The sequence below is a fragment of the Leptosomus discolor genome, chromosome 1 (assembly GCF_034619465.1).
Source record: "Leptosomus discolor isolate bLepDis1 chromosome 1, bLepDis1.hap2, whole genome shotgun sequence".
NCBI lineage: Eukaryota > Metazoa > Chordata > Aves > Leptosomiformes > Leptosomidae > Leptosomus > Leptosomus discolor.
The window spans coordinates 99,881,840-99,988,126 of record NC_141391.1 but is presented as its reverse complement, the minus strand read 5'-3'; the positions used below and the strand labels follow the sequence as shown (position 1 = coordinate 99,988,126).

The window sequence follows — 106,287 nt, the reverse complement described above, 5'->3', positions numbered from 1 at the left end:
AGCGCAGCCTCGGCGGCGCCGCTGCCGCCATCGCCGCCGCGCGACCGGCCACGGCACCGCCGCTGACACCTGCGCCGGGCACGCCCGGTGCGGGGGGGGGGGGGAGGGGGGGGGAGAAAGTAGTCCGCGTCCCGGCCGCGCGGGGACCGGCGCGCGGCAAAGGGAGAGGGTGCGCGAGGGGCCGCGGAGAATATGCAGGCAAGGCAGCGGGGCGGGCGGCGGGCGGGGAGGGGAGAAGACGCCCGGTGGGAGAACGAGAGGCCCCGGGCGCGGAAGGATTGCGCGTAGAAGGCGGGTGGTGAAGAGAACTGGTAGGCGGGGCCGCTCCGTGAGGTGTAGGGGGGGGGTGTGGAGTCGTCCCGGGGCGCGCTCGGCGCGGCTGTTCGTTTGCCGTTGAGGGCAGGGAGCGCGCGGGCCCCAGCGGTTGCCGCCGGTCGCCCCGGGGGCCGTCGGCGCGGCCTCCGCCCCGGCCTGGCCCGGGCCTCGGCGCGGCCTTCGGCGCCGTCAGGCTGGGGACCGGCGGGGACAAGCTGGAGCCCGCAGCAAGGCGCCGAGAGCCGGCTGCAGGGCCGGCGGTTCCCCGGGGCGATGCGGGGACGAAGCGGACGGGGTGTGCTGCGGAGCGCAGGCCTTCTTTTTGAAGCGCGTTGCCTCGCAGGTTCCCTGGCGGGCCGCGGGAGTGCTGGGTGCAGCGGTGCTGCTCCCGAGGTGACGGAGCTCGGGAAAGGCTCCGGTGGCAACACAAGCCTGTTCGCAGCCACCGCATCACCAAGGACAGTGGTTTTACGAACGGTCGATTGTCTTTTGGCTCCTGGTTGCCGCTTCAGGCGGATCTCCTAACTCCCCAGACTGCAAAGTCTCCTCCTATGCCACCATAGGATGCTTGGGGGCACCTTGGCTTACCCTAAACCTAAGTTTAGGGAGTGGTACTGGCCCACCCCTCTGGAGGAAGCATCACTTCACTGGCATCACCTTTCCAAAAACAGCAGCTTTGCCCAGTGCCCCACACTGTCACTCTGCAAATGGGTGCCAGTGCCACACCACCCCAGCTTTGGGAGCCTGTTTCATAGAATCACAGAACAGTTTGGGTTGGAAGGGACCTTAAAGATCACCCAGTTCCAATGCCCCTGCCATGGGCAGAGACACCTTCCACCTGACCAGGTTGCTCCAAGCCCCATCCAGCCCGGCCTTGAACACTGCCAGGGAGGGGGCAGCCACAGCTTCTCTGGGCAACCTGTGCCAGTGCCTCACCACCCTCACAGGAAAGAATTTCTTCCTAATATCTAATATAAATCTCCCCTCTTTCAGTCTGAAACTGTTACCCCTCATCCTATCACCACACTCCCTGATCAAGAGTCCCTCCCCACCTTTCCTGCAGGGCCCCCTTTAAGCACTGGAAGGCGGCTATAAGGTCTCCCCAGAGCCTTCTCCAGGCTGAACAACCCCAGCTCTCTCAGCCTGTCCTCACAGGGGAGGTGCTCCAGCCCCCTGGTCATCTTAGTGGCCCTCCTCTGGACCCACTTAAGCATCTCCATGTCTCATGCTGAAGGCCCCAGAGCTGGACACAGCACTGCAGGTGGTGTCTCACCCCTCCCTCAACCTGCTGGCCACGCTTCTTTTGATGCAGCCCAGGATGCAATTGGCTTTCTGGGCTGTGAGTGCACACTGCTGGCTCATATTCAGCTTTTCATCCACCAGCACCCCCAAATCCTTCTGCCCAGGACTGCTCTCAATCCACTCATCCCCCAGCCTGTATGGATACCAGGGGTTGCCCTGACCCTGTGCAGGACCTTGCACTTGGCCTTGTTGAACTTCATGAAGTTTGCACAGGCCAACCTCTCCAGGTCCCTCTGGATGGCCTCCCTTCCCTCCAGCGTGTCGACCACACCACACAGCTTGGTGTTGTTGGCAAACCTGCTGAGGGTGCACTGGATCGCGCTGTCCGCGTTGCTGACAAAATGTCAAACAGCACTGGTCCCAATACCGGACCCTGAGGAACACCACTCGTCACAACTCAGACATCGAGCCACTGACCACAACTCTTTGTGTGCACCCGTCCAGCCAATTCCTTATCCCCCAAGTGGTCCATCCACCAAATCCACGTCTCTCCAGTTTAGAATCAGGGATGCCACGTGGGGCAGTGTCACTCTTCACACAAGTCCAGGTAGATGACCTCATGGGGGATTTTTTTTTTTTTTTTTCCTCCTTACAGTTGTTTCTCAGCTCTGTCCAGCATGGATTCTAACGTAAATGTAGCAACGGCTACGCTCATGCTGCACCTTAAATCTAAGCTGTTCCTTTCTTTTTCTGTTCCCCACCTGTGGTGGCTTGGTATGCATTTTTAGAACATTTGGAGTAAAATATTTTTATGTATCATCGTAGAAATATGTGTGTATTTCATTAATCTCACTGCCTCAGATGTGCTTTCAGCTTCTGACAAAGAGCTTTCATACACCTGAGGCGCAGGCCCAGCAGCAGCAGTTTCCCCAGGCACATCCTGGAAGGCAGAGTTCTGCTTCTGGCTCTTCACCGCCTCCCGCCTGGTTAATGCTCCTGCATCAGTTCAGGTACAAGAAAAAAAAAAAAACCCAGGTAACATGTCCATTAAAAATCTCTTTAAAATAGATCCGAGGGGTTTTCTTCTTCCCATATTGTTGCAAGCTTCAGCCACCCCATTCCTAAAGGCCACCCGCGCTCCTCTGGATTTCACTGCCCAACAAGTCAGCGTTCATTACCCAAGCGTGGACGCGCTTCAGCGTCCCGGCCACGGTCACGTTTGAGAGCTGTGGTCTAGCTGACACGAGAAAATGCATTCCAGAACGGTGCAGCATGACCATGTGTGAAACGGCACTCTCTTAACCAAAACAAGTAGTAGCACCGTACAAACACGATTGAGTAACTTCAAAGAAACATGTTTTGTTCTCTTCATGTTGTACTTGGAAACAGATGGTTCTCTGCAATGTACGGACTCCGTAGCGCTGTACGCAAATCTGCATTAGCTGTCACTCCACTCCTCAGCTGCACAGAGCACATGTACCTGGTATCGTACAGGAGAGAATGCCTTTTCTGAAGCATGCCCATGGAAATTCTTGGCAGACGAATTTAAAGGCCTTCCACCCCAATTCGCCACGGGCAGAACTGACAGCTAGTGCCAAAATACAGAACTCATTTTCCCAGTGGCCGAACTGGTGGGTGTTTTATGGTTACGTGTTGGCATTTTGTGCTACATGGAGGGCAATAGTATCTGTCTACTGCAGAATCAGTCAAAACTCACAAAAACCTCCATATTTCCTAAGTGTATTTATGTAATAAGGAAAGCCTATTTCCTTCTTTACCACATCAAGTGGGCTGTGCTGCTCAAACCAGATCTAGGGTTCCTGTGCTCCTGCTGCAACTGCCTCTGTCCTTTCCTTCCTCCAGCATGAAAATTCCTCTATCTGGAGAGAGAGCAGCTGTCTCTGATTTACCCTTTACCATAATTAAGAAGTAATTCTTTGTCCCCAAGAGTAAGTATTAGGGAGCAGTTACAACAGATTAAACAGTGGTTAATAGATGTTAGAGAGTATGTTGAAAGTCAACAGGATCTCGACATCAGAGACTTGGAACACATGAAAAGTAGGCGTTCAGCAAAAGGAGGCAAGAGGTTATTTCGGGGTATTTACCTGCAAGTTTATTAGTCATTTCACTGGCATTTTTGACCTGCTAAAACCAGAAAGTAAAGAATGCCACGTGGCTATGTTGTGCTACTGCTACATTAAACCAACAAATAAGGTAACTGCAGTGGGGGTAGGCAGCGGGGTGAGAAAAAGTGGCATAAATTTACTTTTGGAATATCCAAGAACTTGAAGCCAAAGGCACTGCCAAAGCCAGGTGGGCTCTGCTAGGAACACAGCTGTGGTGGAAATGGACCAGAAGCATATGGCTGCCCCGTGCTGGAAGACACCCTCTTCATAAGCTAAGGAAAAGTTAAACATCGCTTACACTGAAGAGGGAAAAACAGTAAAATGCTTTCTCAAATGAAAGCATTGTTTGAGAAATTAGAGGTGAAACTAAAGTGTTTTTTTAGAAATAACTGTATGACAATTTGAAAAAGGCACCAAAAACAAACAGGAAGCAGACACTGTGCTTGCAGGTGTTACTCAGGAGCATAAACAAGTCAAGGGGGCGGGGGGAGAAACAAAGAATGAACGTTACTTTTTGATCTTGACTCCTCCAAAGACAAGGTTGACAGCTGTCTGACTGGCATCACACAGACCTGTAAGACAAAACCATGCTACTACCTGCTGCAATTCAGCAAAATACTGTGAAATGGAATAAGAAAAACCCAAGCCAACCCTACACTCTGTGGGAGGACTGAAGTAATGCTGTCCTAGATGTTATTTTTTATTTTAAGGTTAAGTAATACACACTTAATATGCCCCCTTCTGATGAAAGGCTGTTACATCTTCAGCAAGACTGATTTAATTTTCTGAAATACAGCAACAAAGAATCGGGACAGTTTTGTACTACGTGAATTCGCTGTCAGCACAGGTACGCTTGATTTGAAACGATGCTCTGTCAAGCTGCCACCTCACCTAGTGGGTGCTCTTGCTACCAGCACAGCAAGCTCACCCAACAGCTCACCACCAAAAGGGAAGTTTTCTTGTGCTCCCCCTCCCTGCCCCCACCCAGGCTGCTCCACGGCTCATCCTCTACGGGTTCCACTACATAAACTCAGCGACCTGGGGAGGCTCACAGCCTCGGTTCATTTTTCCCCAGGCATCTGAAGCTGGATTGGTTTTAAGGCAGGATTTGGGGGCATTCCAATACGGTTCCAACACAACAGCATGACCCCCCGATCAGTCGCCATTCAGGAGGGCCGCTTTGTGAGTCCTCATCAAGGCAGTTGTTCACACCAGAGTGCACATGCAAACACGTGGGTGCCAAACAGATGAAAACATCTGACACTTACTAATTATTGACTGATTTTTTTTTTTTTTTTAAGGTAATGGAAGCAGCACCAGGCAGGCTCTCAGGTTTCAAACTGGAAGTCCACGTTAGAACTGCAACTACAGTTTTCTACTTGTTACTCACTCCCTGCACTACCACCTGTCTCCTGAAAGGCACATTTTTAACAATATTAAGAACGTGGTTAAGAATCAAACACTACACCACTTCGATTGTGAGCTGTCATAGTCAATGCAGGAGCTACAGAAACAGCCTTTCATAATCAAGATTTATTTGGTTTTTGTTTGGTGATCACAGACACTATGAACAATTTTACAATTGTTTTTATTCACATAGGTTTTTTTAATCTAAAAACTGTAATTCTGTTTTTTTTTTTTTTCCCCTAAGACTATTTTGAATATTTTTCGTTTGATCTTTGTAGACAAGATGTCCTTTAAAACTGGATGCAAAGTTCCAGTATAAGTTATGTCTGCCAAGCAGAAACTTTTACTTCATCAGTATTTAAAGATACAATAAAGTTTCCAATCTTTCACATCACAGCTACAAAGTTGTTGGAAAAAATAAAGCTGCAACTACCAAAAATAACTTTTGTCACAGATATACATCACTCAGCAAGAAATCCAACACTAGGAGGCAGTTTTATTAGATAAGCAATTCTACTGATGGTACAACCATAGATAAAGGTAAGTAACTAAAATGTTAAGACATTCTCAACGTATCATTATGAATTCCGAAGTCTGTCCTGTGTTATGGTTCATTGAATAGAATAGAAAAACTGTCCCTCACAATCTATGGAACGCAAAGCCTAATCAAGGCTTCAAAGCCCTCTCCTTAATGTCATGTGCCATTAATTTCTGGTTTCATAGAAAACAGACAACCAGTACGTGATTTTACCACTTAAAAAAGCATTTACACTTATCTAAATATGTAAAAAAATGGGTTGAGTTGGGATTCTCTCCTTTTTAAAAATGTGTTTTCTAGAACTACTAAAAAACTTGCATTTACAAAATAGTTGATAAAAATATTCCTCTGAATTGTACAAGAAGAAAGGTATAAGGACCACCAGTTAAAGACTCGGTACCGGATGTTACTCAGACTTAGCTTCTTTCTCTACCGCTGCATCAGATGCTGGGGTCTGAAAAGAAGACAAAAAAAAACCAGAACACTTCAATGCAAAAAGTTTCCAGGTGACTCAGCCTCTTAGTTCGCAGTATTTTTAACGCACAACTTGCCTAACGTGATGTGCAGAACAACCATGGCTTGTTTCTACATACCGTGCTTTACCGTCTTAATAAATTGCTGTCACGACCTGCTTATTTCTCTTGGATAATGACCTACTAAAAACAAGCCTTCTTGAAAAGTCTTTAATCTCCTCAGAGGCATCGGCATGAATTTCAGAACGTTGCTATTGTTACTATGCAGTACACGCTGCAAAGGGTTTTTCTTGATACAAAGCCCATTTCAGCAATTACTGCCTTTAGGGCAGGAAAAGGGGGCTTCTGAACCTACTAAGCTAGAATCCCTCCATATCGGGTGTTTAGGAAAGACACTTTCACGCATTTAAATTTCAGGGCAGCGCTGTTAGCATTCTCCAATCTCGCCACGTTTTAAAGCAACTGAAACTTAGAAACCTGGTACTGCATTATCAACATAATTTTGTAAAAATACACTCGGTGGAACTGAACTGGTGCAGCAGAGCTATGCTCTTTTCACGTCCAGTCTCTGTATGCTGTACCTCAACTTCAGAACAAGTTCACACAATTTAATTCATTCAAATTGCAACTCCTTTTAGATCGGAAAATTCGCTGCATTTTCAATGCAGGTTAAAAAAAAAAAAAGGAACGTAACATATGTAGTAACATGCAAATTATACTCAATTATTCAAAGCTTTGCAGCACCACCAGCAGAACAGATGTATTAACCGCAGCAGTACCCAGGCAGGAACCCTAACACCCGTTCAGTCTTTACTGCCACCTGGGGGAAGCTTTTGAAGGACAAAGTACAGAAGCCACGTCCATTCCCAGGCACTGCAAGGGCCACCAGAAGTCGCCACTGGCCTTTCACCAGACCATGGACTAACAACGGCATCGCTGACGCTGTCGTCCGGATTGAAAATGTCCCACAGGACAACACTACACCTCTGCCTCTCCTAGACTCAGGTATTGTATTTAACCTGCAATTTTGGCTGCTGGGACCAACACGAGACCAGGATGAAGACGTGCCCCAGAAGTCATCATCCGTTCCTTGTGAACTTGCACCAACTCTGCACTAGCGTACGAAACAGACCCCAGTTGAGAAATATTGCCAAATTTAATTTGTGCATGTGGTATTTCAGCAATACCAGCGAAAGTTAAAAAACCAAATTACGTGACAGTAATGCAGAGCCACAGCTACACAGAAAGTTAAGCCACCTACAGAATTCCTAGTTATAGCACAACCTTTTCCAGAAAGATCACACTGTACGCTTGCAAATGAAAAACTGTTACACCAAAGTAAGTTGTCTTGTACACTCAATACCATCGTGTACCTTCATCACCCACCAAAACACATTATCTACACGAAAACCAAAGACTCTTTCCCTTTACTTGAAGATCTACCTGCACACTGACAGATCATTTGGATAGAATCCAGATAGACTTTTTTCCCCATCTTAAAAAAATTACTTTTCAAGGCAACAACCAGACAGGAAGCAGGAATCACACATTTAAATTAAAAAAACAACTTACCTGACTGTCTGATCAGCAAACTCCACTGAACTCATTAAAACAGGTGAGGCATTCAATATTGCAGAAAACTGAGACTAATTCTAGGCCTGTTACCACATGAAAACTTGTGTTTCACCCGATTGGTAACACCTGCCCTAGTAAGAGGCACTTGCTGCTCCCTACAGATTTTGTCCTAAATTTAAAACTAAATTATGTCCACATTCCAGAAAAAGAATACAATCTGGAGGATGTTTTAAGTTAGATGATCAGTGACTCCAAAAACTTTAGCAACACGGCTGTTTTAGCACAGTATTACAGCCAAGACTGATTTGCGACATTCATTTCTTCAGCAACAACTATTTAGGAGTGCAGGCACTTTCTCTTCCATCCCTGCACCAACCTGTTCCTCTACCAGCACTGTCTGTTATCTACGACTCCTGTAAACGTTCTCTCAACTTTGGTTAAATCCTTTCTACTTTGGGTTTTCAGTGAAAACTGTTTCCAGTCCCAAGACAATGAATGTTGCATTTGTCAAAAAGAACTTTTGTAGCAAGATGGAACCTCTCTTCCAGTAACAGCAAAGACAGACCAAAACCCAGACCCAACCCTCCAAACACAGACACCCCACCCCCAACACACACAGAGCAGTATCCCCTTCTGTACACCCTGTATGTATTATTTTAACAAGACCTACCCATGGGGAAAACAGCCCCTCTCTGAAGGACATTATCCTGTATCGGAACTTCGATAAAATTCTCACCTTTTTCCTTCATTTTGGGGACTGTTATGCCATAACTGCAAGTCTTTTGGGGGCAATGACAATTTTCCAGGTGTATCTAGTAACGTTTCAACAGCCTAGGTCTTTCTTCTGGCAGAAATAGATTCCATTTTAAGAACTGCATATGTCTCTGACAGACGTTTGGATAAACCAGTACAGTAAGTTTTCCAGCTGCTTTGCACCAAAGAATACACACAACTTTACCTCCTCACTTTTAGCTTCCCCATTTTCTGCAGGCAAGTTGTCCTTTGTCTGTTCTTGGTTTGTCCCTTCTGTCTGTTTTCCTTTAGGCCCCTTTTTCCCCTTTGATTGAGCTTTCTTGTCCTCAGATTTATCCTACAATGAAATAAATTTCCAGTAAGTAAATTCCTATGACCTAGCAGGTAAACTCTGAAAATAGTAAAACCCAGACAAAACCAAGATGGACTTGCTAACCCGCAAGACCTACTACCAACAATCAAGGAGCTAATACACAGTTCAACTGCCAAAAGAGTTTTCCAAACGATATATGGACAAACAACGGCAATTTCAGATAGTCAGTAAAATGAGAGAGTCCAACCGGATTGAGGAGATAACTAGACTCCAGTGGCTAAACAGAGCAACTTGTAATATATGATTTAACCTCATGGTGCAAAAAAAAAAATAGCACTGCAGTCCTTCCACTCTGTAAATACAAAGTGCTTCAAACACTCCTGTCCCCTCTTGTTATCGACAGGCGGCGATTTCGGTAACCTAACCTAAATAAATGCATCACCTGGAAGTATCATTTCCAGCGCCTTTATCTCAGTCACATCCTCTGCACCCACATGATTGCTGCTGAACGGGCAGGGAAGAAGCACTTGTTCAAGAGCTACTTTCATATTTGTATGTAACATCCTCCCAGACATGCCTGACAGCAGCCAACTGCTACAAACCTTGCCTGTCCTCCAGCTGATCCCCTCTACTCACAAAATACTTCTATCAATCAGAATTACATAAACGCATTTTTGCGTTTTTGACACTATCTGTCAAACATTAGTTACGATACTAAAAAAAAATCTTCAATAAATGACAAACTATAACACTTTTTCTGGGCAGGTACAATACAAATGGCAAGAGAACATAATGCCTTTATACCTACCTCTAAGCAGAGAACAACTACACTGATCTACCTTAAAATGTGTGTAATTGCATTCAAAATAGTGTATGCATTTCATAAGTATGTTCTTCAAATTATGTCCTAATGGTTGTCTCTGACCTAAAATTTACTCCAAGAAATAAAGGTCTCATTTTTGCATATTTTAAGTACCGTAGAAACGTGTATCTCAGCTTACTATTAGAAACCATGTGGTCAGAAGTGTTCCATACTATCTTCACTCCAAGGATTCTTCCTTGCAAAAAACATGCAACTTCCTTACTCCACACATGTAACTTTTTAATAGCTTTCTGAATTAACTTCCTATTTTACATGAATGCTCACATAAAATACTATCTTCACAAAAACAGAGTTTTGTCAACCAACTGCAACTATTGAGCAAAAGTTCTAAGTGGACACAAGATGCAGTGAGTTATGTTACATACGCAACAGATGCAAGGTAAAAAAATCAATGCTGAAGCATCTTTTGTCAGGCAACTACATCGCCCATGTCCATAAAAGCTTTAGAAACTCTGTGCTCCTGTTTTCAGAGAAGGTAATTTTTTAAATCCTCAAGAGCACAAAGAAAACAGTTGAAACATGCTAATAGGAAAAGAAGTCCTTTAAAAAAGTTATAAAGGCTAAACTCAGAATTACAAATCCAGGTAATGAACAATTTCACAACACACAGACTTCTGTGTTTTGATTGCCAAAAATTACTTTTCTTCATTAATATTTATTTTAAAAAACCCACCAAGTAACTACATAATGAGAAAACTTTTCCCAACCAAAAAAAACCACTGTCAGTGAAGTTTTAAAAAGTTACAAATGATGCAAAGAAGCATCTTTCAGTGGATCAAATACAGAAAAGAGAAAATAATGAAAAAAAAAATCATTTGACTGGTATATAACAGCAAAATGTTTCTGCAAACCATTTAAAGTCCGCCCAGAGATAGCTAAAATGAGAAAGCACTCAAGTCAGAGAAATAAAACACAATCAGAACAAGAGATTTTTACATGATCGATAAGAAAATTTCCAAATGACACAAGATTTTAGTGACAGCATGAGTTTTAGGACATAGACGGTTGAACGTAAAACAAGTTATACATTTATTTGAATCATCCATGGTAATAGCGATTTTAAAAAAAAAGACTGTTCACGTATTCACGTTACAGCAGCATTCCATGGGGGCCTCATGCAAGGTGTTCTACTTGATATTCTAAGATGACCATTGTTTGTGATGTTCTTGGTTTACATGAACATGTGCCCAGCTATGTACTGTGGAAAAGTTTCTTTCTAGAAGTGAAGTAGTTATAGGCAGCAAGTCAGTATCACGCACGTCAGTCAGCATCAGCTAGCAGCATTAAGAATTAGATGCACCACACAAAGACACCGGAAAAAAAAAAAAAAAGAGAATCAGAACGGAAGTAAAATTGGAAAGCTTCCCTAAATTCTTTAGGCTTACAAATTCGAGAATGGGAACAGGCTGACATTCGAACCATTGGAATGAAGGTGCATTACTGGTAAGTAACTGTTCAGTAGGGTTAACAAAATGAAAACACCAAAAAGTCTGCAAAGCAGATGTTTTGCTATATTGATGTATTTGAAACGTGTTTGATCTACACATTAAAAAGAAAAGTTCACAATCACAAAGGAACACTTAAAAACACATAGACCAACGAGCCAACAGATACACAGCATCTTTTATTTCTCTCAAGAAACAACGAATTTTACACCTCAGTTATTGGCACTGTGAAGGCTACACTGAAAAATCGAAAGATCAGACTAAACCACACTTACTCACACATACGCGCAAAGACCTGAAAGCTGGTCTACATGAATGGAAACTCAAGATCTTTTCCAGTGTCTGCCGAAGTAATTCTTTTTTTTCCTGTCCTAACACACTGCTTTAAACTGTGAGTGTATTTTACCCTCTTTTGTTACAGCGATGAACTACAGTCCTATGTACTGCTGCTTCAACATTCCAACAGCAGCACCAAACACCACCTAACACCCACAAATCAGTGCCCACATTTCTATGCAACACTCTTGCGTGCTTATCAAGGACCTATACCAACAGTGGTGGCAGGTACCCGTACACAGCGGCATCTGGAAACGATACTCTGGCTAAACGAGCATTCCCTCAAGGAACATGCAAAGAAGAGTAAAACCGCTCAGACACCGTGCATCGACGACACGGAACGGGATGCAGCCAGGCCCCTGCACATCGAACCCGACCACCTCCTCTCCCTCCCCTCTTCCCAGCGACTCTCACCTTCGCCGCTAACTTTTTTGGTTTCGGCTCTGCTTTGGCAGGAGCAGGTTTCTGAGAAGAAAGAACAAGTCAGGGAGAGATTATCAGTAATCCCCTTTTCGGTAAAGGGACACACACACACCCCCGCCCCTCGCCCCGGCACTTACAGCGGACAGCCGCGCCGATCGCCTCTTCGGCTACAGCCAGGGTAAAAAGAGAGAGAAACGCCGTGAGCGGGCGGGGAGAACCCGGGAGGCCCCGTCCGCGGGTACCTACCTCCTCCGGGGCCTCCCCGCCGCCCCGGCCCTGGGCACCTACCTCCTCCGGGGCCTCCCCGTCCGCCACCGCCACCTGCCAACACAAACGGCGCGCGTCAGGCGGGGCGGCGGGCGGGCACATGACGCCGCCACCCGCCCTCCCGCCCGCCCTCTTCCCGCCGCCGCTTTCGGATTTCGAGTGGCGGAGAGGCGAGGGGCCCGGCGAGCCCCCGCCGAACCTTCCAGACACCGCCGCTACCGCCGGCTGCCCGCGCCCTGCGCCGCCCCCCCCCCCCCCCCCCGCCCCCAGCAGGGCCCCCGTCAGGGGGTAACGGAGCTGGCTGGCAACGGGAAGGCGCCGGCGCCAGCCAGCGAGCGCTGGGGGCCGCCGCACCAGTGCCCGAGCGGCTGCTTCCCTCCGAGCCCCATCCCCGCGCGGTCAGACCGCCCTCCCCCCAACACCCGCTCGTCCCGGCGGCGCGGGGCCGCCCCGGGCAGCACGGTTCCCCCGGCGGCGGCTCCGCTCCCTCCCTCCCGCTTCACCTTTCTCTTCGGCATGGCGAGGCTGCGAGGCGGCGGCTCCCGGCCGCGACCCCCGGAGCTGCTGCGGCGGCGGCGGTGACTCCCGCCCGGCTGCTGCGTGCGCTGGGTGCCTCACGGCGAGCCGCTGCGCGCCTCACGGCGAGCCGCTGCGCTTGCCTGCGAGCCAGCCTCGCTGCGCAGGGAAACCGCCCCCCCCCCTCCCCATCCCAGCAGCGCCAGCGGCACCGCAACAGGATCCAGCCGGATTGGAGGGGGGGCGAGGGAGGAGGGGAGCGGGCGACGGCGACGGGGGGGGGGACACACACACACACACTCCCCGCGCTCCGGCAGCCGCCGGCCCCGCCCGCCCAAGGGGCGCCTCCGCGGGGCGGGATCTCTCACCTAACACCCGCCCCCACCCTTCCCCTTGCCGGGGGAAGGGAGAGGCGGCCCCTTGATTGGCCAGCCCCCGTCACGTGGCCGCACCTGTCCCCGTTTCCCCTCGCACGGGCACCCGCCCACCGCCCCACGTGCGCGCGGGAGCCGCCGCCCCTCTGCGGTGCCGCCCGCCCGGGAGGCGTGCTTAGGGGCGGGGGGGGGGCGTGGGTGTGGCCGCCGAGGCGCGCGGCATGGCGGAGAGCGGCGCCTGGCTGCTGGTGCTGTGCTCCGTCTTCCTCTGCAACGCTCTCAAGATCCTCCTGCCCTCCTGCTCCTCCATCGTAAGTGACGTCACCGCGCCCGCCCCGCCCCCCCCCCCCCCCCCCCGTGCCGGCCCGGGGAAGGGGGGGCCGGCAGCGGCGACGGGACTTGCTGAATCGGGGCTAAACCCTCTGCGCTGGTAGCGGGGCTGCGGGCAGGCCCTCGCCCTTGCCCGCCCGGGCTCTGCCGCCGTCCGCCGAGACAAAGCGGTGGCGAGGAGTGGGGGAGGCGCCGGGCCCTCGGGTGGCCGCGGCGGGGGTGAGGCCGCGGGGCAGGGCCTCACGGCGGCCCTTGCGCACCGCCCGGTGTTTTGCGGAGGTGGGGTCGCCCCCGCCTGGCCGCTGGGGGGTGAGGTGAAGCGGGAGTGGAAGGGAGCGGTGTCGGTCGGGAGAGCCGCCGGTGCCCGGCCGCTCCCGTAACGCGTCTCGTCCCCAGCTGTGACGGACAGGGCCCGGTCCTGGGCCTCGCTGGAGGGGCTGGCGCTGGGAAGAACTGGAGGTTGTGAGACCCGTGAGCGTGGGCGGCTGCGGCAGCCCCGGTTAAGCGGGTCTTTGAATCAAAGTTGTGGGTAATGAGTTATCAAGTGTCTTCAGCGACGGTCCTGAGGCTCCCGCCCTGGCGACGTTGCAGGGAACATGAAGGAGGGCTTCGCTCAGTCTTCCACGTCCTCACCGGAGTGACACCTCCGTGGTGGGGAGGGAGGACAGCGGACACGGAGACTGAGGAGTTAGGCGTCCTAGGAGGAAGCCTTAAGTCGCAGTCACTAATCAGGGTGCCCCCGCTCTGGTCTTAAGCGTCTCTGTGGAAGTGTGGGTAACGGAACCACGGACCGATAAACCCCGTGGCTGCTAAGGAAACGCTACGTGTGAGCAAGCGTGCTGGAACACCCTTTGTCCTGCTCTTCCGTGTCACTAGCTTCACTGTCACACACATCAGCGCACACTGTTCAATAATGGATAGAAACACAGAATGGTTTGGGTTGGGAGGGACCTTAAAGACCATCTTGTTCCAACCCCCCTGCCATGGGCAGGGACACCTCCCACCAGACCAGGTTGCTCCAAGCCCCATCATGCCTGGCCTTGAACACTGCCGGGGAGGGGGCAGCCACGGCTTCTCTGGGCAACCTGTGCCAGTGTCTCACCACCCTCACAGAACAGAATTTTTTCCCCATATCTAATCCAAATCTCCCCTCTTTCAGTTTGAAATTGTTACCCCTCATCCTATCACCACACTCCCTGACCAAGAGTCCCTCCCCACCTTTCCTGCAGGCCCCCTTTAAGCACTGGAAGGACGCTATAAGGCCTCCCCGGAGCCTCCCCTTCTCCGGGCTGAACAACCCCAACTCTCTCAGCCTGTCCTCACAGGGGAGGTGCTCCAGCCCCCTGGTCATCTTAGCGGCCCTCCTCTGGACCTGCTCGAGCAGGTCCTTGTCTGTCTTGTGCTGAAGGCCCCAGAGCTGGACACAGCACTGCAGGTGGGGTCTCGTCAGAGCAGAGTAGAGGGGGAGAATCCCTTCCCTTGACCTGCTGGCCACCCTTCTTTTGATGCAGCCGAGGATGTGATTGGCTTTGTGGGCTGTATGTGCACGTAAAACATAAATTACTCCTAGCGATTTGGGAAGCTGAACTCAGCATTACTATAGATGACCAATGAAAATTGCTGCTAAACTTTCTCCTGTGGTTCGTGACAGAAAGCGGTGTGATGTTCTCATTGGCTGCAGTGCTGAGAACATCGTTTCTGGGGAAAAAAATTACGTGTGTCGTGAGACAGCTAGAAAGATTTGCTCAGGAACAACGAGAAAAGATTTTATGTTCTTTGTATGTTCATTTCTATGGTAAAAGGAGTTCGTGAACCAACAAGCAGGTGGTGCCTCTTGAAAAGAAAGCAGGAAAGTAAAAGAAGGGGAGAAAGCGTTTGCTAACGCAACGCATGGTTATTACCTTTTCACGTTTTTGTCAGTAGGAAATAATTTTAGCCAAGCGTTGGTGATTAAAATAGTTTACTTGTGGAATATTAGAATTAACTGTGTAATTGCTTAAATTTAGGCTGAATTGAAACTCATTTTATTTTGATGGGCATGTGTTAAGGAAGTTAACTCAGTTGTTTAACTCAAGCTTTACACGGAATGGATCGCATAACCTGCTGAGCTGAGTACCTAGATTTACTGAAGCCTTAGGCCCCACATGGTGAACTTTGCTGAACTTCTACTTAACATGTGAAGGGAGGCCTCAAGGCAGCTACATCCTGGGAAAAATAAGGTAGCCTCCTTCTCAGCAGTAACTGCATCCTGTGGGAAATAAGGTGCCCGTATTCTCAGCAGGAGCTGCATCCTCAAGATAAGGAAAACTGGAGACAGAAAAACCATCCAATGAAGAATGAAAGGACCCCAGACCCAAATGTTGTTATTGGTCTGCACTGTCGTGTGAGGGGAGGGGAACTTAGATTGTAAGAGGCTAAATTGCCCCGGGATTTCTTTGTTCGGAGTCCCAGCTCAAGCTGAAATAAACCACCTCCGTGGCAGAACAGAGGGTCCAAACTCTTCTTTGCAGTTGGGGGCTAAGACTGCATCCAGCCATTCCCCAGACTCACAGAATCACAGAATGGTTTGGGTAGAAAGGGACCTTAAAGATCATCTAGTTCCCACCCCCTCTCTGAGGGGAAGTTTAAAAAGCAAGGGGGTCCAGTCTGAACCTCACGACTTGGCGGAGGGTCTCCCCGGACTCTTCTGTAACACCAAGAAACCAATAACACGTTATAAGAAAACCACGTTTGAACGTGTGGGTGAGACGTAAGAAAAATAACTAATACAGATTTGTGTTTCTGGTTTCGAGGCCGTGGTAGGATCTGCGCCTGAGGGATCACAGCTCTCGGCCAGTATGCCAATTCGTGTTTCTAACGGCCCTGGCTAGGCAAACGTCATCTAGAGGAGTGATTCCCGATGGGTGAGCCGTGCGTTACTGGTGAGGTCTAAAATTGGGCTTCAGTGGATAAAGTTTCCACATTAATTAGTTTAGACCCTTGCTGAGGCTGCTGGAGCTGGAAGTGGGACTGATGAACGAGTGCGGGGCCTTGCTGGAGCAGCTGGGAAGAGCGGTGGTGGACAGGAGCGCTTCCCCGGTCCTCCCTCTGCTGCGTGTACCAGGCGCTTGTCATCCAGGCAGCGCGTGGTGAGAGTTGCGAGGAGGGAGGGCAGCAGTTCTGCTCGGGGTGCAGCGGCAGGCCGGGCAGGGCAGGGCAGGGCCTGGGAGGTTCGAACGGTCTCAGAAGGCAGCAGCGTCGAGAGTGGGGAGATGAGGAGAGGAAGGGAAAGGCAGTTAACTGTAGTGAGGAAAGTTGAAAATCGCCGCCCGGCGGGACGGTAAAACCCTTTTTGGTTTGCTTCGGTCCGAACAATGGGTAGAAATGCTCTGGCCTTTAGAACACGGGGCAGGTGTTAAGCCAAGGTTTTCCAGTGTCTTGATGAAAGGACCTTTTTTATGGGAGGCTTTTGAGTATGTGAGCAGGAGATCATACTTTGTACATACTAAAGCAAATCAGTGGAATTCGGGATAAATAACTGATACTGTTCCTTTACCTCTTAGATATCCAGGTTGCTACAAAAGGATGCAGAGCAGGAATCCCAAATGAGAGCTGAAATTCAGAACATGAAGCAAGAACTCTCAACCATTAGCATGATGGATGAGTTTGCCCGATATGCCCGTCTGGAAAGAAAGATTAACAAAATGACTGACAAGCTTAAAACTCATGGTAGGGTGCAATGTTTACTCCCTTTTCTAGTTTCTGAAAAACCTTTTGTGAAGAGTGTTTTTGATGTTAAGTGTGTTTCTCCTTCAGCTTTTTTCCTACCCCTCTTATCCATTTCCAATGTTCCTGTCTTTTTGTCTGTCTTTTTTCTTTTCCTTTAAACTTTTTGGAGGGCTTGCTTTTGTCTTTCAGTTGTGCATAGTTCTGCACACCCTGATAAGGGACGATGTAGATATAAAATTGTTCTTAGAAGGAATTTCCTGGGCTTTGCTGTGGAGCTATTTACTCTTTCTCGGTGATGCTCATCACTGAATTCATGTTTTTGAGGAAGTCGAGGAAGCCCTCTGCTGCGTACCTGCCCTGCAAAAGAACGCATTGCTCGGCTGGGGCTGTTTGGTCGGTGCCCTACGAAACGCTAGAGAGAAAGCGCTGATCCGTAAGGTGACCCGAGGGGAGCTGCCCTGTCATTTCGCGGTCCCGTTTGATCTTGCCCAGCAGCTTTTGCGGTAAAGCCGTAGTGCTTTGCCTCAGTGAGGGTTTTGTGGTAGCCCGGTCCGTCATCTCGTGGCAGAAGGTACACGTAAAACATTGGCACCGGAGATTTTGCTCTTGTCTTTGCCCAAACTCACTGACTGATCCTAACAGACAGGGGGCTGCTTGCTTCGCCTGCCTCCTCTGTGCAGGACGGATGGATGTTTATAGGCTCCTTGCTTGGAGAAAGGGCAATATTTACAACTGGCAGTTTTGGGTTGCTTTCAGTAGTATGATTCTTAACCCAGTAATTTCAATTCAACTAGATTCGAGTAGTTTACATAGCAACCAACAGCGTTGTTTTAGAAAACGAGGCCACCGTTATGTTTGGCAGTGTGCCGTCTTCACTGGCCTTCTTTATATTGGTCTGAGGCACTGCTGCAGCAGACAAACGGGCACGGGAAGCTTTAATACTGAACCAGACCAAGACTCGTTCAGTGAAGGAATAGTCTGCACTGGGTCCCTGAATGAAGTAAAGCAGAAAACACATCTGCTAAAGGCTTTTAGGAAAGGGAAAAATTTACTTTAGGCTTCATCTAGAGCAGGTTCTTCAATTAGTAACCACAGTGACTGTTCTCATTTGGTTACAGTGTTCTGGGTTAGGTGTGACATTTGTCTGTCTGGGATATCAGTGTTCTGCAACCTTTCATAGTGGCATTAACAAGAAATTACAGTGGGATAGGGACCTAGCACTTTCTTGCAGGAGGGTACTTTCAATATAGCTATGAGTCATTTGGAAAGGGATTTTTAAACAGCGTGATGTCCTCATTTGAAGAGTGAAATATTAATAAATTACTAGTTTTATGTAAGTGTAATTCACTGTTATAAATAATGCAGAATAAATTTTTTTTTCTTTTAACAGTGAAAGCACGAACTGCCCAATTAGCCAAAATAAAGTGGGTTATAAATATTGTATTCTACATCCTACAAGTAAGTATTTGATTTTGAATACGAATTACTAAACCAACTCCTTAGTGGTGTTACAATTCTGTCCTGCATTTATTGGCTGATGATCAGCCACACAGGTGTTTGACATTCCAGTGACACAGTGCATGCCAAACCCAAAGAGTTTCTTGAAACGGAAGGGAGAGATGTTGCTGATAAGGTCTGGCAGTTGTGGATGGAAGGAGTTTCGAGTTTCATTTTAGCTCTGTGTTTCTGGTTTTGAGATGACAAGATAGGAGTTTGTCTTAGCTCTTTAATCACTGGTGTTTTTTCATTTATATATGGCACTGGACCCAGGAAAGTTCCGACGCATGCAAATGTGTTTTACTTACGTTTTTGAAAACAAAATATGCTTTTGCCAAGGGTGCGAATCTCCACTTGCAGCTGCCACACATTTCCCCACAGTGCCTCCTCAGATTGTCTCTGTAGTTCAGACTTGATGCCAAAGAATTGTCTGCTAATTAGGATGAAAGTGGTCAGCCTGACGATGTCCTTAGGGTAATGTTAAAGAGAGTTGGATTCCTAGCAGGCAAGGATTATGGCTAAAAGTTTAACAATTACTGTTACTGTGTTTGTCTATGCTAGGTTGGAACCAGGGTCTCAAAGGAAAGCAGTGTTTTCCAAAGATTCGCTGCTACCTCTTAATACTGTGTATAAACTTCAGGTCATACTGAGTTTGAAAATATTTGAACTTGCTTAAGAACGATGTAAAGTAAGAAAGAAACTATTCCCTTTAATTAGGATCTGTTATATGCTGTTTCAAAATAGCAGTGGAAATGTACTTTGATGTGTATTATTATCCAAGCCAATAAAAATTTCAATTCTAGGCTGCCTTGATGATCTCTCTGATTTGGAAGTACTATTCTGAGCCAGTTACAGTGCTGCCAAGCAAATGGCTTGCTCCGCTGGAGCGCTTGGTAGCCTTTCCTACGGGGGTGGCAGGTAAGGACTGCACGCTGGAAAAAACACGTTTCCCGAGCCCATGCGGATGCTGACAGTGTGGTGACAAAGAGCATACGCAGATTAAAACCACTTTTTCTGTACGTTTCTTCTAACTCCCATAACACAGGGAGGAGTTTCAAACGTTTGATGAGCTGTGTCCTGTGTATTCAATTCTTGTTTATTTAACTGACAATGAAATGGGCTATTTGTCATTTTTATCTCTTCTCAAACAGAGCAGTTTTACCTTTATCTATATGGAATAGACCCTGGAGAAGATTTCAAATCAGAAATATTTTTATATTGAGTCCACTGAAATAATAGAATTGAGTTTAAAAATGGGCAAATACTTCATAGGTCTGTGTTGCTTACATGTGCTTCTTATAAATTGCTGGGGTTTCATAGTCGTGTACCTCCGAGTGATTTAGGTATGCGTTCTCTTGGCGTTTTGTCTTGTCTGTTCCCACCCTTTTTCCTATCACGCTTCTGTTGCATTTTTACCTACTTAAATCCTTTTCTTTCGGTCAGTTTAACAAATTAATGACCAGAACGATATCGTAGGTTGTAGACATCTGTTTCTGAGGGAAAAGTGTACTGACTCTGTGCTTACGGGATAAGCAGACAGACAGAATGACAGGACAGTGTAGTGTGGAAATTCGTGTTCAAGCTAAAATGCTGCTGCTGGAACTTTTATATTAGGCTTGTAAGTCCTAACTGCCTTAGAAGGAATTCCAAAATATGCTGTTGGAACTGTATGTTGTTGTATCTTTAATAGCTGTTTAGGGAATGATTTGTATCCAGCATGCTTACTGGGCAAGAGAAGAGTCTGCTTCAGCACAGGGTAGGGGAATAGTCCTTGGAAGATATTTATTTAAATAGCATTTGAAGGGATTTTAAAAGGTTCACATCCATGTCTGCCTTCAAATCTCCTTTTATGTGTTGGCCGACAATCACAGTAAAGAGATTGCTTTTGAATTCTAGGTGATAAATACAAAAATGTGAAGAAACTACCTTTTTGGTAATTTTTAGACGTGCGTGCTATGAATAGCTATGTATTCCGTGATACTGCGTAGCGTGATTCCATGTAGCCTGCGATACAGATGTGCTGTGTGTTGCAGTCAGGGCACGCCCTCTGTCCCACCATACCAGTACAAATGTCTGTGCTGCTGGTGGGAATGCCAGGACCCTTTAACACAGCAGTGCAAGGCACCTGGGTCGGCAGCGAAGGTCTCTGTAGTGTTTTTCTATGGGGAGCAAGGGGAAAGGAGGCAAGTATGGGTTTAATACTTTTTAAAAGACTGATTTAAATTTCGGAGGAAAATTACTTTTTACCTCTCTCAAATCTTGAATTTGAGTTCTAGCAAAGTATTCTGCTACTTGCCAAGCCTTTAACTTCAGCAGTGTAGACACTTTTTGTTAGGTACATAGCAAACGTTTGTAGCTGTGGCTTGTGCATCCCACACTTTGGCTCATATTCATGATATTTGGTACTGTTTTCCCCAGAAGATCTTCCGGTTTTCTCAGGGCTGACAGGGAGTTAGCTGCCATCCCTTGAAGAGATGCTCTGTTCCTGTTCACCTCATAACTCTTTTAAGTTTCATTTTTTGCACTTCCAAAGTCTTTTTCAGATGCATGTGTGCTTCAGGATTGTTGATGCCGTGACTTAAATCGTGTTTTATATCTCTTTCAGGTGGTGTTGGAATTACATGTTGGCTTGTGGTTTGTAATAAAGTTGTAGCTATCATGCTACACCCATTCAGCTGAAGGAATCCCAGTAATCCATGGTCTCCTCGACTGCATTTTCACTGTCACTGTTTTAAATTAATAAAGCAAAAGAAGGAGCAGTTGTCTTTCGTGAGACTAGGTCTGAGATAATCTTTGTTCCTTTGTTTGGATATCAGTCAGCATTCTTTTTGATTTCTTTTATCTTTCTTCAGTTTGTTTTTCAGTTTGGTGGTCATTTTGTGTCTATTTCGACAAGTATGAACACTGATTCATGGCAGAACTGTCAGACTTTGTTATGGCATATATTAACCAAAATCTAAAAGTGTTGGATTTGTGGTTTTGAGTTGGAGATGCACTGGTACTAGGAGTTAATTTGGGAGCTTTGCTGTTTCTCTGCTGTATACTATGGTAGTTTCACCCAAAGGTGGGATTATATTTGGTGACAAGTGGTACTGCAGGATAGAGGGAGGCGGTTTGGGTAAAACAGGATTAGTTTCCTCCTTGTTATTTTTCACACTAGAATTGGTGTATTCTTGGGCTGAGGAAATGCATCATTGACACATACGCAGAATGAACTTTTTATCCCTTAAGAGACTCACTCAGTTGCCAAATACAGGATGGCTGGATACTTTTTCCTCCCTGACTTCTAAAATTCATTGAACGCTTGAATTTTGTCCTACTTTTATTAATAACTGACCTTTCCTTCTGTGACATTTTTTCTGCTTCCCAAACTGAGGGAGGATCACTGAAACTATTTCCTTCCATGTGTTGGGAGGAAAGGTCTGGCCAGCCTTCTCAAGCTCCATGTTAATAAAAGGAGAGTAGAAGACAGTGCTGTTCCTTCAGGGGACTACGTTTCTAAGGGGTTTAGCAGACATTAATGACAGTCCAGCATCGCCTGAAACAGCTACGTAAACATAAAAAGGCAGATGAGTGATTTAATGTCTAAAGCAGCAACAGAATGGTAGCAAGCAGGAGGAGGGAAAACAATTTTCTGTTTTGGAGTAAATCCTTCTTGCTGTGTCCAGGTACAGGACAGAGCCACAATATTTTGAATTTAAGAGGAGGACAGAATTCTTCCTAGTGCTGTGCCTGTAGAACAGTGACAAAGTTGCGTTACCTTCCACGCTACAGTGATCTGCAACTCTGCTGTTGCTGCCTCGTGAAACAAATGGGTGGGTTTATAGAGGTCTTGCTCCACACCTCCTTTTTTTTCTGACGTGAGCCTGAGCAAAGCTCTAGGGGACACCTTCCCCTCTGCTGCTGGGCTTTGGCAGTTCTGGTTCAGCTTCTGACTCTGTCCAGTGGAATGCATCTGGTATGTTATTTCAGGTCCTTTGCCTTCCTGCAGGAAGGAAGGGCCTAGGGCCCCTCCATAATTAGCACTGCATTTAGAAATCAGTTCAAAAGGTCATGATAAATTGTGTGTATATATGCATGAAATGTTTGTTGGGTTTTTTTAAATGTTAATTTAAAGAAAAAAAATTTGGTTTACATTAGGGATTACATTTAGCCAACATGAAATAGATGCATTAAGTATCCTCAAGAAAAAAATGTGATTGAATGTTACGTATAATTGTGGGTTTTATTAACGAAATAAAGCTTTTCAACCCATCTCAAGTTTTCTAATCAATTCAATGTTACAGTTTTCCTACAAAAAAAACAAACCAAACCAAAAAGCAACAACAAAAAAACCCTAAAACCAAACCCAAACCAACAATACCCTCCTCGTGTTCTTGCATAAGGAGATACTGTTGGAATCAACAGGACTAGTTTTTGTGGGGTTTTTTTTCTTTTAAAATATTCAGGGCAGATTATGTAACTGACAGTGACATATTTCTGAATCTAAAGATGTGGCGAATGATATTTCTACTTGGCTTGTTACGGAGTTTAACACAGTGAGGTCAAGAAAAGCAGCACCACTGAAAATCTTCACAAGGGCATTTGCTGTTTATCCACACTTAGCGTGGGGTCGTCAAAGACGCAGTTTGTCGGCGGCTCTAGTCAAACATCTGGGTGAGCCAGGGCGGGAAGGCTTTTGGTCGCCTGGTCAGTACAAACGGGAGTGCTGGGTTATGTGTGCTTGTTTGCGCTCAGCTTGGGGACAGCAGTAACGGCGCTGTAGAAGTATTAATAGTTCATAGAGGAGAAACACCTACTTTCCTGACTGCGCAAAGTCATGCTTTGAAACCTGGCCACTGTATGGCTTAAGCGCTACTTCGAGGAAAACCTTCACATTTTTGAAAAGAAATGTGCTGCAAGGAGGTTCAGATCTAAATGTCTTAATCATCTTTAAAAGCTTCTGCAGTGTAAGTTTTTGAAGTTTTGGCGTGGTTTGTTTTTTTTTTTTTTTAAGTGTCACCGCCTTTTAAAATTGATAGAATACACATAATTTTCCCTAACTTCATATAATTTTATCAAACGTTTCATGAATTACTATGAGGAACAAAACATAATCCTCCTACCCTTGCTTACATAACCTTAAACACAGGATTTTTAAAGGCTTTTTGAGAACTGGATATGCCTGACTTCTCCAAAACAATGGTTTACTCTTGCACATTCATCTTTGGATGTCAGCTGTGGAAGTTACCAGGCAAACGGCTTTGATAAATTCTAACAGTGGAAAAGAATGAAGCTTTAGAGATTTATAATGCTAGTGAAAACAATGTAATAGCAAATTATTTTTATTATGTGTGAATTCTGGAAGCTGTTTCAGGAGTGAAGAAGATAAAAAATTATTTTCTTTTATCGCATTGTTGGTATTAACCCAGTAATGAACCTTAGGAAAGCAGATTGCTCCCTTCAGCTAGCTCACGAATAATCAGCTTCAAAATTCAAAATGCAGAGAGAATGCAAAACCCCTGGAAATTACAAAACAAGGACTAACTTGGACACCTGATAACAGGTAAAAATGTTGTAATTGTTAAGGCACTCTTAGTAAGATGCACATGCACACACATGCACGCACACGGAACAAGAACAGAAGAATGTCCTTCTGTGACAACTGATTTGACTCGTTTTGGAAAATCATTGAAAGACATTCTCAGCACTTGTAAGATTTAGTATGCATTTAATGAAGGTAAAAACATTAGTTTTTTTAAAACAGTTTTAAATGATTCACACTTCTAGAGTAAAGATAAGTTGATGTACTTAACTAAATGTCGAATAAAAGAATTCGTGTATTCTCATGAGGTTGTTCGTAATGATTTCATTAGTGTTAGATGCCTTACATTATGAACTGGTAGTGGTGGTTTGAAATTTGGCTTGTGTAATCCTGCGTCCTTTCACTTTCTTCATTCCTCTCATGTCAGAACTTGAATGGTTGTCTCTTCAAACACAGCCTGGTCCAAAAGAGTTCTTTCATAAGACTTTTTCCTTTCAGCAAATGTCATATGAGCGCAGCCTTCCGCTTCAGCGGAACTGTCCTTCTGCCTTGTTTTGGTAACTTTACCGAAAGATGGTTCATATCGCCCAAAGGAATTTTGCACTTTTGATTCAGCTGTTCCACTGCAGCCCTGACCTGCATGTCTGTGGTTGCAAAGACTGCCTTTTTTTGATGCTGTGCCTGATGTAAGAAGGCCACGATGCAAATTCTCAGTGGCTTCTGAGAATATGTATTTCTTTTTCAGCCTAATGGATGTTTTGTTTCTTGGACCTGGAGTTACACATTTACTCCCTGCCTTCTCACTGTTATTTAGCTGTTCATCTGGCTTTTTCCCTTCTTCTTTTTCATATTCTTCCACAGCATCTTCCTCTCGATTGTTCTCTTTTACACTGCCACTCAGAGGAGTTTGTTCAGTTTTCATCAGTTTTTTCAGCTTCTGTTTAAGCAAATCTGTCTGGTTTTCTTCTTCCATAGATTCCAAACAAGTATATTCTTCTGTCAGTACTCTGTCCTCCCTTGAATACTCTAAAATGAAATATTGTGGGGTTTAGGAATGTTCTCAAATTGCCTAGGATCATAAAGAGTCATGAAGCATTAATGAGAGCAAGTTTCACTTCCTTATTTCATTGCTTAAGTTGTTTTTATTGATGGTATTTCAGTCTTGAGGGTTACGACAATGCTATTTACTAAGAAATATAACAGGGTAGGGCAAGATTTAAACAAGATCATTGTGCCATTGAATCCAGGTAAATGTTTTTACCTTTTTCATTTAATTTCATTAAATTTCATTTAATTTCATTTAATTTTATTAAATGAATTAGCATGCAAATGTAATCAGTAATGGCTAAATATAGGGCCAGAGAAACCACATGAGATCTGAACTCTAATTGTAATTTTCTTGCTTTTAAATGAAACTTAAATATTTTTATGATTTTTTTTTTCCCTTAATTGACGACACAGTTGCTTGTTGCATGGAGCAGAACATACTGCAACTCTCTAACGTCCAAGTGAGTTGGCTCCACTTGTTAGTAGAAAAAGGTATGTGTATACTGAATGCCTACAAGTAGATACCTTTCTCTGCTGCAGGGGACACATTGTAATAGGTTCTGTGCTTTGGAGAAACTCAAAGAGTACCTTCAAAATGAGATAGAGTCCGAGCTCAAAGGAGAAGTGTGAAGTTGCAATAACTAAAATAGCTAAAGAAGACTTCAATAAGTAAGTCTAATATCTTAGACAGTGGGAGAAAGCTGGAAGAGAGTCTGGCAAACAGTGAGGAGACAGACTCACAGTCAGAAGACCTGTGTTTTGTGTCAATTTTAAAAGGGAATGTCAAAGACAAATGGTGACTTAGGCTATCTGGTGGGGTCTGGAAGGCTGAAAAGGCTGAAAAGGCAGAGCACAAAACAGGGAGTTGATGCATTCCAGGTTACTGCTAGCTCTGTTACTGATCTAGTGAGTGACCTCAACAACCTGTTTCACATCTGTAAATGTGTGACCTTTAGGTCATTTAATGTCTCCTACCATTTGTGAAGTATTTAGCATGATGGCATGCAGATCTTGGTTCTTTCTACAAGCCTTACCGTGATGATAATAACATGAATATTTTTGGAAAGAAAAACTCAGATAAAGGAATAGATGCACTGGCTCCTTCTTTCTTCTGTTCTACAGAATTTCTTAAAAATAAAGGGGCTTGTAGATTAGTCCCTTGCTTGTAACTTTTATATGAGAACACAGCCAGTGGCTAAGATTTACATAAAATCTGTTTACAGTGATCATTGTAATGAGGAGACACTCCCAGCCCTTGAAGAAGTCCTTTTCCTTTCTCAGCAATAGATCCCGAGCCAGAAATACATGTTGACATCAGCCATGATGAAGATTCCCAACCAACAATTTGAGATCAGCATTTGGTTAGTGTGGAATTAACAAACCATTAACTAGAGTATGCTTTTACAGATAAAACACTGACTTTTTACCAACGTGATCAGGAACTGCTTTTAGAAGTACAGCAGTATGAAGATGCCTTACACCGCGGGGCTGCTCTGCTCTCAGTGCGGCACCGCCAGCCACTGGATTTCAGTGATTCTTACTACACTATTTTGTTGAACTAGCTCCTGTCTGTCAGGTGCCAGCAAACGGCTGTCAGACCCATGTACATTACCAATAACACTGGTTCATTCAACTTTTGAAAAGATCAAATGTTAAAATGTTAAAATATACCTCCATGTGCTCTATTAAAATATTCAGGCTTTGGTATTTTCTTGGTTGATGGCTTTTCTGTTCTACATTGGATACCTGTGCATGTTTCATTTGCTTTAGCTTTTGGATTCTTATCTTCTGAAGACTTTTCTTCCTATAATTGGCAATTAAAGGTACAAATAATGAGGGAATACTTGTTCAGTGACTTTTGAAAGTACAGTCAGCGCAATACTTCTAAAAAGATTAGTAATTTCTAGTACTTTAGTAATTTCTATTACTTTTATATTCTTATTTTGTATCACAATGTTTGTCCTATATATTTTCTGTAATATAATTACATTCACACAAAATTCACATCCTAGAAAGTTAAGAGGATTGGTCAGGCTATTTAAGCATATTATTGACACTTACAGAATAACATACAGCTTAGCTGAGAGCTTAAACAGGGGATTGGATCCCGATCTTTCATACCTTTGTTAGCTGAACTGGACTTTTTTCTGTTTCCTGAGTTTGGTACTGTGACAGCAGCCATGATCTAAAACTCTGTTTATCTACTTGTACTGATCTGTTTATACTAAGACCTATTGAAAAAGGACAATTGTTAGTAATACAGTAGTTTCTGGAGTTACACTGTTGGTATAAACAAAAGATATCTTTGATGACTGATAATACTGGTATGTGGCCTAGGATTTAAACATTTTTTTGCTGCATGTCTTAGTGCCCTTTAATAAAGAAATTCTTTGTTCTTCCTGATCTATAAATGCTGAAACTGGAACACAAACATGTCTACCTGGACTTTTGAGCAGTTTCATCCATACATCGTAAATATACTCTAAGTTTTAGGTCTGCAAAGTCCTGTTCAGATAGAATATGCAAAGTCAGACAAATGTGTCTATACCCTAGAGCCCATGTGGGCTTAATTTGTGCAGTAACATTCCAATGTAAATTTAAGAGGTCTGGTATGAGGCCTCAGCGTTCAGGTTCCTAAATTTGGATCTCACAGAGTGTAATAAACATGCTGCTTTTATGCCTCCTGACTTGGTTACTCAACTTTCTCAAAGTTAAGCACTTACGTAAGGCTTTATGGAACCAAACTCTAAGGAGGAAATGCTTAACACTGTTTGAAGTATCTGTGGTCTTCGAAAAGAGATTCCAAGGGAGTGATTGAATGAGACATTTAAATAGCTGGGAGATGAGATGGGGAAGGGGAGTATATTGTTCTTTTATTGTATTTTTAGGATGATTTTGACATGAGTACAGTACCTGAGAAAGTTGCTAACACAGCAGCAAAAATGTGATCTTGCCTACGTCAACTTTCGACCTTATTCCCAGTATTGATCTCTGAAATCAGAGGAGGACTCTCCATAAAAGTGGTGATTTTAAAATGTTTACAGTTCGGTGGTAAAAAGGATGTTGGTAACCAATTTGAGGATTACCATTGAAGGAATGGGTCTGATGATGCGGAGGGAATTATTTTTCCCTTTTGCAAGGCAACCAGCAGCTTTTTCAGCAGGGTTCAGTGAAGTGTTCCCCAGAGTCAGAACTAGGGGGAGCTGTACCTCTAGATGAGCTGGTGTGACCTTCCCACAACAGAGCAAACTTTGCTCTCATGAAGATCTTATGAAATTAATGACTTCATTCAGTAAGTCAATTTTATTTATGTACACAGAGCTTTCTGATAACCTAGGCAAGTCTACCTTCAGCCATTTATCAGGAGTGTTAAAAAATGCAGCCCCACTTTTTTTTTTTTTCTCTTTCCTACTGGGTAAAAATTTTTGCAGGCGCAGAATAGAAAATAACTACTTGAAGAAGCAGCTCTTTCTAAGTCTGCTATGGGAAAATCCAAATCAATAGTGAAAAGGAAAAACAATTGCCAGTAATTCCAGTTCTAGATTTCTAAATTATCTGTTTCCATTAACTGACAGAGAATGAAAACTTTATTGGGCAAAAATACCAAAAATCAGACAACTTTGCTTGGAACCTTTTCATTACAAAGTACCAGGTCTCTCCCCAACTAAGGTCCCTTGTCTTGCTTAAAGAAAAGAACAACTGAAATAGTAAACAGTGGTTTAAGTACTGTAATTTAAATAACAATACTGTGTAAGTGCATATGCAAGTAAAATAAAAAAACCTCAAACAACACAAGTGGTTATGTGACATAACTAAAACTGGAATTCAGAGCTTCACAAAAAAACGTGCCTGACTTGGAATGAGAAGAAGGAATTTGTGTTTTTTAATTTTACAGCTTGAATTACCGACCTTTTCCTATAGTTCACTTGCAGTTAAGGCAGAGTAATGGACTTGCAAAGGCAACAAAGAGGAAAGAAATAAGCAACTGACTCCAGTAAGACTTTGTACTGATACCATAATTTGAACAATTCAGTGGGCATGTGCATTATTTCCAACAGATATGTTTACTACTATGTAAATTTTAAGTGCTTATTTGTACCCATATGAAGAAAGTTCTAATTCTTCCTTCAGTTCAGGAGCAGGAATATCTGACTAGTATTTTAAAGAGGTGCTTAACCCAGAAAAGTCAATTTTCAGATCATTATCCAAAATTAAGAGTGTAAGTTTGTTGTGCAAAAAGCTTTTCTTTAGGGTATTGACAGGACATACATGATCCTGAGTAGGAGGCAAAATACTACATTCAATGTGGGGAAAGTACATGAAATCTGTTTATTAGTTTCTGTATAAAACACATTTATTAGTAAATTCTAGCTACTACATCTAAAGCATATGACAATTAGAAACTTATAAGTGCTTCAGGAAAACTCTCCCCTTCAACATTTTTGTCCCTGATGAACATAGTGAGGACATGAGCAACACAACCGTTCTTAGCTTGTATGATTTGTAATTGTTTTTTAGCTGTTGCTCCCTCAGACCAAGGGGTGGGATCCACTTGTCTGAACACTGGCGCCTCATGCTATTTGAGATGCCCTCGAGTATTCAAGGTATCCACATAAGGCTGGCTGATATTACACAGGACCGGTGGGACACCCGTCTCCTCAAACAACAGCTACAGGGCCAGGCAGAATGTGCTAGGACATCTCCAATGGCACTGGATGCCTATAATTAGGCAGTTGAATCCCACACAAGGTAGCTGCTCTTGGAAAGCTCGCTAGATGAGACTGCATACAACAGATATTTCTCTCCAATACCTGTGTGAGCATCCATGTGAAAGAAACACTCATTAGTAAAGAGCTCTTTCTTCCTTGATAGAATTAACATTCTATTGTTCTTTTGTGTCACTCTACTATATTACTCTAAATAACATCAATTCTGTGGATAGACTTGAGAGAATACACAATAACTGGGTTATTACGATCATTGGTTGCTCATTTAGATTTACTTACACTAAAAACCAAAGGACTACTATGGATAAACATTCTCTTCTCTCAGATAAGCTGACAGTATGATCATCAGACTGGCCTTTAAACTTCCTAAACCTTGTATCTGAAAACTCCTCCTTTCCTTCCATCCCAACAAAATGCAAAGAGCTGCAATGATGGACATTGAAGTATTGCCGCTAATTTTAAGTTACGGGGTCTAAGGATTTTAAAGATGAGAAATCAGCTTTTAAAGACCCAGTTCAATTCATTGGTTTTTGCCCGTATAAAATCACTTTGAAAGTCTGTATTAAAGCTAGAAACTTGCTACAGGAGGGTTGTTTGTGAGGTGCTTTGAGTTGGTGAGCCATGTTGTGGGAATTCTAGGTCTAGGATGGCCACTTCTCCAGGCCAAGTCAAAGAGAACAGCCTGGACAAAAATTACTCTGCAAAAGCTTTGTGGACTGATAGCTTCACCTTGCTGAAAAACAAATAAGCAAGTGGATCTTGAGGCGCATAGACTCTTAAAATAGCAGCACTACTTCAGTGTCACTGTTACTATACTAAAACTATGTATGCTAAACGCTATTCATGATGAAAATTGGGTTAAATATTAAAAATGGGTCATGTACTTGTGTCCATGAAATAAGTGAGCAAAAAACGAAGCACTTCTCTTTAAATTACATGTGACAGAATATTTTTAGCCCATATAAAAGTACTATATTGGCTTTGATTTTAGAATATACATTCCAGTTATAAACCAATGTAAGTTTCACAAACTAAACAGAAAATGAAGATGAATATATACATACTTTTTTCATGAAGTACTGAATCACTTTTGTCTTTTAGGATTTTAGGCATCCGATTTGCATAGATATTTTTTACATAAAGTTGACGATCCTTTTCCTAGGAAGAAATAAACACTATTAAACTCTAATATGCATTAAGAATTACTTTTTACCCACTTAATTTTCCCATGCTGGGAGAAAACTGTCAGTGACTTTGCTTTGTGCCTGGCCATGTGGTGACTTTGTGATTTACATAAATAGGAATCTGTCATTTTCTTTCATGAGCCAAATCAAAATTCTCCCTTTTTAAGGCTAAGAGCACATCTGTACGCCTACGTGATCTTTTTCATAACACAGTGTCTTGATTAAGTCTTCTCTAATGATTTTTTCTCTTGTTGCTCAGAGTAATTTTTTCAGACTAAATAATTTTTGGCTTTACTGTCTTCTTTTAAATTTATTAACTCAGTGCCCTTGGTTGTAATGTGCTCAGTTCTGTTTTACAACCTATTGCTTGGGACATGACATAAACTTCAGAGGCACACTTTTTAAAATTTATTTAGCAAGAGTCCTCTTTCCTTCCTGAAATCTATCTCAAACACAGAAGAGAGATTTCAGTAACACTCTCACCATGTCAGTTTTTAGTGTGAAAAATAAGAGCTGCATTCACTTGGGCTACACAGGTTGTCCTGAAAGCGTGTCTGAATACCTTGAATGGTCTGAATTTGCCAGGTGCCCAAAACTGTGAATGTGTAAGAATAAACTCTGTTCTGGCACAGAAGTAAGGTTAATAAACATGTCTGGTCTTCTTTGCGGTAAAACAGTAGAAGGTTTTGTAAATCTAAATATGACAGTAAAAGAACTGGACGCACATAGAAAACCATGTGGAAACCACATGAAATAGAAATATTTTAGAGAAGTGTTAAGGTGAGAACTGTATTTTAGAATTATTTGCATTTTGGAACAGTTTTACGTTGGTGTTCCTGGGACTATAATGATTCCCGTCTCCCAGATCCGTACAGACAGGAGATCAGACTCTGGCAGGAAAATTGCACTGCAAGCGCCGTCTGGGGGACTTTGATACAGGGCCCACTGAGCGCCCTCTTCTTTTTTCCTTTCCCAGCCGCTCTCTGGGCTTCTGCAGCTGGGCAGCCTGGCTGCTGCCAAGTATCAGAAGGGAGGTTTCTGCACCTGATACATAGGTAAGAGGGACCAACACTGCCACTGTACAGAAACGCAAATCTCCATGAATCCTTGGGAGTTGCCTGTTCTGCCCTTCACAATGTCTGGGAAAACTCCCCATAACAAGACCTTTCACAGACATTTTATTCCATTTAGAAAGAGAAAGCTCCCTAGCAGGGATCAACAGATGGATCAGGTCACTTTACCTAGAAATAGAAAACACAGTTTAAATTGTTAAAAAGCCGTAAGGGTTTTCATGTTTTCTGGAATATGTACTGTGTTTCTTGTTTACAACTCATATGACAGAGCATTTATGGCAGTTTTTTTTTTCTATTTCTATTTAGTGTCACTTTTAGGTTTTCCTATATATTTGGTTTACAAGCATTACAGTAAGTGTTGAACTGGACATATTTTTCCCCAAAATATTTCTCTAAAAACCAAGCTGGAATTTAAACAAACTATTGAAACATCTACGACAGTCTTTTTGTTAAACTCTAGCTTTGCAGATTGTAATATTTGGCTCATTTTGATTTGAAAGTGTTTCTGTAAGGGAGCTCATTTAAAGTTTGTAGATGAATATATTGACCTAGATCTATCAAAGTGTTAACAAGTTGGTGTGGATTATTTGTTCAAATTGTGATGCATCAATCCCTGTTTTGATTAATTATTGAACTACTTTGAATTTTTGACAAATAGATCCTACAATAATTTAATCATTTGATATTTTGACTTCTCTTGGTTGACTATAGACTCAACTAGGAAACAAAAATTCCATTACTAAATAAAATAAAAGAGGCAAAAGGAATAGGTAACATTAAATACTTGAATTTTCTTGTAGGAACAGAAAACCATTTAAAATATTGATTACCTTGATTTTTTGGTGAAGACAGTTAATTTCCATTTGCAAGGTCTTTTTAATTATCCCAGCTTCCACAGCTTTTTTGTTCTCATTTGCCAGCTGGCGACTAAAGGTGCTATTGTTCAACTTCAGCTGCTTTTCTAGGCTCTAAAAAAAATTATTTATTTTACCATATGGATGTACTCAGTATGACTGTTGAAAAATTTCAGTTCTTGACAGATTTAAAAAATAAGCATGCTAATATAATGAAAAGAAAGCTTCTAATGATTATATTCTATTGTAAACAATGCATGAAATTATGATGAAGTATCTGAAAAATTACTTTAAAAATCAGCAATAACTGGTTTAAAACCTAATTTTACTGTTTTAAAAAAAGTATATTTGGCATTCAAACATAAAAAATAAGGCTGTACATTACCTTGCTGATGGATTAATGAATACAATCATCTTTGAGAAATGTTAAGACAACATTTCTGTTCACACTGAGACCTATTAACTGCGGCAGCATAAGGAGGCTTAGCATAAATGAAAACTAGGTAATTTACTGAGCACTTTAATAAGTACTTTATCATCAGAACTCAGTGCCATGCACTGAAATTATAGTTACTAAAGCTGTAAGGTGGACACCCAACCCCGCATGCTTTTTATAGCTTCTCACTAGGACTTCTGTAAATAGAAAGTTTTCAAAAGAGTGTCTGAATTCAGCTGTTTATATTTTCATTTTCTTTCATGTAACAAATGTACTTCAGACCTAGCTGTTCAGGTGATGAAACGCCTCTGTGATTACCTGGCTCTCTATTTAATTGTAGCATAATATACCCCATAGAAAATAGAAATTAATTCCTGGAGGACAATGGAAATTTCAGTCTTCCAGTTGTTTTGTATTAAAAACCATATTCCTGTCTTTTTGTGAAAGGTTCAATAAGAGCGAAGAAGCATGAGATATTAAGAGGAGCTGAATTATCTCCTCTTAAACTCCCAACAGGCTTTTACTAAGTTGCACAATAAACCAACAGCAGAACCAACCCTAAAATCTGGGACACCTGACTACTGCTTAATTCAGCAGCCGCCCTACGGCCAACCACAGTGAGCGGCAGTAATTAGTGAATGGGAGGTGTAGGTATGTCCGTGCTGCCCACCGGCACCACGTAAAAATAACAGTGCTAGTTCCAGATAAGCCAGATTTGGTTGTTCAAGGAAGTAGACCAGCAGGAGCCTGGCGGTCTCCATGTGTGGCTAATCCTGTGCTTTGCCAAGGTAAATTAGGGTCCATGTTACAGTGGCTAGACGGCCCAAGCAAGCCTGGGTACCCTGTGCTGCTGGCAGGGAGCAGAGCAGACACTCTGCTGAAGATGGCTCTCCAGCCATATGCTGCGCTTCTGACCTAACATAAGGGTTAAGGCATACGACTTAATTCCTAAAAGATCTTTATTGCCAAACCTAATCTACTCATACATTTCTGTCAGATTTTAAAATACTGGAAGGGTGTACTACTGCCATATTTAGCACCTTACACTCAGGACAGCACTGGATTAAAAAGAGTGTTCGATGTTACAGGATTGCATCAGAATCATTAATGTGACAAGACACAGATAAAACCTTTCCACTGTTCTTGCACAGAAACCTCTCCTATTACTGTTCCACAAATACAATGATGTGCACACATTACCTGTATTCTCTTATCATTCACTGCCATTTTTTCTGTAAGAGCTGATAATCTGTGATCAAGTTCCTCTTTCTTTGCAAGCGCTTTGTCTTCTGAAAGCATGTGCAAGGTCTGCAAAGCATCTTTAGCTTTTAGTAGCTCTGCTTCAACTTCTCTGAGCTTCCTGGATGTATTTCTCTCATCCTTCTGAGACATCCTCACCAGTTTCCTTAAAGTTCTCACCTCATTACAATGACTTGCTAAAAGATCTGGCAAGTTACGTTTTGGATTTTCATATCTACTTATTGCTTTCGAGTGTTGACACTGAAGCTGTTTCAAAACATGGTTTTCTAAGCTTGCTGCTTCTAATTTCTGCTGTAAATCAAATATTTCATTCTTCAGCTCTTTAATTTTGTGAAGTTTTGCTGATGATATTTGCTGAGCCACTGCATTTTTTTTCTGGGAAATCATACTACTCTGCAGGCTTAAAAATGAAGAATTCTGATGTGGTATCTTCTCATCTGGCAATTTTTTTTCCCCCTGCATTAAGACCAAAGTAAACTGGCATTGATATGTAGCAATTATTTGAGACAGCAAAACCACTGCATGTCTTTACTGCTCATCCAAGCTATTTAACTGTGGTATATTTGACAAAATGCCTAAGATCCATACTAAGCCTCCAATGTTCAGGTATTTCACAGATAAATCCATTAAAGATTTTATATCTCTGTGTGTGCATTTGTGTGGCTGCACTGGGCCACAGCTAATTAGGTCTACAGAAGGTCAAGGTTCCCTCCTTTCTTTCATTCTCTGAAGCCATTTTCAGTCAAAAAACCCATCATGCTCACTTCCCATTAATAAGGGTAACTACACAAGTGGTGTCTTCTGAGGCAAACAGCAATAATACTTTGGGAATAACCTAGTAAAGTATGTTTATGTTAACACATTACTCCAGTATAAATGGAAATAAATTTTCTCTCTGTAAATCCTGCAGTTCACTGATGTAGGTGTGATCTGGGGCCTGATGAATCAAATTCAGCCCATCTAGAAAGATTCTCAAGAGGGAGGACCTACACCTTGAATAGGGGCGTGACAGAAAAAAACCCAACATAGTAATCTACAGGTCTGCAAGAACTCAAAAAACAAGGTGATCACAATACCACATGGCTAAATTTCTCTGCACCTAGGATTTCTAACCAGCTTTCTAGAATTTTCAAGCCAGTTTGAATTGAACTACATTTTTAAACTTTACATGTTTATTAGTACAGAACAGTTACGCAGTTGTGTACAATGTTTCTATACAGCAACTGAAAAAAATTACAGGCTAGCATTCCAAGTGTATCACTGACATCTGCCTTTCTTTACAGCCAGCATTCTGAGTGAATTGCTCTCTTTTTCATTTCCTGAAACGTAATTAGAATTTGAAAACAGTCAAGACTGTAAATCTGAGTTTTTCAGACGTATATTCAATTTCACTGTAGCTCTCAAGACACTTCAGGCAGCATTTTGCTAGACGTTTATTATAATAATTTATAGATCGTATCATATTTTACGGATAAAATAGGCGAGGTCCTAACCTAAAAAACACCAGAGGAAAAGGACAGATCTTTTCAAGCACTTCCGTTCAATCCAATAGGTGTTCCGCACAGAACCTCTTCACAGGACAGGCCCCAACCAGAACAGCCCACTGCAGATGGGAAGCAACATTGAATCAGTGGTAGGAAAAGTGAAGCAGGACACTGCCTAGGGCACCACCACGCCACGGCCTTGCTGCTTCCATGACCTAAGCCAGAGTAGTGAAAAGCTGCATAAAGGGTGCTATCTAGGAAGACAGAGATTCACGGGGCAGTGGCTTTAGCGGGGAAAGGGCTCTTCCCTGCAGCAGCAGCACCTACTGCTTTGTCTCTCCTTCCCTGCCGGCAGCAGCCCCGCCAGCCTTCCTGTTCTCCACAGCTTCAGCCCCGCAGCCGGGCCTGGAGTCGGGCCTGGGCCTGACAGGCACCTGCCTGGAGCGCGAGGCAGCAAGTTAAAGGGGAGTTTGAAGGGGGTCAGTTACACAGCTCTGTCTGTCCTTTGCTCTTATTCCTGAAATACCCGATCCACTCCACTGTTTCAGGACACAAGCCGGGTGGTCTTTGTTCTGATGGCCCTGCTGATAGAGGAGAGAAAGCTGCAGCAAGCTGGTAGGACCTCGCTCACACAGAGCCGCACGGGGAGAACAGGCTATTGAATTCAATGTGACAGCAAAAGGAAAGGAAAGAAAGAATCTGAGATGAGGAATCAAAAGGAGAAGAGACTGTGATTTGGGCAGGGCAGTTATGTTTTAAAATACATTTTAAATGCATTAAGAATGTCTATCATGAAAGTTTAAACAAATTGTAGCAGTCAGTTGAGGTCAGACACATTCAAGACCTTCTACGGTGAGAAAAATTAACAGGTGCTGCAAAAAAACCTCACCGGAGGTAAAAAACAAAGCAAATGGGAGGTACGCAAGCGTCACACGTGCATATTGTCTGTAATTATGATTCCACTGCAGGAAGACTACAGTACGACAAAAGTGTTGTCACACAAATATTTGCAAAATGAGCACAACCATTACATTACTCTTTTATTTTTCCAGAATGGAATTAGAGAACGTAAAAGAAATGGGAAAATACCATCCTGCAACAGCTGACAAAATACTGTAAAATCTATACATGTCTATACAGGGTGAAAATACATTTTATAATTGTGTTCCTGGGAAATTGATCATTTCAAGAAGCCACAAGCAAGTAAAAATAACCACTTCGAATATCCAATACAGCTAGTAGCCAATAATGATTCTTTTGCTAAATAGATTTTTAAAATGCGGTTATTCTTTTGGTCTGCTAGTTTCATGACTTCTTGACAGCAGCGTGTAACATATGATGGAAGAGACAATCAGTGGTTCCTCTCTCTTTTTTTTAGTTGATATGTATCTTGTAGATTTGGAAGATCTAGAAGAAATTTTGAAGCTCAGCAGGAAAAGGGTCATTTGTTTCACAGTCATTTTTTGACATGGCATGGTGAGATTTAAGAAAGTATGGGTCTAGATATGAAAACATGCAGGCATGAAAAGATTCTTCACTGTTAACATGTACATAAAGGGAATATATTTGTGCTGCATGGTCATTCTTGAAGCACAAACAATTTTACATGATACACCGTGACTAAGCTGGCCAAATCATGACTTTTTTTTTTGTCAAAACTGGCACTTTTGTGCAGACATATAATTTTTGAGTAACTTTCCTCAGGAAAGGTTTTTTTCAGAGTCATCATGTGATGCATGGTCAAAACCACAAATTGCAGTTTATGTGGGAGAGCCATTTTCAAGGCCTCAGATTAAAACTGAGGAATAAGGATTGCAGAGGTGCTCCCACATCTCAGGTGATCATCCCGCCTCTTGGATCACTGAGTATTGTGGGATAACACAATAGGGAATCTCTCTCTCTCTTCCCTCCCCTTCCTAGTGTTTGAAATGTGATTTCTTATTTTTCTTTACTGAAAACCTGTTTCCCCTGCCTTTCTAATTATTGAAAAAAATGCCAAAGAAAGGGAACAGCTATATTTCTCAAGAGTCTCATTTTGCTACTACCAGAAAACAAAAGTATCTTTTTTATCATATTGGAGGAAAATAAGCTGTCCTTTTTTCTTTTTTTTCCTTTTCCTGTGTTTTGCTCTTTTCAGTTCCTGATATTTCTAAACATTTACTGCTTCTTGCTGCTTCAGAGCAAGTCACTGACAAAGCCCTCAGAATAGTTCATATGAGAATTTTCACTTCTCTACTCTCTACTGCGTCACCTACAATCATTACCTCTGCTACAGCTGCTGCTTCTGATACTTCTGTGCTTTGGGGATTCTTTAGTATCCCTGCTTTTTGTGCCACATTCTGACTTACTATCTTCTGTCGCTAAATATGGAGGAAACAATCATCTGAGTTCACCACTGTGTTATGGTAGAAGACTTAAAAGTTGACCTCCATAACCTATCAGGATTCAGAATCTTATTGAGTTGTTCACAGTTAACGTAAACAATACTAAGCAGTGCTCAACTATACTAAATGATGCTAAGAAATACTAAGTCACCTTTAAAAAACCCCAGTCATTACTCTCTAACCCATTACAATAATTGCATGCTCTGTAGTGAGTGGGTACGGTAGTTTCCAGAATGAAATATACTAGTTTTTATCTCAGAATTTACTGATACTGGCATGTGTTTTCTAAAGATTTACAAGGTGCTACCATTTAAATGTAAATAAGTACCACCATTTGTTTCCTGTAATGTATGTTTTCTCCATGATTAATGTAATATAAAAGATGTGTGATTGTATTTATACTCAATACCTACAAAGAGGTTTACAGTATTAAAAAAAATAACTGTTCAAGTCTCCAGAAACTAGACATTTCTGTGTTTTCATAGTATTTTTAGCTTTCCATTCATGTCCTAAAAATATCATTTAGTCATATTTTTCAATAATTAGATCACAAAACAGATCACAAAATTAAATTATGCATTAAAATAGAAAAAAAGAAAACCCATAGCTGCCATATTAACATTACAGGTAGAGGACTTAGCAGTGCCTAAATTTGCACAACAGACTATCTGACTTAGAGACTGAAATAAAGTTTTTCTTAAACTTTTGGGATGTAGTTTATTTTATTTCTTTCCAAATCAGAATTGTAAAACCAGAAAAGCTTGCTAAATAAAACCTCACAACGTAATAAAAGTGTCTCTGCACAGGTTCAGAAGAAACAGTAGGACAAATTTCAGTGTTTTTTTAATGAAAACAATTTCTTCACAGCCTAACTGTACTTAACGCATTTGTTTGCTTTTGAAAACGCTGCAAGACACTTATCTCCACGTCTACGCACCTACATAGCTCGGAAAAGATCACCTGTAATGTACTGTTATTGTCAGAGATGTGGTTCTCTGATGAGATTATGATCTCATTTTGTTTGATCAGGTCCTAAATAATATTGCTGCTTCCTCTGGAATTGCGTTTTCTCAATAGTCCAATTTTCAGACAAAACAAACTCTCCTAATTTTTTTGGCTTCTTAAAAGACATTTAGCATAAAATATAGAATGCTGACTAATTTTCTCTGTGAATATCTGTTACACCTCAATTTTTTTTCTCTGCTGAGGCTACTGGAGAGTAGAAGAACAGATTGCTTCATACTCCTGGCAGCATTATTTAAACCCTGGTTCTGGTAAAAAATATTTCTTTGGATATGGTTGAATCCATTTAATTTTCTTAATATCACATGAAGACTACTCAGACCATAGTTTTATAGATGCAGAATTCTACCCAGTAGTAGAATAAGTTGTATATTTGGAGGGGGACTAAAAGGGACATAGCAATTATGTAAAATAAATTTGGGGAGGAGGGGGTAAAATGATATTTTAATTCAGATGGATTTTAAGAAGTAGCCTTCACTTAAAAAAATAAGATATTTTTAGAACACTCTAACTCCTTTGTTGGCATTTGTGCTTTGTGGTGGCATTTTATTTTAAATGTAATTACATTTCTTGAAGGGGAGAGGGGAATCACATAATTCCCAAAGAAAATTAAAAGTGTAATTTAGGATTGCACAAAATGTTCTAGGCTGAATCAAAACAGTTTCATTACTCTTTATTCCCTTACGTGAACAACTCTTCCTTGTGGAAGGCAGGAATGCCCAAGGTCCTACTAAATTTGAGCCAGTGCAAAAACTCCTAACAGATGAGAGCTCATATGAGGATTAGGCAAAGGCCAGCTTGGTACATAGATTTGTATTCCTGTTTAAATTTGATTTGGCACTGTCAACAATTTCTGGCGAAATTATCTTTAAATCAAATTAGTTTAGATTAAACTTAAAACTACTACTTTGTTTTGACGAGAAGTCTGGGCTGAACCTCACTATCCAGCTTCAAGAGCAGATGTAAAGAATAAAATTTAAAAGGAGAAGAAAAGACAGAAAAATAAAAGGTGAAGGATGAGAGACAGAGAAATGAAATTAAAGATACTAATATAGAAATGAAGAAGAAAAAAAAAGCAGTAGCTGAAGAGGAACTAAAATGGACAAACACTAGGAGAATGTATATTGAAGGAAGAGATGCAGGAGCAAAAATAATTAGGGCCAAATCTATCTGTCAAAGATGAAAATGCCATTTCAAGCATCCAGAAACTGCAAAACTGTCACAGGGAAGAATCAGTTGCAGTCTGTGTGCAAAAACAGAGTAGGTAAATGAGGGGGGGGCGTCCTGGCGGGAGAACACGGTCTGACCTCCCAGCCCAGCGCGGTGCAGCGGTCCCTCGGCCTCACAGCCGAGCCCTGAGCCCCAGGGGAACCGTGGCGGGTGTCAGGGCCCACCTGCCCAACGCGGGAAGGGCGAGGGCGTTTCCAGGACCCACAGACCTGCCTCTGGAATCCTCCAAGGGCCTCAGCACCCAGCCCCAGGCCCTGACGGCCGCCTCCAGGCCCTGCCACCCAGCCTGACACCGCCCTGCTCCCAGAGCAGCCCCTCCCCACTGGGCACCCCCAGGCAGGGGAGCCCACCTTCCCTCTGCCCTCTCGAGAAATCTCCTCCATCCCTCCCCACCTCTGCCCTGCCCCGGCCGCACGGCCCAACCCGGCGTGCCCCGTCCCCTCCCGGCCTTCCGAGCATCTCCCCCCGCCGCCCTTACCGGCCTCCGCGGCAGACAGGCGCGTCTCCGTTGCCATGGGGACAGGCGGCGGCCGCGGGGCACCCTGGGAGCTGTAGTCGCAGCCGGCCCTGCGGCCTCGCCGCCCTCCCTCGCCCCGCACCCTGCGGAGATGGCTGCCGGCGTGTTTCTGCCCTCTGATTTCTGTGCCCCACCGGGGACTTACTGAATGGGAATTTGTGGGCAGGCAGCGGGTCCCTCTGCGCCGTGAGCTGTAGGCTGCAGAGCCTCATGGTGGCCGTCGTGTCATGTCGGGTGGCAGGGCCTGGCGTGGTGTGCACCCTGAGAGCCCGCAGGCCAGACCCGACAGGCTCCAAACTGACGGTCAGATATTGGCACAAAACGTTTTTATGCTGAGAAAGGGGAAAAATCCCATAGGAATGAATGAAAGCAGCTGCAGCAATATAGCTCCTCAAGGCTGGACACGATGGGAATCGTGCCCTGAAGCCCTCACCTGCCAAGCCCGAGGTGGGCAGAGGCTTTGGGCCACGTCCTGGATTTCCCCGTGTAGTTCAGTGGGCATTTCAGGTGTGAAGTAGGACAGGAGAGAGTGTTAACTGGCAATTTTGCCCCAGCCCTGACCATGGACATTTGATGGTGCAAATATTTACCCTTTCGAGTATTAATCATTAGTATTCCTATACTTGCAAGGCTTATCAGTGTGCTTCAAAGGCAATGACCACTGCATCTTTTGTTTGTACTTCTGCAGAGCACTAGCAACCAAATAAATTGATTTGGAAATGGTATGTTCCAAACGGCCAGTCATTTCCATTGAATTTGCTAGGCTATACTTACATACACAATCTCCTGAGAAGCAAGCATGTTTAATAACTTCTAACAATAATTTATGGGTTTCTTTCTTGTTGTTTTATAGGAACATACTCTGAAAATACCCAATTCTAACAGGCTTTCTTTTTGCTGGACCTCCTGTTGCCTCTCAAAAGAAGAAAGAAATGACAGATGGCGAGCAGCAGTAAACAGTGCAAACTATACATTCTGTTATTTTTAGTTTTCAGTGAGGTTTTTCAGGATCCCTGTTCCTTATATGGAATACTGCATTTCCAGCTTCACATAATGGTTTGCATAGACAAAAAACTTACTTTCAAGAGCATCTTTACTGTTGTGCATTCAGTCCTACCTAATAAATCCTGGAAAGAAGGTATTATATTCCATTTAAAGTATTTTCAGGACTGGGCACTGCTATATTCAATCTTAACATTTGAAATATGTGTAAGCACTTTCTCAAACCCAGGCCAGTTTCACCTCTGACATAGGGTCAGCTTTACTGAGCCCAGTGGCATGTTCTCACAGCAGAAACAAGCTTGGCCCTTAAAATTTGAAAGTAGTCTGTTACCATTTAGCATTCTTAAAATACCTTTCATGCTTAGAGACCTCCTTCAGCAAATACGTGCAGGCAGCCACTGAATTGTGACCATCTCTGCGGCAGACGGCAACAACCAGAAGGCAAAAGAGTGTCCTGGATAACACAGAAGAATGGGATATTTTTTACCAAGTATTCTGGACCTCCTCCTACACCTTATGCCCTGGTAATTTTCACTTGTGATGCAAAAAAAAGGAGAAAATACAACAATAGATTCTGGATACGTAGAATCAGCCAAATCACCCTCCTCAGTGTTAGGAAGTACTGACACATATTTCAGAGAAGTCCGTGAGCCCTGCAGTGTGGGGGATGATCTGAATTCTTTAAAGCTGAGAGCGTTTGTAACCGAGGCTTATTTCAATATGATCTCCGCTATAATTACTTCTGAATCTACGCTCCCCTTGCCCGCCCCTTCCTCATTCCCCTTTTATAGTGTAAAATTTGCAGCTACAACTCCAGACCCTCCTTGTTGTGGTCAGGAAGAGGGCGCAAGCCCTTTTATGCCAGAGGTAGCTGTGACTGACCGTGCAACATTAACCACCACCTGACAGCTTTGTGATTGCCCCCAGCAATGAGTTGCCTGCTCCCTGTCCCTTCTCCCTTCTCACTTGTCCCTTCCCCCTCTCCCAAATATTTCTCCAGCCCTGTCTCATTGGTGCACTACTCTCCTTTGCCTTTTTTGGACTGCCAGGCTGTCAATCTAATGCAATAAGGCCAGGGGCAGGTGCAAACCCCTTGCTATGGCTCCTCTTACGAACCAATCCTCTACTGGCCTCTCGTCCCAAAATACCTGAGAGCCAATGGAGTGGGAAAACCCGGGAGCTCGGGGAGAGGACAAAGCTGCTGGGTTGCTGTGGGGGGGCATCCATTTAGGACCGAGGTTAGCTCAGGAGCTGCTGAACGCTTGGATTCCTCTTGGGACTGTGGTGACCTGTGGATAGCAGGCGTGCTCTGCTGATTCATTTTCATCACTGTCAACATGGTGATCAAAGTCTTTGTAGCCACATCTTCGGGGTCTACAGCGGTAGGTGTCTCATTTAACATGCTCCTCTTTCTGCTGGGATCAAGTTGGTAAATTAGCCTAGAAGATCCCAGGACAACCTGAGTTTGCGTGGAGAAAAAAACCACTGAATTTCTTCTGGTCTGCATTGCACACCTTATTCTTGAAAGCTACTCAAGATGTAGAGAATTCCTATTAATGCAGGCTTGCTTGCATGCGAGGTTTTACTACAGGTATAGCATTTACATATAAATTATCTGTCATTTAATAGATTTACTTCTGTTTGAATAAGTATATGCAATATATATTCAATGAAAAATGAAAAAGTGGATATTGTATTTGCACAAAAGCTAAGGTAGATTATTTACAGTAGAAATTAATGTATTTGTTTTTAAAAGAGACTTTAGGACACTGCTCCTGCAAAAAGGGAACTCTAAGAAAGAGACTGAAGCAAAGTAAGCTGAATTGTTATGCAGAAAAAAATTCTTCCCCACCCCCCTCCCTTTCTCTGTTGTTTTTAGGGTTTTTTTTTGTTGTTGTTTTTCCTTGGTTATTTGGTTTTTTTTGTGCGTGTGTGTGTGTCTCTTGAAATGCTATACTGATGATATTTAGTATTGAGATCTACTGCTGTAGCTGTCAGCATAGTGTATCAGCTGAAGGGAAGGGCATGTGAATAGTAGGGAGGTTGGAAGTCCGTGGGAGGTGGAAACCGGGAAAGGACTGTTTCCTTTTATATCCAGTTCCCAGATGAGCTCAGATTGCAGTTTTCCTTTGGCAGTCACTCACTCCCAGTGACATGGCTAAACAAACTGGCCGGTGCTTGCACATAGCTGTAACTCATCTCTGTCTCTTTGACACCAGCTCTGTGTCTTTAAGAAGCTTCCAGAGTTGAAAAGCTCCAAAACATACCCCCTGTTCATGGGGCCATCATCTCTAGAAAATGAGCCAGGGGTAGTTCACTAAAATTCATATTGGAATAGGGCTGAGGAAGTTTGCTGTTCTCTCATCAGCTTGTCTCACCACCCTATTGCTCAGCCTGACACTCTAAATTTGCTATTGATATTTTAGCATTCTTTTTTTTATAAGAAACCTCAGACACAAGGGAAAAAAGAAGAGGGTGTTGGAAACTGCAGGTTTGATAATTTGCAATCTGGCGGTTACTGCTCAAGTAGCTTAATAAATTGCCGTACGCTGTGCATTAGCAGTCTTTTCACTCCTGTTTGGTCTCCTGTTTTGGTCTCTTTTGGTCGGACCAAAGAAGTGTTGTTCCTACCTCCTTTGCCACTCATCATTTTCTGGGAAAAGCTGTGACCATGCCTGAAATCCCAGTGTAGTCATTTGGTATGTGTGTGTTGGGGCCGTCATCATCCTGTGTGCCTCAGCCACGAGCTTTTGCCGCTCCAGCTGTAGGACTGGGGCTGTAGTTCAGCAAGGCAGTTGTGTGAGTGATTAAACACTGACATTCAGAGACCACTTACCCAATTAAAACTAAGCACAGCAATATAGTTAGCACTAACTGAACTGAGATCTTTGCTTTGCTATACACATTCCTTGTACCTCCTCCTCCCAGCTAGCAGCTATAACTAACTCCTCTCCTCTTCAGCTGCAGGGAGAGGATGTGTGTGCTACGCTGAACACTGAGCAAACTTTATCCAGCCATTTTGAGCTGTTAAGCGTCGTTTATTACTGCTAAGAAAGATAGCTAATGCCAGTGAACTGTAATAGGTTTTAAGCTTATTAGTGCCAGTCTCCACTGTATGTTAGCAGCCCACAAAAGCTGTCAGCGAGATCCCAGACATATACTGGAAGGAAGGGCATGGCATTTTTAGATGGCAATATGCCTCCGTATTTCCTCCTTTCTGGTGTGTTGAGTGCATGTGTAGCTGTAGCAGTCTCAGAAGGCAGCGTGTGTTCAGATTACTGATACCTAATTGCGATGCCAAGTAAACACATGTTCAGCTGGAGTAGTTTTCCACATTTACTGGTTAAAATGAATGGAAGGTATTCTTTCAATGAACCTTTAACAAGTTTTGATATATATAAAATAAAACTCAGCCATGCAAGGAGCCAGCACAAACCCCAATATATCACTAACATCCTATTAAAAATAAATTTTGGATTAGCCTTGTATAGTTTTTCCTGAGAAGAATGAATTTAATCCCTAAAGAGCTTAAATTTGAAGTCTAAATTGTCCTAGTAGCACTGGTGCTGTCTTCAATGTGGCCGATCTCCATCAAATGGGTGTTGTTCATTTTGACTTTCAAAATAAGATGGGCCCAGTCTCCTCTGGTGTAAATCAGCAGAGGATCATTGGTAAAGAATGACAAACTTTTCTGTTCTATGTACTACACAGTCACACTACTAATTGCAACTGGTTATCATGTTAACAAATACTTTTTAAAAGTGAATGCATTGAACCCAGTAACATTCTGGTGCTCTGGATCAGATGCTTGAATGATAGAATTCACTGTGACTCTAAAGCAAATCTGCAGCCTGTGGTTTTCCCCTCAGTGATTCAGAAATTTATTTTAAATAACTTCAGCTTTATTATCTTTCTGCTCCAAACTTAGCTGATATTGAACTAGTCAGTAAGGCAAGCAGCAGTGGAGACACTTATTTATAGCACTAAAAAGTACTAAATGCTTGGCTTGAAGCAAGCAGCAAAAAAGTAAAATAATTTTGTTACTAGCCACAGAGGTGTTTAGAAATGGGTAATATCCTGCAAGGTTCTAAGGTACCATGAATCACAGGAGAAAGGGGGTTTGTGTCTTACACAGAGGAAGTCTTCCAAAGTCTTGCTTACTGCTGCTCATAGTTAGGGCACCTCTAAAATCCTTTTATTCCCAGTGGTTTTGGTGACATTTTATGAACTTGCCCACCTTCAAATCTGTAGGTCTCAGAAAGACTGAGGAAAATGTAGACAATTTGAATTATGTCCTCTAAAATGCAGGGTAGGGGTTTTTCATCTGTGACACTGAACCTAGCCATATAGAAACCTAAGTTCAGTTTTCAGGTTAAATCAGAGGTTAGAGTGTGATAAATAAGAATATTTATCAGGAATAGATTGCCCGTGCTGTGTTAGAGCCAAGAAGCTGCAGCAACTCTGACTACCAACATTAATGTTCCTCTTGCTGTGTGTTGTTGACTATGAACCTTTTGCTTCTGCTATAGGCAGCTGGTCAACATGAATGCTCTGGATTGTGAAGATATAGATGATAGTATGTAATTATGCACCAGGTGAAACTAATATTATCTGTAGCTCTCATACTGTAGCTAGATAATATTTATTTATAATAGTTTTTTCTTATTTTAAGGGACTTAAAATGGCGTAATTAAATATGGTGGATAGTGGAACTTAGGCTTTGTTGCAAGGGAAAATGACATTGATGAAATAATATCCTGCTCACCACCACTTTCCTGGGAATCTATGCCCAAGTAATCTGAATCCTTCCCATGCCGTCAGTCACAAGTGAGGGCACAAACCAGCTCCTGCAATCTCATCCATTCTGGGCAAACCTTTGCATGTCCTTTGTGTTGTTACATCCCAGAAGATTTCCCTCTCTGTTTGCTGGATTCTTTTGGTTACCCAGCTACCTAGTGCCAGCCTCAGCAGAGGCTTGCTTTATGGTTTCATACTCAGCATGTGTCCCAAGACTTTTGCTCTGCCTAAACCCTAGTAATTGTAAGCCTTAAGACACAGTACATCTCCTGCATATTTTATTGTTGTTATCATAATGAGAAACATCTTGCCTTTTCGTAACGCAGGCATAATTGCATATAACTTTTATTTTTCCTCAGTATCCATTTTTCACACAACCCTCTGCTAATTTTTGCTTTCAATCCTGTGCTGTCTGAGCCTCTTATGTATTATGAACCTCAAGCTGAAGAAAAACAGGTTTAGTTCTAAAAGTTATAGCTACAGCCATAAGCAAGGGAGCACTGAATCTGTAGCTCCGTTTCCATTATCTCCTCAGAGGCACTATCTGTCTGGGGCACTAGCTATTCCAGGAGCCATATCCACTTCAGTGCCTGTGTCCAAAGAGACAAGCTGACGCTGAAATTGCAGCTGACAGCACTTGAGTACGCTGGCTTTCAGAGCATGTGATGAAACTCTTAGTACTGGCTCATGCAGATTTTATTAACCATTTATACAAACATCATGCTGCCACTTCCTCCAATGAAGTGTCCCTCAGGCAATCCTTTCTGCCACCTGAACATGTTCTGCAAGTAACTGTGTGGCTAAATACCCATTAAAGAAATTATCTCTGTTTAAAAAGTGAAAATAGGAATATAAATAAGAACCATTGAGATCTGTCAGCTGCATGGCTCTTCAACGTTTTGGAGTAGTTTTTCCATTCAAAGTGATGTAGTTTTTTTAGATCACCGTAAACTGCTGTTGTCATAAAAACCTAAAGCATTTTATGTTTGTTATTTTTTATAAGCAAGCATAGCTGTATAGATAGATACTTCCTTATTTAAAAAAGAAATTTTATCCTTCATTGTGAAAATTCATTCTTCCAGTACAATAGGCTGTCACAATACTTCACCTTTTCAGGTTTATTAGATTATAGAAATACATAATCCATTAATTATTTTTGGTCTCATTATCTGTCTCAGGCTGGTTTACCCTAGCTTGGTGTTACTTTAAATTCAATTGTTCAGATGCCTGACTTGTGGAAGACACGGTTTCAAATCATATGATGGCTCCTGTGCACAAATTACGTTGATACATCATTCTAGCTACTGTCTATATAGGACACTAACTTGCTGCATGGAGTAGCATAACTGAGAGGAGAAGAGAGTCACGCCTGGAATGCAATTGTGCTAGATAGTAATTTAGTTGTCTGTGACTGAAGAGCAGCTTGAGAGCATGTGTACATATCAGTCCAAACAGTGCTTGCTTCAAATGCTGCAGTACTTGTAGGGCTAAAGTTTGGCCTTGCAGCTCTTGGACAAGTTAGACATATAGAAAACCAGAAAGTTCTTTAAATCTGGCTTAGAAATAGCATTCCTTTAGTAGAGAAGTATAGTGAGTATTACATCTTCAAAATAACAGGATAGGTTATAAGCTTGATGTTTGCATCTTAGGTCTATACAGAATGAGCATCAAAGGGAATAAGGGCCGTGACTGAATTTTAGGTGGCACAGAAGCTGTATATAATGTGTTTTATTTGTATGGAATATGTTCTTCATGGTCCAACTGGAACAGCATTCTCTAATATGGGAAATATTCAAGCACAGGAGTTAAGCTGTATTGGATTTTCATTGAGCTTTTACTCATTTAATTATGCCTAGCATTAAAGAACAAGGCCACCAAGAAACATACGGCGCATAGAAAGCTAGATGTCATATGTAATGAGTAGGAAAAAGGAAACCATTACATGTTAAGAAGAATACGTGCATTCTCAGACCTGTGCTGACTTTAAACAGGATTAGCTTAAATATCTGTACACCACACTCCCAGATCTGGGAACAGAGTAGGAGGTTTCCTGCTGAGCCTTGTTCCTTACATGGAGGTATCGCTGCTTTCAGGGAGGAAAGAAAGAAGCTGGGGAGCAGCAGGAAGTAATGACAGTGGTCTGGGTACTGAGAAGCAGTGCTGAATCTCAGCTTCCAAAAATTTGGGGGCTATTGGAGTAGCAGATCCAACTTGACATACTTGCATTAGTTCTGCTTGTAATTGCAATAGTTTTTAGAAAATAGTTTTCTTTTTAAAGAAGGAATTTTGTTTTTCCTCTTTTCTAACCAGATCAAAAAGAAACAGCAAGAAGTAGTGGGCTTTTTAGAGGCCAACAAGATTGACTTTCAGCAAATGGACATAGCAGGTGATGAAGACAACAGGAAATGGATGAGAGAGAATGTCCCGGGTGAAAAAAAGCCTCAAAATGGAATTCCCCTCCCTCCACAGATCTTCAATGAGGAGCGGTACTGTGGGGTAAGAAGCTGTTTGGAAATTTAAATACCTTCAGAGCGTCTTTTTTCGAGAAAGTGACTCTTTTCCATTACTAGGAAGTGTCATTAAGACAATTTGAGATTCACTTTGAAAGAACAATTCTTAGAAAGCATTTTTTAGGCACAGAAAAGCAATGAAACAACAGATTATTCCTTTTTAAGAGAAACATACACACTGAGGGAAAACTGCCTAGAGAAACTCTGCTTAACAGGCTGTATGGATTATCCCCTGCAGATCCAGAACCTATGCAGGAACCAGAGCTCACTGCAAGGCATGGAGTTCGCTGCCTGTGTGAGGAGCTCTGTGTTTTCCTCTCACATTCACCCACCTCCTGCTGCGTAGCTCACTCATAAGTTGTCCTGCTGCTGGCTCTCTGCCTGCGCTCTCACTTCAGCTCCTGAAGACCAAAGGCAGTGCTGTCTAGGTGAAACTATGGCTTCTTCACACAACATCTCAGGGTAACCAAATGTAGACTGTGAGGACAGTTATGTGGGTTGATGATACCGAGATACTCAAGACGTGTGGGGTTCATAGAAAGGCTGATCTGCTACCTCTGGCTGTATTGCACTTTGCTTTCTGAACTTGCAGTTAATTTTGCGTGGTCAGTGTTGATAATTTGTTTGTTTGACACAAACTCATCTGGGCTCCTAGGAAGTCAAGTAGATGTCTGAGGCACCAGGGGCTGTGAACAGGAATCTTTCTTTTCCATTATATTGTACAAATAAATAGGAGTTATAGGTAACTGTAACTGGTTCTGAACAGGTAACTGAACTGTAATGGTTCTGAAATAGTTCTAGTATTTGATCTGAATTATTGAAATTATATTGCTTATTCAGTAAATATCCAACTCTTCATAACAGAAATTGTAACGCTTGTCAGAGGCTTTTATATTTTCATATATAAAAAGTTATCTCTCTTGAGAGAGTTTATTCAAATCAGTGATAAATAACACTGTACCAGCATGAGTATTAGGACTGTGAATCAAAGGAGATATCTGAGACGGTTTTTTTCTCATAGTCTGGATGGAAATACATAGTCTGGAAAGTACTCCGATATGATCGCTGAAGTGAACTTGCAAAGTACTCTGAAACGCAGATCACATAGTGAGCCCAGTTTTAAGTTACTCCACAAATCCAGTGTAAACTACCTCAAAGGTTGTTTTGAGAGAGAAGGGCTTTACGTGCCACTAAGTTTTCAGAATTAGCTTCAGTGCTGTCAGAGGAAAAGTTGCTAGCACGAGTAACGGAGTGCAATTTTTTCCTCATTTTCTCGCAGAAATATTTAAAGAGAACTTGGTAGGTTAGAGTTCATGTGCATTTCAAAATCCAGTCCACACCAATTAAAAGTATAATTTCATATCTCTTACTTTGGATTTAGTGGCAGCCAATGTTGCAATATTTTTTTCTGATATTCCCTGGAGAGGTTATGTGGTGAATTAAAGAGTAATTGCCTTACAAAGTGTTGCAGCTGGTCAGCCTTGCCAGTAAATGATAAACATACAGTTTTTAATCCATGTCTGAAGCTATTTCAGGAAGCCAAATGATCTACATCTTGAAATAAATTTAAGAAAGAGTCCTCTGCAAAGACACCTCCATGTGGAAAGGGGTACATAAAGCAATTGCAGCTACTAATTTAAAAACTAAATCAAATTTACAATTACTCTAAAAGTCTCCAGAATTCTAATGTACCCAGCTCTCAAAGCTCTAATGATCCCAGTGGGTGCATAACAAAAGATTAATTTATAACATCATTGTTTCCGAATAAATAAGGTAAGGAGATCCCTATTAGTACATGAGCCTTGCCCTTCTCCTCAGGGGAAGGTGCCTTAAGGGAGCTGCACAGTGAGTGTGAAGTGGGATTATGTGGGCTGGTTGAAAACATGCCCAGGGGCTGTCAGACTGGTGCAAAATTCCCCCAAGTGACATGATGTCTTCTGCAACACGTCTGCAATATAAAGCTGGGGATTTGCATTCTACTTCCCTGCATGACCTGCTCAGGTCCAACAGACCCATCGTTCTGAAATCCGGAACTCTTTTGCCCTGTTTAAGGTTTGCATGATATATCTCAGCTCTTGCCCTGTGTCCCACTTCCTTTGTCCTCAGCCACTTTATTAAAAATAGGGCTGAGAATTGCAAAGGTCTGTCTGAGACATGGACTCCAGTCTAGTATCCTGAATGAACGAAAGTCCCTTTAAAACATGCTGCTCATGTTAGTACAGTCTTCAAGGGCCTCAGTCTTGTGGCACGTAGAAACCTTTGAATTTGAAGCCTGGGTATATACCCATTTCCTGGTATGCCAAAATCACCTGTTAGCTTAAACAGCTCTAGCCCAATGGGAATCATATCCTCTATTCATCTTCATTTTGCTGTAATAAACCAGTCAAGCTCTTTACACCTGTGTTTTTGTAAGACGTTTTGTTTTTCTTCTTCTCCTTCCTACTAATTTTTTTCTTTCCTCATGCCCAGATAGTCCTTTGTAGGTCAAGCTTGTTACATTTAATTTCTGCTTGTTCTCCTTTCTGAGATCACTCTTTTCCCTCACTTTCCTTCCAATCGATTGTTCTGTGTGTTTGGTTCCTGTTCACACATGTGCATGTGTATATACACATTAGCAGCATGCTGGCCTGGAACAGTGGCCTTGGGAGATGAAAACTCCAGATAAAAGATTTCCTTCCTCACCCCGAGAAAGAGGGATTTGCAGAGGGATGTAACAACTTTCAAAGATTTTAAGGGCTGCAGCAAAAAAGGAATTCATTAGTGGTCTGGATTCAGTATTAACCCTGCTTTGAGCAGAAGGTCGGACTAGATGGTCTCCTGAGGTCTCTTCCCATCTGAATTATTCTGTGGTTCTAGGATTTTGTAAAATATGTTCTGCTTCACACCCACAGGAGGTGGGGCAAGATGTAATGAGCAAAAAATGCAGCAAAGAAAGTAAGTCAGACATCAGAAAAAAAAAATGTAGCTTTCAGGAGATTGTCTCATTATCTCATTAAAGGTCATTACCAATGGGTTGGAGAAACACCTATCAGGAATAGTGTAGTGGTTCCTGCCTTGGAGAAATGGTCCTTTGAGATCTTCTCCAATCCCCTCTTCTGCAGTTCAGTGAAATTTTGGGGGTGGGGGTAAGGAAAGAGGGGATTCTGGGTACAGGTGAGGAGGCTTCCTTTTCATGCTGGAATAGACTGACATAATGAGCAAGTAAATGCAGTCCTGTTGGTAATCTTCTTTTATGCTGATATGTAAAAGCATCTGCATCTTCTGGCTGACCCTGAAGAGCTGCTTCACTTCCTAACTTGCACTGTGAAATGGAGGTTTCTTACAGATGCGTTTATGAAAGTACGCCAACTGTGAGCAGCTTTTCCATGAGGTCAGAGAAGCTAAAGACTGTCTTATAAATAGATTCTTATTTTTCTTTCAGATCTTTGGTATCGCTACTTGAAGAAACAGATTAGAAATGGATTCATTTTGTGTGCCTGGCTATAGCACCAATTTCAAATATCCATTCTAATCCATCAATGTTGGCAATTATGTTCTTATTTGATCTTTTTCTTCAGCTGCTTCTTTGCTCATGTCTAGACAGACGTCTGCATCTGTGTCACTTTCTAAATATACTGAGCACTCTGTTGCTCGTCTTTGCCTTTGCTTAACAAAAAACCCCTAGAAAACTAGGAAAAAAAATGGAATGTAAGCTTCTGTTTTTCTCTGTAAACTGAAATCCGTAAAATACAATACCCATGTACATGTTTTTTAAAGGCTCTCTGAATTATTAGGTAAGACTTTTATTTGATGCTTCATATAACTGCTAAAGTCAAATATATGGAGGTCATAGGGACCTCTGGAGGTCTGTAGTCCAGCCTGCTGCTCAAGGCAGGGATAGCTTTAAAGTTAGCACATGGTGCTTGGGGCTTTGGCCATCTGAGTTTCAAAAGTCTCCAAGGATGGCATTGTCATGCCCTCTCTGTCCTCTCTGACCTGGTGCCGTACCACTCATGGGGGGAAGAACTTTCCACTGATGTCCAGTTGGAGTTTGCTGTTTTGCTATCTGGCATTTCCACAGGGGTCATACAGAGGATAATAGCGTAGAGTGTCTATGTGCATATACTCATGGAGTACTTTGTTTTTTAAAAAAAACACGTTTCGCTGTATTTTTCAAGACTAGTTCCAAAGCCAATGACACCACTACCCTCTGCCTAGACCATTTATGTCTTCTCATGCAGACATACTATTATTACTTACCTGAAATAAATTGTTACTGCTCATTTTTGTTACTGCCTGACCTGGGAAGTTGTCTTTGGTCATTCAGTGAATGGAGATGTGAACAAGCCACCATTAGAACATACAATACAAAAACTATTCTGTGATCACTACAGTCATGTTTTTACCCCATGCTAAAGACATAATAGCTTGCTCCTCAGTGTAAGCAAGGTACACGACCTTCCATTTACTGCGAGATACCACATTTACTGTGGGATGTCATTGTATGCTCCCAGTTGCCAAGCAGTACCTGATATGACAGAAGGTTGTATCCTTTTCTGCTAAGGAGTTCATCTGGCCGTTCACACATCTTACTTGTACCCTCAGGTCTGGTTATCCACGAGGTTATGTGACTGGAGATTTTTAGTACACTTGCCATCTGCTGCCTTTCCTCTGGGCAGGAACTAACAAGACATGTAAAATATCAAGTTCACTTCATGGCTCTTCCTTGCTATAGTCTTCTCTTTGTTTCCCAGCTATTGACATGTTGTGCCATAGTTTGCTTAGGCTTTGTATGTTTTATGAGTGTGTGGTATGCAGGAGGACAGAAGTTTCCTGTGTCTGTATGGCCTGTCAAAGGTCCATATCGAATTCCCTTCAAATTGTAGAAAATCCTTGTGTTCTTGTTTGCTGTATTGCTTCTAAGTTTATGGGTTAAACTTCAGATACTGGCTTTGCTGAATACTTAGGGCAGACCTGGGTTAGATAAGAAGGAGAGCCCCACAGCAACATGAAAACAGCAAAGAGGTGGTTTGAGAAATGGGTGGCCTGGAGCAGCAGCAAGTATTCTGCCTGGTCAGGGCAAAATGTGCTCTGGGACTTCTCCCAGACTGGGCAGTTCCCACTGCCTCTAACTAGGTCTGTGTGAAAGCCAATCTGTCCCTTACATAAATCAGTGAAATGGGCTGACATTTATCCTGTCTGTTAAGTGAAGTTGCCTCTTCCAAACTGGACTGAAATGACATTGATTCCAGTCTTGGTGACATTAAGGTGTCTTCTAAACCATCCACCCCAGCCTTTCCCTAGGGTTACCTTTCGCCAATAATTTATTCTCTGTAAATGGTAAAACAGTCCAATAAAACAACTCAGGTCCTAACCCAGCTTCACAAACAAGTCTCAAGAATGAGTCAGCACCTTATTATTTACAGGCTTCTATTTTTGGAGTTACTTGTAATGAGAGGGAGGATGATAACGTGGTCAAGGCAGTTAGTGTCGGACTCAGCCAACATGCGTTCAGTCCCCTGTCCTACACAGAGCTGCTCTGTGATTGTGGGCCAGTCGCTTGTGACCAGAGTTTCTGCTGAGATCTTAAATACACGTTGATTGTTACCTGTGTAAGATGTGAGTCATGAACTTCCCAGTAACACACTAGTGACAGCAGAGCTTCCTTAGTTGATAGGAAGGTTGCACAAGTGAACACAGTAAAGACCATGCAAGTTCTAGATGGTAGGATAGGAGCCATCCCTCACGTCAATCGTATTAACACTGAAGAGAAAATGGGCATTTAATGTAGTGATTTATAACTTCAGTTCACATGTGGACAAGACATTTTGGCTGGTACATATATGTCAGCTGGAATAACACAGTCCTTTGCTAAGTTCGTCTGAAAAGTAACTGCATTTTCTAACCAGAGTGCCTTTCTTTAAAATAAACTGTTTCCTCATCATTTCACTTGTGCTGTTACATTGACTATTACCTTTTATTTGCCATGAAGCTGTCCAGGGTTTTGAGGGCCTATTTTGTGTTCTTACTCACAGCAAGTTTTATTTTAACATTTAAATGGGAACAGCTTTGCTTTGGTGAGTACAGCTGGGGCACATGAAAATGAGATACTTAATTTTATCTGATTCTGACATAGATGCGATATAATTAAAGTGTAAGCCTCTGGAGAGATTTGCCCATTTGTTCATTTTGCCAGCCAGTGCGAAACTCCCTTTATCTGAGTCTTCTTCCAGGGGCTTAGACAATGCAGGCGCTTGTACAAATGCGTAGTCATTCTCAACAATATAAGAAAGATTTGCCCGGGCTAGGCTCTTCCTCCTGTGCTTTTTGTTTGATCTTTGTTGCCAATTCTCTGTTGTTTGTTTGTTCCTTTTTTAGGATTTTGAATCCTTTTTCTCTGCTAAAGAAGAAAATATTATTTATTCATTCCTGGGTCTTGCTCCTCCTCCAGGCATAAAGGTATGCACTGCTGTCCTTCCATGGGGGCCATTTATTTGATGTCAAACATGGGGCAGTGACAAGCGTTACATTAAAGGCTGGTGCAGCAATGTGTTCTTAAGGGGAGAAAAAAAAGGATCTGGTTCAGTAAATGCTACTCTTCCCCTTGTTGCCACACCTCCAGCTGATGATTTTTGTTGTTGTTGTTGTTGTTGTTGTTGACACAAAACAGTAATTTATCATGTCCAGCTTTTAAATGATGGAGAATTTCCTAATGCAATTTATAGGTTGTGATAATTACAAGGAACCTTCACTTCCCCCTGACTGCATCAAGCCTTGAGCAAAGAGAGTTTGTACTGTTTGTACCTACAGAGACGCTGGGGTGTGGATCCGCTCCTCTGTGTGTACCTGCAGACTGGCACTATGGGGTTTGCTTCCTCTGCCTTGAGGAGGTAACTTAAAGCCTCAGCCAGGACTTCACAAAGTCCCTGTGGCAAGTCTCCATCCACCGTATTTTGACAATGTTCTAATGTGTTTCTGACAAAAGAAAAAGGTGTTTCTTTGGTTTTTTTTTTCCTTTTTTCTTTTTCTTCTTTTTACAGAAAGCATTGTGGGTTTTTTTTTAACCAAATCTTGTTCTGATTAGAAGTTTTATAACTGAGAACATTACAGCTCTCTTATCCTGAGGTCATGTTAAGTGACAATCAAATGTTGCCATCTTTAACTTGTGTGATTCAACAAAAGAAATGAATCAAGAGTGATGAGTCAGAGTGATAGAACTCTGCTTCATTGTGGTGACCTGGCTGAAGAACTGCCCTGCAGCGTGAGATCTGCTTTCTGATCCAACTCTGCTGCCAACTGCGTAGCAACTTTGAGTGAAACACTTGTAAATGTCTCTGGTTTTCCTCTTTTGTAAAAGCAGAGAGAAAAAGGAGCTTTTGCTAAGTGCTTTGAGAGCTACAGCCGAAGAGATACCCAGGGGAGAGCCGCAGTTGCTATAAATGTCTTTGACACTGAGTCCCTGTGTGTCAAAGACCAAGTGATTTAAACTTTCTGCTTTAGCTGTGCCATTTCTCACCAAGGGAAATAAAAATTACTTGCCTACCTCACAAGGGTCTTGTGAGAATTCATTTAATTAACATCCACAAAGCCATGGCAGGCTTAAAGTACTGCAGGTATTACATATTATAATCATTATAAATGATACATGGAGAATCAATGAGATAAAGAAAATTGCATTTTTCCATCTTCCCACTTCATATATTACCTGCTCCTTCATGCAAGGTTCTGTTAGATAGCGCGTCTATGAAGCAAAGTAACAATTTTTTAGAGTTCATTAATTCCCAGCTGTCAGCAGAGGAGATTACAGTTTCTACTTCATGACAACTTTGTAAATGTTGAAAATAATATGTTTGGTTCATTCTGCTGGGCAGATTAGTGTTAGTGCTATTGGTAGCAAGCAAGTATGGTTTATGCTGATCAGCCACTGCATTGGTGGTGGTGGTGATTTTTTCAGTCCAGAAACTGGAAAAAAGTGAGTGTTTTTAAAAAATCCATGTAAAGAGTGGAAGTACATTACAGTGTTTCACTTTCAGAATCTGTTCCTGAATTTTAGGGAGATATATACCAGTGTTTTAGCATTTATTGCAGAGGTGTTTCTCAGCATCCTCACTGCATGACAGTCTCGCTGTGCTTTGTCATACAAATAACCTTACTGCACTGCTCCTACTTTCCTTTCATTAGCCTGTCAATTCAGCCTTAGCATGAAGTACAATGGGTGGCTCGTGACATTGATTTCCAGCAGCATGAATCTGGAATAATAAGTCAGGTGTGGAAGAGATGGTGATGATGACACACATGACAGGGTTTTCTACTGATCACTAATTGTATTTTTTTTTTTATGAAATATGGTGATAATTTATAAAAGAAGCAAACTGTAAAGCATGGAAACGCCACAGAACAGTCAGTAAGCATTTGCTTTCTGGGGAGTTTTACCTCATTGAGACATTACAAAGATTAATATGAAGCTGATACATGTTTTATACTCTTGCCTCAGAAGATTCCAAGCGAGAGCTCACATCCTCTCTCTCCTGTTGCCTCCCTATCACACTGATTATCACGTTTTCTAAAGCATCATTTAACAGGGATGAGTAGCACAGTTTTATGTGCCTAAGAGAAGAAGCAGGCACACTCTTTGTGTTAACAAGTTGGTTAGTTTATTAATATGAAATACCTTCTCATTTGAAAGAATACCTGCTGTAGAATACTTCTAACTTCTAAACGTGTTTCATGGCAGGCTGGGATTTAAAGGACAACAATGCTTTATGCCGGACCCAAAGATCCCTCAAGTTAGTGATCCCATTTAATCTTGGATTAGTGGCAGGAACAGAGATGTGCCAGTAGTATACATGTACACATTTGAGCTATAATCAATGTAGTTTGTATGTCTTGGGTCAGGTGTGTCAGTTTCAGCTGCTCCCAAAGTTGGGCACGTTTCTTTCTTTCTAAAGCCCCCGTCACTATTACACTTAGTCTGAGGCTGTTCTCGGCATTCTTGAAAATGCTCTGAAATGTTGATCATGTGCGAACAGCCCATTAAAAGCTCCAGCTGCACTGCTTGTTCTCTAAAATGGCACAGGTGAATTATTTTGTCAATGAGATGCCTATGACTTAAAATAAGATGACAAACAGTATGCTGTATTGCTACACCTTCTGAGTGTCTGAGAAAGGTTTGAATGGAAGTAATTAATTGCTTTTTGTTTTCCAGAACAATAATTTTTTGTGAGAACTTTGTTAAATGCCCTGGAATATTGTTTCTGTTTCCCAGAAGTCCAGAGAGCCAGTAGCTCATAGCAAGATTATTTAGGTTTGCAATTTCTCTGTGAGCTCAGTGAAGCTGATTTACTTGAACTGAGGGTCTGTTTTCAAATCTTGTCTATACTTAAATCCTTAATCTTAGTATTTTCAGTCTTAATATCCATAATCTTGATATCCCCAAATCCATAGACACTTGAGCCTTAGTCTTTTAATTGGAGAAGACTTCTACTAAGACTGCTTTGAATTACAAATTTACAGTATGTGCGTTTTATTTAAAGAGAAGATGACCTGTCAGCCAATCTTTATAAATGGTACTCCATTTTAAATTAGTTTAAAATTGATGTTTGTGTTTCTATGGAGAGCTAGTATAATGATGATATTCCAAACATTGCAGTTCTCCACATAATTAGCAAGAACTCTGTGTTTGTGCGTGTGTTCTGGCTGATTGCACACTGCTTCTCTAGTTTAGTTCTTTCAGCTACAACTGTTTTTGGCCTTATGCTCTGAGTAAGTATATGATTCATCTGAGATAGTTTTTCACAATAGGTTCATTTTAATTAGAATGCCATCTTCAGTCTTTATGTATTTTATGTATCTGCCAAAAATATTGAGGACGTAGATTTTAAAATGAAATGTTAACATGCATGCTGGAAATATCTAACCAATTTAGTTTTCATTAACACTATCCGTTTCATTTTAGGAACTGCTACAAAGAAAGTATCTGTAAGGAAGTTATCATTTACTTAAGAAAACAACGTAATAACACAATGTTGTAAAGAGAATTTCAATATATGTCTGTGTTACTGCATATTTTAATCTTCAAATGTTTTGTTAACTTGTGGAGGGAAAAGTAAAAGATAAATTAAGCCAAACAAATGTCTCTATAGGTCTGTTTTTAATAACAATGCCGCTAGCATCAGGGTGCAGTGAGCCCACAGTTTTATGTGTACTTGAAATCAGACAACATTGCCAGAAAAAGTAGTCTTTTCTCTTTCCTCTGGCACCTTCTGCTTGCTCCCAGCTGCTCATTCCTCTCCCACAGCATCCCCCACGTGCTGGCAAAAACATCCATGCAGCTGTGTAAAGGAGTGTGCAAATTGTGTGAGATACAGAAATGTTTGTCTTTTTAAAGCTTTAATCTTGATCAGCCTCCTGCTCCGGTCCACCGTGCAGCCCTGGAAAGGCTTTTGCTGCCAGGAGGGCAGGGGCAGTGCAGTGCTGGGAAGGGCTGCGGGGAGGGCGATGCTTGTTGCTGGTAGGGGTTTTTGCTGCTGTTTTCCACTGCGGAGAGGAAGGGGGACCTCTGAGCCTATGTGCCTACCCTCTTTTCATTGCAAAGTCCTTACACATAAAACACATTTTCTGTGATTCAGGAGAAAATTGAATTCATAGTCAGAAGTTTCAGGAAAAAGATAAAACTGCAGAAGTATTTTGTCCATCTTCACTCTGTCGTGATATCGGCCTGCAGACATTCTTAACCTCCTTTCTATGGTTTTTGTCCCCATCCAGCAGAACATCTCAGCAGGAGGGCGTGGCTTATATTGCACACCACGTCATGGGCCCTGAGTCAGCACTCGCTCAGGTCTGCTCTGGGGCTAAAAGCCAGATAGCTACGCTAGTGTCATGCCTCTGCAGGCTAAGTACACTGGCTGAAAAAGTCATGTAGGATAAGGATGGTGGAGGAGGACTCGTGAAGCTTAAACAATAGGGGAACGTGACTGGAGGCTTTTATTTAACTGTAGAGACAAACGAAATTATGGAAAAGCAGAAAAACCCAAACCAACCAGGTGGGTGAGTTGTAAGGGCTTGGTCACAGGGATGATAAAGGAGCTTGTTTTCTCTCAGGGACATGCTGCTCTGCCCAAAGTGTGTAGGACTTATGATGACACAGGACAGGACCTCCCCTGAGCCCAGTTCTCTGTGGCTGGAGGCAACCACACCAGATAACACCTCTCAGAAGTGGTCAAATTCCCTTTTATGAATTAGGTCTGTTGCCTCCACTTCTCTTCTAGAAAGCGCTTCCAAAATGTCACACTGCTGATGACCAGAATTTTCATTTACAGCCAGTTTCTACTCATTTTGCATCTACCTCAGCGCTCTTCCTTATCCTACCCCTCCCTGATGTTTACTCTGATCTATTTTTAGAGAGCCATCATATCCCCTCACGGCATTACTTTCAGTAGATTAAAGTAATGAAGCTTTTTTTGTCACCCTTTCATAAGGCAGGCTCTCCGCTCCCTCAAATATTCCTGTAGCCCCCTTCTGCACCTGTTCCAGTCTGAATTTCTTTTTCTTGAGCCTGGGTGACTGGAACCGTACAGAGTGATCCAGAGGAGGTTTCGTCTTGGCCTTATACAATGACATTAATATTTGCTTTCAGCTCCACCAGCTATACCTCACCTCATACATCTGAGGACCACATTTATTACCTCTTTCACTGTCGCATCATATTCATGGCTCAGTTATTCTGTGATTATTTAAATATATCCATCTTTTTCTTCTTTGATGATCATAAACTAACAAGCTCCCAAAGTGCTGTAGAAACATCTTGTTTATAATCTCTGTCCCCAAACTACCTGTCCCAAATAATGTGACTTTGCACTTCATGCTATTACATTTCATCCCATTGCTGTTGTTCCACTCGAGGCCATGCAGGTCTCCTTTTATCTGACACAGTGTGTGATCCAGTGTGACCTTTCACGGCTGCCTAGCTGGAAGTACAACAGGACTTAAAATAAAGAGCCTTCTAGGAGGTGCTTGCTCATGGTTCTGGAATAAATAGATTTGATAGATTGGTGTGTGACTTGAGGAACAGTTTCCTGATGATTTTAAACAAAGTTTAGAGATTATCTGTGGAATCCTTTATTACTTCTGGTTTTCTGTAGCTTTTTGATGAAGTTTGATCAGAATGCATTCTGGTGAAAAAGGCTTGTTTTTTTCCTGAAGCTAGAATGTGCCATCGGGGTGAGCATTGGTTTCTATTAAACTTTCCACGGAAATGTTAGAGAATCTACTATGCTCTGAAGTGAAGTGCTTGAACTCATGTTTTCCCTACACAAACCCTGTGCCTTGACCAACAGATCAACATGCCAACAAGTGTTCCTTTCACAGGAAAATGTCCAAATGGGTATATTTTCATTTGCGCGCTGAAGCAAAATTCGAAAAGCACCTCCCAAAGCTGTAAAATCAGAGTTTTATAGAAATTAATTGCTGGTTATGTGCCCTGAAGCTAACAATGACTTCTTTGCTGACAGGAGAGCGAGAAGACTGATGCCACGAACGAAACTGAGGCACCCACGGAAGATAAGGCAGATGAAGGGGCTCATGAAGAGACTCAGTCTGCTCAGTCACCATCAGAAGATCAACAGGTGATTCTCCCTTTTTCCCTTTGTGATATGAGGGTTTTACCTGTGCTGAGCACATGAAACATAAACCCACAGGCTCTCCTAATGAGCCTCAGGCTGGGAAGAGTGATTGCAGAGTGGTCCTGCTTGTCTTTCAGATGCATTTTCTTTGACATCATGGTGATATGAAGCCTAGATAAAACTCCAAGGAACTTTGCCCTGAATCTTGAATAACAGCAGTTGACTTTATTTAACAGTTTTCTTTTGCCATTTGTAACCGTAAGACTTTTTTTAATGCTCTTTTGGAACCAGACACTTGTTATGGAGAATAATTTAGGACTAGACATCTGAGTCCTATCTGTGTGGGAAAATTTGCTGCTATCAAAGGCCAGCATCTGCAATGCTCGTAAAGCTAGTTGTTAATGTTTGTTGTCATGTGCCAGCTTTGACCACTGTTGCAGCAAGTCAGATCTGACTGTGTCTTCTCCAGGCCATGCAGAAACCCACGGAATGGAGGCCGTTGCTATCCCTTCTGCCTGCAGCATGGTCTGATATCACAGTCACATGGGCAGGTCTGAAACGGCAGTGCTAACGGTACTTGCAAGAAGCCACCTGAGTTCCTTCAGTTCCCTAGTATAATATCCTGCAGTTAGCTAACATCAGTGAAGTACTTGTGGCTGAAATGTAGATGGATCCCCCCAAAAAGAGACCATTCTGTTGTGTGCCGTCAGTGGAGTGTTTATGTTACTGGCCAGGTTCTAGACTCAGTAGAGACTAAGCAGAAATGGATCTGTGTCTGGAGATAGGGGTCCAGCTGCTTTATTCCTCCTGCTGCTCTGACAGTTTGGCATTTCAGGATGGGTTTATTTTGATGTTGCAGTGTCAGGTGACTCTCTTCCCAAAGAGGCAGGCCTACTGCTGGATCAAGTGCTTACACTTGTCAGGTTCTTTTTTTTTTTTGGTTTGGAGATCAGATGGTCCCAGTGGAATATCAGTCACAAGTGCATCATCTCTTTCACTAAAGACCAAACCAAATGTGTTTTGGATTTTTTTTTTTTTCTTCTAGCTGCCACGTTTTTCGAGAGGAAACAACTCTCTGTAAGCCTTTCCCCATTATCCTTTCTAACAATGACTGAAACAGTCATTGTTAGGCTGGAAAAGCACCCTTTTACACAACCTCAAGCAAGTCTCAGGCACTGGGAGGTCCCATTTAAAATTTCAAAATGGCAATGAGGAGAGGCAGTCCTCCGTGGGAAATGCAATTTCTCCTTAAATGATATCCAAGCACTTTTCATGTCTCTAGGAATTTCAGCCGGCACGTGAGTGCCATCAAATACCTTTTTCCTCGTCTCTTAAGCCCAGCATAAAACTGCAGTGCATCCCCTGGCTGGATTAGGTTACTTGCCGTTCTGGCTGGCAGTCTACTCTAATGTTTTTCAAATGAGAACAGAATGCTGGAACATGTCTGCAAATGTGTCAAGCAGCTGTGTATGAGAGGTTTGGTAATGACATAATGCAATACCACTCCTTTACGACAAGCACCTTGCTCCATTTCTCACAGAATGGATTGGAGCTGTAAGTGGAAAATATATTCTCCTTCAGTTTTACAGGGAGGGGAGCGGCAGAGGAGAGAGCACCAGGCAAGACAGTGTGTTTGAACAGATCTTTCTGTGGTTATGAGGGCATAAAATACAGTTAGTCTTACAAATCCTCCCCTTTTACCTGCACAGTCTTGGCAGTGTTGAAATGTTTTTACATGGTCTTACATAAGGACGAGGAAAAGTCTTCCTGAAATCATCCAACTCTGATACCCACCTTCATCATGCTAGGTGTATATTAGCTCCTTGAGGAAGAAAAAAAGCACTCTTTCTGTTCCTGTCTCACTCATTTTTAGAGAGGGTGCTCACCACTGCAGGCAGCAAGGTACCAGGGGCTCCTGCCAGGGATGCACGAAACCCATTTTTCACCCTGTTCCACCACCCACTTCCCATGTCACCTGGGACAAATCAATTCAGTGAGGTGGTGTCTGCCCGCCTTGCCACGGTTCATCCCAGTTATCACTTCTGTTGGGATGGCATGAATCATTCTGTAGAAATGGTGTTATTCTCATTTGCTACAGACAGCACACAGAGGATGAATTTAGATGAGAAGAATAACTTTGAGGCAGCTACAGTGAAATAAATTCCAACTTTTCACTCTGTAGCTCATTTTACCCTTATAAAAGAAATATAGAATAATATTTCCTTACCTGGCCAGGGTTTCATGGAGTTAAATATGTTCAAAGACTGTCAGATTGCCATTGGAGTATCTCCACTGGATGTTAGGTCCTAAACGATACATGTAGTGTCAACACGTTATTTTCAGTATTTCCCTCTCTTCCTCTCATTCTGCAGCCCAGCACATCTTGTTTGACTGCTTGACCACACTGAGAAGATGTTTACCGTGTCCTCTCCCCACCTATGTCTTTTTTTCTTCTAGCTTATTAAGAGCTGGTCTCTGTATACTGAGTTCTGAAAGGGTGACCTTTTTATCAGCAGCCCACCATGTTTTGCAGCCAGACAGCTACATCTTTTGAAGAGTAGTCGGTTCCCTTTTGGAGTGTCAACTTACTCTTTTGACAAACCCTCAAATCAAAATGCCATAATTTAAACATCACAGTTTTATGTTCTGCTTCTGAATTATTATACCAGTGGGAATCTAGTATTGGCATTTTGGCCTTACTTGGCACTCACTTTCAAACTAGCTTAAAACCGACTCTGACGGAGGGTGTAACCCAGCCAGCTTTTCTCCAGTGACTTTGCAGGAGGAATGCCAGTGCTATGGATAATTTCTAGAAGAGGCTTGGCAAGGTGAAGATCTCTCAGTCTCTGCCAATGAGCGTGAGACAGATGACAAAATAAACTGTGACTGTCTCAACTGTGGAGCTTCATGGAGGGTCGCAGATTTCAGAAGGCTCCTCCAATGCCTCAGTAGCAGGAATGGCAGCCGTTGGTGAACGTGGGTAGGTGTGGAGGCTGCAGCCCTCCTCTACTGCTTCAGGTGCCCTTGCTGGGAGATGCAGAAGTCCAGAAGCTCCAGCTTTATGTCTCTGGCTGGTATGACCCTGAGGAAACCAGCGAGAGACCCCAACCCTCTGAAAAACAAAAATCTAAAGCCAGCAGCTGCCTTCTGCAAGTGACAGGGATAAGTGCACAGTGTGACAGGTTGTTCATCACACACCTCACATTAGACTGCCTAGGCTTTAGCAGCTCTAACCCCTCGTTCACACAAGCATCCAGGAAAGCCCAGAGCAGATGTCAAAATAAAAAGTCCCTTACACAGATCCATTAGTAAGTAACAGGAACAGTTTTTGGCCTGGGTCACCAAGGGACAGCTGCACTAGGATTTCTTTACATTATGAATTTTTTTTTACCTTAAACCTGTTGCATACTTGCTTTCCCTAATCACTTCATCAAGCCTGTCCTTGACTTCTTCCTAATCTTTTTTCATTCGGGATCTCCATCCTCTGGTGGAGAAGGTTGAGGAACCATTTTGTTTGGATACAGTGTCCCTTTTTTCTTACTTTGTCTGTCCCTTTGGTTTTGAGTTTTTGAGGAAAAGACTGTGACTTCCTATGCACGTGGCACAGCAAGGACTCTGCTGGTCACTAGATGTGATGGTAATAATTTTTCTTTATTTTTACTATCTGATTTTAACTTTAGATTTTAGCTTGGAGGTTAGAATATTTTTTAAGTGATGGCCCAGTTAAATCAGTTTGCAGTACAGATTAGGCTCACTTCAGGGCAGAATTATTTTAGAAACACGTTCAAAAATCATATTATAATGCAAATCTGTATCCTGTCTCAGCAATTCCCCAGGCCATATATAAACCCTGGCACTCACTTCCTTATCTCAACTCATTCTATGCAAACTCATATCAACTGCTCATGCCTTCTGCATGGTACTATTCCATTTGCCCTTTCTCTTTGGGATTTTGTGTAAGATTAGCTCTTCTCTCCAATAACCAGCTTGGTATCTAAGATTAAAGTCTATTCACTGTACATTTATATTTTTTCTCTTTTATCTCTCTTCATCACTTTTGCTCAATCTACAGTCTAAAATGAGCTCGTATTATTTCTTATTCCCCAGTACTGCTGAGCCAAGGCATCTGTTCCAGCCTACAACAGTTAAGAGAATTGCAAGCCAGATTCTGAGTGATGCTATATAGCATAGATAAGAGTCTGTATAATTCTGATCTAACTTTCATTTTGCAGACCAGCTAATTACCAAACCCAAACAAACAAACACCACCTTAAAAAGCAAACAAAACCCCAGCTCTAATGCTTTGCTAATCAATGAAGCAGATTTGAATGAAGTAACTGAGAAAAAGGGAGCTGTATTTAATTATTTTCTAGCCCTTTTTTAAAGTAAGAGATTAGCTTAGGTGTACTTTGTAAGTTAGTCTGGAGGACGTTATCTCAAAATAAATCCACTGAATTCCACATAATTTTCCTAAATTCAGTGTTTAATTTATTCTGTGTTTTGCCTGTATGACCTCTGATATTCTTTCTTTGACCTATCTTTTAAACATTTTCTTTTGTATCTCTTATCTAGGAAAACAAGGAAGAACATGCAGCCACAGGGGTATAGTATATTTGGCTGTTTTGCATTCACCTTTTGTTTGTGTGCATTTGATTCCTTTTCAGTCTCATTGCTTCACTCAAAATTTAGTAAATTCTTATTCATGAGACTGAATATACTGCTAGAGATAATTGGTCATATCATAGTCTTGTTTGGGAACAAAGACAGGCCTTTAATCATTAAAAACTGTAAATGGAAGAGAAATTATCTTTTACAGACTCTTTAACGGATTTGCCAAGGACTCCCAAGGCAACTGTGTCTTTGACAATCACTAACCGACACCATGCTGATTACATTTTCAGTGTTGTAAGTGTGAAAGAGTCATTCTGACAATTTAGGCAGTTCTGCCTATAAAGGAAATGTTTTCCTTGCCAGAATTTGTAAGATCCAGGTGCAGATCCTTATACACTTTTCTGCTTTGCCCAGCATTGCAAGTTTATGCCTTGAATATTTCTTTGGTGTTCCCAGTAGCACTAATGATCACTTTAGGCTATTTTCCACTGCAAACCTGCAATTAATAAGAGGACATATTCACATCTTCCCACTTCCAAACTGCAATACATGCATATATACATCTATACATGTACACATGCCCGCTGCCAGAGCTATGCATTGTGGACCTGGCAGCTGAAATGGAGCTCCTGGGCCCATGGGCAGAGCGTGGGGGCTCCTGGTGAGGCTGGCGAGGGCCATTAAGGCTGGTTGGTGCACCCTGGCACCACTAACTAATGCTTCAAGCAAGAAAAATACCCATTTCTTTTTCCCTGTAAAAGGTAATTGACTTGAATTTTGAAGTTGCTAGTATCTGAAAGACGTTGCTTGTCGGTGGGCTTGCCTGGCCCTGTTTCAGAGAGTGCTGATGAAAGGCACCTTTCCTGGGGGAAGATGCTGAAAGAGGCAGTATTCCTTCAGCACAAGAACTTCTAACGCCGCTGAGTGGTGTGGGCGTTCATATTATGTTTCTGGTTTTGCACGGACGATCCCTTAGTGCAATCGTTTTCCCTGAAGAACAACGATTCAAACCAGGAATCTGATAACAACAGGTCCATTCCCAAGCACATCTTTAAACAGGATTTTACTTTGGCAACTCAGATGTGACTCTTGTACAGACAGTGTGTGTTTGAGAGGAAAACCTAAGGCCTGTGCTGCTCACACACTACCTGCAGTCCGGACTGAAAACTAATTCTGTATTATTTGGTTGGTTGATTACGCCAGGAAGAAATTCCCATAATACATGTAGTCTAGGTAGTATATGAAGGTATGACATTTTGAGGTAAAGCTTGTTTATACACACAGAAGGAGTGCCTTTGAACAAGAGTTTGCTGGAAGAGAAGGAGCAGAGAAGCCCACAGTGCAATTTTTAGTTGTTTTTCAGAGTAGGACTATGCTTTAAATCTTCATTTACTAGCTCTTAAAAGACAATAAGCACAAGTTGTTGTCTGTGTTACATAAATGCTAGCTTTCAGACACCTGTTTATTTGGTTGATTGAAGCACAGGGCTATCGCCTTTAAATTGCACATTTCTCTTATATAAGAGAGAGAAATAAGAACTTTTGAAACAGAAACAAGGCTGTATTATCTGACTCCAAATGATTTTTAGATTATTCAGGAGTCTAGTTCCTTTGCCGTGAATCTTGGCTTGTGTCTTGCTCTGAGAAAGCATACAATTAAAAATACTAAACTTTTTGTCCTATTTACATATATTTCATGTTCTCATTTTGATCTTGAACATCGATTTACAGCTTAACCGTGTACTGCGTTGTAACCTCTCTAAGAAAAGTGTTCTTATATTCCAGCACTTGCCTATTAACTCCACAAAGCTAGAGCTGTGGCACGTTAAGATTAAATGTTCTATACATTACTTCTCTGTTCTATTTTTTAAGCTCAAATAATATTGCATTTACTAGAAACAGAACATTTGCAAAAGCAGAGCTCTGCATTTCAAATCTGTTTATTTTTCCTTCAATTTCTACATGATAACTAAAACTGTTTTCTATAAAAAAGGAAGAAGAAGAAAAGCAGGAAGAGGGAGAAGAAAAGGAAGAGGTGGAGGAGCAAGAAGAGTCTTAGTACATTTCCCCATGACACATTCTTTCTTGAACAGGTTTTCAGGTAACTATTAAGATGTCCAGCACAGTTTCTAAATGTTCTTAAAGGAGCATAAACTTGAAAATTTTGTACATATTGTTGTTATATGCAATGACAAGAATGGAAAGAATGTCCCAAAACATATGTGACCTACTCTAGGTAGTCCTGCTCTGACAGGGGGGTTGGACTAGATGATCTTTCGAGGTCCCTTCCAACCCCCGACATTCTGTGATTCTGTGAAACCAGAAAAGGTATTATGCATTTGACACATGACAGTGAGTCAGAACTACTGCCCTTGATGAGCCTGTTAGTTTTCCCCGTCTCTGTGGCACCAAAGAATCTGACTTTCCTACACAGCTTTCTCTGTGATTCCCTGATATCCACCAAATGCTGCAGGCCCTTCGATCCGTTCCCCATCGCTCTTACAGCCTTCATGTCCCCGCCACATTTCTGACACCTGCTTTGGGCACACTCCTTAGCATCTTCCTAGGGTGCCCCCTAGCCCTCTGCTGTGTCCCCGAAGGATGAGCAGTGCGAAGAGCAGCGTGCTGGGTGTGTGCTGCTCGAGTGGTCAGCGGATATGCATGCAGTGCCCAGCTGGTGGGCCAGAAGTACGCTGAACTGTTAGACTCATTGCAGCTTCTCTTTCATCTGGGATAAGGATTCCTGTCTTTCCTCTCTTACTCAGCTACTGATTTCGTGGAAACTTTTAGGGGCTTCACGTCTCAAATGAAGCCCTCTCTCAAATTGAATTGAAAAGTTAAAAAAAACCCAACCACACTGGGGAAGGGAGAGGAGCCTGACCAGAAATACAGTACCTTATAAAATTACTCTGACTGGCTTAGAAACTACACCAAGTGCGACTTTAAATCCTCAAAACAGGAGGCATTTTGGAGGCAGAGTTTGCGCCTGTACAGGTGTAGGAGCATCCAGCATTGCTCAAGTTTTGTCAGCACGTGGTTTCAAATTTAATTTTCACGTTTTCTTCTTCCTCCTACTGTCTCTTCTCCTCTGCACAGAAATAAAGATCAATCACTTACTAGGGAACAACTGTTAACCTACAAGAAAGTTGGAATTTCCAGCAGATTTTTCCCTCGGCTGGCAGGACTCCCTCTCGACTGCAGACACAGTGTGTGATATGCTCTTCCTAGAGCTAGAGGGATTCCCGTGTAAGTCTGCCTCCGAGGTAGCTGCCGTACACATCACCAACCGTACGCTGATGTGGAGACCCAGTGCCTCAAAGGGACAGAAAATCTGTCACTTTCACACTACCTCCCCCAGATCTGTGATCCTCTGTTGCTCAGCAATTGATTCACCCCGATGTTGTCCAGTGCTCAAGCATGTAAAGTCACAGGAGGAGGAGTGCTAAGTTCTAATCTAGTTTTCCTTATTTTTGTTCAGGATGCACAAGCTGGAGCAGCCCCATCACAGAAAATAAAATGAGTCTCAAGCAAACCATCGCTGCCTTTCATGTGTGTAGCCTTATGAACATATTAATACATAACAGAACAAAGACACCACTCTGTCCTACCTGTGGCCTTTATATATATATTTGGTATTCCGAGTGCTTGTTAAAATGGGTCTTCTTAAATCTGACTGATGATATTTCAGTTGATTGTTACATGTTGGAATAGTGTTGTCCATGTCACATTTTAGATTGTAAGCTCTTCAGGGCTGGAACCATGTCTTTCTCCGTGTTTATATACTGCCAAACACCTTGCTGCCACTCAGCAGATAACTGCACTCACACAAGTGACGTATTCAGAGAAAAAGAAATTCAGCACTGAAACCTGCAAAGAGGCTTCCTGTATACAAGCTATGTGAGTCACTTCTCCCGCAGCTGGCTTTTGAAAATGATAGAGATTTCCATTGTACAGCAGTTTAAATAAAGGCATTTTCTGTCCTATCTGTTCTTTGTCTGCAAAAGCATTAATTTAACCCTAGCAGGCTGCGCTAAGATCTGTAAAGTTAAGTTTTCTCCCTCGTTACTGTTGTAGGCTATGCAAAGCCCTTCACCTTACTTTGCATTCTTGCTGATGTTTCTGGTGTTGTGTATAAGACCCCAACCATGAGGATACACGGTCTTCATTGAAGGAAAGGGATGTCCCAGTCCCTTCTACTGAAGCCTTGTCAGTCTTCATGGGTACATCTATATTCGCTGGGCCAGGGAGGCAGAGAAAATTGATCCACATTCACACCATAACTGTTGATTAGAAGTTCACTGTGGAGGAAGGAGCTTGGATTTCAGTCCCTCGTCCAATTACTTTTTAAGCGATTTATAAAAACTGCTTCTAAAGAGAGGGACGGGATGAGAAATGCTTATTGCCAAAGTAGCCCATAGCTTCATAGACGAAACAATCTCCAAAGGAACCACAAACTTATGTTCAGGAAGAAGCTGGCTTTTCAAGCTGAGATCTTCTATTCTGTGAGTGCTTGAACAATGACTGAACAAATAAAGTGGACAAAAAATCTGTGGAGGTTTCCTGAATGTCCCGAGTGGGCACGTTTTTTTGTTCAGGATACGTCTAACGTTGCAGCTGTTGGGAGGGGATGGATGGGGAAGCAGTGCTCCGTGTGCTGTTCTTACACTCGTAGGCGGTGCTGAGCTCAGAGCTGACAGGTCCAGCTGAGGGAAGGGCCTTGGAGCCCTCACTTACAGCTCACCAAAATCATCAGCGCAACATGCAGCAGAGGCCAAGGCCCAGGAAAAAGCTGGGCACCGTCAGGAGGACAGCGTGACTTTGCTGCCATATAAAGCCTTGCTGAGTTAACGTCTTGAGCACTTTGTGGAGTTTGGACTCTGCATCTCAGGGAAGACGTAGTGATGTAAGAAGAGGTACAGGGACAACAACAATTAGAGAGGATGAAACAGGTGCTCCATGAGGGGACTGAAAAGACTTCAATTTGGAGAGGAAGCCAAGGCACTTACAGAAATCAAAAAGGTAGTGGATAAGATGAATGCAGAACTGTTAGTCAAAAAATCCTGCAATACTATGATGAAAATTAGTATACACAGTTAGTAGGCACAACAAGATTAGGCGATTGGCTTAAAGGAGGTAAGAGAGAATATGTGGTGTGTCAGGAGCTTCTGGAGTTTGTTGTCACAGGATGTTATGGAGACTGACAATGACAACAGGTCCAAGGTGGCGTTGGGCAATGTGAGGAAGAAGAGGCTTGTAAGTGGATACTACAGCCTGTGAAGTGTCCACCAATATCCCTAATCCAATGAATCGTGGGGGCTGGGGCTGGGGGCAGAAGACATTGAATACAGCAGTCTTTCTGACCTTAAATAGCACTGCCCATTTCCACTTTCAAAGACTGAGCACCAGGTTAGGTTGAACCACTGATTTGACCATTTCTTGTGTTCCTGCAGGTGATCACTCTTCCTGGGGAAAGCGTTCCCCATCTCACCAGCAGCCGAGTTGGGGTGCCAGTCATTGCTGCGGCAGCTTTGAGCAAAAGGCTGGACTTTTGGGAGTGTGGTAGACAAAATGAAAACAGAACCGTTAATCACTCTGGAAATGCAGTAAATCCAATGCAGTGAGCGCGTGTTGTGCAACAGCCGGCGTGCTCATGGGTGTCTTGGAGTGTCCCTGGGCTGCCCGAGCTTTGCACGGCTGATGAACCACAGGCTCCACTTTTCCCCCACTGATGTGCAGAACGAAGAGCCTGAGCGTACTTGGTACATCAGGTGGGGCCACAGGCTTTGGGCTTGACCACCTTGCATGCTGAGGTTTTACTCGTTAAGGCAGAAATATGGCAACCATGTTCTCGAGAGGGTATAATCTGGAAAGGCCGTCAGGGAATGTGAGGAATGCTAAGCCTCCCGTACAGGAGTGACGCACTCCCCGGGCCTTCAGCTGGTGACTGAGGTTATGCTCAGTGCGTAGTGAAAAAGCAACGGGACAGTGGACGGTCGTACTCACAACACAGCTCTTTGGTGTCTTCCTTGGGAAAATGCTCTTTAGCCTGTGCTGATCATCTTTTCCGCCAGACGAAAAGGAGGTTGTGAGTATGCAAAAGATAAACGGAAAGCTGACTGCTGCTCAGTGATTTTAGCCATAACGCTAATTCTGCTTACATGAGCTTAGTAATTTTTGCAGTAATTTAGTGCGACTAGGCAAAGAATTAAGTCTTTTCTAACTACAGCTGGAGGAAAATCAGTAGCACAAATGTGTGAGCTATTGATTTAAATGCATTTGAAAACGTACTGTCTGCGCTTTTACATCGTTTGTATTTGACTGGGAGAAAGCAAGAGCGGTCAGTTAACAGGGCGCACCCAGTACACGGTGTTTTGGGAAACTGTGGATGCAAAATCATTCCGGTGTGCACTAGTTAAACACAAAACAGCACTCTGCTTTTTGTGACACTTTGGTACGTAAAGTGTTTCCCTTGGATGATTGATACTAGAAACTTCTAGTATACTGAAACAAGCTAAAATTAGAAAGGCTTCAAGCTTCCTACAGATCCATATATGTCATAGGATGATTGCTGTTTGCACTTTAAATTGATTGATTGTCAAGTTTAACAGAATGCTGAAGTGTAAAAGAAGCGACTACAAGTATCATTGCAATGCAACTAAGTACATAGGGGTAGTCAGTGGTTTGTTTTCTAGGGAAATAAATATTAGGAGCTTCATTGTGTTGCTAGTAGTAAACGGTTTTGAATAACAGGTCCAGAAGACAACTGGGGCCATGCTGTCTCTTGCATGAGAGCACTTCTGAGCCAACAAATTGTGTAAGAGGATTTCTCCTAAGAAAACTCTAAGGGAAATTCATTGGAGAGAAATTAAACTGTTCAGTAGTTTTGCCAGCACTAGCCCTCAGTCAGTGTTTCTGGTCACATTTCCAGCCACCACATCTGTTCACCTGCCTTCCAAATAACAAAACTCGTGAACAGTCTTCTGTTTAATGCGAGAATAACAGTGTTAAAGGAGAAAAGACTATTTATCTGCATCCTTTGACAACTTCAGAAGGCTAGAAATACGCTTGAAAAACAATCTGGGAAGCTGAAAATTCAAGACAGTAATTTCTACAGAAGGCAGATTGGAAGTTTGTCGTTTGATGTCAAATATCTTGAAGAATGCTTGCTGTTCCTCCCATTGCAAAGTCATTGCCGTGCATAAAGCAAATAGAGGAAACAACAGTTCTCAGCTGAGACTTGTTCTTAATGATTTACTGTCTCCATTTTGCTCATGGGGAAGTAAGGTGCAGAGGTGGGATGACATGCTTAATACCACAAATCGAGGGCACTAGAGCCCAAACTTGGTGTGGACTACCTGCTGTGCCTGCTTCCGCTGCTTCAGAACATACCAACCACAGTTTTCCATATGTTGATGACTTTCTGTCACCGAATATTTTGAATCATTTGGGTTGGAAAAGACCTTTAAGATCATCGAGTCCAACTGTAAACCTAGCACTGCCAAGTCCGCCATTAAACCATGTCCCTAAATGCCATGTCCACATGTCTTTTAAATACCTCCAGGGATAACAGTAGGAAGGAACTATGGAACCCTTCTCTCCAAGGGGCGAAGGATGACTCTCTGAGAACACATGGAGCTGCTTTACAGTGACTAGTTTCTTAGGGGAACAGCACCTTTCTCTTTCAGGGTGTTTGATTTGTTAGGAATTAAGTTGTCAGCAAGTTTAAGAGAAGTTAAGTTTTGATACCAGCTCATCCAAAAACATTTTTGAGCACAGACTATTCGGTTAACTTCCTTGCACCTTACTTTCCCTATGAAAGTGAGAAAATACTTGTTGAATATTTATGTGAATGAAATCAAACTATCAATGCACTGATCAAAAGGTGAAAGTATAACTGCATCTTCTTCCTTTGGTGAGGTTTTTGCTTCCAAAAGTTGTCCATTCCACATGAAAAATGTGAATTTCCACATTTTTCTGTAATATTGATATATGACAGCTATCAAAAACACCTTGTCCTTTACACTGTATCTTCACTGCTTTCTCACCTAACTCTAATGTTAAGTAGGAGAAATGGCTGAAAAAAATGGTCACCTTTTCCTCTTTGTTGCTCACTGGCCTAGATCAGAATTGCACTTGCAAAAAGGCTCTTTGGGGATTCCTCTTGGAAAATATCAACTGTGTCCGCGTCTCCGTTCTCTCATAATTTAACAAGCACGTTATCTGCACACACCTATGCCACAAGCTGCCTTCCAAAATATGTCTACGTTTATAGTCGTTTGATCAAAGTCAGGTTCATATGGCTTACACATTTACTGAGTGATGTATTTTGAAGCAGGACAGAACTTACCTACATTTTCTACTTCATTGTAAAAGCTTAGGACACACTTCTGAATTTGCAGAAGGTACTTCTTTACGTAGAAAAGGATGTCACACAGAGTGCCTTCCTGTTGGCTGGCTGTGGTTTCACTGATAGGTGTGGAAAAAAGCCATTAGCATCTCTGTAATCCTTCAGGAACATGTTACCCCAGAAAAGGAAGCCTGGAGACACAAAGCAATGCAAGAACCTAGAAGAACTTTTTTTTTTTTTTCCTTATCTGCAAAGCACCCAAGTGGGGCTCAGCAGATGAAAGACGGAAGAGAAACATTGCCTGGGAGGGTGGGCCCATCGTTGACCCACCTCACGCTGATGTACACCCCTGCAGAAGTGCCATAGCTGTGTGCTGCCGTGGGTGCTTTCCCCTCTCCTGAGTCACTAGCTCAGCTCCCAGCAAGTCTCCATGCACCCCCCGGTTCTGCTGTCCCTGCCTTGGAGCAGCAGTAGGGGACCCCTGGGGAGGGTCAACATCAGGCATCTGGGAGGTACCCGCAGCTGGCGGAAGCCCGAGGAAGCCTTCCTCCCATCACGGACACTACGTACTGGCAGCTGGTAAGCACGCTGCTTTCAGAGTCAGAATAAAAACTATCCTGCCGCTGCTGCAAACCGCTCTGGACCGCAACACTCAGTACTTGAAGCTGACTTGATGGTGGCCCAAGCTGGGCACTCGAGGCCCATTGTCCTCTTTGGGCTGGGAGGACGTCATCTCTCCCACTGCAATCGTGTGCTGCCTGTCCTGCAAAAGCAGCCTTGGAGGGGTCGTTGGGACAGGGGAGTCCCAGGGAGAGGAGGAGGTGACTTCAAGACAGGTACCAGGGCACAGCGGAGCCGGGAGTGCACAGAGGTGGGGATGAGGGTAACTGTCAAAGCCAGAGCACCTGGCTCCCGGCAGACTGCCCAGGTGGAGCGATGGCTGTGGAGCTGGTAGCAAAGCACGATGGTTTCTGCTCCGCTGACTTTAAGGACGGAATCCTGGATGGATGCCATTTTTCTGTCAGTTCCAGTTTCCAGCTTTCTGGGGAAAAGTTGGGGTTTTTTTAGACCTTCAAGTCTTACAATGTTTGAGCATTAAGGCTAGAATAGAGTTTATATATTTTTTCTTCGTAGCGGAGGAGAAATTGTGTGTATGTGAGTGACAAAATCCACCCCGCAGAACCCACAGCTCCTGGCGGGGAGAGCAGAGGCCGCAGGTGAGCGCAGAGCCAGAGCAGGATGCCGAGCGATGGTGAAGCCTGCTATTGCTGGATGTAGCCTTCAAAATCACATTACCTTGATAAAGTTGGCAGCACCAGGGCTTGCCAGGCAGCACAGAGCACATGAGCTGACTTCTTTCTTTCTGCCCAGCATGTATTTCCCTTCCCCTTGGGGATCTTTTTCCTTCTTTCTTTCTTTCTTTCTTTCTTTCTTTCTTTCTTTCTTTCTTTCTTTCTTTCTTTCTTTCTTTCTTTCTTTCTTTCTTTCTTTCTTTCTTTCTTTCTTTCTTTCTTTCTTTCTTTCTTTCTTTCTTTCTTTCTTTCTTTCTTTCTTTCTTTCTTTCTTTCTTTCTTTCTTTCTTTCTTTCTTTCTTTCTTTCTTTCTTTCTTTCTTTCTTTCTTTCTTTCTTTCTTTCTTTCTTTCTTTCTTTCTTTCTTTCTTTCTTTCTTTCTTTCTTTCTTTCTTTCTTTCTTTCTTTCCTTTCTTTCTTTCTTTCTTTCTTCCTTTCTTTCTTTCTTCCTTTCCTTTCTTTCTTTCTTTCTTTCTTTCTTTCTTTCTTTCTTTCTTTCTTTCTTTCTTTCTTTCTTTCTTTCTTTCTTTCTTTCTTTCTTTCTTTCTTTCTTTCTTTCTTTCTTTCTTTCTTTCTTTCTTTCTTTCTTTCTTTCTTTCTTTCTTTCTTTCTTTCTTTCTTTCTTTCTTTCTTTCTTTCTTTCTTTCTTTCTTTCTTTCTTTCTTTCTTTCTTTCTTTCTTTCTTTCTTTCTTTCTTTCTTTCTTTCTTTCTTTCTTTCTTTCTTTCTTTCTTTCTTTCTTTCTTTCTTTCTTTCTTTCTTTCTTTCTTTCTTTCTTTCTTTCTTTCTTTCTTTCTTTCTTTCTTTCTTTCTTTCTTTCTTTCTTTCTTTCTTTCTTTCTTTCTTTCTTTCTTTCTTTCTTTCTTTCTTTCTTCCTTTCTTTCCTTTCTTTCTTTCTTTCTTTCCTTCTTTCCTTCTTTCTTTCCTTCTTTCTTTCCTTCTTTCCTTCTTTCCTTCTTTCTTTCCTTCTTTCTTTCCTTCTTTCTTTCTTTCTTATTTTTACAAAAGTTAATCACCTCCAGAATAAGCTCCAAATAAATAAATAAAGCGGATGCAGCTCTTTTAGCATCCCTCTGGCCGAGGAGCTGATAACCCCACAGCGGCAGCCCCAGCTGGTGTGCTGGGCACAGCAAATAGCAGGTAGCAGGGCTGTGCATGGGGCTGGGGGGAGCAGCTGGAAAGGGCTGGGATGCTGGTGGGTCCTTCTCCTGGGCTTCCCAAAAAGGGGTGCTGTTCCAGCACTTACAGCTAACTTAGCAGCAGCATCTTGGGTGTGAAAGCTTGGCACTAACTCAGTGATGTTTCTTACCCAGTTTGGGGTGGAAGGAAGGAAAAGGAAGAAAAGTGAGAAAGAAAATGAGGGCAAAAATCCCCTTTGGGCTAGGAAGCATCTTTTCGCTGTTGCATGTGAGCGATTCCCAGCAGTCAACGATGGAGCACGGGGCGTTAGAGGAGCTTTTGTTTCCTATGTGCTCCGGTACTTTTCCCTAAGGATTATAGCATTGCTGGATTTTAATGATGTGGCGTGCTGCATTAATGTTGGCTACATCCAGCTTAAATGGGTCTGATACTGGTGTCCATGTGCTCCTAATCAGATTTTGATGAAAGCTAGAGGCAGTAAAATAAAATTACATTCAGCTTGTGGCCAGCCTTGGGCTGGTTTCAGGGCAGCTGCCAGCGTGGCCCATCACGAACAAATGCAGGAGCCGGAGGAAGCGGCTCTGGCAGGACCTCAGGGGCCTGGGTGGCCGAAATCTGGACAGGGAGTCACCCAGCCGTGCAGACCATGGTGGGGTGGGTGATGGATCACCTGGCTGTTGCTGGAGGTGGTGAGGATGGTGCCCAGCACTGGGAGAGGAGATGGCAGTGAGGAAGGACGGGCAGGGCAGCCGTCCGTGGGCTAGCACGGACGTGCCCAAGGTAGCGAAGATCTCCAAGGATGGGTCCCGGGGGTTGTGTTTAACCAGCGGCCCCAGCACAGGATGCTTGTGCTGATGAATTTTTGCACTGGTGAGGAGTTGGAGAATGATGCCAGTGCAGAGGAGAACAGAATAGTAGCCCAGAAAGAAGTGAAAGACCCCAAAGTACAGAAGTGAGATATAGTAGCCCAGAAAGAAGTGAAAGACCCCAAAGTACAGAAGTGAGATGAAATTGGGCACTATGGAGTACCAGCATCTTGTGCTCTGGGGGCAAGTAAGAATTTCTGCTACAGGCTGGGAACCCGTCCTCCTAGGACTGGCACAGGAGGAGAAAGGCTTGTGTGCACAGGTCCATCTCCAAGCCACAGGGAGCTTAATGTGATGCAGCGGTGGCAAAGAGAAATGTGCTGAGTAGATGCACTAAGGAGCTATTTTCAGAAGTGAAGGGAAGACCGAGTAACGTTGCAAAATGTGGCCGTGTCACCTTCTTTGGGGCAGGTACTGTGTCATGTCTGAAACCCTGGTCAAAAAGGATAAATTCACCCTGAGAGATCAGCGAAAAGCTATTCCAGGTATTAGAGTCTTGCACTACCCAATTTACTATTCCAGGGTCTTGCACTGTCCAATTTATGAGAGGAGGGGACAGGACCTTGGTTGGCGTAGTCCAGCAACATTTTTGTACCTGGGAATAGAGAAAACATAAAGCTGGAGAAGGAACTTACTCCAGAGGAAGGGGAAATAATGTCTCTTCAGCAGATACACACCATACATTGTACATTACATGTCATGAGGAACTGCATGAAAAATAAAGCAAGGAGAGAGTAGGACTGTATGACAGATTATACTGAATGTATGGGACAGACTGCCTGGCACACTGAGAAACAGGATTGTAGCAGGAATATTTCCAGGATCTGGAAACATCTCTCACCTGAAGAGCGGAAGGAGCTGGTGAGCCAGGGAATGACAGGTCCCCTTCACACTGCTGTGTGGCTTTTCCCTGTGGTGACACAGCTGGGAATTTGCAGGATTTTGCAAGGAGGCTGGGAACTTCCTTTGAGAAACTGGCTGTTCTCAGCAACCAGGGTTTCACTAGTGGAAATCTGCTACCCAGGGATGCCTGTGGTATATCAGAGGCAGCTGAAGAGAGTGACTTCAACCAGTGCTATATATCCTTAGAAAAGTATTCTGCACCCCTGTTTTTAGCAGTACATTTTTAACCTGTAGCTATCTTTGCCTGGATGTTACTATTCCTAACGTCAGCATCAACATCTTCTCTTAAGTGCCTCATGCTAAAAACACAGGTATTTTGGAGCATAGTGTCTTACGGGTGCATGTTGCAGTCTTGTCTGCTGTTATTCAACCATCACGAGAGCCTGGCAGACACTTGATCCTCATCAGCATCAGCAGAGGGGACTCAGAAATGTGTGCTGAGATAATCCCCTGAGAGATGACGAAGCCTCTTTGGTTTACAGACAGGCCTACCCGATAATCACCCGTGGGGTGCATCTGAGTCCCAAAAGCTGGCAGTAGGGCTTACTGACGTGCTGTAGATGAAGGTCAGAGACTTCTAAAGGGTGACCTGTTGGGCTGTGTTTTTCACTTCCAAGTGAGATGCAAAGCTGATGGCAGAAAGTCAGGAAATGCTTCTTCCTCGCTTGGTGCCATCAACCGGTAGGGTGGCACCTGGGCAGCAGGTCCTGCTCCAGAAGAGGGAGAAGCAGGTCCAGGGTTTATACCTGCCATGTCCCTTTCTCAGCCTCCTGTGCCGAAACAGCCAGTGCCTCTGCGAATGTAAAGCCGACTTCTGCTCACTAGCAAGAAGTTAGTGGTACCCGCTATAAACCAAGGTTTTATGCTCATTTTTCTACATTTTACCTAGTGGGGGGTCATGGGGTGTAATGGGAAGGAAGCCAGCTCGTTCACCGCCTGTGGAAATGAGGTGCTGTCGCAGGAGTATGCATGGAAGGAAGCAGCCTTGGATATATTGGTGCAACGCGGCATCAAGAGATGACTTATCAGGCAGATGGCTTCACTCTTGAACAGTGTCTTGTCCCTTATGTTTGGTTAAGCCTTTGCCAAGCAAATAGCTTTGGCAGGATGGGTCTGGGGGCTCGTGGCCGCTTGCTTTCGCACAACACTGCCTGACCTTGAAGGCAGCAGGGGAGGGTTATGCTCAGCAAGTGCTCATCAAGTGGTCAGATGCTAATGACTCCAATTGGGCTAGTGGAAAATCACTCGTAAACTGTGTGTTGCCCAGTAAACTCTCCCTAACCTCAGTGAGATTAGTAAAGATAAAAGTTCAATAAGACGCCGTACTTGTTGACATATTAAAAAAACACACCCCACTGGCATGCCAGGTAGGTTGTGATCGATGATGGCAGGGCACTGGAGGGCAAGAGCCTGGCAGAAGAAATTGTCTGCAAATGGCGTACCCAAGGGAGCAGGGGGAGGCTTTTTTTTCTCAGTGACGTGGTTCGCTCACAGAAAAAAAAAACAACCCAGCTACATTTTGGGCACAAATAATGACTCCAGCAATTCTTTTCCATAGTTGGATGATTCTTTTTGTACTAGTCATTGCCTTTAATGAAGTTTGATTAAACAAAAAATGATTTGGAAAAACAAAGCTCAATGACCTCCTCAAATTTTGCCTGAAATTTTGTTAAAAAGAACTGTTTCTTTACTTTCCGTTGTGTGCAGGGGCCCAGAGACACTCTCTGTGGCAGGACACTGCTGAAAACAAAATTTCTAACCCCAAAAGAAATGTGGGGTGGGTTTTGCCTTGTGGAGTATTTCGGGATTTCAGGCCCCCTGTGCAGGCGGGGCAGTGCGGGGACAAGATCTGGGACATGAGAGCTGCCACGCATGCCCCCATGGCACTTCTGCAGCTCAGCAGCAGAAGAGGACCATCTGACGGGGAATTCGGGATTCCTTGAGCCCCTTGGCTGCTCCAAGCCACCCATCTGCAGGAGCTGCCCTGCCCTGCCCGCTGCCTGCCCACTACTCCCATGTAGAGTACCTGTGCTCCCAGGTGCAAAATTTAGCCCAGCATTGGTGAATTAACTGGGTTTGCTGTCGTTTCAGCCTGGATGATAGCGCTGCTGATGTGTATTTGTCATGGTACCATTATTTAGAGATAAATGATCTCTGAAGCTGTGGTCTGGTGCCTGTTGTTGTGCCCTGATCCTGTAACTTGCTGGGGCTGCCCTGGGCCCTTGTTCTGTCCAGCTTGATTTTGTGGCTGGCCATAACAGTATGAAAGCTTGCTGCCTAACGTGTGAAGTTTTGGAGGGGCAAGGGAAATAAGAAAGTAGGTGGATGGTTGTTCTTTTGTATAGAGTAGGCATGGACAGTGAAACAGCTGACTTGCAGAGTGGGGTGCAAAGTGATAGATGGTCCTAAGAAGTCACTTCATATTAACGTGCTGTGTACTAAGTACATTGCAGTAGGTATGGGTTAACACATAAATATAGCAGAAAAATGAAGCATGTACCTAATTAAAGCTGATGAGCTATCTATTTTTGAAATGGCAGGTCATTAAAAATCTTCTTAGAAATCTAAGCAAGTGCATCAGCTTTTTTTCCCTTTTTTTTCTTTTATAATTGTTTTTTTTTAATTCTTTTTTTTTCTCCAGTTGTCTTTTTTTATATTAATGAGTAGCATGGCTTCACGATTACCTCCAGGAGCACAAGAAGTGCAACTCTACATACTTGGAAATTTGTGGCAGGATGAAAATGCTGGCATCCCAGTTCAGTGCTTTAAGTGGAAACTTATGCTAACTGAGCTAGGGATACTGCGGTCTTCAATTGCTTAAAGATTTGATGGCTTAATATTTGAAGCCCAATAGTGGCCATCCAGATGTAAACATTTCTGTCAGGCATTCATCACGCACTGCTATTCTGCGGTATGTTTTTGTTGCATTTCATTAGTTTTTAATTTCCCTGTGATGATTGCGCAGACCCCAGGGCGCGGAGGTGGCGAGGCTGCTGTGGGTACCCCACGGCAGAAGCGTGGGCTCCTCTGCCTGACTGCAGCTTTTCCGTGCTCGAGTGGGTGCTGGAAAGGAGGCTGGTGGCAATCCCAGGGCTGGCATTTTTTTGATCCCAGGGACTAGAAGAGGAAAACATGAGTTTGACATACTTAATCATGCTGAGACTTTTAAATAACACCAGCAGAAAGGGTCTGTGTCCCGAGCGGCTGCATGCAGGCGAATGCCCTCGTTGGGCAGAGCAGCACGTTGTGGAGCTGCGGGCTGAACCAACCAGACAGCATTGATTTGCTCAGTAACGTGCTATGGGATGTGTTTTGCGGTGCTTAGCGAGAGGACTGCTTCCAGAGTGAAAGCATTTTTCCTTTCTTAATTACAATTCCGCTTCCTGAATCCCCAAAAGCATGGAGTTGATTTAATGGGCAAGAGGAAACAAGGATAGGTACGTTTATTACTCACCTGTGTTTTACTGTGCTATGTGAAAGTTCAATAAGCTTTAAACTGCGGGCAGCCAGTTTTCCTGGCTTGTCTCATGCAAAAGAGGAGTTTATGGGGGCGCTGGGATCCCCACGTCTGGGTGCGCACAGCACACCCTGGTCCAGGGCAGATCACGATTTTGTTCTCTTGGAAAAAGGAGGGTTGAGAGGGAAAATATAAACTAGAGATAAGATAAAATGCTTACGAGCAGACCAAGTTGAAAATATCTGTGAATTATTTTTAAAAATATCCTTTTAATGATTAAAAAATGCCATTCATAAAAAGTCTCCTGGCAATCAATCAGAAATAAATATATAAATACCCAGCTGGACACTGTGTACACTCCCATGATGTCCACATCTTCAAGCTCGTCTTTGATGGGGCAGAGCAGAAGAGGGCTAAAGCTAAACACACAAGTCGTGACAATCCCGGCTGTGGAGAGACCCGAGCTCCGTGGCTGCCATTGGGCAGAGCTGAGCTGTGGCTGCCGAGGGGGCAGAGGACAAAGCTGGGGGCTTTTCAGCTTGGTGTTTGAGCGGGGCCTGCTCCTTGTCTGACTGGCTACTTGTTTTGTTTAGTGACTCTTAAATACACTCAGGGTGCCCCTCATCAGAGGAAAGTGCTGCTAGCCTAGTGTAGAAAAATAAGGGAGTTCCCCACCCCAGCCAGGCACGCCTTCAGAGAAAGGAGTGTTTTAGCGGCAGGGGAAGGACAGACCAAGGGCACACACTGACAGGAGGGGCTTCAGTGCTGCAGCTCCCAGCGATCCTGGGGGAGCTGCCTCCACTGGCTGGGAGCGGGGAGTCATATGCCCTGCTCCGCAGCCTGGGTCCTCATCCACACGTTCCCCACCTCACATGCTGGACAAGCCCTCAAGCAACAAGGAGAAAAAAGCTGGAAGCTGCCCATATAGGAGATGTCAAGTGTGAATTAGATACCCAGGAAACCATGGGGAAGATGGACATCTGGCTACCAATAGTCACTGTCATTCACCTGAAAAAAACCCCACCCAAAAACCTCAAATGGAAAAAAACCTGTACATTTTTTAAAGTACGAATGTTTAAAAGGCATTGATAAGTATTTGTGGAGCCAGTGGTTTTGTTCAATTTACTAAATCACTGCAAATGATACTCTCAGGTACCAGAAAGCAGTGTAGTAGAACAGAGTTGCAGGCAGGTGGATGGAGGACTGTACTGATAAACAAGGTTTCCCTGGAAAAAAAAAAAGGTAAAATAGTTATCATCTCATTTCAGATGCTGACACGGCAGTGCCTTATAGATTAGTTCTATGTTTTTAAAGAAATAAATGTTCACTAAATAGCCTTTTTTACTTTTGTGAAAAACTTGTTTCACTTCTTGGAATTCATCTTGAAACCAAGCGGAAACATTTCAAAGACGAATGATGTCAAAAATGATTTAATTTCTGTTGAGCTTTTAGGAGAACTTTTTTGAATTTTCAACCTCTTTGAAGGTAGTATTGCATCAGATTTCCCTTGCTTCCCATTTTATATCAACACCATGCTCAGCAGCAGATTAGTTTGTTGTGTTCAGCTGGATTTGGAGCCTTCTGCTCCGGGAAAAATTTGTGTAGGAGCCTTTGGTGGTGGAGTCATAGTGCCCCAAATGCTTCTTTAAAAATCATGAGTGTGGGCTAGTGCCACAGCCTATGTCAGCTACAGTACACTTGGAATGATGTAGCCCTGTTTCCAGCTGAAAAACAGGTGGAAAATCTAAAGGCTTAAATTTGGCTTGGTTTTCATTTCTGTTGTGTTGGTGCAGTTCTGCTGGCAGGTGAGGTCTCGCATAGGTTGGTGAAATAAGGCCACCCGTCCTAACGGCAACGAGCCACCCCAGGCTTGAGCCAAAGCCGTCTGCGAAGGGGCTCTTTACCCATCAGGACGGGCATTTAACAATGCACCTGATGTATCAGGGAACTTTAAACTCGCCTAACAACATTATATGCCTTTGCTGGCTCTATATAGGACTCCACAGGAGATGTGCAGGGCTGAGTGGGCAGTTGCCCATGAGGCAGGCTCATCTCGCCTCCCAGGCTGTTTGCAGGATGGACCTCCCATTGCTCCCGAAGGTCTGTCTGCCAGCCCGGGTCCCGCTGAGGTAGGACGCAGCCCTGCTGCAGGCATGTGATGCCACACATGGCATTGTGTTGCCACCCCTTGCCTTGGTCCTTGCTGGCCATGTGGAGGTGGCCTCTGGGCTGAGAACTCCCTGGCAAATTTGGGTGGATGGCTCCAGATCTCTCCTTTGCTGATGCTTTGGGGAAAAGCATCCTGCAAGCTTTCTAGAATTGCGCTGGAAGTGTTTCAGGAACTATTTTCCCTCTGAGAAATACAGGTGTTTCTTTAAAATGCAGAGAAGAGACAAAAAGAAGAGAATACAGCACTTTGTTTCTTGAATTTGGAAGCTTTGGTGTACTTGGTTTTAACACAAATAACCTGAAACTTTCCCGTTGACAGTCCTTGTTTTGAGCCAGATCAAAGATACGTTGTTTGGATGCCTTCCCCTTGGCTTTTGCTCTCTTACTGGCCCAGAACAGGAACAACCTGATAATAAATTAAAAAAAACCCACATTAAACTCAGCAGCTCAGAGGGATCCATTTGTCAGAGCCATAACTGAGTGAGCAGTTTTCTGGCACTCCAATCAAGCTCCATCAAAACCTTCATCTCAAGCTATGTACCAGATAACAGCGCTCAGATCAATCAGTGCTGAGAAAACATTTGCAGGCAGATAAGGCTGGAAGAGAAGGAGTGGGTGTTATATTAAACCTGGTTTTCAATGATTATTGCCCGGGGATGACATCCTTGTCTGGCTGGTGCCTTTCCTTCAGGAGACAAGGAGACGTCGGCTCTGTCCCAGCTCACCTTGTCTGTAGCATGTCCCTGCGGGGAGGCTGCAGATGGTCTCATCCAACGAGGGGTCCCGGGCACCGGCTGCCTCGCACTGAGCCTAAAACCCAACAGCCGGACTCCATCTCCCTGACCTGCACGGCTCCATAGTGACTCCTGCCCATCTCCTGGGCTTTTCATGACTGCCTCGCTACCGACAGGTAGAAAACAACACGGAGCCAGGAAGGGAGAAGAAAGACTGATGTTAGGCATCAGGCCCATGCGCGTGCCTTTTTGCGAGGCTCTGCATTTTCCCGCAGAGTGGATGTGCCCTGCAAGCTGCTGTTTTTCATGCAACAGGGGAATAACGAGAGGCTCAGGATGGGACCGCTGAGGACAGGGCCAGAAGGCGGGTGGCTGAGCTGTAACCCCCGGTGCAAGATGAAGGCAAACCCTTTATGTCTGCCCCATCCGTCCCCTGCCCCCCAGGTCAGGCTATCAGGCTGGGGGGCAGAAACCCCTTCCTGAAGGGAAATGAGGGCATACGAGCAGGGCACACACTCTATGGCTTTGCGGCAGTTGTGGCCCAGGGTTCTACACTCAGTTGCAAGTGTTTATCTTTTTGTTTTTCTCTTCAAAATGGGGGACAAGGCACAGAGACACAAACAAAAGGAAAAGCCTCCACGTACTTCCAGTAAACTGTGCAGTGGGCAGGGGCCAAAAAAGCCCTGCTTTCCTTCTGTCTGCAGGCCAAAGCCCTGGAGCATGTGATTTGATTATCATCACTGTCATAAGGCAGTGCTCGGTGCCTGCTGAGAGAGAACACGTTTCTGGGGGGCTCAGGGGGTGACTGGTTGCTGGGGCAGACGTGGTGACCCTCAGTCGTGTCCAGCCCCTGCCCCTCCAGACTCCTTCCCACAGAGATGGGCTGAAGGCTCCTTCCAGGCAACACCACAGGCAACGAGGGGGAGGCTGTCCTGTACCTTTCATAACCTGCACTATTTATTTAAATAAGCCACGTGTCTCCATTAAAGCCTAAACAGCTCGAAGCTCAACCTTCAGACGCTGTACAAGGAGGGATGTGGGAAGGTCTGGTGACACTTGAGAGCACCAGTGGTGTGCTTTTGTCCAGGGTACTCTGTCGGACACTGGTCTCATGCTTGAGGAGGGATGTGGAAGTGATGGGAAGAGTTAATGGGACCCAGCCCCTGGAAAACAGCCTGGCAAACAAGGGATGTAATCAGCTCAGATCGCTCAGCCTAGCAAGGAGGGGACCAAGGAGCAAGCCGGCTGCTTTAAGTAGGTCACTTTTGTAGGCCAAACCTTTGAACCCTGGCCAGCCATGAGGCTGGCGGGGATGCAGACGACTGGTGGCCAAAACCTGCAGCGCTGTGGCCAGCAGCGCCGGGTCCGTCTTCAGAGAGCAGGGAGGGCTGAGAGCCACCCAGAGCCAGGTTTCACCTCGTGCTTGCAGCAGCCTTGAGGAAGAAATCTGGGCAAGCTGGAAATTTCCCGAGAGGGAAATGCAGCACCGTGTCATTGGAGGTTACAGCTAACAAGTCCTCATGGCAGCGGCAAGGAAATCTCCAGTGCCCAAAGCCCCCACTCTGCGGTCAGCATCACGCAGCCTCGCGCCCACACAGAAGGCGTGAAGTCCTTGTCTTCACCTGCTCACAGTTTAAGATGACTACGGGGAAATTTTGGGGCAGCTTATTCAGAAGAAACTCAAAAGGCAGCTCGATGGCAGTCTGTGTCTGCTGACAGGGGGACAAGGCAACTCCCCTGGGCAGGATGCAAACCCCAGCCAATAAAAGCATAGCAAGAAATAAGGAAAAGCACCCCTGCAGTTTGGATGGTTAGCTATTCGGGCAGCTTATCAGCAGAAGCACAAGATGTTTGTGTTGCTCACAGGCCCTAAGTCAAGCCGGGGTTCCTTTCTGAAAGACAGTCTGTCGTTCAGCCGAACCCCACGGAGTGCAGCCAAGAGCTGCGGGGTGGTGCCTGCTGGCATGTGCCGGCGAGGAGATGGGTGACGGCCGGAGCTGGCAGCCTGTTGGCCCCGCCAGCTGCGGGTCTGTGTTCTCCCAACGAAACACGCGCCGCGGAGGGGTGCCCCTAACCCGGGCACGGCTGTGTTGCTTCCCGCAGGTGCCAGCCACGACTGAGGCCGTGGGTTCATACCAGCTCTGCCCTCCGCCGGGGACAGGCAGCATCCACCCAGCCCGCGGTGCCAGCTCTCCAAGGAAGGAGGAAACCAGAAGCCTGTTGCTATGAGCACGTTGCTGCTCCCATCCTTAGGAGACCGCGCCATAAGGTGCAGCGTTGGCTCTTCTCAGCAGATGGATTGCTCCAGGCTCTACTAGTAATTAGCACTGGAAATAATAATGACCAGAATGACAAAAGGCTGAGGATAGATTGGAGGTTTTATGCAGGACGAAGTAAAAAGTTGCAGTCCATATGTCTCTGGTCTTGCGCTGAGTTAGTGCTGTTGTAATTGGCCAAGGAATAAATTCACAGCTTCAGCAGGAGGCGGAGACACTCCTGGACTCACTGAAGTTCTTCGCAGTTGTCAGGGCCTATTCGTAGTCCCATACAGAAATAATTAGGCTGTAAGAATTTGGCTTAACTAGCAAAATATCATTACCAATGTAAGTTAAAGAAAATCAGCACATTCTATTTTGTACCTCTGATTAAAATTGCATGCTTTCTTACAAATAAAGGGTAGAAGCTGGTATTAGGCATGCATAAAACCACCGAACGTTAAGAATGCCACATCCTTTGTGAAGATCAGTTAAAGAAGCTTTTAAAGCCCAATCAGTGTATTTAAGCAGTTCCATTAAGGGCCTTTTTTATGTCCTTTTACTGATTAGCTTTATTGATGTATGCAAAGTTCGGGTGTGAACAGCTACAGGCAGCTTAAGATTTTTCCTTCCACATGAAATTCTTATGGGAAACTATTTCTCAAAGAGTTTTTTGTGTGACTGTTTGGTCTCCAGCATTTTTGTAAGTGGCTTGCTGTTGGGATGTAGTGTGCTACAACTGAGGTTCACCAACCAAGTGCAATCTGCTGTGAAGAATACAAAGCAACTGAATAACGCTGAGAGTCATATTAACAGCGTGCACGCATTTTATTTGTTTTCATAGAACCATAGAATGGTTTGGTTTGGAAGGGACCTTAAAGACCATCTAGTTCCAACCCCCCTGCCATGAGCAGGGACACTTTCCAGTAGCCCAGGTTGCTCAAAATCCCATCCAGCCTGGCCTTGAACACTGCCAGGGAGGGGGCAGCCACAGCTTCTCTGGGCAACCTGTGCCAGTGCCTCACCACCCTCACAGGAAAGAATTTCTTCCCAATATCTAATCCAAATCTCCCCTCTTCCAGTTCGAAACTGTTAGCCCCTCCCTGATCAAGAGTCCCTCCCCACCTTCCCTGCAGGCCCCTTTAAGCACTGGAAGGCCGCTGTAAGGTCTCCCCGGAGCCTTCTCCTCTCCAGGCTGAACAACCCCAACTCTCTCAGCCTGTCCTCACAGGGGATGTTTTGAATGGGAGCATTGCTTTCCATAAAATTCCTTTAAAATGCACTTAATGCTTTTTGTTTTCAGTGGTGGGCAGTAGACTGGTAGTGCCATTGCTTCTGTAGCCCTCAACCCAGCACTGCCAAGGGAGGAAACAGCCTCCTCCCTTCCTGACTCCGTCCCTGCCCTTGTCTCAACTCTCTGCGTGTGCCACCACACATCACTGCACCCAGGAGCAGCTGTACCCGTCAGCGCCCTGTGAAGATGGGATATGAAGCCAGGCAAATTCAGCTTCCTTTGCTCTTTAGGCCGTGGTTAGACAAGCATATCTAGATTTAAAAAATGTTAAAAATTTTACCTACACACAGCTTAACACCCCACCTGCTGATTCATTTAAGCACAACAGAGAAGTGGGTAGGGTAGAGGTAAGGTAAGGTAAGGAGGAACCACAGGACATGGGGTGGGTGCAGGTCAGCAGGAGAAACCCTTCTGTGCTCCAAGGGATTAAAGCAGGGCGAGATGCAGCCCTGGGAGCATTGACCTGTACAGGAGTCAGCTGTTGGGAACAGTGCACGACATTGGCTACCCACTTACTTTGTTAGCTGCTGATGCTGAGAGGTAATTTAAGCCTTGCTTGCACAAGTTTTTGTAGAACTTTACATATTTTCACATAACTAAGTGAGCACTATTCCCACCTTCCCTCTAGCAGAGATGCTGTTATATAGATAAAGCTTCATGTGTAGTGAGGGATCTGATGTGCCTACTTTACCAACAGAGCTTGCACCGTCTGCCAAAGGTACGTTTTTGAATCAGTAGAATTATAATACTGTAAATCTGAGAGTAGAAACCATTTTGCTGCTATACAAGGAGGTTTTATTGGAAACAATTTTCCTCATATTAAATTAATCTGCACTGTTATTAATGCCTTTATAGCATTAATATATAAACTGTGCCCATTGAGGGGATGATACTGTTATTTCAATGAAAGTCCTCCTCTTGACTGAAATAAATCTGTGTAGATTCACGGCAGAAAAATCTTGAAAACTTCTATATGGAAATTAGATTTAATTTTGCATTAAAGTGAATAGCCTTGAAGCTTCCAGTGCAGTCAGGTAATAAAGCTGTTGAAACATCCCATACCTGCACCAAGCACGCAGCCTGTAAATCACTTTTACCCTCTTCAGCTGCAAGTGCTTCTCTGCCTTCCCCCACAGCTGTCTTATCAGCACATGCATTCAAAAAAACCCCAAGGACAGAGCTACTATTCACATTTTTCATAGTGCTACAAAACAAAATGCAGCAAACCTAAACCCAAACCAAACAATGGCATCTTTTGATGGGTGTTTGCAGTCTGACCTTATCTCTGCCTGCCTTATGCTTGAACAAGCTTGTGTGTGGAAATATTAACTGTCACTTAGCGAGGCCACGTCCAACCAACGTTACTTGTCAGGGGAGATGACAATATCGAGCCACCAACGCAATCGGTGTTTCAAGCTGCTGGTTTCCTGCTTGAAAGAGCAATGTGGATGGGGATGCTGAGGGCGCTGAGTTTGGGTGTGACCCTGGTTTGGAAGGCAGAAATACCCCTTGGTTCAAGCTGAATATCCTGCTCCATGAGCCCCAGTTCCTTCTCAGCCAGCTGAGCAGCATCCGTGCTCTGTTTTTTTAATTTGATCTAGCCTCTTTTGATGACTAAGGGAACATGAAGATTATAGTTTAAGTATATAATTTTCATGTGATGTGACAGGTTAAAGCTATGTGCATTTAGAGAAGGCTTAGATTATTTTAGTTCAATTACAACCGTGATTTAGGCCCTGACTCACTCTTTGAGGCCTGACTTCATGTAGATATATGTTGACTTAAACTTACTGCTAATGAAATATAGGCATATGTTTACATTACTTTGCTTAAATGCTTTGCTGGTGTAGGGATGGACTTACACGGCAAATGCAATGCTGAATCAGAGGTATAGAGAAGTAGATTTTGCCTGTGCTTTGTTTTTTTTTTTTTTCCCCAGCACAAAGGGTTTAGATAGTTCAGGGTTTACTTTTCTTCCTCCTGTGCACCCCCAGACATTAGCCTGTCTAATCTTCAGGCGCAATGTGTGCTTTTCGGAGTGCAGTCCTGCGAGACTGGATGCCCCCAGGTCTCCATGGCTTTAGTGACAGCTGGGCAGGCTAAGACCTGTGGAGAAGCAAACTGCTAAAGCTCCCGTAGCAAGCTGGGAGCAGTAACCTCTCACCAGCGCGGCCGAAGGGAGTGGGAACAGGTTTTATGTGAAAAGGCGACGCATTCCCATTTCAGTGTGCTCCTTGGCCAGGACTGCCGGAGGGCAGCTGGTGAGCGATGTGATGGGCAGCAGCTGTGCCGGTGAGGTGTCAGCCCCGGCCCTCCCTTGGTTTCCCGTTTTCCATGGGAAAATGTCCTACGTCCAGGTGGAAGGCAAGAAATTTCTTTGCAGAAGCTTTTGTGAGTCCAGCATCTCTTGGACTTTGTAGGTCAGACTGTGACGCAGAAAGCATGAGCAGTTTCTTAAACTAAAGGTTTTTTTAGGAACTCGGAGAACAAAAGAGATAGTCATGCATGCAGAGGGAGGCATAGGCATTCTAGGTCCTCAGCTAATGCTTCCGCTTTAGAAGAAACTAAAGATACTTGGCTTCTGGTTTTGGGGGGAAAAAAAAAAAAAAAGGCAACCCCCCATGCTTTTTGGAGCAGTCCTCTCTGCACTAAATCTGGAAGTGGGTCTGAACCTTTCTTCTTACTTGTGTTTCTCCTGCAAAGTAGAACAAGCAAACAGCATTTTGTATGTCTCCTTCACTACACCTCTATGCCTCTAGCCTTGGAGTGGAGGGGGAGGAGAAAGGGAGCTGCCAGCAGCCCATAGTGATTGATTCGTCTCTTGCTTTTTGTGCTACACTAGAACAACCTGTTTCAAAAATGACAATGACAAATCAAAGTGAATATTACTTGCTAGAATTTTGAACTCCACAAATTATCAGTGGGTATTTTGCTACCAAATGGGCTGCTTTACTCATAACATTTATTTGGAAGTATTCTTTTCTGCTTGAGCTTGCAGCCCTTAGGAGAGAAATTTATTTCCCTGAAGCCATTTGCTTCAATACTTGTTGTCATGTGAAACTGTCATTGATTGCTGTCACCAGGGGACAGTTGGCATATATACAGAGGTAAAAATGCTGCACTTCTCCCCTTGCACCAAGAAGTATTGAAAGTGGCCCTGGAAAGAGATCGAACGCCTCACCTGGACTCAGACCAGCCCTAAAGCAAAGGCTTGACTGTGCCTGGGGCCAAGCGCTGTCCTGAACCTGAGCTGGTGCCCAAATATCAAAGCGTCAGAGGTCAAGCAAACACGGGGATCCGACGAGAGGGGTGATGAAGTGACTGGGCAGAGACTGAGGACTGGGAGATGGGTGCTGCCACCTCATCGATGCTGCTTGCCCGGGGGTGCATGCAAGGTGCTGTTTGCTTCCCTTTGCCCTTTTTGCCAGATTGTCATACCTCACCAGGGAAAATCCCGTGACTCCGAGGGTGCCTCAATGCAGCTTTTATAGCAGAGGGAGATTTCTCTCCCACTGTGCAAATCAAGGCAGTACCGCTCATAATTGGGAGCGCAGAGCCAAACTTTCCCAGCGCTGGGGAGCCTTGGCTGTGCTCTGACACGATTTCCAGCTCTGTGAGCATCGCTTCTGTACCTGGGAGGCCATTGCTCCCCCCACCCCCCAATCCAAAATATCCAAAAGAAAATCATTTGCAGACCGTTTCTAACTTTCCCTTCCCTGCCGATGGAGCTGCAGCGGTACAGTTAGTCTGTTACCTACAGGAGAGAGGGAGGGAGGCAGGGAGAGGGAGGGAGGGAGGGAGAGAGGGAGGGAGGGAGGAGGGAGAGAGGGAAGAGACAGACAGGGAGCTCAGGTTACCGCTGCTGCATCGCTGCCTTCCCTCGCTTCGCTTCTCCCTCTCCGGAGATACAGAGGATCACGCACCGCCCGGCTCGGGGTGCCTGGGCTGCGGGGGGGATCGGGGGAGGTTTCACGAACTGTAGCCGGCACCCGCCGGTAGGAAGGGCAGCCCGCCCGCTCGCCGCAGCTCCCGCGCAGCGCGGCCGGAGCCGCCGGAGGATGCGCTGCAGGCGTCTGAGGTGAGGAGGTGCCCGTTCCTTTCCCGAACTCCAGCGGCAGGTGTGGCTGTGGGCAGGGGACTCCGTTCGCCTACGGATGCGCCCTTGGACCCGCATCGCCGACTTTCCGAAACTCGCCGGCCGCCGCGGCTGGGTTGGGAGAGTACGGTAAGAGGGGGCGGCAGGTGTGACCCCGGCTTCGAAGACCGGGATCAAATCCAGACCTCCCTATCCAGGGGAGTCACTCATCCCGGGCAGAGGAGCGTGCGGCCCCACGGCGCATGGTTTTGGCGGAGGGCTCCGGACTGCAACGCTCATCCTCTGGTAAAATGGGCGATGAGGTGCATGGTGCTGGTTGGCATGAGGGGTAGACTGATTTGACGGTGAGAAGGTAGTCCTAAGTAACCTCGTTTGCCAGAGGTTTTAGTGTGTGTTTTGACATGGGGAAACATTTTGGCAGCCTGTGAACCTGTCCCCAGACAAAGACCAGGATCAGTTAGGACAAACACAGCGCAATGCTCTCCTCGCTGTCCTGCGTGTTTGCTGAGTCCTTGGACAAGATGCTTAAAAAGAAGAAGATCCATGAGGTACGGGTAAGTAATTAAAAAAGCAGCTGTTGGGCCTGATCCTGCAAACATTACTGTGTATAGTCAGCACTTTCTAAGCCATGAGTTATTTACAAAGGATTTGCCAGCATGAGGGCCCCACAGTGGGATTTCTGATCCTCTCCTTTCTGCCTTAGCCCTGCTAATCAAAAAAGGAGCTGGAGACTGTCCCTCCCGATTAGCATTTGGCACAGGGCTGGGGCGGTGAGGGGAACCTGAGTGGCTGTCCCTGGGCTGTCTCTGCCCTGGGTGGGAATGATATGATACCCAGGAATGTTATCCTCCAAAAGTACCAGATTGCTTCTTTAATAAACAGGTGAATGCAAAGACTTAGTTCACTGTTGTATTGATAGGGGAAGAATAAAGCTCCAAACGCTAAAAAACGACTGTGCCAAGAGGTAACATGAAACGGAGGGGCACAGAACGGCATGAGCACTGGGCTCACCTGCTCTGTGCAAGTGCCTCCCCAGCTTAAAATACGGGAGCAAACCATCTAAAAGGTAGCATCCTGACAACCCCTCGTCTGACAGTGACACTGGCAGGGCTGAGCAGCACTCTGTTTATGAAAGATTTAAGAGTGACATTGGAATGTCTTTATTGGTAATTTTTCTCATTTTGATTTTTTTTTGTACAATCTGCATAGCTGTGTCTTCTCTGCAGTGCTCTTTTACTTCTTTATGTATCTTGAGATTGCTTCTGAGGGAGAAGAACAAGACCCTCATCCTGTCTCAAACACCATTTTCAGGTTTATTTTTCTTTTTCATTAAGATGAAAAGTCCAGCGGGGAGCACTACTTGTAAATGAGGGAGCAATAAATATTTTGTTTTGAGGGACACCGAGACATACATAAAATTTTTGAGGAACGGTGCTTCTATAGCTCAGAGAACCAGGCTTTTGGAGTCCTAGCATTGACAGCAAGAGCTTAAAGAATTTTTCTCATTGCTTTATTTGTTTATGAAGATAAGAGGGTGGCTGTGAGTTGGATTTTGTTCCTATATAGCACAACGAAGCACATGGGTTTATACAGGGTAAGATTGCTCTGACTGAGCCCGTCATGGACAATTGCTTATCTTTCGTGAGATCTGGAGTTTGGAATATAGCAAGTAAAATAGTGACTGTAGTAAAATTGCTGATTCATGAGGCAATTCTTAAAAAAATTAAATATGCTCATTAGCATCAATGGTAAATGAAAAATTCGGGTATTGTAGGAATAGAAGGAACATTAGAAGAAGTGAATGTATTAGCATTGAAGAGAAACCCAAAAAGGCATGTTTGGTACACAGGGGTTGAACGGAAGACAGAGACAGAAAGACGAGACTTTTAGGCTGAATGTTTGGAAAAAATGTCTACCAAGACAAGAAAAGGTCCTTCTGGGAGAAGAAGGAGGGAGCACCCCAGAGACACTACTGTTTTCTCTGCCTGTGAGAGGCAATGCCTCTTTGCTGGTTGCCTGCCAGCTGTGTTTGGTTCACCTGTGGAAGTGGATTAAGTTAAAACTGTCCAAGCATGCTCCTAAAAAGGGCAAAAACCGCCTACATCAGGGGCTGGACTGTAATAGCTGTCCTGTACATTTTCACTGCACTGATATTCTGAAATTTGCGACAGGGTGCCTAAGAGCCCATATTGCAACCTTCACTGCAGCACCTTTCTCCTTCCTGGAGAAGGGATCTGGCCTTACTAAATATCCAAGATGACATTTTGGTGGGCTTTTTAGGGCCTGAACTCACTAGGAGAATTTTGCAGGCAGCTTGGAAAAGCAAAATGATATTTTAAAATAGAAGTAAGCTTTCTTGACTTGGCTGAAGTCCCTGGAAATACACTTCTTTTTGACTCTTCAGACGCAGCACTTCTTTCCTGTGACATTATGGGAGCAGCTCCACCCCCTGCCAAACTTTTCGCTGGTTTTGAGAGCAAAACTGCACTTTGGTCTGAGGAGGCTCTTTGGCTTGTCCAAACAAATGTCATCAGCAAGTGGTCATGGTTGGGTGGATGAGATGAAGGTACATCAAGAACTAACGGCTCTTGACGATTTTTTTAACAAAGAGGAAGATGCAGCCTCTGATTCAGAAGATCCCTGTGCCACAAATGCCTTCCCTCTGTGAGAATACTCCCGCCATGATCTTTATTCTCCTCTAGGCATTGGCCACCTGGGTAGTCTAAGAGGCAGACTGGACCTCTGGTCTGGGCCGTTGCATTTTAGTAAAGGAAATCTCCATACCCAAGGTGACACTTCTGTATCTGAACTTCCGAAAGACTGTGTTTTCAAGTGGATGAGACCTGCAAATGTTTGTTCTTTCACTCGTAATAATAAAGATGCACCTTTTTTAATGGGTGAATGTTGAATGCAAACTCCTCCTATGCCTGTACTTTGCCTCTGAGAGCGCTGCCGTGCTAAGGTTATGTTTATATGCATGTGCGGGCACCGCGGTTAGCCATCAGTGCATTAGCCTCTGTAGTACAGAAAACATGAGTTGGAGGAGGAAATGGTGGCATTTTTTCTTTGAAGAGATAGGGTGAAGGAGTTACAGTGGGTCAGGTGGCTCTTCGAAACTGTCTCTGTCATAGCATGACGGGAGAAGATCTGAGGCATGGAGGTGAAACTTTCAGGGATTCTTACTCAGTTACTGAGTTTTAACCAATTGCATTTTAAAGTCTTTTTTTTTTGGTCATGTTTTTTTCTTTGATTGCTGGGAAAAAAGTTTCTTTGCTTATTATAACTATACCAGCGTCTAGGCTGTGCTGGTCACACTGCTAAAAGTAATACAGTTGTATGCATATATCTGTATACATTTGTATTGTGTGCACATGCATGGCATTTCGTTGGGATTAAAATTAATCTAGAATTTAATATATCACTCTAACATATTTTTCCCCTAGAACTATTAAATTCAAAACTTGTTTATACTCTTCATCTTCGACTTGTTTATACTCATTTTTTTTAAAAAATAATTTTTTTCTTTTCTTATTAAAATACAAAGTGGTAAATAAAACCTGCCCAACCTTCTACAAAGAAGATTCAATCTGCTGTAAAAAATACAGGGCCAGTCAGCTAAATGGGTGCTAGCAACATAGTGACAGAGCATAAGCCAGGCAACATAGGAGGATTTGCATATCAGTAACAATAATGCTCCTTTTCTATCTGTTGTCTAACTGATCGCTTAGGGTTTGGAGATGGGGACTCCTGCTGTGGGTTTGTGACCATGGGTGAATGGCTGACCCCCTCCCCAGAGGCAGCTCCCCGGCTGTAAAACATTGCAGCCTTTCTGGAGAGCCAGAGGCTTACTTTAAGAGTCAAAAGCACCCACTCCTCAGAGCGCCTCTCCCCATGGACACCCCATCATGGCAGGCCAGGGGCAAAGCAGAGGTGCCTGGGGAGGAGCTGGGAAAGCCACCCCCTGCAGCAGCACTGAAAAAATAAATTATAAAAAACCCAGAGGGACCAAAAATGACAACACCTCCCCCCTCCAAAAAAAAGAAAAAAAAAAAAAAAAAAAAGGGAGAGGATTTGGTTGTAAATAAAGTGCCTAGCAACTCAGCGGTTAAATGATAGAAACTGGCATGTATGACGCAGAGGAACAATGTCTTGCTTTGACTTGCTGACAGACTGACAAGGAGAGACAATCCTGACAGCAAGGGCTGGTGAGGGGTGGCAGAGGGAAAAAGGTTTTCCATGGTCTGACAGTAAGGGTGGCAGAACAAGTTCTTCCTTTGTCCTGTACCCTTTTCAGGTTTCCATCCTTCTTGCCTGCCAGCCTTGACGCCGTAAAAAGCTCCTTCTGAAAAGTGGCACGTTGAAGTTCCAGGAAGGCAACATTTAGCCTCCTCACGCTGTTCACATGCAGTTCTTTGGGTTGGAAATGGCACCACCAGCTCTGGGGGCTCTGCAGCACGCTGCCACCGCGTACATGGGGCAGGAGGAGCCAGCCAGTGCTCCCAGGGGACGAGGCAGGGCAGCCTGTCCCCATATGACCCTGCATTTCGAGTAGAGGTTCACCACCATTATTTTTGGCAGTCCTCCGTGGGACCTGAGTGGGCGCTGCTGTTCATGACAAGGTCTGGTAGGGACCAGGCAGCGTCCTGCTACGGGAGTGGGGGGACAGACGAAAGTTGCTGGGCCAGAGGCACCTGGTCATCCCTCCCTGACTTCTGAGCTTGGGCTAAGGGGGAAACCCAGTTACCCACGTGTCTCCCTGTAAAAAGAGTGGCCTGGCCACTGCTGAACCCACTGCCTTGCCAGAGACATCATCTCTGAGAGCTCAAAGCTGGCCCCTGCTCCTCTGAAATGCTTGGATTAAGGAAAAAAAGAAATGTTTCCTGCTGTACTTGACATTTTCTTATTATCTATGCATGTTAATCCCTCTTTGTGTCCTGCTGAGCTTCTGAGAAAGCAATTTAGAGGCTTTTTTTCTGAGGAAAATCCAAAGTTAGCAGGTATTATTGGTAGTTATACCAGGGTACATGTTATTTTCAGTTATTAGGAAAGGAAAATGGGAATATCGCTGCTGACTTTGTGCACTATTTGAGGTCGTAAGTCCTGTTTACGCACTTAGATCATGCCTCTGCTTTTGGGTCTGCCTTGCCACAGCTACTTGTGTCTCTGTTTACAAAGTGGGGACTCTTGCAGATGGTCAAAAGGTTTGGGTTATTCCCTGGCTGGTGTGTGTGATGACAATGCAAAGCCAACACCAATCGACCACTGAACTCAGTGACATGACTGTAGCTTTGCCCCAGAAAAATTAAGAAAACTATTTCTTTAAATTGATGTTTTGAATCTGCTTCTCAGGGGGACTCTAGACCTACTTACCTCTCTCTGCCTTGGGCCAGATTGCTTTTCCTGATCTATATGGCATATAGTCTTGATCTCTTGGTGCCGTTTAGATAATTATACTCATTAACAGACCTAAAGGAGTTGTCAGATTAATTTTGATGGAATAACTAGGCTTCGTCACAGGAGTTACTGTGGCCCTGTCACTGTGTGACATGACGGAGTTACACAAGGGTCAGTGGTGTGAACAGAGAGACCCTAGAGCCAATCTGCTTACCATGGCAGAACGCAGGAGGTAGTTCACGCCACTGGTGGCAACAGGGACTTGCAAAGTAGAGGGCTGCAGCTCGAGTCGTTGGGATCACAGACCTTGACGACCTTCTTCTTTTCTTTGCGTGTTCGTTTCAGCTGTGTGCAAGAGGAGCGCCAGCCTGCAGGCTCCTGTAGCCCATGCTGCTTGGGTGCTGGGCGTTCGTGCAAAAATATCCTCGTTTGGATCTGCGCAGAGCCGTGAAACACTGCCCGTCAGTTTAAACAAGCTGCTCTCTAGAACACAAAGCAGGTAATTTTTTGGCAATGCCAGACACATAATATTTTGCAGTTGGAACAACAGGAGCTGGAGAAAGCTTTGAGATAATTACAAACTGCAATTTCTGACTCAGATCAGAGAGAAAAATCAAGTATAACGTCATGCAAAAGGATTTTCTTTAAAACCAGAAAGATGTGTTTTGATGCAAAAATACCAGATGCTGTTCAAAATGGCCTTTAGAACAGAGCTTGGCTGCTAGTAAGTCTCCATTGCTTTCTGGACCACCTCCTGCAGACTTATTGTTCCTTTCCTATTAACATCTCCAGGACTGTTCCATGGAGATACGTGCATGCAGGCTGGAAATCTTGAATTACAGACTCTATTTTTTGTCAGATGCAGGCAAAGGAGGAAAGATACAGTGACAGATAATTTAGAAACCACAAGCCTTGTCACACCTGACCTGTGCTCGTATCTCTGCTGTAGAGCAAGATGCTTTAGGCTGGATGGTGACGGTTTGCAGTCACAGCCATGTTGCCCTGTTGAAATGTAACAGAAGCCGCTGTTTCCCATTTGTTCTTCATCTATAGCGGTTCTCCCAGGCAATGGGGGAGATGGAGCATTTGCTTCACCCGGGAATCTGAACCTGCTGTTCACAGGTGGGGTGAGGGACAGGATGAGGGCTCAGCCCCTCAGTCGTAAGGAGCCAGTACCAGGGTGATTGAATTCCCTGATATGGCAACTTAAGCAGTTCAAGGAACCAACCTGCCTGTGTTCATATAAAACGGTTTTAACTTTCAAAATTTTCCCTATTCGCCTGAAAACAAGAATGAAATTGATGGTTTTAAAAGAAAAATGGCCCCAGTGAGAGGAAGCTGGTCATCTCTCTGTCACCCTTTCCCTTGGTGTTCTCTCAGTACATGCCAACCTCGTAAGGTATCGCCAAGCTTGAGTCCTTGGGACACCAAGGCTGTACCTGCGCAAATGCATCTTTTCCAACAGCCCCCCACCTGTCACACCGCAGGTTCCCACTGGCCTCGGGGGCATCTGAGGCAGCTCTTCCCTTCTTGAGCTGCAAGGGGCAAAAATTAAAGGCAGGGCCGTCAGATGAGACACCTTTGTGCACTCTGACCTGTTTGCTGCCTTTACCTGGAGAGGGAAGTTTGGAGAGCTGGTGCTATACTGGGGAAAGAATATTGCGGGTGTGAGACGCGGAAGAAACGGGATTGTGACAGAAGATGGGGCACAGTCCTGTACGGACAGGGAGGCTGAGGCTCCTCCACTGCACCCGATCTAGGGGCTTGCATGGCTCTGCAGGGCTGGTGGTCCTGGTGAGGAGCTGCAGCTAGGGTGAGTCCTCAGAGTGGGGTGCAGCATGTTATCTGGATGGCTCCCTCCTACATGCAGTTGAGGAGGCAGAAAGAGCTGAGACAGAAAACTGGGAACGCACAAGGTGCTACTTGATTGCAAGCCCTCCCCCCAGTCCCCTTCACAAAGACCTCAGTGGGTAATTGCAAATATTTGATTTAAGAAAAAAAGAACACAGTTCCTACCAGTTCCAGATAAGCCCAAACTTGCTTTTGGCAATTAAACCCACGACGAAAGTTAGTACTCTCCAGCTTTCACAGAGTCAGAACCAAACGAGACCTTGCTTCGGGAAGTGTGCGTTTCTTACCAAGGCCACTGCCTACCCATTGGCGGTAGGCGGGGACCTGCTGTGAAATCATACATGTACATATGTGTGACTTGCAAAATTTATAAAATATGGTATACAATTTACATAAATTTACAAACGTTTGCATTGCCCGGGCATGCGTGTGTGTGTTTGTATATCTGTATAAGGTACGTTCCTTCACACATGGACCAAAAAAGGAAGACGGTCTGGCTCTGGGTAGGCAGTGTGGTAAATACATGCCAGAACATACGTTGGGAGGCTGCTCTCCCAACCATCCAGAGCAGGGAACTTTTAAATTTGGTTTTGGATCTGTTATCAGTGCCCAAACCTAGAAACAAGTAAGAAGTAAATACAGTCAAGTCACATTAGTCTGATTCTACCAAAATCTGCTAAAATGAGTACGCTATGTTATGGTTTCTTGCTCTCCAGTATTTTTGAAAAGGTTTTAATGGGTTTTAATAGAAAATTGCTCTCAATTACTTTTTTAGTTCAGTATTTGAAGGACTTTTGTTTGTACAGGTTCTGAAATTCCTGTGACAGAGAAACGTCAGACCCTCAAACAGTCTCATGAGAGCTGGTGACAGGAGCAAACCTCTTCTGCAGTTCTGTCATCATCCTCAGAACATCATCCTTTCCTGAAAACACTATTTTCAGTATATTCATGTGCTTCTTCCCAGGCCACTGAAGAACATGAGAACAGATGCAGAGCAGATTTTTGTATAATTTTTTGCGTGTATGTGTGTGTGTGTGTTGAAATATATATGTGTATGCATATGTATACTCTCACACAATTTTACATATGTATTTAATTAAAGCAATATTTATTTTTATAGCAAGATTACTGTGAGCTATACACACAAGCACAAACAGATCTGAGGAACAGTCTATTTAAAGATAAAGTTAATTTAAATGTAAGTGGCAGAAGAAATGTGAACTTTTGAAATATTTTCAAAATTCATTAGTGAATCGTTGCAAAAATACATTTCATTGTGGGAGGAATTTTGGTAAACCATGACTCTAGTTCGACTTGTTTCGTGCTTTTGAGAAAACCCTCTAAAGTTAATGGGACAATTCTTATGGGTAAAATGAGCTGGACTTGGTCCCAGGAACACCTGGCTGGACTTTAAAATTAACTTAAGCCTGCAACATAAAACCTTTTCATTGCTTGGAAGGGGGAATTTGAACAAAAGGAGGGCACTAACCTGGTTTTGGGGAGCCTAGTCAGAATGTTCCTGGTCGGAAGGCAGGGATTGAATTTCCATGAATTCTACAGCTCTGGGGGTTATAAACTTCGTTTGCTGTATTTTCAGATGGGAAGCCAGATCCAATTCTTTGTTAAGAAGGGGACAAGCAGAAGGGAATGCCCTTCTCCTTGGTAAAAATTCCTCCATTCTAGTACTCTACAATAGTAGTCGGTGGTCCTGTGGGCTAATGAAATGAGTAACTGAAGCATTGTACTCCTCTCATCAGGTTAATCTATGGAGATGGGCCATTTTTTTTTGGCACTGTGACCTTTTCGGGTTTGTCTTGATAGTTTTTCTCTCTCTCAAAACTTATACTACATTTGTAACCAGGTACGCAGCACATTAATCTGTTAGAAAGAATATTGTTGTTATTGTTTGGATCTCTTGCACCTAGAAAGGAGAGGAGGGCATGGACAACCCTCTTCTCACCTCAGCATGCCCTAGTGAGTTACCTAAACTTTGCAAAAGGCGAAACATCCAAGTAATCTGACTCACTGTTGCTTTTTTTCCTGAGCAGCTGACCCAACATCAAATACGGAACTCATGGCCCCTCCAGCAAAAAGATCGGGAGCAGTTTCTGGGTTGGTGCAAAAGCCCCACAGGATGCAAAGAAGATGAAGATGACAGGAACCTGGCTGGTTCTGCCGGTTGGAAAGCACTTGCTGGCTGTGGGACACAGGCACTTTTCAAACAAATGGAGAAACATGGTATTTAAAAAAAAGCTATTGCTTTTATTCTCTCTGATCTGGCATGGGCACATATCTGCTGCTTCTCCATTCTCTGGCTTGTGAGAGCCCTGGTGGGTCTAAGCCATGGTTTGTAAGATGCCAAAAATGGGGAGGAGGTCTGAAGCATCAGCCAAGGTAACCTGGTATCAGTGGACACACTTGAGTGGATTTCTGGGCATACGCTGGCTTGGGGGGTAGACTCAAGCAAGCACAAGTGTGAATTTGATTGCCAGCAGAACATCTTGTGGGAATGATACTAAGAGAAATGTGTGTGGGTGAGTGCCCTGAAATAGGCAGCTTTCAATTAGAAACTACCTGGCTTTAAATCCCTATGCAGGGAGTTTGGTATACAGCACTGGATGGAGCTAGGTATTTTACTGTTTTTTTTTAATGTGCTGTTCCTTCCTGTTTCTTTCAGATGGATTTCAGAAAATTCAGGCTGTTTGTTTGCCTTGTAGGGCTCAGCTGTGCTAGCTTCTGGTTTTCATACAACAATTTGACCGAATTCTGTATATTCTGTGAGAACAGCCAAGATTACATATTCCCCGTAGAGACTTTTAGAAGAATTGGAGGAAACTTCTTGCAGCTCCCAGACATAGACTGCCATAAGAACCCGCCTTTCCTTGTCCTGCTTGTGACATCCTCGTATCACCACACTGATGCCAGGATGGCCATCCGGCAAACCTGGGGGAAGGAGAGAACTGTCGCTGGCAAGCGCCTGGTGACATATTTCCTCCTGGGAAGCACTGTGAATCTCAGCCAGCAGGCTGATATAGCTGCTGAAAGCCAAAAGTACAAAGACATTATTCAAAAGAATTTTACAGACACGTATTACAACTTGACTTTGAAGACCATGATGGGAATTGAATGGATTCACAGATTTTGTTACCAGTCCAGCTTTGTGATGAAAACCGACACAGATGTGTTTGTTAATGTTTTTTACCTCACCGAGCTGCTTCTAAGAAAAGAGAGGACCACTAGATTCTTCACAGGCTTTTTAAAACTGCACGAGTACCCCATACGGAGACGAGGGAGTAAGTGGTACGTGAGCAGAGAAGAGTATCCGGGAAAGACGTACCCGCCATTTTGTTCCGGGACTGGCTATGTTTTATCCACCGATGTTGCTAGTCAGATCTATAATGTTTCAGAGAGCGTTTCGTTCATTAAACTGGAGGATGTATTCATAGGACTGTGCCTTGCCAAATTAAAAATTCGTCTGGAGGAGCTTCATTCAGAGCAGACTTTTTTCCCAGAAAGGATTAGGTTCTCTGTTTCTCGCTTTAAGAAAATCGTGATGTGCCATGAAGTAGAACCATCTGAGCAGCTGAGCTACTGGAATCGCTTAGTGACAGAAAATTACGGAGGAGTGCTCTAGCACCTTCCCTGCTTGGATTAACAAACTGAAATGCTCCACATTTACAGGGCTGCTCTTGACTTCCAATTAACTCTAGATCCACCACGTAAAAGACTTTTTCAATAGTTATTTTAATCTCCATTTCTGCCCAAGAACATGCAAACCTCTTTCTCTTCCATTCACTCCCACTCCTTTGCATCCCTTCTCTACACAAGTTACAATCATTATTTTTTTTCTGAAACATGCAGGCCTGCAAACCTGCTCTCCAAATTTTGCTGCTACAGGACTGAGAATATTTCTGCAGTGCCAAACTAAAAGTCGAAGTACTTTTGTTCAGAGAAGTAAATTTGCACCATCTTCCTGGTCCCCCTTGACAGATTACTGCATTTGCACCCATCTGTGCAGGCATTTAAGAAAAAGAGTTTGTAGCTGCCAGGACAATCCCCTCCTGGCACGGGGAACTGCAGCCCTGCCCTTGCAGCCAGTTCTGTGCAGGCAGAACTGCATACTGGCACAGATCCCTGCTTCAGTGTACACAGATTTTTTTCAGAAATGGAAGAATTTGCCCATGCAGCGCTTTCGGGATAACCTTAAGTACTGCAGGTCACCTGGTCAATGTGTAAGGCTACTGCATCTCTCTCCCTATATGTGCCTCCTGCTGAAAACGATACACGGTAGAGTTCAGTGGAGAGTGTCCTGGTCTTTCTATTAAAATAGAGCTGGGGACATCTTTCACATTTCAGTCTCACTTTGATTGCTTGAAAGCTACCTTAAATGGTTTGCCAAGGCTAAACTAGAGTCACTTACAGTGACTTACGTCTGGTTTAGACATTTTTCCCTATGAGGAACTGGATGTGTAAGGGAGAAGACAGGAGGATTTTCCTCTTTTAAACAAGACCTAGTGGGAAAATGTGCCCAAGTAATCATTCAGACCAGGAGCCTTATTTCTTGTTTCATTATCAAGCAAAGACTCATGAAATCACTAGGATGTTTGTAGGTTTCAGAGATAAGTAATTGAGTCTTTACAGTAGATGCTGTGAAAAACACGCTTGGGCTATGGGGAGGGAGAAAAGAGTTCATAAAAACATGCCTTATGCAATACTCCTATTTGATTCACTTTCACATGAAGAAAAGGTCAGTTTTACCAGCAAAGAAGTACCGAATGCCTATACTATGTGTAAAATGTTATTTTTTCAGAGAGGAGTAAAAGTGGGGCTGCTCCCTAAGGGAAGGCGAGCCAGGAGCTGATGGGGTATGACAGCCAGCAGGGCTCAGCCCCACACACCCAGGCGAGGGAGCAGGACAGACCCACAAGTGGTGGCCAAGTCCAACCAAGAGTCCCGATCATAAGGCAGTATCATGGTGATGAGGTAGGTCTGAGGTCAAGCCAGCGATGGCTGGGCCCTGTTGATGACAGGTGGGGGTCAGGATCAGGCCCAGCATGGGCAACCAGGGCCAGACACTGCCCTGGGATGGCAGGGCAGGGTCTTGGGGATGGGGTCGTATACTGAATGTGGTAAAAAGCATGGAGGAAAGACAGGGAAAGATATTTTATTACTTTGAGGTTATTTATTTTTATTGTTTCTTTTCTTTTTATTGAAGTTTGTGAGGACTGTCCAAGTGTTTCTTTTTGCTTGGCTGTGTCTGAAGAGCAGGATAAATATTTTCAGTAGTAATATGCCCCATCCTGAAAAGTGTTTAATAATGGTAATATATTATTTATTTTCTTCTGACGTAGAGTAACCTCAGTTTATGCACTTATTTTTGACAGCTGATGATGAAAGAAATCATGTTTATTTGTTTGGTAGAAGAATAATCTTCTTTATTTTAAGTTTCCCGTTCAGAAAACAGCTGCACATACGGTGTTTGCAGGGACAGGGCTATCCAGGTGGTCAGGTGGGTGACCAAGGAGGTGTTTCCCTTTCCCTAGCACGTACCCTGTGCCAGGGGGTGGGCAGCCCATCTCCGGGTTGAACAGCATCTCTCCACCTCCCATCCCAACATTGCAGGTGTATCTGCCCTTGGACCCAAAGCCCTGCTGTAGCACTTCTTCTTTTGCCGCTGCCTTCAGAAGGTGTGGTGGGTCAGGCTGATAA

The 106,287-nt window shown here is 43.8% G+C and overlaps 5 protein-coding genes across 6 annotated transcripts; 3 read left to right on the top strand and 2 right to left on the bottom strand.

The window, feature by feature from the left end:
* Positions 1-5,327: 5,327 nt before the first annotated feature.
* HMGN1 (high mobility group nucleosome binding domain 1) lies at positions 5,328-12,620 on the bottom strand. 2 transcript variants are annotated; one of them, XM_086481711.1, is made up of 6 exons: positions 12,600-12,620; positions 12,118-12,150; positions 11,967-11,996; positions 11,821-11,871; positions 8,635-8,766; positions 5,328-6,082 (listed from the first exon to the last, which is right to left on the bottom strand). In XM_086481711.1, the coding sequence occupies exons 1-6, from the start codon at positions 12,612-12,614 to the stop codon at positions 6,035-6,037; spliced, it is 309 nt and encodes a 102-aa protein (XP_086337837.1). In that variant the 5' UTR covers positions 12,615-12,620; the 3' UTR covers positions 5,328-6,034. The 2 variants fall into 2 exon arrangements, with proteins under 2 accessions (XP_086337837.1, XP_086337845.1); XM_086481719.1 differs by having other exon boundaries at positions 12,118-12,152; positions 12,596-12,614.
* Positions 12,621-13,207: 587 nt separating this feature from the next.
* Positions 13,208-21,200, top strand: GET1 (guided entry of tail-anchored proteins factor 1). The gene is made up of 5 exons (XM_086481676.1): positions 13,208-13,297; positions 16,859-17,024; positions 18,415-18,482; positions 19,325-19,439; positions 21,127-21,200. Exons 1-5 carry the CDS (start codon positions 13,208-13,210, stop codon positions 21,198-21,200), a joined length of 513 nt encoding a protein of 170 aa, XP_086337802.1.
* A 3,263-nt stretch (positions 21,201-24,463) lies between these two features.
* Positions 24,464-35,013, bottom strand: LCA5L (lebercilin LCA5 like). Its single transcript, XM_009950792.2, has 6 exons — positions 34,567-35,013; positions 32,907-33,044; positions 30,884-30,977; positions 27,214-27,323; positions 26,764-26,896; positions 24,464-25,071 (listed from the first exon to the last, which is right to left on the bottom strand). The coding sequence occupies exons 1-6, from the start codon at positions 35,011-35,013 to the stop codon at positions 24,464-24,466; spliced, it is 1,530 nt and encodes a 509-aa protein (XP_009949094.2).
* An 8,590-nt stretch (positions 35,014-43,603) lies between these two features.
* On the top strand, positions 43,604-68,841 carry SH3BGR (SH3 domain binding glutamate rich protein). Its single transcript, XM_086481688.1, has 6 exons — positions 43,604-43,648; positions 49,374-49,559; positions 55,931-56,011; positions 62,062-62,175; positions 66,745-66,774; positions 68,776-68,841. The coding sequence occupies exons 1-6, from the start codon at positions 43,604-43,606 to the stop codon at positions 68,839-68,841; spliced, it is 522 nt and encodes a 173-aa protein (XP_086337814.1).
* A 33,882-nt stretch (positions 68,842-102,723) lies between these two features.
* On the top strand, positions 102,724-104,212 carry B3GALT5 (beta-1,3-galactosyltransferase 5). Its single transcript, XM_009949852.1, has 2 exons — positions 102,724-102,816; positions 103,256-104,212. The coding sequence occupies exons 1-2, from the start codon at positions 102,724-102,726 to the stop codon at positions 104,210-104,212; spliced, it is 1,050 nt and encodes a 349-aa protein (XP_009948154.1).
* The last annotated feature ends 2,075 nt before the right edge of the window (positions 104,213-106,287 follow it).

What these genes read in the sequence shown, in the direction of transcription:
- SH3BGR (XM_086481688.1), top strand. Translation starts at nt 43,604, where the DNA reads ATGGTGATCAAAGTCTTTGTAGCCACATCTTCGGGGTCTACAGCG. An exon ending in CTCCTCCTCCAGGCATAAAG is followed by an intron (nt 56,012 to 62,061) that starts GTATGCACTGCT and finishes CTTTGCTGACAG; the next exon opens with GAGAGCGAGAAGACTGATGC. An exon ending in CACCATCAGAAGATCAACAG is followed by an intron (nt 62,176 to 66,744) that starts GTGATTCTCCCT and finishes TCTCTTATCTAG; the next exon opens with GAAAACAAGGAAGAACATGC.
- GET1 (XM_086481676.1), top strand. Translation starts at nt 13,208, where the DNA reads ATGGCGGAGAGCGGCGCCTGGCTGCTGGTGCTGTGCTCCGTCTTCCTC. An exon ending in TGACAAGCTTAAAACTCATG is followed by an intron (nt 17,025 to 18,414) that starts GTAGGGTGCAAT and finishes TTCTTTTAACAG; the next exon opens with TGAAAGCACGAACTGCCCAA. An exon ending in TTGTATTCTACATCCTACAA is followed by an intron (nt 18,483 to 19,324) that starts GTAAGTATTTGA and finishes TTTCAATTCTAG; the next exon opens with GCTGCCTTGATGATCTCTCT.
- LCA5L (XM_009950792.2), bottom strand. Translation starts at nt 35,013, where the DNA reads ATGATTTCCCAGAAAAAAAATGCAGTGGCTCAGCAAATATCATCAGCA. An exon ending in GTCTTCACCAAAAAATCAAG is followed by an intron (nt 30,978 to 32,906) that starts GTAATCAATATT and finishes ATTTCTTCCTAG; the next exon opens with GAAAAGGATCGTCAACTTTA. An exon ending in TTTTAATAGAGCACATGGAG is followed by an intron (nt 25,072 to 26,763) that starts GTATATTTTAAC and finishes ATTTCATTTTAG; the next exon opens with AGTATTCAAGGGAGGACAGA.
- B3GALT5 (XM_009949852.1), top strand. Translation starts at nt 102,724, where the DNA reads ATGAAGATGACAGGAACCTGGCTGGTTCTGCCGGTTGGAAAGCACTTG. An exon ending in CAAACAAATGGAGAAACATG is followed by an intron (nt 102,817 to 103,255) that starts GTATTTAAAAAA and finishes TGTTTCTTTCAG; the next exon opens with ATGGATTTCAGAAAATTCAG.
- HMGN1 (XM_086481719.1), bottom strand. An exon ending in CAAAAAAGTTAGCGGCGAAG is followed by an intron (nt 8,767 to 11,820) that starts GTGAGAGTCGCT and finishes ATTTCATTGTAG; the next exon opens with GATAAATCTGAGGACAAGAA. An exon ending in GGGAAGCTAAAAGTGAGGAG is followed by an intron (nt 6,083 to 8,634) that starts GTAAAGTTGTGT and finishes TCTTCTTTTCAG; the next exon opens with ACCCCAGCATCTGATGCAGC.